Source organism: Panthera pardus, unplaced genomic scaffold (genome assembly GCF_024362965.1).
Source record: "Panthera pardus isolate Hobbes unplaced genomic scaffold, ASM2436296v1 HiC_scaffold_8, whole genome shotgun sequence".
NCBI lineage: Eukaryota > Metazoa > Chordata > Mammalia > Carnivora > Felidae > Panthera > Panthera pardus.
Genome location: NW_026527013.1, coordinates 114,434,004 through 114,578,182, shown reverse-complemented (window position 1 = coordinate 114,578,182; position 144,179 = coordinate 114,434,004). Strand labels below are relative to the sequence as shown.

The 144,179-nt window shown below is 40.0% G+C and overlaps 2 protein-coding genes, 1 long non-coding RNA gene and 2 pseudogenes across 4 annotated transcripts in view; 3 read left to right on the top strand and 2 right to left on the bottom strand.

The window, feature by feature from the left end:
* Window positions 1-4,597, top strand: part of TOMM7 (translocase of outer mitochondrial membrane 7) — an 8,676-nt gene extending 4,079 nt beyond the window's left edge. The window contains exons 2-3 of the mRNA XM_019443582.2: window positions 1-31; window positions 4,380-4,597. The exon at window positions 1-31 is cut by the window's left edge and continues 18 nt beyond it. Coding sequence (XP_019299127.1) covers window positions 1-31; window positions 4,380-4,395 — 47 coding nt within the window. The 3' untranslated portion in view covers window positions 4,396-4,597. The remainder of the gene's footprint in view (window positions 32-4,379) is intronic.
* Window positions 4,598-56,284: 51,687 nt separating this feature from the next.
* Window positions 56,285-119,233, top strand: LOC109263816 (uncharacterized). Its single transcript, XR_002078407.2, has 2 exons — window positions 56,285-56,383; window positions 117,836-119,233. It is a non-coding gene; the product is annotated as an uncharacterized LOC109263816 (long non-coding RNA).
* Window positions 56,326-61,428, bottom strand: IL6 (interleukin 6). Of its 2 annotated transcripts, XM_019443581.2 has the most exons (6): window positions 61,227-61,428; window positions 60,121-60,179; window positions 59,778-59,956; window positions 58,564-58,677; window positions 57,701-57,847; window positions 56,326-56,493 (listed from the first exon to the last, which is right to left on the bottom strand). In XM_019443581.2, exons 1-6 carry the CDS (start codon window positions 61,235-61,237, stop codon window positions 56,326-56,328), a joined length of 678 nt encoding a protein of 225 aa, XP_019299126.1. In that variant the 5' UTR covers window positions 61,238-61,428. The 2 variants fall into 2 exon arrangements, with proteins under 2 accessions (XP_019299126.1, XP_019299125.1); XM_019443580.2 differs by lacking the exon at window positions 61,227-61,428 and having other exon boundaries at window positions 60,121-60,502.
* Window positions 119,234-123,040: 3,807 nt separating the features above from the next.
* On the bottom strand, window positions 123,041-135,554 carry LOC128775476 (uncharacterized; annotated as a pseudogene).
* Window positions 135,555-137,719: 2,165 nt separating this feature from the next.
* Window positions 137,720-138,706, top strand: LOC109263597 (glutamate-rich protein 2-like; annotated as a pseudogene).
* The last annotated feature ends 5,473 nt before the right edge of the window (window positions 138,707-144,179 follow it).

Here is a 144,179-nt window from a genome sequence, read left to right as displayed (position 1 = left end):
ATCCTGGAATGCCTGAACCAACTGTTTTGAGGTACTGCTCTTACAAATAAACATTGCAGGGCAAATGTTCATCTGTTAGCACTGAATCACTAGGAAGCAAGAGTTGTAGTGGTAGGCATTGTAAATGGAGCTGTACTAGTCAGTACAGTTTTGGGCTGTTGGGAAATTGCAGCAGTTTGTAGACCAGTCTAGCTTGTGTTATCAGGTAAGTACTTTCTTTCCCCTTCCTAATTTGATTTTACTGTACTGTGTTATAATCGTAATTAAATGTATTTAAAAGAAAAAGAAGTAACGTATCATCCTACCACTTTGAAAGGTGAATAAACTTTTTAATTAGCCATATTTCTGTTTTCATTCAGCCTTTTATGTCATTTTAACAAGAATACATAGGATTTTATTTTCTTCACCTAAAATTACAATTGATGTCTCATATTTTCAACTTGTTGATCACTTACCATTTAGGTTTTCAATTTTCAGTAGTTTATATAATAGTATAGTGAACATTTTAAGAAAGATTTTATAGGTTTTGATTTATTTCCTTATAATAAATTCTCAAGGGATTAAGTCTAAGTGTATGAACATTTATGGCTCTGAAAATGCATTGTCAAATTTCTATGTCAGAAAGTCTTGCCAGTAGTGGATAAGCACTTGTGAAAACTTCACATACCCACAGTATACATGTTTGTGTACTCACAAACGTATGTATATGTTCACACATGAACATACATATATACATCTTCTGTATACAAGTGTGTATTTATATATAAAGGCAGAATCTGTAATAGGCAGGTTTGCTGTAAAGGACTGATAATTTGTGGCATGATGATGACCAGGGTCTGTCCGGGTGCTGCGTGATTTCATTTTGACTTTCTGTCTTACAGATATTTCTTGTGGATTGCTCTAACAGACTTTTCACTGGCTATTCTAGGTCTTCTGTTCCTTCAAACTCCTACTCTAAGCCTTTTTTTTTTCCTAGAATGGTCAGAAAATAATAGTAATATCTCTAACAGTCACCTACAATGCATTAGCCACTGTTTTAGGTGGTTTATTTACAGTGTCTGTAATTGTCACTTCAGTACTTGAGAGCAGGTCACAGAGTCGGTAGGTGGTGGAGTGTGTCAGTCTCCAAAGCCTACACTCTTTCCACTGGGCCATGTGGGCTCCCCCAGATAATCTTACCACTTTTCTTAGCACACTGCCATCTGATAACGAATTTCCTTCATCCCCTCTACGTTACCAGCCTCTCCTTTCTCACTGGAAGGGGTTTTTCTTATAAGTTTCCACTGTATATGCCCTCAATTTGTCCATTTCTGCAGTTACTCTCTTCTTCCCTGATAAAGTTCTTCAATAAATGGTCTTCACTGCTGTTTTTCTTCACTTTGCTCTCCCTTTAACCATTTATGGTTTGGCTTAAAACTGGTTTCAAATGGTCCCCACGAAGTTGATTTTTTCTTAGCCTCTACATTTTGAACTATGAAATGGGGACTTGAGGTAATGTATCTGCTATTTACTAGCTGATTGAACTCAGACCAGTTATTTTCACAGGGAAATACTAACTACCTTAGGAAGCATCAGAGATGGGATTGCCTGCTCACGCTGTGTGAACATTTTCCAAGTACTGGAAATTATCATCAAATACCTTTTCCCCAGAGGCCATTAACTTTTCTAGGGTGATGTTTCCTCTATATAAATTGTGTATAATATCTGCTTCATAAAGTTTTCATGAGGATTGAATAAAAATATTGTATATGAAGTATGAGTACTTGGCAAGTAATATGTAAGCAATATACTGTTAATAATTTTTAATCTTTTCTGTGTCATCTTCTTTACTTCAGTTCTTTATCATGTGAGAACTTGGTCTAGCACAAGCTACTGCATGCTTCCCAGAATAAACTATATTTTTGTGCCTTTGCTCCAGTGCTTGTGCTCCCTCAGCCTAGAGTGCTCTTTCCCTTGTTTCTACTTGATGAAAACCTATGTCTAGAAAAGCCCAGTCTCAAATGTCATCACTTAAATCTTTTCCCCCTTCTCCTAGCTGAGACCTCTCCATTTTTTTGCATTCCCATAATATTCTTTTGTGTGCATCATTCTCTGCCTTATATTATGCTTGTTGCTTATTTAAAGTACGTCTTGTCCTATAAGTACCTAAAGTAGTTGTCAACAAGAGTCGAATTAATTAAATGACGCTGACCTCTTAGTGGCTTTTTGGATAAGAATTGATGTAGGATTGCTCTTGTGGTAGGACTTTTAGAATGGATCTGCAAGCTGGGGTAAAGCATTTTATGTGCCCCAGGTCAGGTGATAGAGGATCCAGAGATGGGAATAGAATGTGCTCTTCTGTTGTACTTCTTTTTGGCTTCAATTGTCCCACCAAGAGTTGACCCTTCACAGCTACCACAGTCTGGATGAAGCAATCAGCCCCTGCTCTTTCATTTCTTCACCATGTGTTGCCTTAGTGCTCCTCTCTCTTTGCTGCTCTCTCATTCTTTTCTGTCATTAGGGACGTCTTCTGGTTTCCTTCCAGGGATATTTGTAATTTAGATAAGAATTGGTTGAGGGCCTGAAAAGGGTTATTCAGTTAGAGGATTTCATATACCGTGCTGCTTGTGCTATGGAGGCCGACAGAGAGACCTTCCTGTGTTGCCTGTACTATACCCTGAAAGGAACAGAATTAGCTAGGATTTTTATTAATGTAAATGTTTTATTAATATAAAATTTGTTCATTAATGTCAAGTTTATATATAAATTTATTATTTTTTAATGTTTATTTTTGAGACAGAGACGGAGCATGAGCAGGGAAGGGGCAGAGAGAGAGGGACACAAAATCCAAAGCAGGCCCCAGGCTCTGAGCTGTCAACACAGAACCTGAAATTGATTTGTTATAATGCTTATATATAGTTCATGATTTACTGGTCTGTTTCCCTTGCTAAGTTATAGGGTTCCTAGGGATTAGGACCATATTTATTTTAGTGTCCTCTTTCACCCAGATGGTGCATTATATGTGGTCAGCAAATGTTGGTTGATAGGAGTCTATATTCAAAATGCAGTACTTTAATAAACACAGAGCAGTAATGAGTAAAACACTTAGGCAAAATATATGAACACTGAGGTTTAATCAAGAGGATCATTGTTCCCATTATCTGTGTAAGGCCAAGGAAGATTTTCTTTTCTCTTTATTTTGGATACTCCTTACCATAGAGGAGTAGCCCTTAGTAGTTGAATAGTTTTTTGTTTTTTGTTTTTTTAATTTTTTTAATCTTTATTTTTAAGGGACAGAGACGGGGCATGAACAGGAGAGGGGCAGGGATAGAGGGAGACACAGAATCTGAAACAAGCTCCAGGCTCTGAGCTGTCAGCGCAGAGCCTGACATGGGGCTCAAACCCACAAACTGAAAGATCATGGCCTGAGCCAAAGTCGGATGCTTAACAGACTGAGCCACCCAGGGCTCCCTTGAGTAGTTTATTTTTATATCTTAAGTGTATGCAAAAATCCTTGGGGCTTAATGGAAAATTTTAATACACTTTTGAAAATTGGAAATAGATGCATGTTGGTTTTTTTTCCCAGGCAAAGGGAAATACTTTTTAAAAATAGAATGTTCAAGTTATCATTTTGTAATGTGATTTCATTTAACGTGACATATTACTAGAAATCACATTTTTAATCAGCAAGGCATAGAAATAAAACACCTCAACAAAAACAAAACAAAAAACACCTTTTGTCTTCCTCCAGAATCCTCTTAGGAAATAGTTTAGAAGTTTGGGCAAGTTAGTGGCTGGAATGATTGAGGTAAGAGTTAGTTGAGGCTGAAATGGAGGCTAATAATTGCCCCTGGGATTTGTGTGGTACAAAGGTTAAGAGCACCTGGGTCACATCCCACTCTGCTGCTTAAGTTAGGTAACCATCTCAAAGCCTTGGTTTCCATGTATTTAAAATAAAGGTCATAATTGGGAGTTGGAAACTTTCCACACAGTAGTGACCCATAGAAAGCATTCAGTAAGTGTTATCTTCAGCTTTACTGAGATGGTATCTAATACTGATGCCATTTTGTATTGTGGGTTCATCAGTCCTTCATGTTAATGAAAATTATGAGTCATTTATCTTTTGATTGATCTCAACTTGTTTTCCTCTTTGTTTATAATAGGTAACCACACTGAAAAGTAACAAACCTGTGTTTCTTTAAATATATGTCTCTATGTTTGATTTTTTTTTTTTTTTTTTTTTTTTGGCTCGGTGAGATTGATCCTTGTCTTAAAGTATCTCTGATTTTGATAGACGAGTAAACACAAACATAAATGTATAAAATCTTCTAGTTCTTAAACTATGTTCAAGTTTTGTACTTTGGGGTTTAATTTATTTCTCCTCTTCACAAACATTTTAGCTTACTTTGGGGATAAAGGTCATCTGGATTTGGAAGCAATCAGTGAACAGGAACAACATGGAAGGTGTGCGCTCTGGCTGGGATGAGAGATGGGACATCGTTCAGACATTCGCCAGTTGAATGGCACAGGGCTCTTCTCAGATGAATCGGTGGCAGTGGAACCTCTACCGACTTATTTATCATAGACTGTATCTAAATAAATGTTTTTAACAATGTTATGTCTTGAGTCCTTATTGAATTGAATATAATGGACCACTAGGTAAAAATTTGGCCTTTTGTACTTTTTCTAAACAGTGAATCTATATATGTGTCTAGATGCTACCTTGAAAAATAAAACTTTCGGGGCACCTGGATGGTTCTGTCGGTTGAGTGTCCAACATTTGATTTTGGCTCAAGTCATGATCCCAGGGTCGTGGGATCGAGCCCTGCATCCGGTTCCCCGTTCAGTGTAGAACCTGCCTGGGATTCTTTTGCTCGTTTCCTCTGTCCCCTCCCCTGCTTGCTCGCTCTCTTTCACTTTCTCTCTCAAACAAATAAATAGAACTTTCAAGTTCAATCCTGGCCATTCACTTAACAAGGGGGTTCCACTTTCCTTTTGCATTGAATTAATAACTCCCTCTGGGGTGTTCTAAGGTAGTAAAAGTGGAAACAGTTCTCAGTTTTGTGACAAAATGTCCCTATTTCCTGCACTTCATTGAGGTAAAATTGTCATTGAAAGAAATAGGGGTTCTGTGTCTCTGTTGGTAGGGGATGCGACTGGCTCTGGGAGTTGTGTGTCTGATATATTTGTCAGTTAAATTTTGAATCTTAAGATTTTCCCCACTGGTGTTCGGAAACTAGAACTGGCTGGGCAAGAGCCCATGGATAGTTAAATAGAAGAGTAGCTTTCTACTAAAGCAGTTAATGGGGATTAGCTTTCACTGGTTTCCTGGGACCTTTACCTGTTTTTGAATCCTATTTTTATTTAGCTGTTTCCGTAAACCTAACAAAATAGCTCTACTTTCTTAGTTTTGAGAATTGTAATTAACATAGGAAAGTAGGCCTGAAACAAGATAGACCATTTGGGAGGAGCCCATTGGCTTCAATGTTTTAAGCATCCAGTGTTTAAGTAGAGAATGATGATGAAATGTAATCTCAGGTGACTAGAGCTATCATTCCCAGAAAGTTCTTTCTTACTCCCGATGTAAAACCCTCTTAGCTGTTTAAGCCTATTTCCTTAAGTTTTGTTACCTTTGCCATGGAGACGTAGGAGACTGTTATGGAGGCTTATTGCATAAGGAGATTTTAAAGTGGAATTTTTGAGAGCTAACTGCAAGAAAGTCATTTTTGGCAAGCATTTAATGAATTGCTTCAACATCTGAAAGCTAAGCACTTAATGCTAAAACCTCTTAGCAGTTTTTAAATCCCATAGAATTGTTTAAGACTGTGCCCGCCAGCCTGGCTACAATTTAATGTTGTTTATGAACTTTTGTTTAGTTAGAATTGTGGTGCATGTTTACTTCCCTTTCTCGCTCAAGATTTTCAGAAACTGAGAAAGTAAACTATGTCAGGTGTCCATTTTGATAAAATGCTAATAGGAATAGCAATTTAGGGTTTTGTGTTCATTTAGGGTTAACTTGTAGCTGTAAAAACCCAGTAGGTTTTAAAGTAAGAAATCCAGAGTTAAGTAGGAAGGGACTAGTTCCTTGATCTCCCATCTGGGGAAGCTAAGGAACAGAGTTTAAGCAGAGGTTCAAAGCACAGGTAAGAACTAAGACTATTACGTACGTACTCGAATGTGTGTAGGTCTTAAAGTTTGTGAGATGGTTACAATTAAGCTACATTTTATTAAATTTTAATTGTTAGGGCAGTGCAATCAAATTCAAGCAGTGGTCTCTTCTGTGTTAGACACTAGAGAGTCCTTACAATTAAGATGATTCCTGACCTTGATGGACTTAGGCAAAAACACTGAACTGATAGGATCTGGTTTGAGTCCTGTCCCTCCACCTAGTTCCTAGCCCTTGGTGAAGTCACTTAATCTTTAGGCTTCAGTTTCTCCCACAAAATGGAATAATAATACTTGCCCCAAGGTGCTATTTTCTAAATTGGTGGTTCTTGGCAAATTGGCATCACCTGGAAACTTGTTAGAAGCGTATATTTTTAGGTCTGGAAACGTTGAAGCCTTACAATCTCTGCGATTCAATTACTTCAACCATTATTTTGAATTGTTAACTTGTTATTTTGAGATTGTCCTGGAGTTGCACGCAGTGTAAGAAATTTACAGAAATTTCCCTGTACCCTTTACCTAGTTTTCCTCAATGGCGACATGTAAAATTATAGCGCAGTGTCAGGGTATTGCTATCTATAAGTCAATTTTTCTGTCACCCCAAGGAAGCCTCATCTTGCCCTTTTATAGCCAATCCTCCTCACCCACACCCCGTTCCCATCCCAAATCCCTGGCAGCTAGTAATCTGTTGTCCATATAACTTTGTTATTTCAAAAGAGGTATATAAGTGAAATCACCCAAATAACCTTTGGGATTGGCTTTTCTCACTCAGCATATTTATTTGTAGAGTCACAGGTTGTGTGTATCGCTTATTCCTTTTTATTGCTGAGTAGTGTACCATGGTATGGATATGCATGGAGGACATCTGGTTTCTCAGTTTTTAGCTGTTACAAATAAAGCTGCTACAAACATTTGTGTACAGCTTTTTGTGTGATCAGTGTGTGTTTTAACAAGTCCTCCAGGTGACTGATGCAATTCAGGTTAGAGAATTCCTGCCCTAGACTTGCAGTAGCCTTCCTCCCTCCCCCACACATTAAAGTCTGTTTCTTACATAATGTCCAGAGTGATCCTTTTAAAAGATCACGTCATACCCTCACCAGAACTTTGCAGTGGCTTCCTATCACTGGCAGTAAAATTCTGAATTTTTATTTTCCGTGACCTTCAAGACTGTAATCCGGCCTTATGTGCCTTTGATGTCTTCATTGCCTAGGACTCTTCTCTCCACATTCACTTGCACTCTTAATGTTTTGCTCTCTCCTCTTTCTTCAGTAAGGCCAGGTACATACTTACCTTGGTGTCTGATTTGCTCTTCTCTTTGCTGGAACTCTTCTTGCAAATATCCACATACTTGGCTTCTTCTCTTTAATCTTTGCCCAAATGTCACCTTGATGCAGTTTGCTTATGTAAAATAGCAGACTCGACACCTGTCTTGTTTTCCCATCATGTTTTCCTTACCTTCATCTTAACTTTTTTCAGAGAATTTTTAACCAGCCTGATTTTGTATGTTTGTATGTAAATAATCTTGACTCTCGCTCCTAGAATCTAAGTTTCATAAGTGCAGGACTGTATTTTTAGAGGCTAGTACAGGTCCTAGTACGTAGATGTTCAGTAAGAATGAATGAATGAATTATGGGATTGTATGTATTAAGTTTAAAGTGCTTTGTGAACAGGAAACTTTCATAACATGGATCATTGTAAAGGGCCAGTATTTTTCTCTGTGTTAGTCATAATTGTCAATACAATCCTGGCCAAGGACTTGACATCAAAAGATCTTGGGAGGTGGTAACATGGGAAAGCACTTGCTATACTTAGCACTTATTCTATTGCCACAACAGTCCTGTGAAGCAGGGGATTCTCTCCATTTCACAAAAGAAATGGGCTTGGGTCATTTCCTCTAAATCACAGACAGCTTGGATTTAAACCCAGATTTGCTAACTAAAAGCATATGATCTTAGTACTGATGCATGCCAAATTTAAAAATAATTTTTGCACCTGATGAAATGATACAATAGACAATCACAACTACAAAATGTTCACATTTCAAGTTCCATAGAGGGCACATCTTTACCCAATATCCAGGGCCCTATACACAATAGCACATGGAGTAGTCAAATTCACATCCTAAATTATTTGAAATTATTAAGTCTGCTATAAGAAACCTTAAACATTTCTTTGTATCTCTCCTTGGATGGCTACATTTATACTGAGGTACATTTTACCTACAATAAAATGAACAGATCTTAAATATATATTTTGATGAGTATTGTCAACTCTATATACCTTGTGACTACCACACCAAGATGGGGACCAGGATCTCTGAACCTGGGATCCCTAGTGTATCACACATGATAGGTGCTCAACAAACGTTTTGATAAAATGTGTAAAGGCTTTTTGAGACTGACAGATGAATTGTAGGGAAGTTTGAATTAATGCTCTCTTTCCTGTAAGCAAAGATACTAAAAGGTAAATAGAGCTTTACTCAAAACTGGGATGATGAAAAAGAACGGTACTGCAGTTCTTTCCTGTTGTGTCAAGGACAGTCCAGAAAAGGAAGTAAGGAAAAGGGTATGGAAACAGGAAAAAGGCATTTTTTTTTTCCGTAAGAAAACTGAGACTTGTTCCACTAAGAGGAAATAAGCTATGATATGTCAGCAGCTCCCTGGTGCTCCCTAATCCTTATTGAAAATGAGGCCAGAGACTGGAAAGAACCTTCTGAAAGGGAGCAAAATTAGAGGCCCCAGAAAGTTTTCTAGAAAGCAGAATTGAAGTCCTCAGAAACTGCCAGGAAAGGCTGTCTCTGTGCCTCACGGAATTTCATATTGCTGCAGACCAGTCGTCATGGCGGATTTTCCTTTCTCCCTTTTTCTGAATCACAATTTAAATGTGGTTATCTTGCTTCTATGCCACCTTTCTGTACATTAGGTAAGTTGGGGGCAGTTAACTTGTTTTTAAGTTCTTAGATTGCTGGACCATGGGGAGCCATTTGGAGCAGATGAGAGGTTCACATTTCCCTGAATTCCTAATCTTTGGATGCAATGTCTAGATGAGACTTGAGAGTTGTATTCTTAGGAGAGGATTTATTGTGTTTAATATATGAGAATTAGTATGTATAAATATTTGGTCAGCAAAGTAGATATGTCAGAAAATGTCTATCGAAAGTCCATTTTATGTTTCAAATTGTCACATTTAGCTGCTCACTGCAATCAAGCTAAAAGGCTGTCAGACTCCTTTGCAGTTAGTTGTGACTTTGTGACTAAAATTTGATTCTTGAGATGTAAGCAGAAGTGTTGTGTGGTACTTCTGAGAAGTCTCCTTGGGGAAGTATGTTTCTTGGAATGGACATGAAATTACAGGCTTACAGCTGTTCTGGACTGCGAAAATAAAGACCAGGCCCTATGAATGGCAGAGTGGTTTGCTGTTAGGAGTCTAGGTCTCAGAAGATTTTTTTTTTTTAATATTTATTTTTGAGAGAGAGTATGTGTACGTGTGTTGGGGGTGTGGTGGGAGGAGGAGCAAAGAGGGAGACAGAGGATCCAAAGCAGGCTCTGTGCTGACTGCAGAGAGCCTGATGCGGGGCTCGAACTCCCCAACTGTGAGATCATGACCCAAGCTGAAGTTGAACCCTTAACCTACTGAGCCACGCAGGCGTCCCTAGTTCTCTGAAGACTTTAATGAGAAACCCCTGGTTTTTCATACCTTTGCTGACTCATGTGTCCTCAACTTTACTAGTCTTTCCAAACAAATGAAATATGGTGTTTTGTAGTTTTAATTTGCATTTTTCTTATGAGTGGGGTAGACCATCTTTTCATATATTTAAGGGCCATTTGTGTTTCCTTTAGCCCATTGTCCTGTTGAAGTGCTGATCTTTTCCATATTGATTTATAGGCACTTGATATTTTAGGGAACTTATATCTGTAATGGGAGTTGTAGACCATTTTCCCATTTGTTGTTTGAATTGTGACCATTGTTGCCACGTAGAAGTTTTTAAATTTTACTAATAAGATTATTGACTTTTTAAAATCCCTTAAGAGTTTTAAATCATACTTCTAGTCTTTCTATCTTGAGATTATAAGAAATATTTCCCCCAAACTATGCTATATTTTGGTTTACATTCCTATATTTTGTTCCATTTCTAAATTGTAACTAAGACAGTTTCTCATTTTACTTCACCATAACTTCTCTTAGTGACCTTTATCTACTTGACTTATTGTTCCAGGGAGGAAATAAGATCAAATAGATCATTTAGTATAGATAGAATATATTAGAGAAGGTGTGGGCGAAGTAAAGTGAGAAGAGATGTTAGTAATAAATTCCAAAAGAATCATTATATCTTGTGGGCATCATACTGTCTCTTGCCTTTGGGCCTTAACAAATTCCCACTAATTAATTCTTCCTCACTATTCTTTATCCCTCTCCCAATCTTACCCATTTACTTGGATTTCTTACCATAAAGGCAAACACCTGGTCAATTTGCTTACTGCTATATCCCCTAACACCTAGACTAGTGCATGGCACATAGTGGGATCTTACTCCTTTGGTAAGCAAAGAAGCAGACATGGCATGGAATATAGTTGTCTACTTAAAATCCATTTTTATATAGTCCCTGAAATCTTTGCTCAGCTCACTTCTCTGGTGTCCCAGCAACTGTTCTGTGTTGGGCCTTTGGAAGTCTCACCCTGTGCTCTTTGAACAGCTTGGGGCCAAGGATTGGAGAAGAGTTTCTATAAAGATTCATCACTTAATATGTTTTTTAAATGAGATGTATATGCAATAAACAGGTGCAGCACTAATGTGAGGAGAACTATATTTGGGGGTCTGTAGTTAGATACGGGTAAATTAGATGGAAGCAGACAATGGGGAGTCTAGAATGGCAGGGGGAAGAGTCTGGATGTCTTCTGATAGGCATTGGAGAGCTGTTATCTGTTAAAAACTAGAAAGAAGAGCTACAAGTGTGTTTTGTTAGACCTAGAATAAAACTTCATGAAATAATTTGTTCAGTTTAAAAATTCTGTAATAGTATGTACTTACTGTCTTTGTAGAACTCCTTTTTCTGTGATACGACATTAATACTGAATATCTTTAACAGGACCATTTTCCAAAATTCATTTTTTTCTTTTATTATTTGGGTCTTCTGAGTATTAGATTGAAGGAAGGGAAATAAAATACCTAAGATTATGTCATTTGCATTTTTTTTATATTAATCAGTTCCAATGCCACATGGATCAAGAGCTTATGCAGAATTAGCATAGTGAAAGGGGAAGTATTATCACTTTTATTATCATTCTCATCCTCATTACCATTATTATTTAAAATAGTTTCTATATTAAAATTTTGCCATCCTTCACTGGCATGTCTCAGAGTATCAAATCCCAACCTCAGTAATTTACTCCTCTATATTATGCATTATATTTCCAGGATTGTGACACAGGATGGGCATCTTTTTAAATGGAGGGTCTAAGACCCAATTCTGGGAGAGCAGGCAGTCCAGTAGAGGTCCTGAACCTGTTGAAGATGAGGGAATGGTTTGGCTTCTGGATGTGGAGAGGATGGAAAGGGGGAAATTTGAATTGTCCAGACATTCTTTCTGCTTAATTCTATGCCCAAGGCTAATTCTTTTTTTTTCTTTTCTTTCTTTCTTCTTTTAAATTTTTTTAATGTGTATTTGTTTGAGAGAGAGAGAGAGAGAGAGAGAGAGAGAGAGAGAGAGAGAGAGAGAAACAGAAACAGAGTGTGAGAAGGGGAGGGGCAGAGAGAGAGGGAGACACAGAATCCGAAGCAGGTTCCAGGCTCTGGGCTGTCAGCACGGAGTCCTATGAAGGGCTCGAACCCACGAACCGTGAGATCATGACCTGAGCTGAAGTCGGACGCTTAACTGACTGAGCCACCCAGGCACCCCTACCTTCCTTCCTTCCTTCCTTCCTTCCTTCCTTCCTTCCTTCCTTCCTTCCTTCCTTCCTTCCTTCCTACCTACCTACCTACCTACCTACCTACCTGTCATAGTAAGTGTATTCTATAATCCCCATCATCTATTTCACCCATCCTCCCACCCACCTCCCCCCTGGTAAACATCAGTTTGTTCTCTATAGTTAAGAGTCTGTTTCTGGTTTGTCTCTTTTTTTTTCCCCTTTGCTCATTTGCTTCTTAAATTCCACATATGAGTGAGATCACATGGTATTTGTCTTTCTCTGACTGATTTCACTTAGCACAATACTCTCTGGTTCTATCCATGTTGTTGCAAATGGCAAGATTTCACTCTTTTTTTTTTATGGCTAAATAATATTATTTGGCTGAATTATATATACCACTCCTTCTGTATCCATTCATCTATTAATGGACACTGGGCTGCTTCCATAGTTTGGCTATTGTAAATAATGCTGCAGTAAACAGGATTCATGTATCCCTTTGAATTCATGTTTTTGTATTTTTGGGTAAACACCCAGTACTTCAGTTACTGGATTGTAGGGTAGTTCTGTTTTTAGTTTTTTGAGGTACCCTCATACTGTTTGCCACAGTGGCTGTACCAGTTTGCATTCCCACTAACAGTGGAAGAAGGTTCCTTTTTCCCCACATCCTCAGCAACACTTGTTTTTGTGTTTTTTTATTTTAGCCATGCTAACTGGTGTGAGGTGTTGTCTCATAGTTTTCATTCACATTTTCCTGATGATGGGTGATGTTGAGCATCTTTTTATGTGTCTCTTGGCGATCTGTATGTCTTCTTTGGAGAAATGTCTTTGCCCATTTTTTAACTGGATTATTTGTTAATTATCCAGTTAATTATTTGTTTTGGATTTGTGTTGTATCAGTTCTTTATGTATTTTAAATACTATTTATTGGATATATCATTTGCAAATATCCTCTCCCATTTAGCAGGTTCCCTTTTAGTTTTGTTTTTTTGTTTTCTTCGCTGTGCAGAACCAAGGCTAATTCTTAATTATTATATTAGATATTTCTTACCAGGTAAGTATTATTTTAAATCCCACTCCTAACCCTACTTTTTCTCTTATTAGAAAAGTAACTAGTTTGGGAGAAAGGAGAAGAAAAAGAGAGGTAAATAAGAGAGTATTTCCCCAATAATGGATTTAAGATGACTTGTTTTTTTCTATTTTTTCTCTCTGCTTCAGTGTGGATATTTTTATTGACTTGTCTTCACATCCATTAATTGTGTTTTCTATTGTGCTGCTAATGCATCTGATAAATTCTTAATTCTGATATTGAATTTTGCAATTATTGGATGTCTACTCAATTTCTTTCTTTTTTAAAAAATTTTAAATGTTTATTTCTGAGAGAGAAAGAGACAGCATGAGCAGGGGAGGGGCAGAGAGGGAGGGAGACACAGAATACGAAGCAGGCTCCAGGCTCTGAGCTGTCAGTGCAGAGCCCTACGCAGGGCTTGAACTCAGGGACCACGAGATCATGGCCTGAGCTGAAGTTGGACGCTTAACCGACTGAGCCACCCAGGTGCCCTGTGTACTTGATTTCTTTAAAAAATATTGTAATTCTTGGGGCGCCTGTGTGGCTCAGTCGGTTGAGCATCTGACTTAAGCTCAGGTCCTGATCTCATGGTCTGTGAGTTCAAGCCCTGGTCTGTGAGTTTGAACCTGGAGCCTGCTTTGGATTCTGTGTCTCCTTCTCTCTCTGCTCCTCCCCGACTCATGCCCTGTCTCTCTCGCTCCCTTTCTCTCAAAAATGAATAAACGTTAAAAATTTTTTTTCATTGTTCAACCTTTTATCTGTCCTTAAAAGAAAAGGAATGTTTTAATTTTCATACAATTCACAAATCCTTACAGTGTCCTTGAATGTAAAATGCAATGTAATATCACAGAAACTAACTTTTATTTCTCTGTGGATATTGCCTGTAAAGCAAGACAAAATTCTTTGAGGAGAAAAAAGCTTTGAACAGCATTTTTTAAAGTAAAAAGAGCTCCATCACTAATACTTCCCATCGAATGTATCTCCAAAGAGAGTAGATCAGTGCAGCCAAATACCCTGTTGTATTTTAATAGAAACTTATTTCTCCTGGGTGGACCCCAGCTCTTCCTGTGAAGCTTCTAGGCAGTTCTGAGGCTCTGTTCTTTGTCTTAATGCTTCACTTCTGATATAGGTAGACTTGGACAACTTCATTGCTAGCCCCAAATACTTAATAAAATTACCACATAATGTTTTACTTCAAGAGTTTGTAGATATTTGGAATGCCAGGATCAATAAAATCCCTCAGAGAAATATTTTCTTTTGGAATTCTGATTATTTGAACTTTATAGATGTGAACAATAATTTTTGTTCAGTAGTCCTGATTTCCTAGAATCTGTGAACACGTATTCTTTTATTTTATTTTATTTTTTATTTTTTAAAATTTACATCTAAATTAGTATATAGTGCAACAATGATTTCAGGAGTAGATTCCTTAGTGCCCCTTACCCATTTAGCCCATCCCCCCTCCCACAACCCCTCCAGCAACCCTCCGTTTGTTCTCTATATTTATGGGTCTCTTCTGTTTTGTCCCCCTCCCTGTTTTTATATTATTTTTGTTTCCCTTCCCTTATGTTCATCTGTTTTGTCTCTTTTTTTTTTAAATTTTTTTTTAACATTTATTTATTTTTGAGAGAGAGAGAGAGCGAGCGAGCATGAACGGGGGAGGGTCAGAGAAAGAGGGAGACACAGAATCCGAAACAGGCTCCAGGCCCTAAGCTGTCAGCACAGAGTACGACGCGGGGCTCGAACCCACGGACTGTGAGATCATGACCCGAGCCGAAGTCGGACGCCCAACCGACTGAGCCACCCAGGCGCCCCTGTTTTGTCTCTTAAAGTCCTCATATGAGTGAAGTCATATGATTTTTGTCTTGCTCTGACTAATGTCACTTAGCATAATACCCTCCGGTTCCATCCACATAGTTGCAAATGGCAAGATTTCATTCTTTTTGACTGCCGAGTAATGCTCCATTGTGTGTATATGTGTGTGTGTGTGTGTGTGTGTGTGTGTGTGTGTGTGTGTGTATACATACCACATCTTCTTTATCCATTCATCCGTCGATGGACATTTGGGCTCTTTCCATACTTTGGCTATTGTTGATAGTGCTGCTATAAACATGGGGGTGCACGTGTCCCTTTGAAACAGCACACCTGTATCCTGTGGATAAATACCTAGTAGTGCAGTTGCTGGGTTGTAGGGTAGTTCTATTTTTAGTTTTTTAAGGAACCTCCATACTGTTTTCCGGAGTGGCTGCACCAGTTTGCATTCCCCCCCCAAAATCTCTTTACATATTTTAATCCTCAGTTGATGTACTCCTATCTTGTCATCCTCATTGTCAATCTTTACTTCGGTTTTCTTTAACATATTCATTAGTTATTTTTAAATCTCCGCTAACAAAAATGTCTGGATCATCTCTGTGCCTGTTTCTAGCTCTTGGCTATTAGTAACTTTACTCTGACGATTCTTACCTGGTAAATTTTTATTTTGTGGTAGGTATTGTGGGTGGTACTTTGTAGAAATTCTGGATTATGTTCTTTTCCTTAAAAAAGTATTGAATTCTATTCTAGCATCCAGGTAAATTACTGGAGTTTCACTTAGATTCTGGTGAAGATTGGATTTAGAATCTTACGGTGTGTGTGTGGGGGGGTGGTATTTCAGTTTTGACCTTCTCCCTTACTTCTAGAGCATGATCTATATTTCTAGGACATGACCTTTTTTGGTCACTCATCTGAAAGTCTAGGAACCAATATCCCCCTACCCTGACTGGATCTGAACTCCATTCTCTTCCCAGCCCTGTGCAGCCTCTGAAATTTTTGCTCAGCTCTCCTATTTCCCAGCAGCTATTCTCTACTAGGCCTCCAGAGTCTTACCATGTGCTCACACAGGTTGAAATTAAGGACATGAGATTTCTGTAAAATTTTAGGAATTCTTCCTCTGAAGTTTTCTTCACTTGCCTCCTTTCCATTACCTGACCTCCGAATCCCAGCCACTGCAGTAATCTCAAACTGCAGTCTCTGTTTCCTCTGCCCTATGAAGATGTAACTTCCTGCTTGGAATCAACTTCCCAAGCAGGGTGAGCATAAAGCTCACTTTGCTTTCTTTCTTTCTTTCAAGTATCATGGCTCTGTTTTTTTCTATCCTAAAAATAGTTATTTTATAAATTTTGTCTAGCTTATGTCAGGAAGGCTAAGTCTGATACCAGCCATTCTGTCATGGCTGGAACCAAAAGGCCAAGACAACTTAATTTTTTCAGTTGATACACTTGTTAGTGAGATGTGGAGTTGGTGCACATGCTTGACTTAATCTTATTTTTCTTTTGATTTTTTTTTTTTTGGTTAACTTCCTTTCAAGTAAAAAGAGGCTCTAATTAACAGTGTCGATGTGGGTGGGTAGCTGGATTATAAGAATTTTCAAATGCTTTGAAGAGAACTCCCACAAGTTATTTTACATTGAAAAGGTTTCCATAGAACTGTTAGTTCAATTTCTTTTTCTTACAAAGCAAAACTCCTCTCTGAAAGACTGCAGCTGTAGGAAATTCAGCATACGTCAATCCTTTGTAAAAAACACAGTTGGTTGAAGGCATATGACTGATTTTGCATTCTGATTAGATCAGAGAATTCCTAGGGTATGCCTATCTAAGAATGGTGGCAAACGAAATAGGTGTAATCTCAAAATTTCTTTTTGAAATACAACAAATCAGGACACATAGGGATGAATCTAAACACGTTTTTAATGTTCTGCTCTCTGAGACTACTTAAGTTCTGAATGTTCAAGAATGTTAATTCTAGCAAATGACATCTCTGCAGATGACTGCATAAATCACAGACCTTACAATTTCCTGAGTACAGGTTAAGATTGCTTTAATGACTATCAGGCTAGTATTGCATATTGGAGGATGCCAATGTGTCCTTTTCTGCAAAAACAGAGGATCCTTCTAAAAGATTATTGCATAAAAGGACCTTGACTATAAACTAGTCCAATATCCTCTTTGGAAGCTTCTAAAATGGCTTCCAATGATCCTGGCATTGTGGTATTCATTCCTATATTAGTTTGCTAGGGTTGTCATAACAAAATACCACTGGCTGGGTGACTTAAACACAGAAATGTATTTTCTCACAGTTCTGGAGGCTGCAAGTCCAAGATCCAGGTGTTGACAGGTTCGGTTTCTCCTATAGCCTTCCTCCTTGCCTTGCAGATGGCTGTCTTCTCATTGTCGTCTGATCTTTCCTTAGCCCACATGTGCCTGGTGTCTTTTCCTCTTCTTATGACAGAGGATACCAGTCATATTGGATTAGGGCTCCACCCACATGACCTCACTTAACCTTATTACCTCTCTAAAGGTTCTGTCTCCTAATACAGTCACATACTAATGGGGTTTAGAAACCAATTTTAGGGTGACTCAATTCAGTCCATAACAATGCCCTTGTATATAATTCCTTCCCCTGGGGTGTGGGATGGACCTAGTGACTTGTTTCTAATAAATCAAATATGGCAAAAGTGATATGTCACTTTTGCTATTAGGTTACAAAAGACTGTTACTTCTGTCTTGCTCAATCTCTCTCTGGCTCTGCTTGTTTACTTGTTCTAATTGAAGCAAGCTGCCAAGTTGAGAGTTGCCCTATGGAGAAGCCCACTTGGCAAGGAACAGAGAGTGTCTTATGGCCAACAGCCAGCAAGGAATTAAGGCCCTCTGTCCACAACAACCCAGAAAGAACTGTATCCTGCCAATAACCACATGAGTGAGCTTGGAGGCAGATTCTTTCCTATTTGAACCTTGAGATGACTGTAGCCTTACCAAACACCTTGACTGCAATTTGGTGAGAGACTGAGCTAGAGGACCCAGCTAAACTGCAATACATTTCTAACTCATAGAAACTGTGAGGGGCGCCTGGGTGGCTCAGTCGGTTAAGCGTCCGACTTCGGCTCAGGTCATGATCTCGCAGTCTGCGGGTTCGAGCCCCACGTCGGGCTCTGGGCTGATGGCTCAGAGCCTGGAGCCTGCTTCCGATTCTGTGTTTCCCTCTCTCTCTCTGCCCCTCCCCCGTTCATGCTGTGTCTCTCTCTGTCTGAAAAAGAAATAAACGTTAAAAAAAATTTTTTTTAAAAATAAAAAAATAAAAAAAAAAAGAAACTGTGAGACGACAAATGTTTCAAGCCACTGAATTTTGTTACACTCATAATATAAAATAATAAGATATGATATGATATATATGTATATATATATATATATATATATCGAGTTTCTATAGAGTTTCTATAAACTCTACAAAATGAGAGCAGCATATATACTCTCATTGAGAAGCTAATATATTCTCATAAAATAATATATTTTGTTATAGTCTATAAACTCTGTACAATGAGAGTAGCTAATACACTCTCATTGAATGGCTAATACCTTCCCACTGAGAATAAATAAGTTACCACTCATGGGCTAATTAGTCACGTGTAGTATAATGCTGTTTCTTTCCATACACTATCTTCTTTAATTCTCATGACAACCAGTTTTTTTCTTTTTCTTTTCTTTTTTTTTTTTTTTTGGTTCTCAGTTTCCATAAAAGAAACAAGGTTTAAAATGAATTAGGTAATATGCCTTAGGTCATGCTCCTAAAAGGTGATAAGTGGGGGGTCTGAACCCATAGGCTCACTTCAGACCTGGTACCAGGACAGGCTCCCTAATTTGTGTGGCCCAGTGGAAGACAAAAATGTGGGGCTCTCGTTTAAAAATTTTTAGGACAGAGAGCATGAAATGAAGCTGAGGGCTTTTTTGAGTGTAGGGCTCTGTGTGACTACATAGGTTGTTGCCCATTAAGCCTGCTCTGGTTCATATTCTTACTTAGTACACAATATTGCTTCCTACCTCTAAGTAGGAAAATATGATAGATAAGGACCCTAAAGCCAGTTAGACAAAATGATGTAGGATCAGGAGTCCACATTTTGAGCCTGCAGTTCCCTTCTCTATATCACATTGCCTTCCTGAGGCAGTAATCCCATGTCCTACCTAATACCTTACCTGGGCTTTGCCGCTTCTATAAAGTCCTCTTTCCAATGGACTCTTCAGCAAGGATGATAGGAACACTGAGGCTTTTCCTGCCTGACTGGCCATATTCTGGTGTATGTTCCTGGAGGCATATTGCCTGAATGGGAATGGGGCACACAGAACCAAGGAGTTCTGTGCCCAATTGCAATACTATCCAGTGAGCTTCTTCCTATCTAGGCAACTGTTTCCTTGATGGCTTCTTGTGTAGTAAAGGGTTAATTCATCAGGCCTGGGTTGTCCAAATCCCATACATTCAAAATGTCTTTAGGACTTGTCCTTGACCATTACCTGAGAGATAATCTCTAAGCCCTTGGAATATCCTACCTGAAAAGAGTGTATTTATATATCTGGGGTCTTGGCCAGGCCAGATAGTTATATATGAACAATGTGATTTGGTATCTGTTTTTTTTTTTTTTTTTTTTTTTTTTTTTCCATCTGGGACCCTGGGCCACACTGTATCAGCTTGACCTCTGGAGGGGATTGGGAATTGCTAAGGTCAGTTATGTGGGTACTCCATAAAAATTCTGGATATCAACTGTTAGGTGAGCTTTCCTGATAGGCAACACTTCACACATGTCCTACATCATTTCTGAGAGAATCAAGCACTCTCCTACTCCCCTGGAAGAGTACATCTGGAGGTTTGTATTGGTTTCTCTGGGACTCTGCCCTATGTGCCTTTTTCCTTTGCTGATTTTAATCTCTCTACTTTCACTGTAATAAGCCATAACCATTAGTATGGTAACTTTTCTGGGTTCTCTTAGTCCCTGTACTGAGTCATGAAACATGAAGGTGGTCTTGGGGACCCCCAAAACACTTCCCTGTTACATTTATTTAAACAATGTAAATACTTTAGTGTCTTATTGCTTGTATAGTTTCTGAAGAGAAGTCTGATGTAATTCTCATTTTTCTCTACAGGTAAGATGTTATTTTCCTCTGTTTTTTTTCAAGATTTTCTCTTTGTCTTTGTTTTTCTGCAGACTGAATCTGATCTACTTACATGTAGGGTTTTTGTATTTATCCTTTTGTTCTCTGAGCTTCCCGGATCTAGGGTTTGGTGTCTGTCATATAGTTTGCAAAATATCTCAGCCATTATTAATTCACATATTTCTTCTACATTCTTTCTTCTCCTGGTATTCCCATTACATGTATGTTACACCTTTGGTAATTGTCCCACAGTCTTTAGATAATCTGTTCCCTTTGTTTCATTCCTTTTTTCTCATTGATTTTCAGTATGAGGGGTTTCTAGTGACATATCTTCAAGCTCAATGATTCTTCAGCCATGTCCAGTTCACTTATAAGCCCAACAAAGGCACCCTTCATTTCTCTTACAGTGTTTTTGATTTATAGCTTCTGCCCTAGAATTTCCAGTTCTCTGCCTACATTAATGACCATTTGTTCTTGCATCTTGTTCACTTTTTCCGTCAGAGCCTTTAGTATATTAATCATAGTTATTTAAAATTTCCTGTCTGATAATTCCAAAATTATCTAAAATCTCTGTCCTATCTAAGTCTGATTCTGATGCTTGCTTTGTCTCTTAAGAATGTGTGTTTTGCTTTTCAGTGTGTCTTGTAATTATTTGTTGATAGTTGGACATGATATATTGGATAAGAGGAACTGAGGTTAATAGGATTTTAGTGTTAAGTTTGTTTATCTGGCTAGGAGGCAGGCTGCATTTACTATTTTTAACCTTAGCTTCTTAGGTTATGTTTTGTTTTGTTTTTTAATGTTTCATTTATTTTTGAGAGAGAGCGAGAGATAGAGTATGAGTTGGGGAGGGGCAGAGAGACAGGGAGGCACAGAATCCAAAGCATGCTCCAGGCTCTGAGCTGTCAGCACAGAGCCTGATGTGGGGCTCAACCAACTGAGCCACCCAGGCACCCCTCAGTTATGTTCTTAAAGCAATATGGATTCTGAGGGGACTCGTGGTTTTCAACAACGGGAAAATATTTATTACAATGGTAAGCAAAATAAAATAGCAGGGTGACTTTTTAAAAAATATTTATTTATTTTGAGAGAGAAAGAGAGAGGGAGGGGGAGAGAGGGAGAGAGAAATCCCAAGCAGGCTCCACACTGTCAGTGCAGAGCCAGATGTGGATCATGATCTAATGAATTGTGAGATCATGACCCGAGCTGCAATCAAGAGTTGGACACTTGGGGTGCCTGGGTGGCTCAGTCAGTTAAGCCGTCAGACTTTGGCGCAGGTCTTATTTCGCTGTTCCTGAGTTTGAGCCCCACATCAGGCACTGTGCTGACTGCTCAGAGCCTGGAGCCTGCTTCGGATTCTGTGTCTCCCTCTCTCTCTGACCCTCTCCCATTCACACTCTGTCTCTCTCTCTCTCAAAAACAAACAAACATTAGAAAAAAAAAAGAGTTGGACACTTAACCAACTGAGCCACTTAGGATGACTTTTTATATATGATGTATGTTATATTATATAATTTAATATATGAACATATAATATACATAATATATATCATATATAAGATATATGTATATAATATATATTGTATATAAATATGTTTTAAAATATATTAAAAATATATGTTAATAGGATTATATAGACGTTTTATGTATAGTATATAATATTTTAAAATACATTTTAAAATGTATATATACATTTGTATATAAAACAGGTATATAAACATATGTGTACATAAATATATACAAATGAATATATAATATTTACATGTATATATGTGTATATATATAAAATTTGATCTTAACATGTTGCTTTAAAAAACATAGGAAAAAGACTAGAAGGAAGTATACCCAAATGATGAATGCATATTGATCATGGTATATTGGATGATGCTTGTTAGTTTTTTTCCTCCTTAGTTTCTACATTAAACAGATATGACTTTAAAGAAAAACTTGCAATATATTGAAGAATATGTTTTCTTGTGGAATTGTTATGGAATAAGCAACCAGCGATCTTAATTTGAGGCATTTGCTTAATGAGATGATGGCTTATTTAAATATGTTAATCATTATTCACATATTAGATACTGTGCTGAAGAAGTAAGAGCCCCTTGCTGTTATAAATTGGCCATTTCATATTTTTTTTGTCTTTGTTTTCTCAAGTCAGTCAGTAGGGTGAATAATATTTGATGAAGTGAGAATGTTTGCCTTGCGTTGGTCATTTTCCAATCTACTTGGAAAAAGCAAGGTAAACTCATTGTGCAGGATGATCGTGAGAGCTACAGGCAGATATGCTGCTCCTCTCATGTGAATCTGTTTTAAGAATAACATAATTTGTAAGACACTATTGAAATTTTAGTCAGAAGCAGATATCAAAGTCATGCATATTGCTGAGATTTATTTCTGAAACTCACCTACTCAGATGCTAAGTAATTCTACCACACTCTGTACTTGTGCCCTATTAATTCTAGAAATCTGTAGAGAAGCACTTTATAAGTTTATCTCACTACTTCTCACTACTTCTTTTTTTTGTAGATGACTCAAGAACAGGACCAATTTGAGCTCGTGAGATCTTTCATATTTTTTTCTTTGGCATATGCAAAACCTGAGTGAGAATATGTGGCTCTCTGTCTTTAATACTGTGATTGTAATGTCTGCCATTTATATTTGTCCCTTCCTTATAATTCTTTCTTTGCCCCTGCCCTTGCTGAATTATTTCAGGCCCTCATCTTTCTTTGACCATCACAATTCTTGCCTTTCATTCTTCCCATCTCAGCCATGCTTCGCATTGTCTTCAGTAAACTCCCTCAGACACGCTGCCTCACAAATCCTAAATGGCTCATCCTTGCCTGCTACTAAGTTCAGTCCAATAGAACACTATATTGTTCCAACCTGTCTCTCTAACATTGTTTTCCACTGTGGCCCCTCATCCCGTGCTGCAGGCAAACTAGAGTTCTTAGTGTGCCCAGTGTTCTCCATTCCTCTGCATCTTTGCACTCACTCCTTCCTGAGTCTGGGAGGCCCTTTCCTCATTTCTGCTACCTCAGATCTTACTTGTCTCTAGAACTTGGTCCATTGTGAACACAATCATAAAGCCTTCTGTGATTCTTGTCCCACCCTCTACCTCAGACAAAAACCAGTCCTTCCCACCCTGGGATCCCATTGTTCTTTTTCTGTGGAACTAATATGTCAGTTAGTCTCTGCTTTGAAGCATAGTTATTCTTGTGAAGGCTCCTTTCATCCACAGATTTATAAAACTGCACAAGATGGAAACTAGCATCATCAATTTCATCTCTGCAAAATGTCAGGCAGGTGTTGTTGTCACTGATTTATTAGCATAGCACCACATCATTTACAAAGCTCTTTGACACACATCTGTTCTCTCATTTGGCCCAGCCAACCTTCATCAGTAGATTGAGGAGGAATTATCATCATTTCATAGATAAAGTCACTGGGGTGCCAAGAAGTTGGGTGCCATTCAGAGGTCATGGGAGAGGAAAACAATTGGATGCCTGCCACAGCCAGTCTGTCTAACAAGTGGTTCGTGTCTTTTTCCACTGTGGGGTACTCCCTTTCTCTTATATGGCATTGAAGTTAGTGAAATGTGATTAGCAAGTGTGGCTTAAAAAACATTGTTTAGTTTATACAATTAGAGGCATAAAGGTGTCAGATCAGCCTGGGGCTGTGGGCTTTGGATAAGTTGCAACAGGACCTGGCTGTCCAGCAGGGGGAGTGGGAGAGCAACATTTTGCCTGGTAAAAAGGACGGAGCTATAGACCCTAGAGTGTTGTCTTTGCTTTTTCAGTATTTTACTTGGCTCCTAGCTTGTAGTTCATGATCAGTGCTTTGCTTTTGTTTCTCGTTGAGTGAGAGAATTGCCTCTGTCACTATTGTTGGCTTGTCTAAGAAGGGGTAAGAAGCCCAATGAAAAGCCACATGAGTTAAAAAAATCCATCTGACATTGGGGCGCCTGGGTGGTTCAGTTGGATGAATGATCAGCTTTGGCTCAGGTCATGATGTCATGGTTCGTGAGTTCCAGCCCTTCATCAGGCTCGCTGCTGTCCGCGCAGAGCCCGTTTTGGATCCCCTGTCCCCCTCTCTCTGCCCCTCCCCAACTTGTGCTTTTTCAAAAATAAACAAAAGAATCCGTTCTACAAAAATTGAGTATATCTTATCTTAGGTCATTTCTAGAACAAGACCAATCATAAGTAAAAACAGAAAATAAGAGACAGTATAAATTAGTCCTTTCCTAGCATGTTACATGTAGGGTGACTGGGCCCCTCCAAGGCAGAGTATAGAAAGCAGATGGTGGAGATGGGCCAGGAGAGCTGCACTGAAGGGTGAGGAGACAGGCTGATGAAGCCAAGAGGGTCCACCAGGGTAACCATGGACTGAATTACCAAGCAGTTACTGCATGCCCTGGGAGCCTGTAGATCAGGTTTGGTCTGCAGAGATGAGGTTGGAACAGAGGTAGTAGGGATGCAGTTGCTGTTGAAAGCTAAGAGTAGTTGGGTAAGGATGCAAAGGTGGACTAAGCTCAGAACTGTGGTTACAGTTGGCTGTGAGGTAGGGAATGTGAAGTCTGGAGAGATGAACTGAGGTCTAGTCTTAAACTTACCATGGTGAGGATGGGGGAATGTTTATGGAATATATTTAGGGACTGTTATGGAGTATATATGGAATGCCCAGTAACTGGATGGAAGGAGCTGTCATATATATTATCTCACAGAGGAGGTATTTTGGGATACGGAGCCATTCTTTATACTCCCTCAACAGTGCATTGCTAACTATCCTGATTACTTAGAAGGCTGTCATATGAAGCAAAGGCATCCAAGACACATTGAATTGTCTCTCTGCAAGATCTGTTTTGTTTTTTGTTTTTGTTTTTGTTTTCTCCAGTTTTTGGCACAAATACATTTTTCTCTTGACTTGTGGCAGGCTGAGGAGAACTGATTAGGTTTCTATTATATTCTTGATTGGGATTCAGGCATACGTTAGAGCCTCTTTGATGACCTGGGGAATGCTTCCAGTTAGTGGAAATGAAGCACTCTTCACCACCACTTTTCCACCACTTCCAGTTAGTGGAAATGAAGCAACTCTTTCAACTTATGAGTTCTACAAGATTTAAGGATGGGGAGAGGAGAGCATAATGCCAAGATTTTATCTTCACAAACAGCTGGTGAAACCATTAAGCTTTTTTGGTGACTGATATTAAATTCAGAAACACATAAGCCAAGATTGATCATTGTTGGCTCTTCAAAACCATAGTTTTAAAAATTCAAAGTATTGAAACAATTTTTTATTACAACAAAACTGAAGAAATGTGTCTAAATGAATTTTTATGATATAAAGTTCATAGTGTGTTTCTAAAAATAATACATTTCTCTAATTTTAAAAGTCATAGATGCTTGTTGAAGAAAAAGATTGGGAAACATACAAGTACAAAAAGAATAAAGAAAATATCACCTGTAATCCTGTACTTAGAGAATACTACTTTTTAAACATTTTAGTGGATTCTCTTTGGCCTTTAGTTTTAAGTGCCTGTACTGTATAATTTACTTAGTTGAATTTGTATCTTATAAGCAAATTCACATTCTTGTCTTTGTTTTTTTCCCCCACAATGCTGTATGGTGAGGATTTTCAAATGTTATTAAGATTTATAAACATTTTAATGATTGCATAAGCACCATTATTTAATTTTTTATTTAAAAAATTTTCACCTTGAAATAACTTGTTTTACCAAAAGTTACAAAAATCGTACAGAGGTTTTCACTATACTTTTCACCTACCTTTTGGAAATGTTAACATCTTACATAATCATATATAGTGGTCCAAATAAGAAAATTAGCTATGATATAATACTATTAACTAATCTCCAGACCTTATCCAATTTCACTGAGTGTTCTGTTAATGTCTAGGATCATGCATTTTATTTAGTTGTAGTGTTTGTCTCCTTTAATTTGGGATAGTTCTTCCATCTTTCATTGCCTTTCATTACTTTGACTTATTTTGTAGAATGTCCTTCAGTTTGTGTTTGACTGACATTTTCTCATGATTAAATTCAGGTTATGCATTTGGGCAAAAATACCACAGAAGTAATGTTGTGACCTTCTCGGTGCATCATTTTAGAAAGGTGAGGGGCCATAATTTATGAATCTATTCATCTATACTTGAACACTTAGGTAGTTTCTGATTTTTTACATATAATTCTTTATCTCTGTATTTGATTATTTTCTAAGGAGCAATTCTTTTTTTTTTTTTTTAATGTCTGTTTATTTTTGAGTGAAAAAGAGGGAGAGTGCCAGTGGGGGAGGGGCAGAGAGAGAGGGAGAGAGGATCCGAAGCAGGCTCTGCCCGACTGCAGAGAGCCCAATGTGTGGCTCAAACTCACAAACCAGAACCGTGAGATCATGACCTGAACAGAAGTCAGATGCTTAACTGACTGAGCCACCCAGGCACGCCGGTAAAGAGCAGTTCTTAAAGATAGGATGATGAGCCTGCAGCCTGTTTCAGATTCTGTGTCTCCCTCTCTCTATGACCTTCCCCCATTCATGCTCTGTCTCTCTCTGTCTCAAAAATGAATAAACGTTAAAAAAATTTTTTTTAAAGATAGGATGATGAGTCAAAAGGTATCAATATTTTTAAGGCTTTTGACCCCATATTATGAAATTGTTTTCAGGAAGGTTTTATCCATTTACTCTCATGTTAGTAATAATAGAATCCTTTCCTTTCTGTCCTTGCCAGCCAGCATTGAACGCTATTAACTACAAAATGAAACAAAAAACTCTTGTTAATTTGATTACTATTGAGGCTGGTCAATATTTTTCATTCTGATTTCATTACTTATTTATCTAATTGCTCTCAAGCCCTTTTACATAGTGCTAAATGCTTTACATATTTCATATTATCCTCCTAGCCACTCCTATAGGATGATGCTCCTATTATTCACATTTTACATATTAGGAAACTGGGACTCAAAATATTTAAATAATGTGGCCCAAGTTCAGGTAGCTATTAACTGAAGAGATGGAATTAGAACTCAGACCCTGTGACTTAAAAGTACATGCAGATAACTCTAACCATTTTTGGGGGTTACAAACTATTTTCATTAATGATGACATCTTTTATATTTGATGTTTCCCACATCTTGCAAAATACTAACAGAAAAATATGTGGTGAGCAGTCTAATTCTTAAAATGTGTGAAAAGCTTTAATAAAACAACTCAGGAAAGCTTTTCATTTAAAGTCTGTGATTTGTTGGACTTCTAAAATTGTTACTGAGTCCTTTAAAAATAATTGCAATAAAATCACTCTTAAAAGTTTGGTTTTTTTTTTTAAAGGATTCTTTTAAAAATGTCAAAAACTCTTCTTGCTTCATTCAGTTTGGGGAATGATATTCCTATAGAAACAAAGAAAATAAATGGCTTGTTTGTTTTGTTATTCAAAAGCATAAGAGACGTATTAACTCTAGACATTGGTTTGCCTCTTCCATTTTCAAAATGCTTATTGTTGAATGACCTACCCTATGAATGAGGTTGGATTTCTATCTCCATGAGAAACTGGAAGCTAAGAAAGGTTGGGTGATATCTCCAGATAAACAGCTAGTTTGCAACATATTTGGTACAAAAATACAGGATATGTGAATTCCAGCTTTTTCCACTAGATAAAACTAATTTAGAAGTCAGCTGTGAAATACTGGAATTCTAAACATTCCTCAAATTCCTATTTCTCTTTTGAGTAAGAAAAATCCTTTCTATGAATGTCTTTATTTTGGTATCCTACAAGTACATCTTAAAAAGAACATGTCAAAAATGAAACATTTTTCTTCCTTAACCTTATTTCTCCAAAATGTCTGTAAATGTCTCCACCACCTTCCCATTTGTGTAAGTCAGAAACTTGGGTCATTTTAGCTCTTTTCCCTTTCATCCACTCACCATACTCTGTGGTTTTACCCTCTGAGAACTCTCCAATCTATTACCTACCTTAGTCTAAACTACTACAGTATAGTCTCTTTCCTGAATTTTAGAAGTTATCCAATGTGATCTGACTTTCCAGTCTTGTTTTCAATCTAATCCCATTCTGCCTCATGCAGCATTTAGAATGACTTGGCTCAGCCCAGTAGTATGTGCCCACTCAGTTGGGGTTTGGGTGGAGTAGCTCCCAGGTGGCCACCCAAGGGGCTTGGGTTTTTTTTTTTTAAGGCATTCAATTTCCCTTTTGGCCCTTCAGTGCTATGTGCCATCAAAAACATGTTGACTTTTTTCTTTGCATGAAAGTAGGAAGATCATTAAGAATATTGAAGATACCAGACACAAAAGCAAGACTATTCAATTCAAATCTGTAAGATGTTCTGTCCAAATAGATTTTTTTTTTTTTTAATTTGAGAGAGAGAGTGAGAGCATGAGTGGGGGAGGGGAACCCAGGGGGAGAGAGAATCTCAAGCAGGCTACACACTCAGTGCGGACCCTGATGCAGGGCTTGATCCCATGACCCTGGGATCATGACCTGAGCCGAAATGAAGAGTCACATGCTCAACCAATTGAACCACCCAGGCACCCTGATTTTTTTTTTTTTTTTTAATTTCAGGAACACTAAGGATTTATTCATACCTCAGACTTTCTCCATGTTTCCTCTCAGTGACTGTTATATGTTTGTAGCAATAATACTTCCTTATGATCAGCTTTCATATTGTTATGTAATAAAGAGATTAATAGTGAATTTAATGCATTAGATTTTAAATGACTCAAAATTTTTATTAGGTCACTAAGCATATTTAGTTCTGACATTCTTTTCATAGGGTTTTTTTGGTAAAGGATGCAGTTAATTGACTTTTGTGCATGCCCCTTCGTCTGGGCAACTCTTTGGATGCTTTCCTGTCATTGTGGCTATGCCATCAGAATGTACTTCTCTCTGAAATTTAAACTCCAAGACACACTTGTAGACAGTGTAATTTTTTCATAGTTTTATACAGTTAAGAGTTAGTTGTGTTTGTTGGCAAGGAAGCTGAAGACAATTCTTCTTTCATATCACCATCATGTTCAAATTGCATATGTATTTAAAGGCTTTTTAAGTGCCTATCACAAAAAAATAAAAAGGGTGAGAGGAAGCTTTTAGAGGTGATGTTTATGGTATTACTTGTGGTGATGGTTTCACAGTGTATACTTTTCTCCAAACTCATCAAGTCATATACATTAAATACATACAGCTTCAAAAGAAAGACTTTACATGTTAATTATATTTGTGCATTCATCAATTTGCAACGAAAAATACTTTGCTAGTTTTATTTATTCATTAAGGTAGTCTTCTGTATCATTAGCCAGTTTCTGAAAACATCATTCTATGTTCCCCCTAGAAAAAAATGGTACCAGAGCTACCTTTTTTTGCTGTACATTCATGATACAGTTTGAAGCAAATGTCTTTGATTCAGTCCTTCACTAATGTCCTTGACTTAATGTCAGTTGTATACAGTTTGTTAGTTTTCACAACCTGAAGTACTATTTTTATAAGAAGTTCTCAAAGCTCAAATGTTTGTGTATGAAATATTAAACATTTGTCTATGTCATCTTTTTAATCCAATATGTTTTTTCATAGATTACTTTTTTGGTTTTGAAATTAATTTTTTAGTGCAAATACCACTTAAGTATAGCATATAGGTGGCTCTATTGCTTTACTAGCTATGTTTCGACAGATAACACATTGCGATTTTAGCCCTTGACCACCAATTATGGCTACAAAACCAAACAAACCCGGTATATGAGGGATCATATTCCAAATAAAATAGGTACAATCTCTTTTAACCTTTCTCTTTTTGGAATCACTCCTACTGTCACCATTTGGTTAATGACTATTGCCACATTTAGAAGAAGTATATTATTTTGGGGGCAAAAATGTCCAGTGGAGCTTATTTAGCCATCAGATTTATAAAAAAGGCTTGACTAATATGTAAATTAATTGTAAAAATAAATTATTAATGATGCTTACATTTTCCAGGTTTTTATATACTTTGGGGTTTCAGTTGATAAACTAACCTTAAAACAAATGGTTTTGCATTTTTTTGCTATACATTCATGAAACAGTTTGAACCACCTGTATGTATGTAGCTCATGCCACATGCAACTCCTGTCGTGAATTAATTCACTAACATTGACTGGCCTATATCTTGCTCAGAAGAGCCATTGATCACATGCTTGGATGATGCAGCAATACCAAATTGATGTTTCCAAAGGTTTACTCAATTAACTTTGTTATTTATCATATTGCAGACCTGTAACAAAGGGTTCATGGGCCATCATCAGTTCATGGACCACACTTAGAGTAGTACTGGCCTGATGGAAACTATCAACATACAGAACACTGTACACATGTTATGGCTCCCATTTGAGTACCACATTACAGCCTACAGAGATTGTCACATGCACTATCTTCTCATTTCCACCTGCTGTCAAATCTCCCACACCTAGGAAGCAGCAGTAGGGACTTAAAACTCTCAGATATTCAGAACCCCAGTCCAATGTGCTCTCTCATCTACAATTCCTAAATACCTACACGATACCCAAGTATCTAAATAATATGTACTTGTTATTACTTCTTCCCAGCTAGCTATTTGCTGTGACAACTCAGTTCTGAAAGAATGCATAGTCTCTTTTGATGATTCATTTTCTAAATAGATTTGAGTGGATTTTATTTGTGATCCTTTAAAAAGTCCTAGAGTCAATTTTGTTCTCTAAATTTATTGTTATCCTAAAATACAATTAGGAAAATAAATTCACTGTCACTTTATAAAAATGAAATCTTACTCATCTTTCTCAATGTATCTTAAATGTATTCCACCCCCATCATTTATGTGCATGAATGAAAAACGGGGTGTTAAAAACAGGTATCCTAGCATTATTATATTTCCAGAAGCTTTATAGATTAACTTTATCATTTCTATTTTTTGACCCCCTCTTATAAAAGAGGTTGAAACTAAAATGCCCATAGGGCCTGGCAGGTAATGTAAGGAGGGAAGTAGGTTGGGTGAAATTATGATGAATTGCCTAGGGCACTGTATTTAAATAGGGAAGCTGCTGGCTCACCTTTAGTTCCTGTGACCATGCATGACTATGAGCCTGGGGCCACTAGATCTTTTGATTTTTAAGAGAAGTTGGAGATCTAGGTTTTTATTAGATTTTTTTTTCAAAGTTGGCAGCAAATTAAAATATTTCACACACTGTGCAGTCCAGTGAAACCCAGCTGCAGGCAGACTGAGCTACCAGCCAGTCATCTACTGCTGGCTTTTGCAGAGATTATTGTGTATTCACAATACACAATAGCTGAAGATTATTCAGCTGAAGGTTCTTAGCCACTTAGGGTCATCAGGAGGAAAGTGAGATCATAAATTTAAAAAAGATTTTCAACAAGTGGTGAAATAAAGTTTTCTACTCTAACTTTGCTAGAAAATTTAGTTAACAGTGTACCCTTGTGATTACTCTGGTGTTTGGAGTGTGTGTAATCCTATGGAAAAAAATTGGTTTTTTGCATGTAGTCAGATACATGTAATATAAAATTTACCACTTTGACCACTTTTAAGTGTACAGGGACATTAAGTATATTCAAAATGGGCAGTCCTTTATTTTTGAGAACTTTTTCATGATTCCTAACAGAAACTCTGTACTCATTAAACACTAACTCTTGGGGAACCTGGGTGGCTCAGTCGGTTAAGCTTCTGACTTCGGCTCAGGTCATGGTCTTACAGTTTGTGGGTTCAAGCCCTGTGTCAGGCTCTGTGTTGACAGCTTAGAGCCTGGAGCCTGCTTTGGGTTCTGTGTCTCCCTCTTTTTCTGCTCCTCTCCTGCTCATGTGCGTGCTCTCTCTCTCTCTAAAAAATAAACATTAAAAAAATAAAAATAAAACAGAAAAAACACTAACTCTCCATTTTCTTACCCCAGCCCCTGGTACCCCATATTCTACTTTCTGTCTGTACAAATTTGCCTATTCTAGGTACCTGATATAAGTGGAATCATACAATATTTGCCCTTCACATCTTCATGTCATATTATGTCATACTTAGCATGTTTTCAAGGTTCATCCATTTTAGAACATGTATTAGAATTTCATTGCTTGTTAAAGCTGTATAATATTTCATTGTGTGTATATATTTTGTTTATTCATTCATCTTTTGACGGGCACTTGGCTTGTTTCTGCCTTTCAGCCATTGTGAATAATGCTGCAATGAACATGGGTGTAGCAAGTATCTGATTGAAGCCCTGCTTTTGGTTCTTTTGAGTATGTACCTAGGAGTGGAATTGCTGGATCATATAGCAATTCTTTGTTTAACTTTTAGAGGAGCTGCCAACGTGTTTTCATAGTGGCTACACCATTTTACATTGCCACCAGCAATGCACGAAGATTCCAATTTCTCCACATCCTCATCAACCCTTGTTTTCTGTTTCTTGATAATAGCCCTTTCAATAAGTGTGAAGTGCTGTCCCATTGTGGTTTTGACTTGTACTTTTCTAATGGCAAGTGATGTTGGACACATTTTCATGTGCTTATTGGTCATTTGCGTATCTTGGAGAAATGGCTCTTCCAGTCTTTTGCCCATTTTTGAGTTGGATTACTCGGTTTTTGTTGAGTTATAGAAGTTCTTTATACTATTCTATTTTTAAATTATTTTATGTAAAAAAAAGGAATGAGAATTTTGGGGTTATGATGGCAGCTTTAATACATCTATTTAATTTTTGTGCCTCCCAGAACTTCACCAGACCTAACATAAAGGGATTTTAAAATGGTCATAGACCACAAGGGCAGGAAGAACTGGGGGAGACAAAACAAAAATCGTATTTTAGAAGCTGGAAAGCAGGTAGATGAGTGGTAACTGAATGAGTAATCATGAACAGTGAAACTTTGAGCTGTTATTGGAGAAAATTGATAAGATCCCTGAGGTACTTAGGTGTTAACTGGCAACAACAAGATGCCTCAGCTCTTAGGGTGAGTTGTAGAGGAGGAATGAGTGAGAGCTATTTGAAAAGCTGCATTCTATCTCCTACTCCATGCTGCTGGCATCTGCCTGCCCTACCCTACCAGGAGGTTAGGGGTTAGAGGACGGGTCTGCAGAAGGATCATTTTAAATGAATTCACAGAAGTGATGGTGTGTGGCTGAGACTGACTAATGAGACAATGTGGTATGTTTCTTATGAATGATTCCACCAAAGCCTGGTATTTCCTATTTACCTTAGTGAGAGCTTTCCGGTCTTCACAAACTGACATACAGAAAAAAGACAAATCTGCCTCAGATAAGGGGAATTCTCTTGTCAACCCACACATGCTCCTATATATGGGAGTATCTCTGGGAGACTGTTTAAGAAACTTGCATTCAGCCAATGCCTCTGGATGGTGTTAATTCATGACTTGGGGCTTGATGTGAGAGAGGCTTTTCACTCTAAACTCCTTCACTCTTCACCCTTTCCACTCTTCAGCCTTGAATTTTATACCATGTGCATTTGTTATATTTTAAAACAATGAATACAAGAAAACACTTTCCTCTAGACCTAAAGTAATGCATACAAAAAACATCAGGTAATTTAGAACTGTCATTTGTTCTGTGGCCCAAGGTAAGCTTTCAATAAATATTTGTTGAGTAAATGAATAAAATAGAGAAAATATGTTCCCCATTCCCATTGCTCAGAGGTAATCATGGTAATGACTTGGTATATATAGCCTTTTAAACTGTTTTTTCTCTATATTTAGGAGCAAACACATTTTAAGCAAAAACGGCATCATGCAATGCATATTATTCTACAATTTTATTTATTTTATTTTTTTAAGATTTATTTATTTATTAGAGAGAGAGAATGAATATGAGCACTGGTCTTTCTCTTTCTTTCTTTCTGTCTGTCTGTCTCTGTCTGTCTGTCTGTCTCTGTCTGTCTGTCTTCTCCAGGAATGAATGTCAAATTTTATCGAAAATCTTTTTGTGGAATCTATGATATTTCTTTTTCTTTTTTTTTTTTTTAATTTTTAACGTTTTATTTATTTATTTATTTATTTATTTATTTATTTATTTATTTATTTTAATTCATCAATCCTTCTTTATTTTTTTAATTTTTTTTCAATATGTGAAGTTTATTGTCAAATTGGTTTCCATACAACACCCAGTGCTCATCCCAAAAGGTGCCCTCCTCAATACCCATCACCCACCCTCCCCTCCCTCCCACCCCCCATCAACCCTCAGTTTGTTCTCAGTTTTTAACAGTCTCTTATGCTTTGGCTCTCTCCCACTCTAACCTCTTTTTTTTTTTTTTTTTTCCTTCCCCTCCCCCATGGGTTTCTGTTAAGTTTCTCAGGATCCACATAAGAGTGAAACCATATGGTATCTGTCTTTCTCTGTATGGCTTATTTCACTTAGCATCACACTCTCCAGTTCCATTCACGTTGCTACAAAGGGCCATATTTCGTTCTTTCTCATTACCATGTAGTACTCCATTGTGTATATAAACCACAATTTCTTTATCCATTCATCAGTTGATGGACATTTAGGCTCTTTCCATAATTTGGCTATTGTTGAGAGTACTGCTATAAACATTGGGGTACAAGTGCCCCAATGCATCAGTACTCCTGTATCCCTTGGGTAAATTCCTAGCAGTGCTATTGCTGGGTCATAGGGTAGGTCTATTTTTAATTTTCTGAGGAACCTCCACACTGTTTTCCAGAGTGGCTGCACCAATTTGCATTCCCACCAACAGTGCAAGAGGGTTCCTGTTTCTCCACATCCTCTCCAGCATCTATAGTCTCCTGATTTGTTCATTTTGGCCACTCTGACTGGCGTGAGGTGATATCTGAGTGTGGTTTTGATTTGTATTTCCCTGATGAGGAGCGACATTGAGCATCTTTTCATGTGCCTGTTGGCCATCCGGATGTCTTTAGAAAAGTGTCTATTCATGTTTTCTGCCCATTTCTTCACTGGGTTATTTGTTTTTCGGGTGTGGAGTTTGGTGAGTTCTTTATAGATTTTGGATACTAGCCCTTTGTCCGATATGTCATTTGCAAATATCTTTTCCCATTCTGTTGGTTGCCTTTTAGTTTTGTTGGTTGTTTCCTTTGCTGTGCAGAAGCTTTTTATCTTCATAAGGTCCCAGTAGTTCATTTTTGCTTTTAATTCCCTTGCCTTTGGGGATGTGTCAAGTAAGAGATTGCTACGGCTGAGGTCAGAGAGGTCTTTTCCTGCTTTCTCCTCTAGGGTTTTGATGGTTTCCTGTCTCACATTCAGGTCCTTTATCCATTTTGAGTTTATTTTTGTGAATGGTGTGAGAAAGTGGTCTAGTTTCAGCCTTCTGCATGTTGCTGTCCAGTTCTCCCAGCACCATTTGTTAAAAAGACTGTCTTTTTCCCATTGGATGTTCTTTCCTGCTTTGTCAAAGATTAGTTGGCCATACGTTTGTGGGTCTAGTTCTGGGGTTTCTATTCTATTCCATTGGTCTATGTGTCTGTTTTTGTGCCAATACCATACTGTCTTGATGATTACAGCTTTGTAGTAGAGGCTAAAGTCTGGGATTGTGATGCCTCCTGCTTTGGTCTTCTTCTTCAAAATTACTTTGGCTATTCGGGGCCTTTTGTGGTTCCATATGAATTTTAGGATTGCTTGTTCTAGTTTCGAGAAGAATGCTGGTGCAATTTTGATTGGGTTTGCATTGAATGTGTAGATAGCTTTGGGTAGTATTGACATTTTGACAATATTTATTCTTCCAATCCATGAGCAGGGAATGTCTTTCCATTTCTTTATATCTTCTTCAATTTCCTTCATAAGCTTTCTATAGTTTTCAGCATACAGATCTTTTACATCTTTGGTTAGATTTATTCCTAGGTATTTTATGCTTCTTGGTGCAATTGTGAATGGGATCAGTTCCTTTATTTGTCTTTCTGTTGCTTCATTGTTAGTGTCTAAGAATGCAACTGATTTCTGTACATTGATTTTGTATCCTGCAACTTTGCTGAATTCATGTATCAGTTCTAGCAGACTTTTGGTGGAGTCTATCGGATTTTCCATGTATAATATCATGTCATCTGCAAAAAGCGAAAGCTTGACTTCATCTTTGCCAATTTTTATGCCTTTGATTTCCTTTTGTTGTCTGATTGCTGATGCTAGAACTTCCAATACTATGTTAAACAACAGCGGTGAGAGTGGGCATCCCTGTCGTGTTCCTGATCTCAGGGAAAAAGCTCTCAGTTTTTCCCCATTGAGGATGATGTTAGCTGTGGGCTTTTCATAAATGGCTTTTATGATGTTTAAGTATGTTCCTTCTATCCCGACTTTGTTTTATTAAGAAAGGGTGCTGGATTTTGTCACAGGCCTTTTCTGCATCGATTGACAGGATCATATGGTTCTTCTCTTTTCTTTTATTAATGTGATGTATCACGTTGATTGATTTGCGAATGTTGAACCAGCCCTGCATCCCAGGAATGAATCCCACTTGATCATGGTGAATAATTCTTTTTATATGCTGTTGAATTCGATTTGCTAGTATCTTATTGAGAATTTTTGCATCCCTATTCATCAGGGATATTGGCCTGTAGTTCTCTTTTTTTACTGGGTCTCTGTCTGGTTTAGGAATCAAAGTAATACTGGCTTCATAGAATGAGTCTGGAAGTTTTCCTCCCCTTTCTATTTCTTGGAATAGCTTGGGAAGGATAGGTATTCTCTCTGCTTTAAACATCTGGTAGAACTCCCCTGGGAAGCCATCTGGTCCTGGACTCTTATTTGTTGGGGGATTTTTGATAACCGATTCAATTTCTTCGCTGGTTATGGGTTTGTTCAAGCTTTCTATTTCCTCCTGATTGAGTTTTGGAAGAGTGTGGGTGTTTAGGCTTGATGTTTTTCAAGATACATGTCTTTAGTAGTCTTTTTAAACTATTTAATGATTGTTGAACTGTTCCATTTTCCCCTTAAGTTAATTTTGGTCATGTGTAATTTCCTGAAATAGAATCCATTTTATCAATAAAAACATTAATTGGCTGAAATTGTACATGACATGTTTTCTTACAATTTTTAAGTCTTTGAAACTAGGTTAATGTTTACTTTCTCAACATTAAGTGTGTGTGTGTGTGTGTGTGTGTGTGTGTGTGTGTGTTTTCTCTTTCTTGTTCTGTCTTGCCAGAGATTTATTTATTCATTTATTGGTATCTTTACAGAACCATCTCAGTATTATCTAGGCTAGGATTATAGGTTTTTCTTTTTCCTTTTTGATTAATTTATGATTTCAGAAAAATAATTTTTCCTATTTTTAAAAACTTATTTTTCTGGCTCCTAGAAAACAAATATTTGTTTTTAATATTTCTTTGAAATAGAGGTTTTCAGGTTATGAATATTTTTCTTAGATTGCTCCCAAATGTCTCTGTTGCTAAGTGCAATATCATTTCTCAGAGGGGTTCCTGCTAGACCTTTCAGCAGCTCCTGGCACAGCTGATCAGTCCTCCCTTTTGAAACATTTTCTTCTCTTGGCTTCTGTGCACCACTGTGTTTTCATCCTGCCACACTGGCTGGTCCACCTCACTCTCTGCTGGTTCCTTCTTTTCTCCTTGGTGATACTTAGTGTTGGAGAGCCCTGAAGCCCAGCCCTTGATTTTCTTTGCTTCTCTCTCTCCCTTAGTGATCCTTTCCAGCCTCATGGCTTTGCTTACCATCTGTCAGACTTACGATGGTCATATGTATTTCTTTAGTCTGGTCTTCTGCACTGAGCTATAGACTTACATATCAGCTCTGCAGTATCACCACGTGGATATCTAATGGATATCTCACATTTCTCATGTTCAACACTGGACTCCTGATCTTTCCCTGAAAATTGTTTCTCCTGTAGGTTTTCCATATCATTTAATGGCAACCTCATCCTTCCAACTGCTCATGTATATTTTATTTCTATGTTTGTAAGTTTCTGAAACAGTTGTAACAGAGCTTTGGAACATGAGTGATACTGGGAACGTGGTTTCACCCAATCATGCTGACTTAAGCTCCAGTTCCTAGCTGGGGCTGCAGGAATGAACCAAGGCTCCCAGACCCCAGGTGACATTGAACATCATATGGTAAGTGCCCTTGATTAGGTAGTTTCATTTTGGGAGACTGCACTTAATAAATCTCTCCCCCTCTCTCTCTCTCTGTATGTATAAATTGTAACCTTTCTGTTTCTATAAAATAACATGAAAACTGTAGGAATTTTATTTTTGAGATGGATCCATGAGGTGAAAGCTGTGTCTCTACCTGGTCTTCACATCTGGCTTATTCACTGGATTTTTGGATGTGCTGAGTGACAGATCCATCAGCCAGTCCCCAGAGGGTAGTTAGTTCTGAGTGGGCCAGGACTACTGAACTGGCCACACAGGCCATGAAGAGTTGGAAAAGCTGGTAGAAGCCTCCCTGGGTGGAAAGTTTTGTATCTTTTACAAGGGAATGTAGGCTTTGTTAACTTTTTTTGGAATAATAACATAATTATAATTTTCTAACGTCAAGAGTGAAGATTTTTTTTTTTTTAACATTTATTTATTTTTGAGACAGAGAGAGACAGAACATGAACAGGGGAGGGGCAGAGAGAGAGGGAGACACAGAATCTGAAACAGGCTCCAGGCTCTGAGCTGTCAGCACAGAGCCCGACGCAGGGCTCGAACTCACGGACCGTGAGATCATGACCTGAGCCGAAGTCGGATGCTTAACCGACCAAGTCACCCAGGCGCCCCAAGAGTGAAGATTTTTAACTTAAAGGACAAGAAAATAATTTAGATGGGGTTTTCAGGTAAAGGGGTGGCATTTTTCTGAAGGCAACTGTAATTCTCTGTCATCTTGGGAATGGTTAATCCTATGGCAGGTAAAGAAGTGTCCTTGGAACCAGGACAGAGTGAGACAGAATTTGGGCTCCGAGACTTAATAGCTATGGGGCCTAGGCTTGAGGTCCAGTTTTATCACTGACAAGCTGTGTGGCCTTGGGCAAGTTACTGACATTTAAGTTTCAGTTCCTCTCACCGTAAGTGGTAATATTTACCTCACAGAGTATTGGAAAGACTAAAGTAAGTGTGAAAAATGTTTAGCATGGTGCTAGACTTTAGAATATGCACTCAGAACATATCTGTTATCATTATTGGAATGTATATTGTCTTCAGCTTCCTCTCATGGGTGCCCGTTTTGAGAGGTGTTAACACTTAGAAGATTGAGTTGAGACAGGATTTATGTGTGTGAAATATTTTTTTTCCAGTTATGTTTGATCTGTAACCCGATCTACATTTGACGTGCCCTCAAATTCTGGTAGGGAGAAACATGCGTGTGTCTATGTGGGGAGACAGGATGGCCGGAGAGGGGGGTTAATATACACTAATCCCTTAATCCCTGACCCATGTGGACTGGGGACTGTAGTGTTTGGAGAGAGTGTTTCTTAGACTAAGATATCCAAACTGCTCAAATTCTGAATTACTAAGGACTACTCTATCAACTATTAAATTGCTGCTTCTTATTTACATATGGTTTACTTGTGAGTTATGTGAATATATCAATACACTATAACATCTGAAAATTGTTTATTCAACTAGCTAATTATGAGCACTACTCTATCTTAATCCATTCCATTCCTATAATAAAAGGAAAGTATTGGGCGCCTGGGTGGCATAGTCAGTTAAGCATCTAGCTCTTGATTTCAGCTCAGGTCATGATCTCCAGGTTCATGGGATCAAGCCCTACATCGGGCTCCATGCTGACAGCACAGATCTTGCTTGGGATTCTCTCTCTCCCTCTCTCTCTGCCCCTCCCCTACTCGCTCACATGCTCTCTCTCTCTCTCTCTCTCTTTCAAAATAAATGAACATGGTTTTTTAAAAGGAAAATTTAAATAGTAAAGATAAAATTGATAAAACAAGCAAGCTGGATTGAGTGGTTCACCAGGTTTCAGGGAACATTTTTCACAGTATAAATAATGATTCTTGTTTGGATGCCATTTCCAGTGTGCCTCTGAGCGATTCAGGTGGTCAGACACTAGTGAGGTTATCCAGGCTGAGTTATCAGCCCATTACCCATGAGGCTGCTGTGCAGCTGAATTACTTTCTCTTTAGGGGAAAATGAGTTCATTATAAAGAGAACAGTATGTGTCATACAGCTTCCAGGAATCTCAAGTGTTTGGCTTAGAATATTAAAAAAAAAAATAAAATAAATTAAGTATTTGGAAGTTAAGCTCTGAGAGGCTTCTCCTGAAAATAGTTACAAGGCTGCATGAATTAAGAGTCTTTGGGTGGTAAGACACAAATATAGACTCCGGCTAGCTTAAGCCAAAAGAAAATGCATTGGACAGGCACAGAATTATCTCACCCATCTAAGAAATCACTGACCAGGCAGACCTTGGGAAGAGCAGGGAATGATGGTTCAGTAGCAGGAGTTTGTGGAACTCTGCTATCAGTGTTCAATGCTTCAGCAAACCACAGTCTCTGTTTATTTCTGGAGAATTGGATAGACTTGGCTTGAGCCATTATTTGAGTTTCCCCTTGGACCCATCGACTGTGGCCAGGGATAGCTTCGAGTCCAGATAATGCAGCTGAGCACCCAACTCATACAACCATGGCAGCCCCCCATGGGGTACCTACCATAGGGTATTTTACCTTTGAACTACTTTCTTTTTCTTCCTACCTTTAAAGACATTGGTGAATTTTTGTTCCACTCTTTGCTTGGGGAAGTGAAATGGGTCACTGCCCCTATTTCTGGGCACTTGATCAATGATTTTCAGGAAGTTCTATCAGTGTCAGCATTTGTACTTAGTCAATTCAGTAACAGCAGCCTTTGGGTAGTTCCCTTTGTGACATCTGTTTGTCATCAGTTCTTTGCTTACATTTCTTTTTTCCTTTATTCATGTTTTTGCAATTTTTATGTGTATGGTTCTGTGTTGATTGCCATCTGATTCTTGCACATCTTTGAATGGGCTGGCCACCAGATGAAGGGAGTGGGTGGAGTAGTGAACTGTGGTAATCTGAACCCCAACTTGGGTTTATTGTCTCAAACATCGTCTCATCAAATTTGTTACTGCCTTCATCATAGAGGAACATTTTCCCTTAGTTGTCTTCTCTCCCCCAGACCTTTTCACTGAGAGAGACTATTCAATAGGAAGGTGTTATTTCTTCTTTTTAAAAAGTTATGAACTGGGGCACCTGGGTGGCGCAGTCGGTTAAGCGTCCGACTTCAGCCAGGTCACGATCTCGCGGTCCGTGAGTTCGAGCCCCGCGTCAGGCTCTGGGCTGATGGCTCGGAGCCTGGAGCCTGTTTCCGATTCTGTGTCTCCCTCTCTCTCTGCCCCTCCCCCGTTCATGCTCTGTCTCTCTCTGTCCCAAAAATAAATAAAAAATGTTGAAAAAAAAAATTTAAAAAGTTATGAACTGTATAATTCATACAGAAGAATAAATAAGATATATGTTTAATTAGTCTTTAAAGGCTAATAATAAAAGGAACATTGACGTATAAATAGAATATGCCAGTGTCTTAAAAACCTTCTGTGGGCCCTGCCCTGATCATACCATTCTTTCCTGGTGGTAACCATTTGCTGACTTTTGTGTTCATTATTTCCTCACTTGAAAACAATTTTTAAAGTCACCTATGTATGTATATATGCCTAAGCATACATAAAAACATAATCAGTCAGTACAAACCTGGCTGAATAGGGAAAGAGCTATCCTGCTGTTTTTAGAAAAGTCTCCTGGGAGGGGCACCTGGCTAGCTCAGGTGGTTAAGAGTTAGTCCGACTCGTTTTCAGTTCAGGTCATAATCTCAGGGTTTGTGAGTTCAAGCCCTGCGTCGGGCTCTGTGGGGGCAGCAAGGAGCCTGCTTGGGATTCTGTCTTCCTCTCTCTCTTTCCCTTCCCCACTTGCTCTTTCTCTCTTTCTCTGTCTCTCAAATGAAAATAAGCTTTAAAAAAAGAAAAGAAAAAAAATTTCCTGGGATAAAATAAACTGAACTGAGTATTTTGGACATGCTTTACAGGGAACCCTTCTGGAGAAGTCTTTGGGCAAAGGCTTGAAAGAGTTCCAGGAAAGTCAGAACATCTGGCAGGCCAGGCGTATGGGCCCAGGGTGTTCAGAGGAAAAAATGGATAGAGAGAGTGGGATTCTTGTGTTGCTTCCCAACTCTCCATGATCAACCCTAGCACTCAAGGGTAGGTAAAAAGCAGTGGTTCTCAAAGTATGGTTCCTTGGCCAGCAGTATCAGGATCATCTGAGAACTTGTTAGAAAATTTCTAGGTCCTGCCAAGACCTATGGAATAGACATCTCTGGGGTTGGGGCCCAACAATCTGTGTTTTAAGAAGCCCATCAAAGATTTTGGTACATGGTAAAGACTGAGATGTAGTGGATAAAAGCATATACTCTGCATGTCATCAGTTGAGCTATGTTGTAGGATATGGAAAGGAAAGAAGGAGCACAGTTAATTACCATATAGTCAAGATAGGCTGAGTATAGATAATAATATGAGCCAGGCTCACTTGGTATTCAATGGTTGATTAAAAAGGTAATACAAGGCACCTGGTATTTGTGTGATGACAGCCCTCAACATGGCTTCTTTTGGTGACACTGCTTCAATCCAACCACTGTCCTCTAAACCTGGTGCACAGTTATTGACCTGGGATCTTTCTTCATCATTCTACCTTGAGATTACCTTCAGTTCTGTCCTCTTTCCTCTACTCCATATCTTCCTTTTTCTTGGTTTACTCTCTTGCTTTGGTGAAGCTCAACATTCAGTAGTGTGTCCCAAAGAGTGCATGGTATATACATTTTTGGACTCCTGGAGTGTCTAAAAATGTTTTCATTCTTTTTTCATACTTGATTGTTTGGCTGAATTTAGTAGAATGCTGAAGACATTTCTCCAATTCTTCTTATTCTTCAGTCTTTTTGTTTTTAGTATTGCTGTTGCAAAGTCTAAAGCCATCTGGTACCTGTTGTTTTGAATGTGACCTGTTTTTTCCCCTCTGAAGCATGCAGAACCTATATTTGTACTCAAAGTTCTCAAATTTCACAAGAATATGCCTTGATATAGTATTTTTTTTTTTTTTTTGAGAGGGATTGCAAGTGGAGGAGGGGCAGAGAGAGGAGGACAGAGGACTCTGCACTGACAGCAGTAAGCCCGATGTGGGACTCAAATTCACAAACTATGAGATCATGACCTGAGATGAAGTTGGATGCTCAACCGGTTGAGCCACCCAGGTGCCCCAAAGTAGGCACCACTGTTGGTATTTTTTTTTAAATAAATTATGTTGTGACCCTTCCAATTTGGACTTGTATCTTTTCATCCTGAAAAATTATCTTGAATTATTTTGTTGATTCCCATCTTTTCATTTTCTCTGTCCTTTCTGTAATTTCTGTTTGTTTGTTTTAGAAGTTGTATCTCGTAGGCTGGTTACCTTTTAAATTTTTTTCAAGTTGTAGCTCCTTTTTGGTCTTTGATGATTCCCATTCTTGTTTCATGGGTGCAATATCTCCTTTTATATCTCTGAGGATATTAATGTTACTTTTGAAGTTTTCTTCATTGCCAATTGCCTGTTTCCTTCAAATTGTTGTTTGTTTTTGTTTTTGTTTTGTTCCTATCTTCTATATTGGAGGTTTCCTTAGATGTCTGTTTGGTTGTTTGCTCATATTAGAGAATTAACTAAAACGCTGATTGCAAGCTCTGAGCATGTGTGTGCAGGGCTCATTATTCTTAAACTTTGCAAGATAATGGGTGGACCATTTGTTGGAAAGTTCCTGATATTAGCATTTTACATCTTTACTCTTCTATCAAATTCCCCAGAGAATATTCTTCTAATATCTTGCCTTGCTTCCAGTATTCTGAACCTGTGTGGGGGATGAGACCAAAGCGTCTTAGCATTCAGCTTTTCAGACCACACTCATTCGCTCTTCCTTATTTGGAGACCCCCTTCACCCCTAGTTCCCTTGGCTGGGATGCTGAGAGTCAACAGTGGGCATGGTTTTTCCTTTTCCTCTGCCCTTTCTTCTCTGCCATCACTGGAGTTGAAGCCGGCCTCTCCATAGGCCTAAAGGCATTTCTGCTATAACACCATTTATACATTACTGAAAGACCTTGTGTTCTGCCAAATCATACTCTAAAAATAGGGCTTCTGGGAAAGATGAATTAGAACACCACTCAAAATTTATAATTTTGTATTTAGCACAACATAAAACCAGTAACAATTCTAATTAAAACAAACAAGCAACAATCCAGTAGCACAGTTAAATTGCCATGTGCATTTGCATCCAGCATTATTCATTAGATCCTCTGCAGCTTTAAACTGAAGTGTAGGTCCTTGAGAACTTTTTCTAACAGTATCCAAATAAAAATCTGACCCAGGTGTTTCTTCACTGATTTTTTTTTTTTTTTTAAACACAGGACAAATACCTTTGCAGTTTGACATCTGCATTCTCAGTTCCCTTAAATACTTAATGTAGTAGGAAATGTAGAGGCTTTTGAAGTCACTAAACCAGTCACTAAACTTGTAAAGGATTTGAGCCCCTCTCCCCCTTTTAGGGTTTTTTTAAACTGTTAACGCTTTCTCCTTAATTGTGAGGAATCCTGCTCCTGGTAGCATCTAAACAACCGGGGAAGGTCATATACAAACCCATACAATTTTTGCATTATATTATATCACTTCCCTAGTTACCAGTTGTGTTTGAATTAGTTCTCATGAAAGAAACACACACTATATCTGAACAGACTGTATACCTCACTCTGTGGGCCACTGCCACTCCCAGGACTTGTTACTCTGATCTAAAGATCCTTGGATAGGCCCTTCAGAATGCTGGTAATTCCTTTCGGGGATATAGGTACTGGCAGGCGCGCCATTCCTCCTGTATCTCCATTCAGACTCCCCAGACCTGGGGCACTGTACTTGCAGACAGCAGCTCTGTTTGTTTCTCTGCTTCACTGATGTACTGTTTTATTTTGTTTTGTTTTATTTTCCATCAATTTTTCATTTTTGTTATTTTTAGGAAAATTTGAGAAAGGCCAGTGAAGTAGGATATATTACTCCACCTTCTTTACCCAGAAGTTTCACAAGAACAGTAGTTTTCAAGGAAGGTGAAGTCAAAGTTGTCTGGAATGTTACAGGTTGAGAAGGCTGCTTTGGCCCCAGAGACTTAGGGAAGATAGAAGCTATTAGGAGAGGATGTTAGAAGGAGGGGGAGGTGAAGGAAGCATTCTCAGAGAGCAGGGGCTGTGGCTCTTGATCTAGTTTAGTTGAGAGTACTCTAAAGAGTTGTCTATCTTTCAAATCATCAGAATCCCCTAGGAACTTGTGAGAGTTCCTGGGCACCACGCATGAGGACCCACTCTGGAAAATTCTGGCTGGGAAAAGAAGGAAAAAGAAAGTCAGTGCATGACTGTAATGTGGCATTTCACATATAAAAGTGGATATACAGGCCCACCTCAGAGATCCTGCAGATTCGGTTCTAGACTGCCCCAATAACATAGGTTAATAAAGCAAGTCGAATGAATTTTTTGGCTTCCCAGTATATACAGCAACAATGTATGTGCTTTAATTAAAAAATACTTATTGCTGGGTGCCTGGGTGGCTCAGTCAGTTAAGCATCTAACTTAGGTCATGATCTCATGGTTTGTGAGTTCAAGCCTCGCATTGGGTGAGCATGAGCTCTGCTTCTCTCTCTCTCCCTCCTTCCCCCCCGTCTCTTTCTATACCCCTTGTGGGATTCTCTCTCTCTCTCTCTCTCTCTGCCCTTTTTCTCTGCCCCTCGTTCACTTGCACCCTTTAAGAAAACAATACTTACTGCTAAAAAAAATGCCAACCATCATCTGAGACTTCAGCGATTTTTTTCTAGACTTTTTGCTGGTGGAGGGTCTTGCCTGGATGTTGATGAATGCTAACTGATTCAGGTGGTGGTTGCCGAAGGCTGGGGTGGCTGCGTCAATTTCTTAAAATTAGACAACAATGAAGTTTGCTGCCTCATTGGACTCTCACAAACCAATTCTCTGCTCACAAACCAATTCTCTGTAGTAGGTGATGCTGTTTGATAGCATTTTACCCACAGGAGAACTTCTTCCAAAATTGGATTCAGTCCTCTCAAACCCTACTGCTGCTTTACCAATGAATTTTATGTCATATTCTAAATCCTTTGTTGTCATTTCAACAATCTTCACGGCATCTTTACCGGGAGTAGTTTCCATCTCAAGAAACCACTTTCTTTGCTCATCCATAAGAAGCAACTTCTCATTTGTTCAAGGTTTATCATGAGATTGAAGCAATTTAGTTATATCTTTAGGCTCCATATCTGGTTCTAGTTCTTGTTCTCTTGCTTGTTTCCACCATATCTGCAACTACTTCCTCCATTGATATTTCTCTGACTTATTTCTTTCACTTAGCATAATACATTCTAGTTCCATCCACATTGTTGCAAATGACAAGATTTCATTCTTTTTGACTGTTGAGTAATATTCCATTGTAGATATATACCACGTTTTAAAAAATCCATTCATCAGTTGATGGATGTTTGGGCTCTTTCCATACTTTGACTATTGTTGATAGCACTGCTATAAACATTGGGGTGCATTTGCCCCTTTGAATCAGCATTTTTGTATCCTTTGGATAAATTCCTAGTAGTGCAATTGCTGGGTCATAGGGTAGCTCTATTTTTAATTTTTTGAGGAGCCTCCACACTGTTTTCCAGAGTGGCTGTACCAGTTTGCATTTCCACCAGTAGTGCAAAGGGGTTCCCTTTTCTCCACATCTTCACCAACATCTGTTGTTTCCTGAGTTGTTAATTTTGGCGTTTCTGACAGGTGTGAGGTGGGATCTCATTGTGGTTTTGATTTGTGTTTCCCTGGTGGTGAGTGATGTTGAGCATCTTTTCTTGTGTCTGTCAGCCATCTGGATGTCTTCTTTGGAAACATGTCTGTTCATGTCTTTTGTTCATTTCTTCACTAGATTATTATTATTTTTTTTTTTTTTGAGGTGTTGAGTTTGAAAAGTTCTTTAGAGATTTTGGATATGAACCCTTTTTCCAATATGTCATTTGCAAATATCTTCTCCCACTCCATTGGTTGCCTTTTAGTTTTATTGATTGTTTCCTTTGCTGTGCAGAACCTTTTTATCTTGATGAGGTCCCAATAGTTCATTTTTGCTTTTGTTTCCCTTGCCTAGGAGACATGTCTAGTAAGAAGTTGTTGCAGCCAAGGTCAAAGGGGTTGTTGCCTGTTTTCTTCTCTAGGATTTTGATGTTTTTTTTGTCTTACATTTAAGTCTTTCATACATTTTGAGTTTATTTTTGTGTATGGTGTGAGAAAGTGGTCCAGGTTCATTCTTCTGCATGTCACTGTCCAGTTTTCCCAATACCATTTGCTGACGGTCTTTTTCCCATTGGCCATACATTTGTAGGTCCATTTCTGAGTTCTTTATTCTGTTCCATTGACCTGTGTGTCTGTTTTTGTGCCAGTACTGTACTGTCTCAGTGATTACAGCTTTGGTTCTTAATCTCATCTAGAGTGGTACAGCCTTTCCAGGTTTTCAATTTACTCTGCCCAGATCCATCAGAGGAATCACTATCTATGGCAGCTATAGGCTAATGAAAGGTATTTCTTAAATAAGAAGACTTGAAAGTTGAAATTACTCCTTGATCCATGGACTGCAGAATGGATGTGGTGTTAGCAGCCATGAAAACAACATTCATTCTGTCAGAGCTCTTGGGTGACCAGGTGCACTGTCAATGAGCAGTCATATTTTGAAAGAAATGTTTTTTTCTGAGCACTAGTTCTCAACAGTGGCTTAAAATATTCAGTAAAACATGTTGTATATAGATGTGCTGTCAGCCAGACTTTATTGTACCATTTTTAGAGCACAGGCAGAGTATTTAGCATAATTCTTAAGGGCCTTAGGATTTTTAGAATGAGCATTGGCTTCACCTTGAAGTCATCAGCTCAGCTGCATTAGCCACTAACCAGAGGGTCAACCTGTCCTTTGAAACTTTGAGGCTAGGATTTGACTTCTCCTTTCCAGCTATGGAAGTCCTAAATGGCATCTTCTTCCAACATAAGGCTGTTTCACCTATATTGAAAATCTGATGTTTAGGATAGCCACCTTCACTGATTATCTCAGTTAGATCTTCTAGATAACTTGCTGCAGCTTCTACATCAGCACTTGCTGGTTCATCTTGCACTTTTATGTTATGGAGATGTCTTCTTTCCTTGAAACTCATGAACCAACCTCTACTAGCTTCCAACTTTTCTTCTGCAGCTTCTTTACCTCACAGGAAAATTGAAGGCAGTTAGAGCCTTGCTCTAGATTAGGCTTTGGTTTAAGGGAATGTTGTGTCTGGTTTGACCTGCTATCTAAACCGTTAAAACTTCCTCCATATTGTCAATGAGGCTGTTTCACTTTCCTATCGTTTGTGTGTTCACTGGAGTAGCACTTTTAATTTCCTTCAAGAACTTTTCCTTTGCTTTCAGAGCTTGGCTGTTTGACACGAGAAGCAGCTTAGTTTTCAGCTTATCTCGGCTTTCGACATGTCTTCCTCATTAAGCATAATCATTTTTAACTTTTGATTTAACACGAGAGATATGCGACATTTCCTTTCACTTAAACAGTTAAGAGACCATTATAGGGTTATTAATTGGCCTAATTTCAATATTGTTGTATCTCAGGGAATAGGGAGGCCAAAGGAGAGGCAGACAGGCAGGGAACGACTGGTCAGTGGAGCAGTCAGAACACACACAACATTTATTGATAGGACACAGAGACATGAAATGAACAAGAGCTGTTGGAAACATACTGCTCAATGCAGGGTTGCCACGAATCTTCAATTTGTAAAAAAAAAAATGCAATGTCTGTGAAGTGCAGTAAAATGAGATATGTCTGTAGTTCCTTTTCTTGGTCTATAGCATTTCATAGAGATAAAAATTCCTGTAACCACTTTATCTGTGGCAGTGGTTCAACTGCTACCTAATTAAATTTGATCAATGCCTTCAAGCATAAAGTGAATCATGTGTTGCACCCTTGACAATTATTACTGCTTTTTTTCTAAACAGAATTTGACTCTTATTATAAAACTCTTAATTTTCATTTTTCTTTGTGGTTTTTTTTCAGAGGATGGAGATTTCTAAAACCTGAATTGTTGCCACATCAGAACTACCTCTTAGTTTTTATGGTGCTTTGTAGTTAATTATCATTGCGCTGGAATAGAGTTTCATTAACAATTGAAAAGTTTGTGGATATGCTAAACAAAAGCTTATCACTAATTATTTGTTAAAATGATTTAAATTTAAATTTAAATGATTAAGTTAAAATTTGTTAAAATTAATTATCATTAATTTATTTGTTAAAATGTACCTTGTCTACCAACTCTACTAGAAAAACAAACTCTCTTATTTGAATATTTCTGGTAGTTTGCCAACATTTCTTTATCATTTTATTATTCTGTAGATGAATGAGTCGTGGACTCTCAACACAGGTACATAAACCCTGTGTATTTTTTTTTAATTGAACATAAGTTCTATGTCAATCCCTCATCTTATAGAAGTTTAACTCCAGCCAAATCAAGGTTTCTTCAGTTAATTTAGGCTCTTGCTTTCCCTAATGCCTATATCTTCCGAGTTGAAAGTCAGTCCCAGGAGCACCAAGACTTCCTAGGGGGTAAGACCTGGGTGGGGACAAGCCATCTGCCCTCTGTCCTCTATTCACAAGGTATTGAATATAAATTGGTATTCATTCATCAGATACAGCCTTGCTCTTGTCTCTGCACTGTCCTGTCCCAAGGCCTCTCTAAGCTTTTCTTACTTGTGACCTTCAGACACACACACAACATTTAGATGCCCTTCTCACATATATTTATTACTAAGTAACTTTCTTGTTTTTCCATCTTATGACTCCCTATCTTCCATAGTTAAGGGAGTCTGTATTTTCTCTAGGATAGGAAAAAACTGGATTTTATATAATCATGCATTTTCTCCAGTCCATTTGGTAATGCATACTTTTTGCCATATACTCAAAAGATCAGGCTTTTACAACTGAAAAAAAAAAAAAAAGATCTACTTTTTACACATCTCTTTGGAAATAGTAGATGCCTTAAAAATCTTAAGTATATTTTCACTAAATATAGAATTCTGGATTGACAGTTCTTTTCTTTTAGTACTTGTAAAATGTTGTGTCACTCCCTTCCAGTGTTTTGTGGTTTCTAGTAAGAATTCTGTTTGTTACTTAAATTGTTGTTGTTGTTGTTGTTGTTGTTTTCCTATAGACAATGATAAGTGTCATTTCTTTCTGGTGGTGGGGTGCCTCATTGTAGCCTCATGAGGGAGGGAGTCTAGGCTCCTCATTTGCTCTCAACTAGAAAAAGTGTATTGAGACAAGGGATATTTCTGTGGTATTTGACTGGAGTCTAGTGGCTATTATCTAAAAGTTTTCTGTCTTATGAGACTGTGCCTTCCCTAGACCTTTGGCTAAAAGATCAAATTTTGCTCACGACTTTTTTTTATCTGCACCCACTGGCATATTCTGAGTTGCTGTTTTCTTCAGTATTGAGTCTAAACTATATGAGACAGAAAGAAAACCCAAGGAACTCACCATCGTGTCATTCCTCAGGTCCTAAGGTGCCTAGTTGATCAGCTTCCTCTCTCTACAGAGTTTTCTTATGTTTGTTTTATACATAATATCCAGGGCTTTTGTTATATTTAGTGGGAAGAGCAAGGGAAAGTATGTCTATTCCATCTTCCTGGAAGCAGAATATATATACCAATATCAGGTACTCCTAGTTCTTAAGCCAAAATCAAATTTGCAAGGCCACATCTTCATCATGCAAAGCCCATGCCAGTGAACAATCTCTCATTGCTGCCAGCCTTCCATTTCCTCACAAGGACATATAGAAATAATATTCATAAAGTAAAAATAATACCAAACCAAAATTTAAAATCTATAATGCACACAATAGGTATTAATCATATATTACAAGTTCCAATATAATTATTGTGGATAATATTTCATATATTAAACTGGTATTCTTTCATTCCTAGTAATTCTTTTTTTCCCCAAGAAAAACTTAATTCGCAGAAAGGTGAAACACTAGAAGTGGAGGGGAAAAAGTATCTTTTTTGACAAGTGAAAGTAAAATTACAACATCAACTTTACTCACGTTTCACTAATGAAAACTTAGCCACTCTGTTGGGGGTTCCCAACACCATCCTCGGGTTCAGTGATTTACTAGGAGGGCTCACAGGATTCAGGGTATATGAGTCACAGGACTCATACTCATGGCTATGACTTATTACAGCAGAAGGAGGCAATGCAAACTCAGCAAAGGGGAAAGACACATGGGGTGAATTCTGGAGAAAATCAGGCACAAACTTCCAAGAGTCCTCTTCCAGGAGAGTCACATAGAATGCGCTTAATTCTTCCAGCAATGAGTTGTGACAACACATGTCTACCAGGGAAGTTCATCAGCAACTCAGCACCCGTAGTTTTTATTGGGGTATCCTCTGCTTTGCACATATTAAAATTTCATATTCTCAGAAGGAAAGCGGGTGGTTGGTGTAAACCATATGGTTTGTATAATTTAGGATCTGTTACCATTGGGGAAAGTTTTATACTGATGTAGGGAACTGTTTACCAGTCAAGTTCCCAGATGCCAGTCAAGGGCCAAGCTTATAAGCAGGCTTTTCTAAAGATAGCAGTCTTTGGCCTGCTATGTTCTTTTTCTCAGCATAGTCACTCTTACCTGCAAAGTCGAATGGGAAATGTAGCCTCTAGATGGGGAGCCACATGTCTAATTCAAACTCTATTACCACGAAGAAGTGGAGAATAGATTTGAAAGGATAACTGGAAGTCACCTATGGAATTTGCACACTTTGTGACTTTATACAAGTTGCTTAGACTCCCTGCTCCTTTGGCTAATACATGTGTCTCAGAAAAAATACATACATTGAACCATGCTTGGCACATGGTAAGTGCTCAATGACACTTATATTACTATTACCATTATTAATTTAGTCTATTCTTAGAGCATGTGGGTTGTTTTATCTCTTCCTTTCTATTCTTAATCCACCAGAAACTTGGAAGTTTTATTAGGGGTGGAATCTGGACTGCTGTCCTCTGTCACCTTTCTCTGTTGCAGATTTTGGGGTCATTTTCATAGTGTAATCTAAGTGTCCCCTAGCCCCTACCTAGGATTTGGAGATAATCCTTTCCTTTAGCATCCAAATATAATAGCCAGTATCCCCATTCCAAGCTGACTATAGGAAATGTAGACTTGTCCCAAATTTTCCTGAGAATTCTTGACTTCTTTTTCTTTAAAATTTTTTACTATTAATCTTTTTTTATTCTTGATTCTCTTGGTGGGGTCTTACATATCCTGATCGTTGTCTGTCACTTCTTGCTTTGAACTCTTACTTTGGGTTTCTCTGTTATCACTTCTTTGAATCTTCTTGTATTTTCAACCTTCCATTGCCCATTCTCCCCCAAAGGTGGACATGAACATCCTTGCTTTCTTCAGAGATGGGCTAGAACAAGGCTACCATAGATTTGCTTTATGTTGGTAAATAAAACTCATAGAACCTTTATTAGTGAGGGAGAAGATAACAGAAAATTCAATACTAGACATCACAGTGTCTGAAATTCCTAAGTCACATCTGCCACAAGGTGCTCCTTATCCTCCTCTCTCTTATTTTTATTTTTTATTATTTACTATTTTTTTGCCTCTCACCTCCATAGTACTGTCTTCCCTGTTGCTGGAATGTGCTACAGAAAACTGGATCTTTTCTAGACTATTCTATGCTACTCCTAGATCCCAATCTCCTTACCCCATGACACCAGAAGAAACTGAAAAATCCCTCAACATTTAAAAAACAGAAGCAAATACACAAAAGAAACCCCCAAATCAAAAAGTCTTTCCAAGAAAGTTGCTCTTTACTTTTATGTTGTATTAATGATTTTATTTAATTCATCCTCTTTGCTCTTTCATAACAGACCTGCTGCTTCAGCTTCATTTCTGTTAATTCCCTCTTTGTACTTCAGCTGTTTAGGACTCCTTCAGTTTCTCCAACATGCTCTTTCCTGCCTCCAAACCTTTGCCCATGCTGAGGTCACCACTTGGAACACCTCCTGTGCCTCTCCCACTGGCTGAATCCTGTACATTCTTTTAATATAAGCTTAAATGTCATTTTCTTCTGGAATGCCTTTCCCGAACACTTGAGGCTCTCCTACTGTGTGCTGCCCCTGGTAGCTGTGTTAGTTTCATAGGGTTCCTATAACAAATTACCACAAACCGGGTGGCTTAAAACAATAGGAATTTATTCTTTCACAGTTCTGGAGGCCAGATGTCTGAAATCAAGTTGTGAGCAGGGCCATGCTCTTTCTGAAGGCTCTAGGGGAGGATCCTTGTCTTTTCCTGCCTTCTGCTGATTTCGGCAATCCTTGGTTTGCCGATTCACCTCTCCAAACCTGCTTCCCTCCTTACATGGACTTCTCCCCTGTGTCTCTTCTCTTCTTGTAAGGCCCACCCTAATGACCTCATCTTATCTTGATTACATCTGCAAAGATCTTATTTCCAAGTAAGCTCACATTCACAGGTACTGGGGGTTAGGACCTCAACATATCTTTTTATGGGACACAACTCAACTCATAACAGTAGCATACAGCAGTTATTTCTTTGAACTGCTTTCTCTAGTTCGTAAGCTTCTTGAGAACAAAGACCTAGTCTGTTTTATTCACCATTATATCCCCAGGGCCTAGCAGAGAATCTGGCACATCGCAAATGCTCAGAGAGCATTTGAATAAAGTAATAAGTGAAAACTCTCAAATACAAAAACCTTTGTGTTTTACTCTTCTATTTAATCCCTACTTCTTTCCTCTCTCAAAGACTTGGTGGTCTCTGGGATTCCTGAATCTCAGTCAGCAATCGCCAAATCCTACTGAACTAGGTCCTAGCTATCTTTTGCTAATGGCTGCCATCACCTTCTCTTTTCCAGCCATTACCACCATCCTAATTCAGGGTATTGTCATCTCTTCCATGGACTAATAATGTTCCTCCAGTATCCTCTTTCAGCCCCTTTTCTATCCATTCTCCATACTACAACTCTTATATGTCCTACTACTTAAAATCTGTCAGCACATTCTCACCACATAGGGCTTCTGATGCTGTCAGTGATCTGGCCCCAGCCTACACCACCCCTGCCAACTCCCAACCTTTTAACCACCCTCCTTATTCCTTCTGTACTGGACATAATGTAATTCTCAGTGTCTTAATCACAGTGTGCTCTTTGTTGATTCAGATTTTTGCACGTGCTGTTCCCTTTGTCAGGAGTGTACTTCCCACCATTCTTGGGCTGACTAACTCGTTACTGCATATCTTTTACATCTCATCAAAACCTCTCCCTCAGTTAAGACTCCATGACTGCCCTCCCCAGGCGTAGGTTCCCCTGCTATTGGTGCCCCCTGTATAGGTTCTCAGCAGACCTCACATTTCTCTTTTGTAAACCTCATCACAGTTACATGCTTTGCTCAATATCTGTCTTCCATGCCATAGTATAAACCACATGAAGGCTAGGGCTGCATCTAGCTTGCTCACCTCAGCATCCACAACATTGCCTGACTTCTACATGATGCTCAACACATTTTTGTTTGAAGAATGGATGCATTCAACTGCCATTTCTCTTTGTTCTTTGATTTGGCTCCCATTTTGGGAAACCCACTGGTTTCTAGAAATCAGAATATGTGTCTCTTTTCTTGCTTGGCTCCTCTCAGTTCTTGGCTCTGTGGACTTCCCCTTATTCAGCAGGAGTCTTCCCCTGGAGGAAGAAGTCTATGGTAGTTAGAGTGGGAAAAGCTTTATTAGAAGGCAGACCTTTCATCTTGCTGGGGCTGAAAAGGGGAAATCTTTACTAAACTCCCAACATAGCGTTAAGGTAGGATAGAGGGGCTATGTGCAGATTGCCTCTCTTATCACCACTCTCAAAGGGGGCGAGGAGAGAGAGCATGCAAAGAATATTGTTGGTGGGAAAGCAAATGGATATAGGTATATATGTACTGATTATTCATTGCCTCCTCTAGAAGTTCTTAGAATATTTCCGCCTAGCTCTTGCTATTTTTCTTGAAGATGAAGATACATAAAGACAGTATTTGTAGTTTTTCCACTCACTGACCAACAGTATCTGTCCCCCCAAATTGAGATATCTTATATTTGATCATTTATGTATGGTTTCTTCATTTAACAAATATTTATTGGGGCCTCCTATGTTCAGTTTCTGGGCCATTGGCTCAGAATGCCAAGATGAATACAATAGAGTCTACCTTCTTGAGGAAAGAAGGCTGGCTGGAAAGAAAACTCAATCAGTTTTAAGATGTCATACAATGTGATAGGTGCTATGATAGACAGGTACGTGCAATGTTTAAGGAACCTAGAGGAGGGAGGCAGAGCTTCTAATCATTATTTAGAAGTGCACATTGCTAGATCTTATACAATGGTTATGTCCTTTCAAAGGCTTTTGATTGTATCTTTAAATGTATTTCCTGTATTAACATGTCTTGGGATTTTCTACATCTTTCAAACTGTTGCCTAGGAAGTTAAGACTAAGGGGCCTGGAGAGAATTAGACCTGGATTTAAAATCTGAGCCTGATTCTTATCTTGCAGCTGGGTGACTTAGAGAAATCACTTACTCTCCCACATCCGTAAAAGAGTGTACACGTGCCAGGATTAAATATCACAGATGCAACACATTTAGCGCATGCCTGACATGCAGTAGGTTCTCTGTTATATCTTTCTCCAGGTGATTGTAGCTCTTTTTGGGTGGTGGTGGTGCTGGTGACAGAAACCTGTTTCTATTCAGCTTCACAGGACACACAGAGGCTCAGTTGTGGATTTTTTTTAAAAAGCAGTTTATTGGTATAAAAACAATTTAAACATTATATAAATACAATATAAATATTCCTTTTAAAAATATGTATAAGTTAGCCACGTATTTGAGGTAAACCTACACATTCCAAGCAATGATCTGGCTCTGAAACGTCAAGGATATTCCAGCTGTGTAGCCATTTTATGTTATCTTTTTCAAAATGAATACATAAAATATTTCAAGTGGCACTTCATAAAAAATATAAATATCTGCTCCTTATATAAATTAACTCAACATCACATATTTAAATATCAATAAATTAAAAATAATTAAAATAGTGTCCTAACGCTCATACTTTTCGTTCTTCACAGAGAACAACATCAGTTACATGCCCAGTGGACAGGTTTCTGACCAGAGAAAGGAATGCCCGTGAACTACAGCAATCTTAGATGCCCAGGTTACATTATCCGAACAGCCCTGAGGCTGAACTGAAGGAAGTCCTCCAGCCTTCGCAGGGTGAGGTGAATTGTTGTGTGCCTCAGCCACTCTTCCTGTGACTGCAGCTTAGCCTGCAGGCCAACTTCTACGGTTGGGACAGGGATGGTTACCTCATCCTGATTCTTTCCCTGAAGGGAAAAGAAAGCAAAAAGAACTATTTAAGTATTGAACAAATCCTTTGCAGTGGCGGGATGCTCTGTGCTGTGGGAAGACGTTCAAATTCGGGGTGAAGGAGACTGGGTGGGGCTGCCTGCCCTGGCTCGCCCAGGTAGGGGGAGGTGGCTCTCCCCTGAGCCCACCTGAGCCCATCCTGCAGCCCTTTCATGGCGACTGAATCCTACTCCCCACTTTGCTAATCTATGTCTATTAGACCATGAGCATCTCGAGGGCGGCCATGGTGTCTTGTCTTCCCTTATGCTAAACAGTGCCTGGCACAAAGCCCCATCCATCTGCCATCTATTGAGGGTCCACTGGTCTGTGGTGTAAGGGGGACTGGGAAGCACCTTTCCACAGACCCACTGACATGAGGCTGAGTAGTTGTAGGAGGGCTTACACCTCCAGGTGTGGTTCTAGAGCACGGCAGCATGGGCATCCCCTGGAACTTGTTAGAGATGCGAGTCTCAGCTCTCCCCCCAGACCTGTTGGATCAGACCCTGTGCTGTGACAAGATTCCTGGGGATTTGGTGTGTGTTTTAAAGTGGAAGAAGCGCCGGTTTAAGGCAAACAGCTAGAAAAGGCAGTGGCAGTATCAACACCCATGTGCCTGCTTCTCTGTCTAGTGCACTTTGTTTGGCTCATCCACATGCTGTGCCATCAAGCCTCCATTAGGTGGCATTTGAATGGCTAGCTGGTAGTGACCAAGGCCTTTGGTACCTGCTCTTCTAGCCTTTAAACATTTTTCCGCATTAACTCTTCCAGCAAAAAGTAAGGGGAAAGAGTTGAAACTACCACAGTGACAAAAATATCAGTTGGCAATAATTAAAATATTAAAATAATTGTTATGCCCTCTGTTCTTTGTTATTATAGATCACTGAGCAGGATTGGATGTGCTTCCTTCTGCCTCTACAGATTTTTTTTTCTTACATCTTAAGCCATTATAGTAGAAGTTGATGTTAAAATCTCATTTAACAGTTTTAAATATAGTTATTAATGTCTTTTGCAGAAGAGAACCGAAAGAAAACACAAAAAGTTTCAACTATCAGAAAATCTTCCTTAGATCCTTTCCTCTACATGTGGCCATCTCTTTTGAATTGGCTTTGCATTCCCAAGTTGTCTAGGCTCCTTTCTTTGAGCCTGTTTTCCTCACACCAAGGGAGGGGATGAGGAAATGCTCACCTTACGCTTCAGCATCTGGAGCAGGACGTTAGTATTGGTGTATACAGACTTGGCATTTTCCTTATCACCCTCATACTTGTCCTGGAGGAATTTCAGGTATATCTGAAACTCCTGAAGACCAGTAGTGATTCTTGTCAGGCAGGTCTCCTAAGAGAAAAGATGGGGAAATCGGTTATTGCTAGGAAGGTATAATCAATTTAAAAAGTTAAAATTGCTATAATTCAGCTACTTCTCCCTCTGCTCCTCCAAGGAACTTCAAACACCCTTTAGCATCATATTTTGAGACATCAGACAGCATCAGCTTCCCCATTTTAAATATCTGGACAGAGACACTACTTAATCAGTTTTACCCAAAACCTGATAGATGCTGGAATGTGCCAAAGGGGTCTTTCTCTGATACTCCCCTTAATACTCTTCCTTCTGGCTGCACTCCTGTCCTTGTCAATATTGGGCTGAAACCTCCTTTTATGGAATAATCAGAAGTCAGTGCAGGATATCCCACTGTCTGGAAGGAAGAGGGTGTAGAGAATGACCTCTACATAGAGGGCAGACTGGGATCCTGCTAACAGCAGGCAACGAAGAGAAGGACAACTTTACCCAGGATGGATTAGCTAAACCTACTGGGGTTTCTAACATTTGATGGCCGCAGAAATCCCAATACAGAAGGGCTATCTCTAACCATTGCATTCAAAAGTAAGCTGCCTTCAGAGAGATTCAGGTTGGTTTCCTTGTGAAATTTACATGATGTTCTTTACATTTATCCCCTTTGTTGTCTGCCTGGTCTATATGCATACAGACACTGCATATCAGAGGGAGAACTTTTGACTAAGGAATAGTTAAAAGTGAATGTGATGTGTTCATACCTGATTGAACCCAGATTGGAAGCATCCATCTTTTTCTGCCAGTTTCGGAAGATTTAGGTTGTTTTCTGCCAGTGCCTCCTTGCTGTCCTCACATTTGTTATAGTTGTCACACATCTGGGGAGGAATACCAGAACTGTTGTCAAAGAAGTGCCCCCAAAACAAACACCACTAGAGGGCCGATTCATGTTTTACCCAGGCAGGAAGTCCTCTAAGAGAATGAAGTCACACCACATCAGCATCCAGACAAGCCAGGTCTCGTGAAGATGGGCACACTTGGGCTCATTTCTGGGCACCTATGACTTCACACTTGTTGCCTATCCTGAGTCTTGGTGTCCTTATCTCTCCAAATTGGGGATAATGAAACTCCTCCTTTGTAAGTTTTTTGTGAAGATGAGGCATACTATTTACATAAAGTGCATGGCACATAGTAGGTAGTCAATAAATGACAGCAATTTTGATGATAATTGGGTGACTGTAATTTGAGCCCCAATTTTCCAGCTAGAAGGACCTTTGAGATCATCTAGTCCAATTCCAAAATTTTACAAATGGGGCCCAGAGGTGGTAGGGAATTTGCCAAAGATCACAAAACTGGTTCAGCAGAACCAGAACTAGATTTGGTTCAGGGCTCCCAATACCCCCTCCTGCGCTCTTTCCTTTCTACCAGACAGAGCCAAACGACCTTACCTTTAAAGCTTTGGAGCTGCTTTAACCTACTTATGATTTTGCCACTTTGGTGGGCTGTCAAGTATGCATCTTATATGCTGGAATGACTCTGGGGAATCCCTAACCACTGAGCTTCCATAACCTGAAAGTTTTGTGATTTTTGTGAGAAGCTCAACATCTATTTCAGGTGGCACTCTGCCAATGCTTCCAAAGTGCAAGAGACACAAAGAAAATTGGTAGACATTATTTTTTGGTTAGGGAAAAGGAAGTCCTGAGAGGCAGTGACACCCAGCCCATGCCAAGTATGGAGCTGGGAATGGGCCAAGGGGCATGGATTTCAACCCCAGTGTGTGTTTTCCAGGAGGGAAAGGAACTCCCTGAGACCAGCAGCAGAAGAGAAATACAGAAGACGTCTGCCCCTTTGGCCTGAAATCTAAACTGCCCCAGAACCCAGCAAAGACCTCCCAGTGCAGGAGCCCTTGTCCACATCCAGGGCGCAGGAGGTAAATGCCCACACAGGCCCTTTATCACCCTCAGTTGAGCCTACCCACCTCCTTTTTCAGTGCAGAGATTTTGCCGAGGATGTACTTAATGAGTTCTTCCATTTTGTCTGCAGAGGTGAGTGGTAGTCTATTTGAGGTGGCATCTCCTCCCAGGGGTCCCGGGGTAGGGAAAGCAGTAGCCACCACCAGGAGCAGCCCCAGGGAGAAGGCGAGTGGACTGAAGGCGCCTGTACCGGAGGGAAGGGAGAACAGCCAGTGAGCAGACCGCACAGCTGGGGGAGCTGTGCTGCTGGCTGTTGGCTGCCTGCCAGCCCTCCCAGCAGACACACACCCCTCCCTCAGCCGGCCCGGCTGCCAGGCAGTTCCAGGGCTAGGGATTTCCTTCACTTACTTGTGGAGAGGAAGGTCATGGCTGGAGTCCTGGAGGGCAGATGGAGCTCTCTTTCGTTCCTGGTGGGCTCGAGGGCAGAATGAGCCTCAGACATCCCCAGTCTTATATTTATTGGGGCTTGAGACTCTAATATTGAGACTCATGGGAAAATCCCACATTTGATAAATCTCTGTTGGAGGGTGGGGGTGGGGCCAGAGCGGGTGGGGCTGATTGGAAACCTTATTAAGATTGTGCAATGTGACGTCCTTTAGCATCACAGGAATCACAACTGGGGGGGGCGGAAAGTGCCGCTTAGGTCATACCAAGCTAGCCTAAGAGGCAGGATCACTCTTCCTTTACTTTCTTTTCTGTTTTTTGTTTTTATTTTTTTAATTTTATTTATTTATTTATTTATTTATTTATTTTTTAGTGACTCAGCATTTTGGCATGTCTTAAGAAGGAAAGTAAAGTTGAAGTCATGCACAAAGTTTTACAGGAGGGGGGGCAAAAAGCTAAGGCTGACTATGATTTAAGAAGTGCTCTCATTACCAGATTAACAGGCTAGGATTTAGTATTCCATTTAATTCATAGTCATAAAAACCTAAGACGTTTTGACCTGAGCTTCCTCAGACCACATCATAGCCCACTAGCTTGGGGTTACAAGTAAGATGCTACTAACAGCGAGCCATCTGCAGGACTTTCCTCTCTTTGCTGGCTTTCTCTGTGACCAGCTGTTGCAGAACTGCCTGACTGCCCCCAAATCTCGTGCAGTTGTCTCTAGGGGTTTCCAGACATGGTGTGAGGTGCACACATAAATGACTCCTCTGTGCCACGATGTGGCATCTGCCAGTTTCTTTCTCACCTCTTCCAGCCCACTTCAGCCAGCTCAGCCTCAGCCCTGCTCTCTCCCTAGTGGCCCCTTGGGGACCCTCCCAGTGAACACTTTGATCCCTCTGCCGAGGGGGTTGTCTTGTGCTGCTAGTGCTGTCCCCACTGCTGGTCAGAGGGTGATCCTGCTCCTCAGGGAGAGAGCCCCGAGGAGACCAGGTGGGTATTGTCTCTGCTGGAGCCCTCAAGTTAGCAATGCCCACTTGGTTCAGAGCAGAAGTGGCAAGAATACTACTCACCTCTTTGACATGTCAAAGGAGGACCTTGTGAAATTTTCTAGAGCTTGTGTTCATCGCTCCCTCCTGCGTAGGACTGGTTTTGAGTCCAGAGGTAGCTGGGAAGAAATCTCCTAACACAGACTTGGGCTCTCAGGCTCTGAATCATGCTTTGCCTCCAGCGCCCCAGGCTACCTTACTGGGTTGAGCTTGTATAGCTTGTACAGGTTCCCTCAGCCCTTATAATGACGTCTCTTGCAGGAGGGTCCTTGGTCTCATGCAAATGAACTCTAGACCAGGCTGCCTTGCTAGTCTCCCAGACACCCAGGCAGCTCTGAAGATTGGCTCCAGGTTGAAACTAGGACCCTTGTACAGCACCAAAAAAAAAAAAAGAAAAAACAAAAGAAGAAGAAAGAAATATTTACAAAACACAGTGTTATCACAATCAGCTTCTTTGCAAAGATCTCATCAGGATTGCTAAAACAAGGACCTCTGCTACAGTATTTAAAACATAAATTGATTTACTCAAGTTTTGTTTTGTGAAAAACACTTTAGGACCCGCCTGGTTGGGGAAAGTGAGGTCATTCATTCTTTCACTGACTTTCTAAATGGAGGCAGGTCCTGTGGCCGTAGGGGGCGGGGGTTGTCTGAAAATGAAAATGGGAGAGGATGGTTGGTTGAATGTTTTCGCTTTTACTGTTCTTGGGTCTTGAGCAACTCAGACACCCCCAGCCGAGTCCTCTCTTCTGCAATGAATGAACCCACCTCCCCTGCCCACCCTGTGATGCATGCAATAGGCCTCTCTAGCATGGGATTGCTTTTTCTCATATATCTATCTTTTAGAAAATATGACTCAGTAGATTTCAAATACCTAGTGACTCAACGACAACATACGGTATTTCTTTTCAGTTAAAAGTTTTTAAAGTAGGAAGTACACATACATGATAAAATGTTCAAACAGGACGTCAGGGCATACAGGGAAAAGTAAGTCTCCTTCCTTTCCAGCTCCTCTCCTTAGAGGTAGTTTCTGACCCACAGTATTTTCACCTAAATCCTGTTACCCTAACCTGGGTGAGGTTTTCTTGGCTACCTAGGGACTCACCTCTGTATTTACAGGATTGGCATATACACTGCACGCACACGCATACACATTTGTATGCAAATATCCACACACTTTAATTTCCCATTGTGTGGATGCCACCTAGGCAGTTCTCTATATCATAGAGTACAGACTTTTGAGTTGTACAGCATGGGTTTAAAGCCCAGCTCTGCCACTTGTGGTATGACCTTGGCTAAGTTACCCGAAGGATCTGTCCCCTTGTTTGTCCATCTGATAAAGCTGGGATAATAGCAGTTCTTCCCATACAGCTGTTGTGAAGACTGAAGGAGATGACGTGTGAAAAATCCCTGGCACATAGGAAGGAAGCCGAAAACATGTGCTCTTTGTAACATTCTGCGGCTCAGGGTCTCTGCGTTGGAGAGCTCCTTCAGCCCAGTTCTGTCAGCCCACGCTGTCCTGCCTGTGAGGGAGGCTATGAATGAGCCAGGCTACTGTGCCAGTGATCAGCTGGTCTCCCAGTCATTTTTCCTCCAAAGAAATGACATTCTGTATTTTGTTGGAAACGCCTTATGGCAAAAGTGAAAAATGCAGAAAAAAAAAGTGGTTTCCCCTCTTTTTTGAGAACATTAGGATCCCCAAACCTGATCTCTCAATTTAAATATTGAGCCCAGCTGTGTTTTTCTCCTACACCATTTCCAAGGCTTGCTGCCAAGTGTTTTTATGACAGAAGCCCTCAGCCTTCCCTGTCCATGGCCCTCATCATTATTCAAAGTCTGGAAAGTGGGAAGACCCTGCAAGGGTGAGGAGATCAGATCTTGTGCTTCTGGCAGCCAGGAAAGAGCAAGTTGTGCGGAGGTGAGAATGCATGTGTGTGGAGAGGTTGGAGGATGCTGCCTGCCACTTTGCATATTGTTAGCCTCTAGGATCTATATTAGTGTCAATGCCATGGGCTGGCATTTGCTTGTGGGAGAGATGGGCTCTTTTTTGCTCCAGAACATTAACACAACATCTGTAACTCCACCATGATAGCTTCCTTTCTTTGGATCTCAATGGATCTTCCACTTGGAGAGCTCATGCATCATATTTTAACATGTACAAATGACCAGGAAAGGCCATGCTGTCAGCATTTATTAACTAATAACCTCAGTGGCTGCATTGCTCCACTGCTGATTTAAAGTAGCTGCCAGCTGAGACCAAGAGAGATAGGACAAATGGGAACATATAGGCAGGTAGAAGAGAAACCAAGTAGCTCTGCATCCTTTTCCACCTTATCCAGGCAAGCTAGTCCTGTCTGTGCCCCTCAGAATTACTGCCCATGACTGCTTTCCTACATGTTGTTGGGGTTCAGTTCAGAGAGTTCATCAATGCATTCAAGGTGAGGGAGAAAAAGTAACTTCTATTTGGTCTTAGGTTCTCAGGAGAAGAGCTGTTCTCCACATCTCATAGGTTAAAATGTGGTATTGTGCTCTCTTCTTTATTCCAGGTATTGGGGGTGGGTGGGTCTGTAATTTTAGCGGGAGGGAGTATCCCAAGAAAAAAAGAGAAGTCACTGAGTACTAGGAACTTGCAGTTGCTGTCAGAATGTAGTTTCACTTGTCACTAAGTCGTAAAAGGTTTGCAAACTGAAACAGTGAGTTATTTAACAGCTCCTCTGGGATTGAGTCCGGCTGAGCAGACTCCAGGCCTGTAGGACTCTGGGAAATGTGTGTTTTAGGAAAAGTAGTCATATTATGTGGAGAGAGAATATTAGGGACATGTGGTATGTCTCCTTGGAAAGGGCTGGCTGATCTTGCAGGACAGCCAGGCCTAGAGACCAGAGCTCTGGACAGTTCCCAGCGTGTCCCAGTCTCAGTCCTATCCTTTGCTGTCTTAACTCTGATGCCCAGTTGTAGCTCCTGGTGAGTTTCTAGTCTGGCCTTAGCTTTTCTAAGGGCAAAGGCATGCTGGGGTTGTGTCTAGTTCTGCTGAACCCAAGAAAGAGGCACATTGGCCTGCTGGGTTCCTGCTGCCTAACTGCACATGGTGGTCAATGAGGAGGCCCTCATTGTTTTGCCTTGTTACCTTCCCCTACCAAAGTGGAAAATCCCAGGCATTTTAGGAGGGAAGTGGACTCTCTTGGGGCAACAATGTAGACTCCCCTTGCCTTGGGGACCGCCCCCCTCATCACATCCCTTTTCCTTTGGTCTTCAAACCTGGAAGAGAGTGCTTGGATCTCCAGATGTTAACAAGCCAGCTGCTCTGAAGCTGGTTTGGTGATGAGAACTTGCTTTGCTGATCCTGAAGGAGCCCCACTGGCCTCTTGCTGCAGGGCTGGGGAGGTCATTCAGGCTCAGTTTCAGTGTTCCATCTCTTCTCCATCTGTGGGGTAGGTCTTCTGTGTTGGTGGCTGCTGGTTCTGCTTTACAATTAGGAAACTTCATCATGTCAGAAAGGAGCACAGAGTTAATTTATTCTCACAAGTCATTTGAACCATCTTTGGTTTCTCTAAAGGTCTCAGTTCTCTTGAGTTCAGTGTCATAGGCAGAAACTCAGCATGCAAAAGCATTGGTTGGTTTCTTCTACTCTTTCCCTCAAAATTAAGGTACTAAGAACCCATTTGAAAGCATCACATGTAATGGTAAGACCAGGGGATTCTGCTGGGCTGGCTATGACGTTTTTCATCTCCTTTCCCTGCCCTTTTGGCTACTTATTTACTAAAAAGAAAGTGTCTTTGTATTTCCAAACTAAGCCTCATGTATGTTCTACTTAGCAAGCTGAATCTATGAAGGTAGGAAAGGTCTCTCTAGTTCTCGTGGTGGAATAATTTCCATGAATACACCTTGGACATATTGAACACTCCGTAGTTCTGAGACATTGGGGTTTATTATTCTGAAGAAGGGTCCACCTGGATTAATTAAACTTATCACAGAAGAATTCAGATCCAGGTAAGCAGGTCAAATAATCACAGGTGATTTCTATTGAGTTGTTGAGTTCTATATAGCTATGTATGGGTGTGGTTGTACACAGGGCATAGCTGAAGCCTTGATCTGAAGACCATGGCTGTGGCTCCAGGGGATGCTTCCCTCACTGTGAGGGCTGGCCTTAGATGCCTGGGTTCCCAGAAAGCTGGCTGGTAGTCTGCTGTCACTTTGGTCTTTCACTTTGGTCTGCTGGACCTGTAGCTCCTCCTGTGGGTCTCCATAGTGGTCTGGGTCTGAGCAGCAGTATTGTGTTCCCCAAGGGCTCTGTGGGATGATGGCCCTATGTCTCCCATCCTGGAGGCCATGTTTCTTTTGTGCTATTTTACTACAGGTGAAAGGTATTGTCAGGAAGGAAGGCATGGCCTGTTGCATTAGTCAACTTGGCAAGTGATCAAGATGCATGGAAATGGTTTCCTCCACTCTGGCATTTGAAATTGTCTTCTTGGGAGCTGATTAGCTTTTAAAAGGAGAGTATGCATTCCCATAGATTTTTGGGGGGCCTTGGAACCTAAGCAATTGCTACTAACTGCCTCAGCTTTTCTTGTCCTTCAGGACGATTGGCAAAGAGGCTGTAATATATACTCCTTTCTCTGTGGTAAGTTTGTTGACTGAGGCCCCAGTAAAGCTATCGAAGGCAGCAGGTATATAATATAGACTGGGGCAGGTCAGGTGTGAGAAGAAATTTGGGTTCTGGGTTCACAGTATCCAGCTGATACTGTGTGGCCACTCTTTTGACCAAGTTTGTGAAGACCACTCTGGCCTTCTTGACTTGTCTTAGATTGCAGAATTTAGAAGGAGGTTGGGGTTTTTTGCTGCCAGCAAAAACTTTTGTCTGAATATAAGATTTTCATGAATTAGGCTTGTCTTTTCATTGCATTACTGAATCTTTGGTTTCTTGTGTTTCTTCAGTGTCACTGCTGGAAGATATGGGCATTGGGATAATGAATAATGGGAGGATTTGGGATGAAGTGCCCTCCCATCTCAGGGACCCATTAGAGGGATGCTCTCTAAATTTCCTTCTAGCTCCAGCATTCAGTGATTCTATAGATCTTCACTCGCCATACCTAATAATCCAGAGCCTATTCTTCATGAAACTATAGAAGCAGGATACTCTACATTAGGAAATAGTTCTTGGAAATCCAAAAGAACCATTGGCTGCTTGGGGTGCCGCCCATTTTGACATGCCTAGGATCATGGAGGCCATGGGCAGAATAAACCAATTTGGAAGATGTCGAAGGCCCAGACTTTCAATGCAAGGAGGTAGCAGACTTATTAGTTATCATACAAGCAGAAACAGATCAATATTCAAAATTTTAATTATTTTTAACTTAAAAAATTGCACATGTAATACATGTTCAATGTTGAAAATTGAGAAAATAGAGGAAGGCAAAAAGAGAAAAAATTGCAAAATAATCTTCTCACTGAGTGGTAGTCATTGTTATCATTAGGTTGCAATCATCCTTGCTACCTTTCTATGTAGCTATATATATGTTAACATATGGGAAATAGAAAAATACCGTGCATAGTGTGTTATCGGCTTTTCTTTTCAATACTACTTTCTGGGCAATTCTCCAAGTAGGGGTGATGTAAATAATGGCTGTTGAGAAAGACCGGGATGGAGCTCAAGTAGAGGTGTGTTGGGGCTGGCCAGTTCAGCTCAAGAGAGCCAACTGTACTCCCTTCTTCCCAACTCTGCATCCAGTGATTTCCTTTGGTAGCTTCATATTAGACAAGGTGGGAGTGTTTACACTATGGAAATTGGCAAATGCTACACACTACGCCCCCCACCCCAAAACTAGTTGTTAAACATCTTCCAGCACACCAGTGGGCCCAAGGGAATACATGGATATTTTGGAGGCAAAAATCAATGCAATCCAGAGATTGGTTATTATATGTGTACTATTTAGGGAATGTAGGAAAAGCATGTATCAAAGGCATTATTTGATCTTACACTTCAAAAGCAATTAGCCATAAAGTTTTTTTTGTTTTTTTTTTTTTTGTTTGTTTTTTTTTTTTGTTTTTTTTTAAGGAAAGAAATAGTTTTGGTCAAAGTGTGCTGCTGCAATGTCCCCAAAATGAAGGAAGCAGTTTCTATAAACATGTAGACACCAACTATCAGCTGAATTTGGGGGAGGCAGGATGTGCACAGGGCAGAATTTCTGTTCTACAGAATTAGATGCCCTTGAGTTTCCCTAGCCAGATACCAACTCATGCCAGTAGATCAGTTCTTGAGCCATGGCCAAGTGAGGGACAGGAGATTTGTCACAGTGAGAGAATTAGACATGGCAAAGTGGCAACCCACAGGCTTAGTGATTTCTGCTTTGTCACTGTCCCATTCCAACCCGGCTGATGAATCAGGAATCCAGCTTTGGGGCCCTTAGTGGACAGGATGAGGAGAGCCCTGAAGCATTCTTAGGGTCCCCAAAGGATTGCTTCTTGGGTCATAAGTTTAGCTGTTAACTGTACCCAAATCACAAGGAATCACTTATCCTGCTGTTATTCTTGGCATTGTGTCTTATTGTACTGCATCCTCCTCTTGATTCATCTCCGTTATAGTCCTATTGCATATTTCTAGGACATTGCACTAAGAAAACAAACAGTGCTATTAAATCCAACCCCTGCCTCCTTCTGAGGACACCCGCATGATGACAGGAACCTGGTTGATACTTGACTGCGTCATAGCCAAACTTCAGAATATTGAGTAAAATGTAAAACTCCCCGTCAGAAAGTTGGTTCGATTTATATGGCACAGCTCCCAGGCAGACCACATGAGACATATGCTAATTTTTTTTTTTCCTCCCCAAAGGATGTAAGTCTTCTCATAACAGTTTCAGGGCAGGGTAGAATGACATCTTGCGGATGCCATGACATCTCTCAGTTCTGAACTTCCATCAAGACAGACTGTGCCTCCGTCTTCCCGGAAGTCTTCGCTGACCCATTTCCAGGAATAGTGAGGGTTCTCCTCTGGGCTCTTCCGCAGCGTCATGTGCTGTACTAATCCATTTCTAGGCAGTGTCGTGATGACTCTGGAGCCAACCTGCCTGGGTTCAAATCGCTGTTCTGTAATTTTAAGCTGTGGTCAGCTGTGAAGTTATTGAACTCCCCAGCTTCATTTTTCTCCTTCATAAAATGAGGGGTAGCAATCATACCTCATATCATACAGTTGTTGGAATCTATGTAAAATACTTAGCGCTTTGCCTGGCACATAGGAGAGCCCAATAAGCATTGATATTGCTCTCTCTACAATTGACTGAGAGCTTCCCGAGGGCTCTAGCTTTCAATGTCAATGAACAGCAAGCACAGTTGTGAGCACATGCTGGATACTTGGGGCTGATGAATGAATGAAAGGTGGGCTATCCTTTCAATTGATCTGTAGAAAATAATCATCAAGAGTTTAGAAATAGAAAATAGTTTGATACATAAAGCTTTCTTTGTATGTGTGCTTTTTATAGGTCATATAAAATGTTAAGCTCACTTGATTTTCAAATTACAAAGACTGTAATACTTTATTCAATAATCTAAAAAAACATACGTATGTATCTTTATTCCATATTGTGGGCAGTACAGTTTACTAAAAGAAGCATGGATTTCAGAGACAAACTTGATTTAAATGCTGGCCCCATCATTTACTGCTCGTATGGCTTTGGGCAAGGCTTCAACCCCCTGTGCCAGAGTTTCCTCATTTGCAAACTGTGGCAAAGAAAACTTCCCTTCTGGAGGTGGTTGTGAAAATTGAATGATATCCACACCCATAAAGTATAGTTATCAGTATGTACAAAATTGCCAGCAGATGCTAATTTTTTAAAAGTTGTTATATTCAGGTGGGGCAAGGGACAGAGGGTATGAGAAGGGAAATAGGAAAGGATCAAGGCAGACAAAGCATGATGGAGAAAGACAGCTAAAAAAAAAATAGAAATAGCCACCAAAAAATAAAGACAAATAAAATGGCCTATCGATTCATTTTGTTTTAAAATATTGTATTTTTACTTTTTAGTTTTTGCATAGGCGACACGTACCAATGGCGCAAAATTCACAAGGTACCAAAGGGTACTCAGTGAAAAATTAATCATTTCCACCCTGCCTGAGCCAACCAGTTTATCTCTTCAGGGGCAAGCAATTCTACTGGTTTTTGTCTTGTGATTCCTTCCAGAAATACTCCATACATTGATAAGCAAAACATTCCTATTTCCCATGATTTAGTTTTATTCTTCTACGTAAGTGGCGGTGTACTAATTACATCGGTCTGCAGCTTACTTCCTTTATTGAATATGTTTTAGCAATCGTTTCTTTTCGAGACATAGAGAACTGCCTCTTTCCTTTTGGCCCTTGTATTCCATTTATTAACCCATCCCCCATTGATGGAACTTTAGGTTGTTTCCAACCTTTTGTTATTACAGATAAAACTTCAATGAATAATTTTGTCTGTGATTTCACACATGTGAGTGTGTCAGTGGGATAGTTTCCTAGAAATGGAGATGCTTACTCAAAGGATACTGGCAACTGTGATAGACAGAGGTTGTACCAATTTAATGCTTCCTCTGGTGAGGAGTGAGAACACCTGTTCCTCATACTCTTGTCAGCACATGATATTATCAGTCCTGATCTGTGCCAGACTAATAAGGGAAAAACGTATCTCACTGGAGTTTTAATTTGCTTCTCTCTGATTACAAGTAAGTTGGAGTATCTGGTCAGATCTGTGAGAAGAATTTTTATTTCACTTTTCACCAACTGTCTGTTATATCCTTCGTCTGAGTTTTTGTTGGGTTATTGATCCTTTTCATACTGATTTGAAGGAGCTCTTGATATACTCTGAAAGGTAAACTTTTGTTTTTCATGTGCATTTTTAATTTATCATTCATGTTCCTATTAGTTTATAGTGGCCTTTTTTTTTTTTTTTTTTTTTGGCCACGCAAAAAGTTTAGATTTAGATGAAGCAGACTTTGTATCCTTTCATTTATGGCTTCTGGATTTTGTGACACACATAAAAAGTCTTAGTCTACTCTGAAATCATGAGAATATTCTTCTAAGTTTTCCTCGAGTGTCTTTAAATAATATGTTTTCAAAGTATTGAGCAAATACAGACTATGCTTGTCATGTAACAAGATGAACTAGTCCTGTGCACACCCTGATGTAAATGCACACACACAGGAAAAAATGTAGGTCTTGCTAGAAAGTGGTATAGGCAGTACTTTTTCCTCTCTGTACTTTTCTTTGTTTTACAGGTTTTCTTCATTGATCATGTATTACTTTGATCCTCAGAAAGATATTGATTAAATAAAAAATGTACTTCTACCTCCTTTAGCCATCTTTCAAGATGTCCCTGGGTTACTGTATCTTATGGAATGCTAGTAATGCTGCCTGTTTTGCTTTGGAAACAGTCTGTCTAGCTTCCGTCCTGAACAGTTTTGGCCCCATCCTAGGGACTTTGTTGCCAAATCCAAAGGAAGTATTTTAGTGCTGGTCTTACTTTTCCACTATCAAATCTGAAATTCCTGACCATGCCTTCCTGCTTGGCCTCCCTGCTGGTCCTCACTCCTTCCTTCTTATGATTGATTCTCAGTCTGTGATCTCACACATGTGTACGCGTGTATCAGTTGGGATAGTTTCCTAGAAATGAGTTGCTTATTCAAAGGATACCAGCACCTGTGATAGACAGATAGGGGTTGTACCAATTTGGTTGGTTGTCTTAGCTGATCCCTGAACTTGGTGACATTTGGGAGGGCTCCCTGTGTACCAAGTGCTCTAAGTACTTTGCATAGATTATCTCACTTTTGTCCTCACCAGTTTTCTAAGGGAGCTATGATCATCAATTGTATTTTTCAGATGAGAAAATGGAGAGTTAGAAAAGTTGAGTAACAAGTGCAAGAGTGTCCAGTAGGGTAGAGCCAAGATTGGAACCAGAGACTCTGTGCTCCTAACCTCCCCTCTAAACTGCATATCTTATGAGCATGCTAAACCATCCCAGGCACTACCTCTGTCATGTCATCCCTTTGTGGGTTTACTTACCCTTTTGCTTTTACACATATGACTCCCAAGTGTATGTCCATGGCTCAGAACTCCTATGCATTCTACACTGACAGTCTAGACATATTCAGTGTTTGGTGGACATTTCCACTTAGATCTCCTACAGACACTTTAAATTCAGCATGGCAGTATCTCCTAGTTATTTTTCATAATGCCCAGTGGAAAAGGCTGGCACATGAGAACCCAGGAGACTTGAGCTTAGCTATTCTGTAGCTGAGGTTAGCATTTTGCTTTAATTAAGTTTGAGTGAATTCATTAGCACCTGCTAGGACCAGGGCCGTGGCCCTCAAAGAACTTTCAATGATTCAGCTTGATTTGCATGCCCTTGGTCTTTTAATGCCAATAAATTCGTTTGGAAGATTGGTTGCCTTTTCCCCACAGCCCAGAGTAATTTGCTTATCCTGATGGGAAGGCCCATTCATTTCCTAAAAATGAACAGGGCTTCCTCTCATGGAATAATTAACATTAAAGGCCCAGATCCGTTTAAATCCCCTGAGAGTCTATGTCTAATCCATTAGACTTAGTAATCACAGTGAACTTGAAGTAGAGCATCTGATTTAAAAACATTCCAGTGGGAAGAGGAAACTTCAATCAGAAGAGGAATCTTCTGGCTGGAAGATTGGTTTTTATGCTTTTGCAATTGATGATAATCACCATAGGAAGGGCATTACTGGTGTTTTATGTATATCTCTCTATTAATTTAAAAAAATTATAAAAGTAGCACATACTAATTGTAACTGTGGCAAGTCTACCAGCCCCTTGAGATGACTGCTGTTAACAGCTGTACCACCTCCCAGATGCTGCCACAGACTCACAAGAATGGATACAAACAGGTACCATAATTACACCTACAGGAGTGCGTTATTTTTTAATTTATTTTTCAAGTAATGAATCATATAATGCATATTACTCTGCAACTTTTTTTTTTTCTCACTTAACTCTATATCATGAACATCTTATCCAGGTCAGTTAACATAGCTTTTACTATTTTTTAATAATATGTAATATAGCATGTTCCATGATTTATTCAACCAGTTTCCTTTCCATGAACACTCAGTTTATTTTCGTTTTTCCATTTCTATAGACAAGGCTGCAGGAGACATCCTTGTACATAAATTCTTATGTAATGAAGCATTTATTACTAAAGAGCTATGAAAGTAAGATTGCCAAGCTACAGAGTTGGCTAGTTTCTAGAACCACATTAATACATGAGCAGGGGAAGGGAAAGGGAAGTGATATACTTCTGTCTGTCAGGTACTACAGTAGGTACTTTCCGTAAGTTGCTTGATTTCGTCTTGGTCTCCTGCCTCTAGTCATGTCCCGGTCCCTCCTCTATGTAGCTCAGAGGTTATGTGAGCACGTCACCCCTGTGCTTGGAAGACTTGTGTGGTTCCCATCCTCCAGGGTAAAGGCCAAGCTACTAACAGGGCCCTCAAGGCTCTCCACAGTTTGATGTCATCTGCCTCCTCAGTCGTGCCTCTCTCCCCCTTGCTTCTCATTCCTGCACATCCCAGCTGTTTGCTGTTACCCATCTTATCAGGCCACTGCAACTCTCTTGGCCTTTGCTTTGCCTTCCTCTCTGTTCTCATGGTCCTTCTTCACCTCTTCCCCTGGCTCTTCTCTCACTCACCAATTAGCACTCAGTCCCTGGCTCCTTCCCTCCTTGTAGGCTGGTTTATGAATTAGGCTGGATCATGCTGTAGTGACTTACAACCCACAGATTTCAGTGGCTTAATACACGTTTATTGTTTGCTCAATCAAAGTCTGCTTCAGGTCTGGGTCCTCACTCTCTCGGGCAGCTCCCCTCAGTGACCTGCATGGAGGAGCTGATGGAGGCTCCACTATCCTGTATCATCCAGAACACTTGGCTCTCCTGGTCCACGTGGCAGAAGAGAATACTGAGAGTGTCATGCTGGCCCACTGGCCAATCCTATTATACTGCCCTGCTTAACTGCAAGGGGGCAGAAGCATAGTCCTCTCATGAGGCTAGAAGGAAAGGAGAATTGGATAGAGATTAGCACTAGAAGCTTCTGCAAAGGTGAGATGCCACCACTCTATGTCTATTGAAATTATTATGTGGCATTAGAATGATAATTTATGTGTCTCTTCTCTACTAGAGTGGACACTTCTGGAGAGTAGAGGATTTTACCTTGTTCATCTTCCTATCTCTGGCATCTGGCACTTGTATGACACATAGGAAATGGCTGAGAAATTTGTGTTGGCCAAATCCATTCATACAAATCAAATAATCTACACATTTTAGATGAGACACTGAAGTTCAGAAGGGTCAAGTAACTCACCTATGATTATGCACCTGGGAGGTAGCAAAACTGGATTCAAATCCAAGTCTGTCAGATTCCAAAACTCATGCTTTTTGGAAAGTTCCTAGAGGTTAAGATTCCAAGGTCTGACTTGGGACAATGAGCATTTCACACATTGGGAATGAATTCAGTTTTACAGACTCAAGAACCCTAACAGTCTCTCTCTCTCTTCTTTTTTTTAAGTAATTTTAAAAAATATTTATTTATATTTGAGAGAGAGAGAGAGAGAGAGCGTGCTTGCGAGAGGGAGAGGGGCTGAGAGACGGAGACAGAGTCTGAAGCAGGCTCCAGGCTCTGAGCTTTCAGCACGGAGCCCAACTTGGGTCTTGAACTCATGAGATCATGACCTGAGGTGAAGTCAGATGCTTAACCGACTGAGCCATCCAGGCACCCCAAGAACCCTAACAGTCTCTTTAGTGCACCAAGTTTGGAATGCATCTACCAAGGGACCTCCTCTGTGTTCTGGGAGCCAGTGTTGAAAAATTCAGCAACACTTTGTGACCCAAGATCTCCCAGGTATGTACTTAAAACAAGGCAAGAAAAGCCAGTCCCCAGCCAAACTGAAGGACATTTAAGCCACTATCAGCTCTGATATTCCTCTGTCCTCACTAAATGTATTTGAATTTAAATAAAACCCCCATTTCATTTAATATGTGTGGCTATAGGGAGCTGTAGAATTGGGGTTTGAAATTGAGTTTGAGGCCTAGCTCTGCCACATCCTAACCTCACTCCTGGACCTCTGAGCCTCCCTTTACTTATTTATAAAAATTTACTATAAAAATACTCACCTCACTTTGTGCTCCATTGACTCCAAGTTCTAACAGAGCCTCAGGTAAGTATGCTACTGTGTCATGGTTCTCCAGAGAAGTAGAACCAACAGGAGATCTTATGTGTGTACAGTAGGAGTTTATATGTATGAAATAAGGAATTGGCTCACATGGCTATGGAGGCTGAGAAGTCCCAAGATCTGCAGTTGGCAAGCTAGACCCAGGAGAGCCAATGATATAGTTCCAGAATCTGAAGACCTGTGGACCAGGTTGGCGTAAGTCTCAATCTGTGGATAGAAGAAGACCAGTGTTCCAGCTCAAGCATTCAGGCAGAGCGGGTGAATTCTGCCTTACTCAACATTGTTGTTGTATTCAGGCCTTCAGTGGATTGGATGAGGCTTACCCACTTTGGGGAGAACGATATGCTTTATTCATACATTAATCCATAGACACTCGCACAGACTTATCCAGAATAATGTTTAAGACTGGGCACCCCATGGCCCAGTCAAGTTGACACAAAACTAACCATCACACCTAACCTTCCTTATGTCCCATAATTTTCACTGTTTCTTAATCTGTTATTTCTTAATAACACAAAATCTTGTTATTTTGTGTTTAAAAAACAGTAAAAGATGAAGTTCTGGAAGTGGTATAATTTTACCTCCTAGAAGTATTTTTAGGTGATAATTATTTACTAACAGTCCAGGGAAAATTCGGTTCAAAATAATTCCCACTAATGTTCACTGTTTTCCCTTACCTTGATTAATTTACATTTTTAACTTAAAAAACAGTAGACTTCAGTGTTTAGAGTATTTTCTGGTTCACAGTAAAATTGAGTGGAAGGTACAAAGATTCCCCATATAACCCCTACCCTCACATGTGCACAACCTCCACCTTTACCAATATCCCACCAGAGTGGTACATTTGGTACAATCAGTGAACCCATACTGATACATTATTATCATTCCAAATCAATAGTTTATATTAGGGTTTACCCTTGCTCTACACTCCATGATTTTTGACAAATGTATAATGACATGTACCCACCATTAGAGTACACAGAAAAGTTTCACTGCCCTTCAAATCTGTGCTCCACCTATTCATCCTTTCCTTTTCCCATCCCCTGGCAATCACTGATCCTTTTACTGTTTCTACAGTTTGTCTTTTCCAGAATATCATTATAATTGGAACCAGATAGTATATAGCCTTTTCAGATTGGCTTCTTTCATAGTAATATGTCACTACATTTCCTCTATGTCTTTTCGTGGGTTGACGGCTCAGCTCTGGTTTATATTTAACATAGCATCCAGTACTAGCTGAGATGCATCACTTACGTATTTTTGCATGCATGTTCATTGTTCATCTCCTCCACCAGAATGGAATCTTCTGGAAGGCAGGGGCTTTGTTTTATTTATCACTGTATTCCAGTACCTATGAAAGTATTCAGTACATGACAAGCTCTCAAAAATATTTATTGATGAGCACTGGGTGTTGTATGGAAACCAATTTGACAATAAATTTCATATTTAAAAAATAAATAAATAATAAATAAATAAACAAACATAAACAAATTAAAAAAATTTATTGAATGAATAAATGAACACATGAATCTTTTATAACTATAAACCTCTCATTTGGGGAATTATTTCTGATACGTATTAAGTAAGAGCTAAACTTTTTTTGTTTTCTCTGAAGTTAGCTAACATACAGTGTAATCTTGGCTTCAGAAGTAGAACCCACTGATTCATCTCTTGCATGTGACACCCAGTGCTTATACTGAAGAGTGCCCTCCTTAATGCCCATCACCAGTTTAACCCACCCTCCCACCCCATACTCTCATCAACCCTCACTTTGTTCTCTGTATTTAAGAGTCTCTTATGGTTTGCTTCCATCTCTGTTTTTATCTTATTTTTCCTTCTCTTCCCTTATGTTCATCAGTTGTTTCTCAGATTGCACATATGAGTGAAATCATGATACCTGTCTTTCTCTGACTGATTTTGCTTAGCATAATACCCTTCATTTCCATCCATGTTGTTGCAAATGGCAAGATTTCATTCTTTTTCATTGCTGAGTAGTAGTATTCCATTGTGTGTAGGTGTGTGTACACAAACACACACACACACACACACACACACACACACACACACACACACACTATCTTAATCCATTCATCACTTGATGGACATTAGGCTCTTTCCATAATTTGGCTATGTTGGTAGCACTGCTATAAACATTGGGGTGCATATGCCCCTTCAAATCAATCAGCATTTTTGTATCCTTTGGATAAATTCCTAGTAGTGCAATTGCTGGGTCATACGGTAGTTCTACTTTTAATTTGAGGAACTCCACACTGTTTTCAAGAATGGCTGTGCCAGTTTGCGTTCCCACCAACAGTGCAGTAGAGTTCCCCTTTCTCCACATCCACTCCAACATCTGTTGTTTCCTGAGTTGTTAATTTGAGCCTTTCTGACTGGTATGAGGTGGTATCTCATTGTGGCTTTGATTTGTATTCCCCCGATGATGAGCAATGTTGAGCATCTTTTCATGTGTCTGTTTGCCATCTGGATGTCTTCTTTGGAGAAGTGCTATTCATGTCTTCTGCCCATTTCTTCACTGGATTGTTTGTTTTTTGGGCGTTGAGTTTGATAAGTTGTGAGAGTTAATCTGATACTGCTATTTCAGTGGGATTTAAATATGATGTACTCTTACAGAATTTGAGTCCCTTTTGGTTTAAATATGGGACTGGAGAGCTCATCAGTGACCAATAAAATTAAAGAAATCATTATTTTCCAGTAAAGTACTATTTTAATTTTTTAAATGCAGAAGTAGAGTATAAATGAAAGTAGACTATTTAATTTTCTATCACCAAAGGTGCTTCTGGTGATAACTATCTAAAATGTTTTAAAATTTCCTGTTATAAAAGCAATAAAATTTCCCTCTCTGCATACCCATTGACCCCCCGTCCCGTTCCCCAGAGGTAACTTCTCCCAAGAGTTCTGGAAGTTTTGTGCAATATATAATATTTTTGTGTAGTTGTTCACAGATTAACTTGGATCTACAAAAGGCAGAACTTCTGTGTTGCTCTAATATGTTATCTTTTTTCCCTTGCAAGTCCTTCCCCATTGGGTAGAAAGGAAGTCAAGTAATTCTGCCAAGTAATGGGAGCTCAGTCTCTTCTTTAAACAGTCTCCTGTTGCTTTGATATGGCTCCTTTCAAGGAAAGGCTTGGCCCTTTGGCCCTTTGGCCAACTCTCCTGCCTTCTCCTGTCCAAGGTGACACTGTGGGGAATTTGTGTGGGAATTAACTGTCCTGTGGTGGGAGTGTTGGCCACACCTTGTCCCCCTGGTGAAGCTGCTAGTATCTGCTTCTGAAGCCTGCAGCTAGAAGCTGTGAGGCCTGTGTTCCCTTAGATTGGCCCTTCTGCTGACCTGGCCCATCTAGGATTCCACTGGGGTTAATGTGGGGGTTCTTAGCATAGCAGTCCCTCACTGTCAGCCTCGCCCACTTACCACTTCCCTGGAGACCTCCTTTGTAAACTGGCTAGCCAACACTACCAGGTAGCTTCTGTGCCCCTTTCCAGGGTACAGTGGAAATTGTGTACACTCTCACAGCATGTGGAGCTAAAACAGCCCTGGGCCACTAGATTCAGTCCCTTTTTTTTTTTTTTTTTTGCCTTATCACATCTCTTGGAGGATTTTTATCTCTGACGCAATGTGCAGAGGACTATATGAGGCAGTATCTTCCCAGCCTGTCAAGTGGAAAAGGAACAAGAGGCCCTCTGCTTTTAACTTTCCCCTTAACCTAACACTTACCATCTGGGATTTTGGCTTGGGAGGCAGGATTTCCACAACACACATGACTGACCCTCTGCCTCTCCTCTCTCTCTTCTTCCTGGAGCCTACCAAGCCTGAAGGTTGAGCTTTTATTTTCTGTCTCCTTCCTGTCTGCTAGGCACTTTTCCTATGGCATATTCTTCTCCATGCCAACTCTAATCCTACGCCTTAGACTAAACAGTAAATGCAGAATTCAGGGAAAGAAATTAGCTGATAAGGGAATATACAAACTTTGGGAAATTCTTAAAAAATGGTACCTGTTATATGTATGTATCTTTTATTTAGTTTAACTAGGCAAAGATGAGGTCATGCTACATACAATGTTCTGTTTCTTCTTTTTCAACTTAATAGTTCCTGAAGATCTTTCCATAGTCACACAAAAACACACATCTACCTTCTTTTTTAAGAGCTACATAATAGTCCATAAAATCTAGCATAGTTTATTTATCCAGTCTCCTTCTAAAGGATGTTTAGGTCATTTCCAGTCATTTTCTATAAAAATATTGCTGTAATGAACATTACTACATATAGTTTTGGTTTTCTTGCATATTTGTGTGAGTATATCTTTTGGCTCTATCTCTAGCAATGGAATTGCTGAACCAACTGGCATGTGAATTTAAGATTATCTAAGAAAGTTCTAGCACTTTTCAGTTTCATCTGTGATAGTAAAGTCATCATTTTCCCTTAAGATAATGGCTTTTATAACTATGCCAGTGATAAAGAGAGCATGAGAATACATTTGGAAGAAAGAGAGGACGAAATAGGAAGGAAAGAGATGAGTCATTTGGCAAGTGCCAGTGTTATGTGGAACTGAGTATAAGGTTCATGGATATTGGGAACCATAGAGACTTGGGTGATAATTCTAGTTCTGCCATTTGTTAACTGTGTGACCTCAGTTTCCCCATTTATATGGGTTGTTGTGAAGATCAAATCATGTTATACATGTATAGTATTTAGTATTTGATAACTGCTTATTCTCAGAACTACTATTATGTACCTAGTACTATGTTAGATGTTTAACATTGTACCAGACAATGAAGGGAATGCAAAAGAAGTACTAGACTTTATTCCAGATTAGTTGGAAAAACACAGCAAACCTGTCAGAAACCATGGGGAAGCAATGAAGAAGCTTCAAAAGCTCTAAGTGCCCTGGAAACTCAGATCTACTTTGGAGATGGTTTGTGTGGATAATTGAAAAAAAAAAAATCTTTTCCAATGAGATACTTTCTTCTCAGAAGTTTGATGCTTTGAAAAAGAGCCCTCTTTAATTTCACATGACTTTCTTCAAAGCATCTCATAAAACATATGACAGGCTGATATGTGAACCTCATTTTTCAAAAGTTCAATTACATGTTTGTCATGGTTTCTATAGAGTCAGCATCCTGAAACTCTTTAAAAATGTTATTGGTATCTGGGTTGAAAAGTAGCTTCAGAGTAGAGTTGAGGTCAATTTGGTTCTTCCAGTTGGTTTCAAAGGGAAATTTTAGGCTTCTCTTAAGGATTGTTTTGTAAAATGTCAAAGTCTTGTGTGTGTCTCTGGTTGAGGGTGCAGTGGTGCCTGCCCTGGGTCGAAGGGGAAATGATGAGATAATGAAACTTAACTGTGGCTCTGCTCAACTAGGAGATGGAAGGGCAGATACAGTCCCAAAACTGGCCCTATTACATCATGACATTCACTAGTGATACTGTGGATACACTGTTTGGGACCTTCTTCAGTCTCTCCTCTATTACTCATCTCTTACAGTTTTAGGGTGAGTCAGCCCTGGATTCGAGCCCTCATTATGGCTCTTACTACCTATATGACCTTAGGGAACTCTTTTCAGTTTATGCTTTCTCTCTTCAGTTTATGCACATTGGATACAAATGTCCATAAATGTGCATTTTAATGCATACTTCAGGAGATTCTGATATGGGAGGAAGGGGCGAGGACCTTTTAAGGAACTAAAATCTTGGAGAGGTGGGGTGACTTGCCTAAGACCATGCAACCAATCAGTGGCAAAGTCCAAAATTGATCCCGAGTTTCCTGCCCCTGGGTTCAAGCATTTTGCAGTGGCCTACCAGGGTTTGGGGCCAGGGGTCGGGGGGGAGGAGGGTGGGTAGGAGAAGAATCCTCCAGTGTGGTCTCCAAATGTAAAGCAGCTCCTGACAGAAAGACAGACCCTAGACTGACATACCCATTTAGTTCCAAGGTGCACTACCTTTCTTGTCTCTCCTTCCTTCCAGTTTTCCCAGTGCTATGCCCCTCTTCTTCAAGCTCCAGGGAAAAACACAGGAGTCATTGCAGATACCTTGCACTCTCTCATCCCACATGTAATTTTCTGGAAGTCCTATCAATTTTCCCTTGTAAATTACATTCAAATTTATCTGCTTCTGTCTGTCTTCTCAGCTACCACCTCAGTCCAATTTTCCATCATATCTCACCTGGACTCTAACTTTCTGTCTGTTGTCAGACTCAAGTTCCCACAATGTGATTCTGCTCTCTCTCTTTCTCCTATCAGTTTTAAAAACTTTTAATGACACCCTATGGCTGTTAGGTTGGAGGCAAAACATGATGTGACCTCCAGTGCCCTGCAAGGTCTGGCTGTTCAGTCTTATCTTGTGTCATTCTTTTTCCTCTTTGTGCTCCTTCTTCCAGCTCCCTGACTGTGTCAGCTCCTCCTTGCCATAGGGCCTTTGTACATGTTGTTCTTTTGTCTGCAACACTCTTTTTCTCCCTTATTCCTTTGCCCAGTCAGCTCCTACTCATCCTTCAGATATTAGCTGAAGGCTTCACTTTCCTAAGAAAACCTTTCCTGCTTCCAGTTTGTCAAGTTCCTGTTACAGGCACCCTTAGAACCATCTCCCCCCCCTCCGTACAGATGTTTGTCAATCTGTAATTCATACATTCATTTGTCAAAATACTTGCTTTATTTCAGTCTTTCCCACCCTGTCATATGTTCCATGAGAACAGGTAGCATGACTGATATTGCTCACTGTTGTTCCCCTCGTGTATAACATGGTACCTGGCACATAGTAGGTCCTTAGTAAATATTTAATGGATGAATGAAACTTGTGTTCAATTCTTCCTTAAATCCCCCCTTGATCTACATCTAGCTCCAATCACCCAAGACTTATCTTTCATATATTTACATTTAGTTGGATACATGTATATACATGTATGTCTTCTATGTTCTCTTTATCATAAGGTAACTTCTACATTCCATCTCAGCCATCTTCATCAACACTTTCTAAGCTGAGTGTCTCAGATAGGAAATAGCATGGGCCTTGTGACTGTAGGGAAGGGAAGTACTTAGTAAATTACCCTTCCTCTCTCTCTTTTACTGAACTACTGGGGAAATCCCTTTGACCATGAAAGCAAGAGACAGAGTTAGGCTGGAGGCCACAGACTAACATGGTTTGTATAGAGCCATGAACACTAGATAACTCAGGAAAAGAAGATGGAAATCCATAGCTATTCCTAGTCCATTGAATTATTTTACCTGTGACAATAGTGTTAGGTTGCTCTCTGAGACCTTGTGGTTGATCATCTCAGGGATTTAATATTATTATAAATCATTATTGCTAATTGCTTTCAACTATAACTGAATACCTAGACAGGATCTAAGATTGGTAGATGGTCGGGTTCCATGGTGTAGGGCATATCACCAAGTATGTGTTTAACAGGCCAAACAAACTATTAGCCTGAGGTGGAGATGGGGTGGGAAGGCTCTGAGATCTTCCCTGGGGCATCTGGAGTGTCCCCAAGAACCAGAAAGATGGCATTGTGAAACTAGGGACTATCCAAGACCGGGCATGCAGTGCCTTTGCACTTAGTGCTTAGTAACGCCATCAATTTTATTATTGCTATAGGGAACAAATAGGCACGTTTTTGCTTTAGTGGGGGAGAAAATAACATGCACAGCTCTCCTGTTCTCCAAGGCATAGACACATTGGAATTTGTCTACTTGTTTATTGAAACATTCCAATATCTTAAATATGGGACCTTTCTTTTAAAAGACAATCCTAAGTAGAAAAATCTATAACATGCTTCAAGTGTTGGCTAAGAGGAAGCTTTTTCTAAGTGCCTTTTGTTGTGTAATCATTGAATTCCTGCCTGAGCTATGAGAATTAATTGAGAAACTGGTCTCCTGTTGTAACTTTTACCACGTTTTTACTCTTCCTTTAGAAATCTTAGCACAAGGTATTGTTATTTGTTATTTGTGTCTTTTTTCTTTTTTTAACCAACTTGTGCCCTTCCTACTAGACCTTAAGCTCCATGGGAGCAAGAATTTCTATTTTGATGACTCCTGTGTATCCATCTCTGGTACAGAATAGGCGCTCAATAAACATTTACAAGTATCAATTCACTTAGTCCCCCTAGGAGCCTAGAAGGTGGCTGTCATTATCATCTTCATTTTGTCAGTGAGGAAGCTATGGCATAGACAGGTTAAGTAATTTGCTAGTAGAAACTATAATAGAACCAAATCAGTCTGGATGAGTTAATCATTATGATCTACCACAATTTTGTTTTTTCAAGAATAAAAGCTCCATGGGAATAGACTTGGAGGAGCTTTGCATATGTGATATATGAATCATTCAGACAGACATGTTAAGGATGCAGTCAGCTGGGAACTACATACAGTGTGTGCCCAAATGTGGGGGAAGGAGTGGAGGGAGGTAGACAGATGAGGAGATGGTAAATGGAAGGGGCAAGTCTGGCCAGAAATACTCCAAGAGCTAAGGTGGTCTGGCCTGGTCTGTTTCATAACACTCTTCTTTTTCTGGATTAGAGATCAAGATCTGGGTTGTTTCTATACTTGGAAGCAGGGGATGTATTTTGCAAGATTCCCGAAGCCAAACATAGAGCTTGTGTGCTTTCTAGCTGCATGATTGATTCTAACTCTCTCTGATACATTGACGAGCTAGAGCAGGTAATGGGTTCAGGGAGGTTCATGCTGGCCTATGGCATGCTCTCTTTCATTAAGATACTTTATTTCATAGAGCTAGGTCTTGAAAATGTAATCTTAAGTAAGTTCTTTAGCAATAATTTATGCTCATGGGTTTAAAACAGAAATCCATCAGTCTAGAGGGGCAAAAAATGAAGAGTACCCTTATCCAGAATTCTTTTTTGCATCTGTTGGCCTCCGTAGAGTCTCATCTTCCCCCCCCCTCATGTAAATGGGAGTATACATATAATGTGCTCCAAATTATTTTTTTAAAAATAGATTTAGTTTGGCAACTTCTGGGTTAATAATGATAGATTGAACATAAATTTTTTCTGCCTCCAAAACTACTGAAACTGCAGAAAGGGATTTTCTTTTAAGATGAAAAGTTATAAAAATGAGACAAATAAAAGAGGAGTTGGGACACCTGGGTGGCTCAGTCAGTCGAGCATCTGACTTGATTTCGGCTTAGGTCGTGATCCTGGGGTTGTGTGATCAAGCTCTGCACTGAGCATGGAAACTGCTTAAGATTCTCTCTCCCTCTGCTCGTCTCCCCTGCTTGTACACTCTCTCTCTGTAAAATTGAAAAAAAAAAAAAAAAGAGGAGTCAACAGTTGTTAGCATTCTGGAAGCAGAAAGGCAGAGTGGCAGCTGATATAGACCCAAGAAAGCTGAACCCTAAACTGGCCATGGAGAAAGCTTAGAGCCATCTGCTTTAGGTCAGGATGCCCAAAGATTCAGCATATGACAGCCAGAACATGAGTTTAGGGTGATGAGAAGCAGGGAGTTAGGGATATGGGGATCAGGGTGTCTAGGCTGGGAATGCAAGGCATAGGTGAAGGCATGGACTCTATACCGAAAATGGGGGGATTATATGCATAATAATGCACACACTGAAGATGTTTTCCCTTTTGGCTCTCTGGGCATGACAGGCCTTTATCCTCCACGTAGGAACTTGAAGGGTATACCATAGGGAATCTGACCTGTGCAAGCAGAATGACATAAAGGCATCGATACCGTATCAGCTAGATTACTGTACAGTGAAGCTCAAAGTCAATAAGCCCCATCCCCAAGCTTAAAACTTCCAATCAGCCCTTTCTTCACCTTCTTTAGAACATGAGTAGACAACTGACTGTGTAAGGACAGCATCTAACATGAGAGAGTCCAAAATAAACAGAAACACAACAGAAGTAGAAACAGATTGTGCAGTTAGAAGAAAACCTGAAAATAAAATCCTCAGGGAAAATATTTCTTCCATGAAAGAAGAATGAGATGCTATAAAAAGTAATGGTTTGAAACACAAATAATCCTTGGATATTAGAAACATACCAGATGTGAAAAACTCAAAAGAAAGGTTGAATGAAAAGGTGAGAAACACCTTTCTCTAGAAAGTAGAGCAACAGTTGAAAACAGAACAAAGAGAAGAAAATTAGAGGATGAGTCCAGGAAACCCAACAACTGACAGTACAAATTTCAGAAAGAAAGGAAGTGTAGAGAACGTGGATGGGAGAACATTTTTTTTAGAACTGCAAGGACATGAATTTTGAAATTAAGGAGGCCCAATATTTGTCCAGAACAATAAATTAAAAGATGTTTCCACCATAATTGTGAAATTTTGTTACCTTGCGAATAAGGAAGAATTTACAAGCTCCCAGAGATAGAAACAGGTCACGTACAAGTGATCAGCAATTAAAAGGGCTTTGAACTTCTCAACAGCAGTGCTGGAAACTAGAAGACCATGGGCAATACTTCCAAAAATATGAAGGGCATTCATTTCCAACGTGGATGCCTATAGGAACCCAAACTATGAGTCAAGTAAGAAGGTGCACAAAAGATACTTTCAGGCAGGCAACTCTGTAAAACTTACAAAAAGTTCTCCTTTTCAGGAAGCACCTGGAGGATACACTCCATATAAATAAATGAAGAAGCCAAGAAAGAGGAAGGCATGGAATACACTGCAGAGAAGGGAAGGGAATCTCCTGGAGAGTGAAGGGAGATCCCAGGACAATAATTGCGCATCAGATGTAGAGGGCAAGCAGTACTGATTGGAACTGCATGACTCAGGAAGAGGATTGAAAGCTGTCATCACTAAGTCTCCCGCTATTGTAGAAGTCTTTTTTTTTTTTTTTAATGTTCATTTATTTTGAGAGAGAGAGAGAGAGAGAGAGAGAGAGAGAGCATGTGCGCTCAACAGGGGAGGGGCAGAAAGAGAGAGGGGGAGAGAGAGAGAGAATCCCAAGCACGCTCTGTGCTGTCAGTGCAGAACCCCATATGGGGCTCAGTCTCATGAAGTGTGAGGTCATGACCTGAGCCAAAATCAAGAGTTGGATGTTTGACTGAGCCACCCAGGTGCCCCTGTCTTTTTTTTTTTTAATTACTATTGTGATAAAAACATAAAATTTACCATCTTGACCATTTTAAGTGTACAGTTTAGTAGTGTTAGTGTTTCACATTGCTGTGAAATAGATCTCCAGAACTTTTTCATCTTACAAAACTGAGAGGTTCTATAACCATTAAATAACAACTTCCCCTCCCCCCATTCCCTCATTATTTTACTTTATGTTCCTTTGAATTCAACTATGTTAGACACCTCATATAAGTGTAATCATACAGTATTTGTGGTATTTAAAAAATTTTTAATGTTAATTTATTTTTGAGAGAGAGACAGAGACAGAGTGTGAGTGGGGAAGGGACAGAGAGAGAGGGAGACACAGAATCCGAAGCAGGCTCCAGGGTCTGAGCTTTCAGCACAGAGCCTGATGTGGGGCTCCAACTCACAAACTGTGAGATCAAGACCTGAGCCAAAGTCAGATGCTTAACCGACTGGGCCACCCAGGTGCCCCTGTGGGTTTTTTTTTATGTTTATTTATTTTGAGAGAGAGAGAGAGAGAGAAGAGTGAGCACAGAACCCAAAGTGGGGCTTGATCTGACAAACTGTGAGATCATGACCTGAACCAACATCAAGATTCAGATGCTTAACTGACTGAGTCACCCAGGCGCCCCCAGGATTTGTGTTTTGTGACTGGCTTAGGTCACTTACCACAATGTCTTCAAGGTTCATCCAAGTTGTAGCATGTGGCAGGATTTCCTTCCTTTTAAAGGCCAAATAATACTCCATTGTACGTATGTGCTAGATCTGGTTTATTCATTTACCTGTTAATGGATGTTTGGTTTGCTTCCACTTCTTGACTGTTACGAATAATGTTCCTTTAAGGATGGGTATACAAATAATCTCTTTGAGACCCTACCTTCAATTCTTTGGGATGTATACTCAGAAGTGGGGTTCTTGGATCATATGGTAGTTCTATTTTTAATTTTTTGAGGAACTGCTATACTATTTTCATAGTAGTCACACCATTTTACAATCTTATCAACAGTGCACAAGCGTTCTAATTTCTCCACATTTTTGCTAACACTTGTTATTTTCTGTTTTTTTTTTTTTTTTAACGTTTATTTATTTTTGGGACAGAGAGAGACAGAGCGTGAACTGGGGAGGGGCAGAGAGAGAGGGAGACACAGAATCAGAAGCGGGCTCCAGGCTCCGAGCCATCAGCCCAGAGCCCGACGCGGGGCTCGAACTCACGGACCACGAGATCGTGACCTGAGCCGAAGTTGGACGCTTAACCGACTGAGCCACCCAGGAGCCCCATTCTGTTTTGTTTTTTAATAGTACCCATTCTAATGTGTGAGGGGTGATATTTCATTGTAGTTTTGATGTGTGTTGCTCTGACAATTAGGTGACGTTGAACTTCTTTTCATATGCTTGTTGTCCATTTGTAGATCATCTTTGGAAAATGTCTATTTATGTCCTTTGCCCATGTATATGGTATATATATAAGGGTTCAACCACTGTTTTCCATGTGGATATCCAGTTTTCCAAGCACCATTTGTGAAGGAGATTGTCCTATTTTCACTGAGTAGTCTTGACACCTTTGTTGAAGATTATTCAACTATTTAATGAAAGTTTACTTTGGGGCTGTCCATTCTATTCCACTGATCTATATTTCTGTCTTTATGCCCGCACCATATTTTTTGATTGTGGTAGCTTTATAGTATGTTTTGAAATTAGGAAGTGTGAGTCCTCCAAATTTTTTTCAATATTGTTTTGGCTATTTGGGGTACCTTGAGATTCCACATGAACTTTAGGATGAATTTTTCTATTTCTGCAAAAAATGCTGTTGGGATTTGATAAGGATTATCACATTGAATCTGTAGATTTCTTTGGGTAGTTTGAACATTGTACCACTCTTTTAAATTGTCTAAAACTCCTAGAATATGAGTTTGATCAAAATGAGTATATCAAATAAGAAAGAGGATGGGACATCTCTGGGAACTGATAGATTGCCTGATGGGATTGACCAGTGGAACACTTTACTGAAAGGCCATTGGACAGTGTAGAAGAGTTAGTATAATAGGTATATGGATATTCAAGCTAATAAAAAAGGTGATTATTTAATTAAGGAAAAATAAAACAAGAAGGGAAACACTATTACAACACATTATAGTGCTTGGCTGTCATCAATATTTGAATGGGCATATAATGTAAATATTGAATAGTTAACCAAAAAGTATAATGTATATAAAGTTGTGAGAGTGAAAGCAGTGTTGATAAAGCTAGACCTTCATTTGCCCATAAGGAAGTCAATAATGAGCCAAAAGGCAGCAGTATTCTATTTTTTTAATTAAAAAAATGTTAACATTTATTCACTTTTGAGAGCAGGGGAAGAGCAGAAAGAGAGAGAGACACACACACAATGTGAAGCACGCTCCAGCCTCTGTCAACACAGAGCCGTCAACACAGAGCCCGATGTCGGGCTCGAACTCACGATGATGCCCTGAGCCAAAGTCAGACACTTAACCATCTGAGCCACCCAGATGCCCCTTAATTATTTTTTTTTTTAATTGAAGTACAGTTGACATACAATGCTATATTAGTTTCAGGTGGGCAATAGTGACTTGACAGTTCTATACATTATGCTATATTTACCATGCACGGTAAGTATAGCTACCACACAATGTTTTTACATTATTGACTACATTCCCCATGCTGCATTTTGCACCCCTGTGACTTACTTATTTTATATCTAGAAGTTTGTACCTCTTACTCCCCTTCACTTATTTCACCCATCCTTCTGCCCCTTCCCTCTGGCAACCTCCAGTTCTCTGTATTTATGATTCTGTTGCTGTTTTCATCTGTTTGTTCATTTATGTTGTTTTTAAATTTTTTTTTTTTAACGTTTATTTATTTTTGAGACAGAGAGAGACAGAGCATGAACGGGGGAGGGTCAGAGAGAGGGAGACACAGAATCTGAAACAGGCTCCAGGCTCTGAGCTGTCAGCACAGAGCCCGACGCAGGGCTCGAACTCACGGACCGCGAGATCATGACCTGAGCCGAAGTCGGCCGCTCAACCGACTGAGCCACCCAGGCGCCCCATCATTTATGTTGTTTTTTAGATTCCACATGTAAGTGAAATCATATGGTATTTGTCTTGCTCTGTCTGGCTTATTTCACCTAGCATATATCTCTAGGCCCATCCATGTTGTCACGAAGGGCAAAATTTCATTCTTTTTTATGGGTGAGTAATATTCTATTGTGTATGTAAACCACATCTCCTTTATCCATTCATTCATCTATTGGTGGATATTTCCATATATTGGCTATTGTAAATGATGCTGCAATAATCCTAGAGGTGCATATTTTTGAATTAGTGTTTTGAATTAGTGTTTTCATTTTCTTTGGGTAAATACCCAACAGTGGGATTATTGGATTATTTGGTATTTTATTTTATTTTATTTATTTTGAGGAAACTCCATACTATTTTCCACAGTGGTTGCACAAATTTACATTCTCTGCAACAGTGTGTGAGGGTTCCCTTTTCTCCACATTTTTGTCGACACTTGTTATTTCTTGTCTTTTTGATATTAGTCAACCTGATAGGTGTAAGGTGATCTCTCAGTGTGTTGATTTGCATTTCCCTGATAGTGATGTTGAGCATCTTTCCACATGTCTGTTGGCCATCTGTATGTCTTTGGAAAAATGTCTATTCAGGTTCTCTCCTTACTTATAATCAGATTATTGTTGTTGTTGTTATTATTATTATTATTATTATTATTATTATTATTATTTGTGTGTTGAGTTGTAGGAGTTCTTTATATATTTTGGATATTAACCCCTCATGAGATATATCATTTGTAAATGATGTATTATTTGCCTTTTTGTTTTGCTGATGGTTTTCTTCACTGTGCAAAAGCTTTTCATTTGGTGTAGTCCCAATAGTTTATTTTTGCTTTTGTTTCCTTTGCTTGAAGAGACATATCTTGAAAAATGTTGCTAAGGCATTTTAAGGAGTTTTATAGTTTCAAGTCTTACATTTAGGTCTTTAATCTATTTTGAGTTTACTTTTGTACATAGTGTAAGAGTAGTCTAGTTTCATTCTTTTGCATGTGTCAAGATAGCAGTATTCTTTGTTTAGTGTCATGCTATCCAATATGATAGCCACTAGCTATTTAGCACTGAAAATATGAATGGCCCAAATTGAGATATGCTCTTAGTGTGAGCTACACATTGAATTTTGAAGACTTGTCCAAAAGGAGAATATAAAATATCTCATTAAGAATTTTTTATAGATTACATGTTACAATGATAATATTTTATCATTTCACTTGTTTCTTTTACCTTTTTAAAAAATGTGGCTACTAGGGAATTTAAAATTACATATGTGGCTTGTATTATATTTCTATTGGACAGCCCTGGTTTAGAAATAAAGTGATGTGTAAACACCAAAGATAAGCTAAGATAGAGAAAAGTGATTGGTTGTCTCTAAGAATTGGAGGATTGGGGAAGGGTGGAATAGAGAATTAGTGTATTTTGTTTTAAATCACTGCATATATGATTGTTAAATACAATCTAATTAAAATATATTTTTTTGGACAGTTTCTCCTATTAGTCCATTTAGATTTACCTCATCTTTTAGGAACTGTATAATATTCCACTGTATGAAGTTACCATTATTGCTACAATTAGTTCCCCTTTGTTGTGGATAGTAAAATTGTTCTAGATTTTTTTTTTTTTGCTAATATCTCTGAACATAGAAGATTTTGCCATATTTTACTTGTAAGATAAACATCCGTAAGTAGTCTTCTGGGACAAAAGGTATGTGCATTTTAAGTTGTCATTAACTTATAAAATTTCTCTTCTGAGAAATTACACTAGTTTACACTTTGACCAATAATACCAACTTCTCCACATTTTGATCAAAATAGAAATTACCAATTTTTTAAGCCCGCACTTTTTTGTAATTATTCATGATTTTGAACATTGTGTGTATGTTTTACTGGCCGGTGTCCTCACTCTGTTCATATCTTTTGCTCACTTTTATTTTGGGTTGTTGTCTTTTTTTACATGATTTATAAGAGTGGATACTTTCTTGATGGATTCCAGGGGCTGTAGTAGATGGAAAAGATGTTTGTCCTCCTAAAAGAAGACCAATCCAGAAGTGTCTAACAAGGGAACAATTGAGAATGTTTGTTTTTGTGACATTTTGTAATTGGCAAAGAAATAAAAAATAAAAACATCATTTAAATAAATAGAGCTACATTTGTCCCAGAAAGAAAAACAACCAATCAATCCTGTTAAAATAGTAGCTAATTAGGGTAATAAAAGTAGCTAATTAGGGTAATAAAATAGTAGCTATTAGGTTAATAAAAGATTGTCTTGAGGGGACAAGTAATTGTGTGGCAAGAAAAAGATTGCTTTTTAGTTTTTAGTCTGTGCCACCTCCTTCCTGACCACTTTGTTTAACTTCCTTCTAAGTTTTTGTAATTCTTCAGCCCTAACCTTATAAAAGTAGTCTCATCCAGTCTGAATTTTTACATACCCACATACTCTGTTTATATATTATATAAACTATGAAATGGTTTACCTCCTCCACACTGTTCTTTCCCTTTATTCCCTAGCAGCCTGTCTTCAGGAGCAGCAGCTACTGTGAAGATAGGGTTCAAACACTTGACAATGTGCATGGTCTATTGAGTTAAAGTAAAGGACACATGTGGGTTGTTAATAGTCTCATTATTCTGTCAGAGGAAAGAGTTGTTTCTGATAGTGCAGCAGCTAGCGCTAACTTACCTAAATAACTTCTCTTTCCTCTAATTTAATAGTAAAATACCTGCGCGAAAATAAAGAAGAAAAATGTATCAGAGTGGGGAGAAGTATGTGAGGGAGGTGTGTAAGGTGCAGGTCAACATAGAGAATAGCTTACAATCTAAAAATAAGCATCTCTTCCTTGTTTAAAGAAACAGAGGACCAGAAAGCCCCACATACTGTCAGAGAGTACATGTCTTTATCACTAGGAAGTTTTTTCCTCAGCCACCCCATTTTGCATCCTTCTCTTTAAACATCTCTGGAGGATGGAGGTGCCATAATTATTTTCAGAAAACTGTATGTCAAGCACTTCTGCAAATCAGAAGGGTCCTACTTTACTCAGTTGGGGTCATTTCCTCTTCTATCCTTTATGGAAAGAGACTGGACCACTATTCATAACCTAATAATCTTCCACGGTCTTCTTATAACATTTCTACCCTGGCTTCTTCAAATTAAAAGAATTCTCCTTGATACATTTTTCCCCCCTACATCCTTGAATAATTTCAAAGCTCCTTTCTGACTTATCTCTCCATATGACACCGAAACAGTTCTCTTCTAGAGTTGAAATTTGTGACTGAGAATTTAATTATTTAAAATTTTTTTTTAACATTTATTTACTTTGAGACAGAGAGAGACAGAGCATGAACGGGGGAGGGGCAGAGAGAGAGGGAGACACAGAATCGGAAGCAGGCTCCAGGCTCTGAGCCGTCAGCCAAGAGCGCGACGCGGGGCTCGAACTCACGGAGCGTGGGATCGTGACCTGAGCTGAAGTCGGCCGCTTAACCGACTGAGCCACCCAGGCGCCCCAAGAATTTAATTATTTTAATGTAACTAGTGGTAGAAATTAAAAGTGATGGTCTGGTTTTGTCATTGCTGAAAGTCTTCACCCTTTTTCTTTCGTGTTTCCAACATCCAACCTCCGACTTCAACTCCACTGCCAGTAACAACCACCTGTTTCTAGGGCTTACAGTATAAATTCAACAAAACATAAAACTGCTGGCAGTACCAGAAGCTGTTATGGAACACTCCAAGATAGAACAATCCATTGTTACAATAACATTCTGTGAAGGTCTGCCAACACAGGCACCAAAGTTTTGGTGTGAAGTCTGGTAGGGCTCATCCAGACATAGAGGAAGCTCCACCTCTAATTTCTGAAGACAAACAAGAAAAAAGTCACTTGAGAATGAAGAAGCATATACCATGGAATTTGACCTTGATATAATTTACTATGCAATTAACTCCAGTACATTCAATACATTATCAGTGATTTACAGTGGGGCACTGATACTAACTTCCTGTTCTTCCTGCCTAAAGTATTAGTGAATCAAGCCCCTTATCCAAGGATGGTTATGAGAACTGCCTTCCTTCCATTCTGGCTTAGATCTCTCATCTGTGCTCCTGTGCTTAAGCTAGTCAGGGTGGGGCAGTTACATTCTTGAATGAAGAATCCTATTCTCATCCTCTGTTTTTGTGCTCTTTCAAAGTTAATTTGTAGAGTTTTTGCCAACTGCAAGGCTAAGGTTTAGCCTCCCATCAAAGGAGTACGTGGTAAGACTGTTGTTTGTCACATATTACTAAGAAATAGCTGTCCTTCTATCTTTATATATAGTCTTGTTCTTCTCTGTTCTCTTTTTTTCTGGTGACCTGACACTGTGTTCTGTCCATTCCCTTTGGCTGAAAAAATTACTTCCTGCTTTTCACCCATTGAGAATGAGTATTGTTCCCTCTACTTACAGAACATGCTCAATCGAGAAAATTTGGAAAACACCAAAAAGCACGAGGGAAAAACTATTCACAATTCTACTACCCAGAAGTCATCACTATTAATATTTTAGGATATACACACACAACACAGACATATACACATACACACACGTGCATTTTAATTTATATTACAAAAGAACTATCATACTATGCTTCCTGTGTGACACCATTTTAAAATTTGACAACATGTTATATTTATCTTCCCACAGTATTCATATAAAAAAAGGATTTTATAATATTTTTGTGAATAGATTTTGTTAGTTCAGTTTTATGGAGATAGACGAACCATTTCCATTTTTCTATTGTAGGGAACATGATTGCACAGACAACTTTGCACTCGTTTGACATTTTCTTCAGAATAAAGTCCTAGAAGTGAAATTGTAGGGTAAAATGTCATATATACTTTAAGCATATTGATAAATGTTGCCATGTTGCCCTTCATAAAGGTGGTACCAGTTTGCTCATACCAGCAGTTTATGGAAATGCCTATATCTCAAGACTGTGGTTAACAGTGGGCACTTTTAAATCGTTTCCATTTTGATAGGTATAAAATGGTATCTCAGTATTTATATGACATTTCTCTTATTATGAGTCTAAATATATTTACATGTGTTTCATGATCAGATAAAATTTTTGTGTGTGATTTGCTTCTTTAGGTCGCTGGTCCTTTTTTGGTTTTGGTCATCTTTTTCTTATTTCTTTGTGTTGACACATAAAGTCCACTAACTCACTGGCAGCATGGTAGAGTGGTTATTAGCCTAGAAACTGACTGCCTGGGCTCAAATCCCACTCTATCTCTTACTGGCTGTGTAACCCTGGGTAAGTTACTTAGCTTCTCTGTGCCTCAGTTTTCTCATCTATAGAATGAAGAATCATGCCTACCTTAGAGTATTGTGGTGAGAAGTAAATAAGTTAGTATATGCAAACCATTTAAAACACTCTTGGGCACATGGTAATTTCTAAATAGATGTGAGTAATTATAAATACTTAAGATACTCTCAACATAGTAAGGATATGGACCCTTTGGTATGTAAGTTGTACATAGTTTTCCCCTATTTTCTTAATTTCATATATTGCTTCTTAGCCACAAAATAAAATTTATTATTATTTTAATAGCTCCTGCCATGGTGTAATGCATATCCCTTTCTTATCCCAACGTTATATAAACAGTCACCATATATTCATCCAGAGTTTTGTTTGCTTTCTCATGTGTTCATTTCACATAAAAATTTTTAATTACTTAGCCTACAAAAAATTAATCTTGGTAGATAGAGTGAGGTAAGATACCAATATTATTGCTTTTAAAATCTCAGTACTATTTATTGAAGAATCTCTCATCTGCCTATTTACTTGAAATGCCACCTTTATCGTGTGGTAAATAATTACACGTACTTTCAGTTTCTGGACTTCCTATTCCATTTCATGGAGCTGGCTATCCCTCCTATCAGCAGCACTACATTACTCAAATTATTGTAGCTTTAAAATATATCTTACTTTCTGGCAATGAAAGTGCCTCCTTTGTTATTACTCCTTTTACTCTCTTAGCTATCACATCTTATTAAGTTTGGAATAATTTTTTAACATCTGAAAAATCTTTTTTTTTTATTGAAATTTGAATTAAATGTATAAATTATTGTGGAATGAATTGACATCTTTACAATGCTGACTTTTCTCATGTAGTAAGGCAGTTTACATCTATTCTTCAAATGTTTTGTATATTTCAATAAAATTTTATTTTGTACTACAAAGGCTGATTTTATAAAAGAAAATCATGGTAAAAACACATAAAAACTTTGTTTTTAAATATATATATATATATATATATATATATATATATATATATATATAAGTCCTATGTATTTTGTTTACTACATACAAAATACACATTCCTATATATTTTGGTCTTTTTGTTGTGCTTTCGGATTAGAAAAATTTTCTATCACATATGAAATTTGATGTTATTAAAGTTTGCATCATATATGGGAGAAAGTTCCGTCTTTTTGTGTATTTTGTAACCAGTTGTCTTACCAAATGGGCCTGTTTATACTAGATGTTGTTACCTGCTATGATTTTTACTAGTAATTGTATCATTCAAATAATATTTTCATGGTCTCTTTTGTGAGTTTATACTTATTTTTTTCTTACCTCTTACTACTCAAATTTCTAACATGTTAAAACTTTGCAGTGGTTCTGAATATTTCTTGTCTGGCTTCAGTTTTTATTGGGAATATTGGCTGCTTGTTGGAGGTAACTATGCCATGTCTGATGTCATAACTAAGAACAGATTTTTCACCAAGCAAAGTCATGAAGGCTTTGTCATGTCCATGATAAAACCATTTCATATCCCTTGTGGTTGGAGTTGAACAAGGGTGGAGCCATTTACTATCTTGTGTTCAGCATGACTTAATCTGCATGTATTATATGATTTAATTCTCCTAACAGCCCTATGAAGTAGATATTGTTATCCCTATTTTCAGATGAGGAAGCAAAATTCAGGAGAATATATGAGTTAACTAATCCACAGTCACACAGCTACCATATGACAGCAGTGACATTTGAGCTACTCCTACTTGTTTTTCCTGGCGTTTTATAAAGTGATGGGAATAGTGGGAAATTCCACTACCCTGGGAAATCCAAAAGAAACATAAAGAAATATATACAGTCTTAACTCAGTAGCTCTCAATTTTTAATGTGTGCAAGAATCACCTGGGGAGTGTTTACAGTACAAATTGGCCCCTACTTTCAGAAATACCAATCAGAGGAGCTGGGCTGGGCTGGGGCCCAGAGATCTGTGATTTTGAAAGGGAAATCCACAATCCTCCCCCCACCCCCCCCCCCCCCCGCTTTAGGAAACATTTTTAACTGTATACATAGGGCTATTTTGTCAATCAATCAATGACATTGTATAACAACATTTGGGATATAGAGATTGTGCCCAGAGCTAGTGTTACAATGCACTCCCTGCCAGCTATTCTAAGGTTGTACAGTTCAGTTCTCCAAGATCAATCATCAAGGCTATTGTTCGTTTAAATAGAGGAAGAAGAAACCTATGTTCCAGCTGAGTTGGGTGAAAAGCAAATATTTTATTAAATAAGATTGTTTCTGACAGTGTCTACCATATTGAGAATGATTTTTAAAAAATCTTTTGCTAGAACCCTCATTTTACCCAAAAGTAATTGGGGAGTTTCTCCAATTTATTTTTTCTTTGTCTATTACCACTTTAGCCAAATGTCATATCTGAAATTCTCTGTTTTACACGTGGTTTAAGCCTATAAATTTGGGAGCCTTTTAAGATAAGTGATTTGTTATTGTTGGATTATATTGTAAAGATTAGCTGCTACCTCTTCAGTTTGATCAGGAAGGAAAATATTTTGCATTTATATCTAGAACACATTTACTCTAGTGGCATTAAAAAGACACAGACTGAGTACGTGTGAAAGTTGCTATTTGATCTTAATTAATTCCTTAATCTTTTAAAAAAATGTTTATTTTTGAGAGAGCGAGAGAGACACAGCATGAGTGGGGGAGAGGTGGAAAGAGAGGGAGACACAGAATCGGAAGCAGGCTGCAGGCTCTGAGCTGTCAGCACAGAGCCCAAGGCAGGGCTCGAGTTCATGAACCTGGAGATCATGACCTGAGCCGAAGTTGGATGCTTAACCGACTGAGTCACCCAGGCACCCCAATTAATTCCTTTATCTTACTTGTGCCATTTTGGACAAGTTTCCCATTAGAGAATAGATCTTACATAAGTATTAGGTCAAGTTTATCTTCCCATTCATGTCCCATAGTTTCAAACATTGAATAAAAGCTCTTACAATTTTTAAGGTTATGGATGGGAACTGATTTTATTATGGTTTTTGGAAAGCAGCCCAAGGAGATGCTGACAGGAAAAGATTTTCACCTGGTGGGGCTTCATGAAAGGGTGTTTTCATTTATTTCAAAGGGTATCTTATTAATAAAAAAAAATCTCCAAATACAGTGTATTTTAATGTACAGGAGCTGGCAAGTGGAATGCACCTGGTAGAAAAGAAGGCTGTGAAATCAAGTCCTAGCACAGTTCCCAGCTATCAAGGGTCAGAACAACTGTGACTGAGCTTTTTACAAGAGACTTGGATACTAAAGAATTAGTCCAGAAACTCTTAACACATAGGTGCCTAGATGGTGCAATTCCATGTTCCCAAATAACTCTTGGGTCTAGGTGCCTTGAAGTCTAAAATTCACCGATAGAGATGACTTTTATTGATTAGATCATCCTCTCTTCACAATTCCCTGGTGAGATGTTTTAATTAGACCCCTGATCATTTGACCCTTGGTCTATTCGTTAATTAGCCAGTTGCCTACACATCAAATAAATGCAAATGTTTTAAATTTTAAAATATTTTTCAAATTTAAAAATATTATTTTCCAATAATCTTTTGGTATCATAACTCTGAAATTCACAGCATTTAAAAATTTAAACCCTGCTTATCCCACCATGCTATAGTTGATTGCACTTTAGAAAATTATAACCTGAAGTTTTCTTTAGAGTTTGGATCTCCCCACCTCTTACCTTCTTTCTTTCCTTTCTCCCTATCTCTCACTAAACACTCATTGCCCCTGAGGCACTGTGACAGGCACTGTCCTTAAGGAACTCTGAGTGGGGTGGTTTGTTAGGGTTACATTGTACAGAGAGCTGTGGAAGCAAAGAGAAGGTGACCTAACATCCGTTCTTCCCTCCCTCCAGGGGATATAACACTAACCTTTAACTTCATTTTCATTTAAAAACCTCATTTTTCGAAGAGTTCCTTACCCTAAACCAGTTACTTAATTTTTTCCCCTTTTACTGTCATAATCAAAAACCATTCATGAATCACTTGAATGATTTGCTCTTGTCACAAGCTGTCATCTACTTGTCTCCTTGGCTACTTCCCCACATGTTTGGAGATCTTAGATACCTGAATTCCTACTCCAGCCATCTTCTTTGGTGAGCATTAGTGACCACATAGCTGATCCTTCCAGTGTGTCTTCTCTTGGAGATCTCCTCCGTTCCAATGATCTTCACCTCTTTTCCATTTTAGCTTTTCATGACACAGCCCCCCTTCGGGTTTTGTCATCCAGTGAGGCTGCTTCACTCATGAGGTCTCAGAAGCCAGCAACCCACCCTCATCCTGGCTCCTGACCTCCCTGCTTTGTCACTCCCTTTTTCATTACATCAGCTCTTGGATTTCACCAGGTCCTTCAATTCCTTCCACTTCAAGTGGAACAGACTTCTTTTCATTTCATTTTCTTTCCTTGGAAACATAGGCCTTATTGTGTATCTATCTGTTGTGTGTGTGTATATATGGGAATGTATGCTATATCTATTGTGTTTCAGATGATCTAGTTTTACTGATAGAAAATTTACATGCAGTAAAAATGAAAAGCCTTAGATGCATGGCCAAAATAATTTTTATATATGATCACCTATGTAACTGCCACCGAGATCAAGATATAGAACATTTCTATTACCCTACAGAATTCTGTTCAACTTGCTAGAGGGAGGTTAATAACCACCCTCTAGTTGTAACTACTATCATGACTTCTAATCAGCAAAGGTCAGTTCTGCCTATTCTTGAGCTTTGTATAAATGGAAAAGTCTCTGCTTCGTAGAAATCAAGATTTAAATTGTTACTGGTCATCACATGGTGAGAGTTGGAGTTTTAAATGTGTTCCGTTAGCTTCATGCACATGCGCACACACATACACACACACACACACACATGCATGCACACACACACACACAGAGCTATCATAATAAAGAGGAAAAATCCTTTTTCTTTTATGTTATAGAATTTTTTTTCTATTTTTCAGAGTTGTCTGTCCCTAGAAACCCTCCTGTATCACTCTACACATCTTGTGTCATTTAGCTCAATGTCTTAATGCTCAGGGTCACCCGCATATACAACTCCAAGAAAGAGCAAGACTCCTCTGTGTGTCTCTTCCTCTAACTCCACCTTTACTCACAGAGGAATGCAGCTGGGCCCAAGCAAAGATACCTTTGGTTGGGAACAAAAGATGCTTTTTGGGAGCCATGCTCTTACGCAAACAGGGCCACATAGCTGTAGGGTAAGCATGTTATACCTTGATTTGAGCGTAGAAGGAAACAAAATTTGTTGTAATTTTGACTGTTCATATTCCTTTAAACCTTCCAATGTAATAATGTACAAGGTATTATTGGTTCAATTTGTCCAAGGCCTGTGTTATATGAAAAAGAAGATACAGTGTCAGGATCCAAAGAAGTCAACCACATTTATTGTTGGTCTTAATCTCCGTGTGGTCTCCAGATGACTTTTTGTGTGTTCCCGGAAATCCACTTTGGGGCTTCTTTTCCCCTCCCTCTACATACTCTCCCTGGGGAATTTTGTCATCATCCACTATGGCCTCTGCCACCATCCCTATGGGTGTGAGTCTCACATATAGTCACCCCAACCCAATCTTGGACTGAGCCCTTGACCGTAGTCTACCCTTCCTGGCTACCTCCATATGCGTGTCCTACCACCATCTGCAAGCCAATAGGTCCCAAACTGGACTCAGGCCCTTCTCTTCTCCAAACCGCTCACTCTCCTGCAGTCTATTTGTTAATGATGTGAGTTTCCCCATACTCGCCCTTGTGAGTTCTCCCTCACCAAATTCTCCTTGATCTGTCCCTTTCTGTCCACTTGCACTGTCACTGCCCTAGTTCAGGTCCCACCATCTCTTACGAGATCTTTCTTTAAAGCCTTCCTGTTCTGTTCCCTTCACTTGTTCTGCTCCTGCTGCCAGGAGTATCTTTTTGATACTATATTTGATCCTATCACTCTCTGATTCAAAATGCTTCAGTGACTTCCCATTTCAACCTCTTCATTTGGCATGTAAGCCTTGAATCTGTCCAAACTTATCAGCTTGCCACTCTCCCTTCAAACTTTGAGCTTTAATAATGCTTAACTATCATTCACTAAATATACTGTATACTATGCTTTTGTGGTGCTGTTGGTTCACAAACCTCTCCACAGTTTCCCTGGTGTAATTTGAAACTGGCTCCTGTACTCAGAGCTCAGAGACAGACTGAAGAGGCAGGTCACTCCAGGTTGGTAGGTGGCAGTTTTCATAAGCAAAAGGAACTTACCTAAGAAGCTTGTCTTTGGTGGCAGCAAGATGAATGGACCCCAACACTCACTTGACAAATCTTAAAAGTTTATAAAAAGACCTTAGCAGGGTTTAGTCACACATGTCGTGCAGGCATTCTTAACATCACATCACTATCTAACATCTAGGTCCTTGGAGCAACCTCTGGGATCAGGAAAGGCAAGCAGCACCCACATTCTAACCCAACATCTGCTGTTCACTTTTCTTAAAAGGCCCCCTTTCTACCATCCATCTGGGAAGGGTAGGACAGCCTCAATGCTATCCCGTTTGTGAAGTCTTCCTTAACTCCCTACTCCTTAAGCATAGAGTCCTCAGTGCTATAGACACAAGGAAATGAATTCTTCAAACAACTTGAGTGCACTTTGAAAGCAGTCCCATGGGGCAAGGATCTTCCTGTATTGTAATTTCTGCGTTCTCTATCTCCCGCTCGTCTATAAGTTCCTAGAGGGCAGAGTCTTGTTCAGCTCTGTGCAGAGGTGATGCTATAATTTGTTGAATGAATGAATGAATGAATGAATGAGTGAATAAATGAATAGTCCAGCATTGTGTTGGATACTTTGCAAATAAGTTGGACACTATTTCTGCCCTCTTCAGACTTATCTGTGGAAAGAATGAGGAAGACTGGAAAGGTAAAAGACCAAACAATAAACAGCTCTTCTTTGGGAAATACTTATCTTGGGTTTTTGAACAACAGATTAAGGTCCTTTTAGGTGAATGTGTAATGGGAGAGACTCCAGGGAATTACCTTCTTTTTCTGATTAATCAGTGGAGCCTTGACAACTGGGGAGGCTTGGACCTCATGAACTGGGGCTTGTGTTGTAGTGAAGGAGCCTGTTTAGAGGGTGGGGAAGGATTTTCCAGGCGCTGGGTGTGTTTTTGGAAGAGGCTTCTATGCATGAGTAGAATGTTGCTAGGAAGGCACGTAGAACAGTTTTGCCTGAGTAGTGGCAGGGTTGGCAGCACAGGAGTGAGAGAAACAAAAGATGGTGAGATAATTGAAGGCACACTAAGAGGTGGCTCCAGATTGCCTGGGTCTTGTTCCTTTCAAGTGTGCTCAGACAGCCCACCCCTGAGGAACACTTCTAATTCATCTGTCAACCTTAAGGGCTAATCTGTTATCGTTGCCAATTAACTGAGAAGTGTCCTTTCCCCAGGGCCACTGAAGACAGAAATTAAGTCAGGAAAAGCTTACTCTGCCTACTTCCCACCCACATATGCACACATACACACAAGAGTGAGAACTCTTTCACAAACACAGTATTTCAGCTGAGAAAGAATGTGAGATCATAATATTGGAGGCAGTTTTGGGAGAGGCCATTTGATGTCATCTCTAAGATTTTCATTGTTCTCTTCTGGAGTGGAGGCAGGCTAATGTGTAAGTGCACTGCCTGTATGTGCATATGTGTGTTCGGCTTGTGTAAGCACAAAGTCTGCAAACTTTCTGATGGAATTATTGGTTTCCTATAATAGAAAAGTAGCTGAGCATCAGAGAAGTTAAGTGACTTGCCTTTGATCACAGAGTAACTTTGAACAAGTTATAAACTTTGTGAGCCTGTGTTTTCTCAACTCTATAATGGGGGTGATAATATTGTGCTGGATATTGTACTTATTGCCCTAAATTCTATTCTGTTCCTCCTCCATTGTATAACAAGCAGCTACCTTTTTAAAAAGAGAGAGTAGTTGTGAACTTTGGATAGGGATTCCTTAGATGTATTTGAAAATGTATGGAGATACTCTTTTTTTACAATTTTTTCTCCATTTTATTTTATTTTATTTTATTTTATTTATTTATGTTTAAAAAATTTTTAATGTTTATTTATTTTCTGGGGGCAGGGACAGAGAGAGAGGAAGAGAGAGTCCCAAGCAGGCTCCACACTGTCAGCACAGAGACTGTTGCAGGGCTTGATTTCACAACCAGTGAGATCATGACCAGAGCTGAAATCAAGAGTTGGACTTAACCATCTGAGCAACCCAGGAGCCCTTGTATGTTTTAACATTTTAAAACAAAAGATATTATATTGTCCCTTGCTCGGCAACTTGCTTTTTCACTTTATAATATTTCTCTGATATATTTCTATATCATCAAATGTAATAATGAAAAACTAATTGCTAATATTCATTCAATGCTAACAATAAACCAGGCATTACCTAATTGCTTTATATATTATAACTCATTTAATCCTCACAATAGCCCTTTGAGATAGATACTGCTATTACCAACCCCCGTGTCAGACTGACCCCAGAGTGTCCCCTATCCCCATGATCTCTACCTCTTGGTGTTTTCACCTTTGTATAATTGCTTCCCCTTAAGTGTGAATGAGACCTGTGACCAGTAGAATTTGCTTCTAACCAATAGAATTTGCAACGATGATGGATGTCACTCTCATTATTATATAACATTATATAAGGCTCCATCTTGCTAGAAGACTAGCTTTGGACATTCTCTTTGCTGGCTTGATGGAGTAAGCAGCTGTGTTGCATGGAACAGAAGCCACCTTCTAGAAGCTGAGGAAAACCTCTAGGATAGAAGGGTGGCCTTCAGCTGACAACCAGTAAGAATCAGGGGTTCGTAATCTTACAGACATAGGGAAATGAATTCTGCAAACAACTGAGTGAACTTGAAAGCAGTGAAACTTGAAAGCTTCCAGATGAGAACACAGCCCAGTTGATACCTTCACTGTAATTGTATGGGACCCTGAGCAGAAGGCCCACCTAAGTCATGCCTTGACTCCATGGAAATTGTGAGATAATAAACGCATATTGTTTTAAGCTTCTAAGTTTGTGGTAATATGTTATAAAGCCGAGGAAACTAATCCAACCCTACTTTACAGATGAGGTAACAGTTGCACAGAAGAGCTAAATAACTTGCCTAAGGTCATGCAGTGGCAAACCTGGTATATGAATCCTGGCTTCAGAGCTTATGCTCTTAGTTACTCTTACTTGTCTGCTTCTGCACAGGCCTACCTGTTCTTTTACATAGCTGGAAGGTCTCACATCAAATGGATAAACTATAATTTATTTATTCATATTCCTACTGACTGATATTTAGACTCTTAGTTTATTTATTTATTTTGAGAGAGAGAGAACAAGAGAGAGAGAGAGCATTCACATGAACAAGGGAGGGGCAGAGAGAGAGAGAGAGAGAGAGAGAGAGAGAGAGAGAGAGAATCCCAAGCAGACTCCATATTGTTAGCTTGGAGCCCCACCCCATGTGGGGCTCAAAGTCACAAGTCATGAGATCATGATCTGACCCTAAACTAAGAGTTGGACACTTAACTGACTGAGCCACCCAGGCACCCCAGAATGAGAAGAATTCTGGGCAAAGATGGCAAATTGAAACATCTCCACTTCTTTCTTCCTCCACAAACCACTAAAACTGAAATAAAGAAAAGAAGATTTTTTTTTTTAATTTAAGATATAAACCCACAAGTATGTGAGAATGAGAAAGGAGGCCAAGCAAAGATATTTTGAAGGTGGAAAGGAGATGGACAAGTGGTAAATGAGTTAGCAGAGCTGGGAAAGGTGAATTCTAGACTGGTAGTGGGGAAAGTGGAGAATTCCCTGATCTAAACTTCAGAATCTCCCGAAGAGTTTGGAATTGGTAGCACCAGGTATCTATGGAATTGGAGAAAGGGGGAGAGCCTAAAATAGAAAAGCCAAGGAGGTAGAGTCCTAGACCTTCCAACAATTCTGTGATGTTAGATCATTGCCCTGTCCCCACTCCAACCTTAGCAGAAGCCTGGAGTAGTTTTTCTCTGGAGATGATAAACACAGAGCCTTTGGACTGTCAACTCAAGCATAGTTGAGGGCAGTGGCAGAGATATTGTCCAAAAACACATCTAGGCTCTTAGAATTCTGCCAGCCAGGACTCTAACTTCCAAACAGAGTAGAACTGTATACTCTGGTGTATCTGACCAATCCAAGAAGAAATACCTGATGTTTCTGATGTTGGAGGTTCCCTACCAAACAATCCAGCTAGGTCCCACTATAGTGAAACCAAAACTGGCCAAACCCCATTCAAAGGCCAGGGCTTCCAGCCAGTTTTTAAGCTCCTATTTAATATGAGAAGACAACCAGAATACCAGACCCATAAGAACAGCCTGAAATGAAAGAGACCAAAATAATGAAACAAACAACTAGAAAAAGCCAACTGAAAGGGGGGAAAAGAGATTTAAAGGAAGAGATGCAATGAGAAGAAAACATCAAGGAAAAAAACTATTATTAATATATTTAGAGATATAAAAAATATTTTAGCTGTAAGGTGAAAATAAGATGCTAGAAAAAGCAACTAATAGAACAAAAAAAATCCTCTTAGAAATTAACAGAATGACATCAAAAGTGAATATTTCAATAAAAGGGTTGGAAGATACTGTTGAGGAAATATCCCAGAAATTAGAAAGAAACAAGAGAGAAACAGAGGAGAAAATTAAAGATAAAATAATAAGAGGATCAATCCAGGAAGTGCAGTTTCTGAATAAAAGTGTCCAAAAGAGGGAACAGAACAAACTAAGGGGAGGAAGTCATCAACAAAGTAATTCAAGTACATTTCCCAGAATTGGAAGACATGAGTTTCCTGTCGGAAATTGCCTATTGCCCAGCACAATGCAAGAAAATAGACCCACACCCAAGGCACAGTATTGTGAAATTTCAGGGCACTCAAGACAAGGGGACAATGTTAAAAACTTCAAGGGAGACAAAACAGGTCACATACAAAGAACAACTATCAGAATAACTCTAGGCTTCTTAAGAGCAACACTAGAAGCTAAAACGCAATTTAGAATCAAGTGTGAAGTAGAATAAGGATATATTTAGTCTTGGAAGCATTAAACTTTTTTTTTTTTTTTTTTTTTTTACCTCCCACACAACCTTTCTTAAGAAGCTACTGTGGGATGAGTACCACTAAAACAATGGAGAAAACCAAATAAGACTGAGACAAGAGATACAGGAAACAGGAGAAAGGTGAAGGGAATCTCCAGGTGATGGTAAAGGAAGTTTCCAGATAGCAACTGTGCACTAGATGTGGAGAGTAGCCAGTCCACATTAGAATAAGTCAGGAGGCTCTGAGATGGGCTTTGTTAAAGATGTAAAATGACTAGAAAACCTGATGTGTATGAATGTCTCAAGAAGAAATTCATACATTGAACAGAAAATGGAGTATTTAAATTACTAAGTACATAGCAAAATAATAAGCAAAGGCAAAAAGGGAGACTTTATTCATTCCAGAGGAGTCGCAAAGATATTTAGGAAAGGAAACAAACAAACAAACATGGTTTGCATCATGATTCAGTTCTGAATAGTTTTTAGTTATAATAATGTAAACGATGTAACCAAAATAATTACATAAACTATGTTTGAATAGTAAAGAGATAGAAAGGGTATATTGTGGGTGGGGAGTTAAAGAAAACAAAATGATAACATTGTGGCAAGTTAATAGAGAATGCCTAATCCTGAAAAATCAAGAAGTAGCAATATAAGGAGATTATTTGGAGATATATAGGTAAAATTTTCTAAAATAATTACCTAAGAACAAAACAAAACAAAACAAAACAAAAACAACCTGAAGGTTGATGCCTCTAGTGAGGAACTTCAATTTTTCTTAACAAATCTTGTAGAACTATTCAACTCCTTAAATTGTGTGCATGTGTAATTTTGATTAAAAAAATTTTTTTAAAGAATGTGCTTCCCCTGCTATGTTCTTTATCTCTGAAATGTTTGAGAATACCATTGCGAAGGATGATATAAAGGTGATTCAAGCATCCTGAGGCTGGTTAGATGAAGTATCTTTTAGATTTTCTTCTAAGCCTGGAGTTTGATGAGCTTTCAGAAACGGGACCACCTAGTTTCCAAAGCAGTTGACTTCCCATTGAACAGTGGATAAGTTCTTCCTTAAACTGAAATATAGCTTCAGATAATCTGTATCACTGATCTAGTTTTACTACTTGGGATACAAAGAACAAGACTATTCTTTACCAGCCCCCTTGAAACACAATTAGACATTAGACATGATTATCATTATTGACAAACCATTCCTATTTCCCACACCTACTTGCATAGTTTTGGTCTTCTCACATTGCCCTACTAAAGAGAGAGAGAGAGAGAGAGAGAGAGAGAGAGAGAGAGAGAGAGAGAGAGAGATATTCTATGTTCAAAAGAGAACAGAATATTCCAACTGTGGCCTGACCATAGGACACCTCATCCTTGACTGTGAAGCTTAGCGAAGAGTGGAGACTATAACCAGCCATTCTGAGTGTAGATCCAGCTTTGACACTTCCTAGCTGTGTAATTTAGAGTGAATTATACAGATCACCTTGGTATCTCAGTCTGTTAAGCATCCAACTCTTGACTCCTGCTCAGGTCATGATCTCACAGCCCTGCATCCAGCTCTGTGTTGGCAGTGGGGAGCCTGCTTGGGATTCTCTCTCTCCCTGGCTCTCTGCCCCTCCCTGACTCATGCATGTGCCCCCCCCCCACCTCTCAAAATAAATAAATAAACATTTTAGAATCAATTGTATGAACTCCTCTGTCCTTCAGTGTCCTTGTCTCTAAAGTGGGGCAATGTCAGCATCTTTCTCATGGGGTTATGAATATTAAGTGATGTGATATATGCCCAGTGCTTAGAATAAAGACTGACACATAGCAGATATATTCAATGAGTGTTATCTGTTAACTTTATCCCTATCATTCCATTGATGTAGCCCAAGATACCTATTAGTAGAACAATCAATCAAACAACAAGTATCCATTGAGTTCCTACTCTCTGTTAGATGCTGGGAACGAGAAGTGTAAGACCAGCCCCTTATCTGGAGGAGTTAATAGTCCATCACCATGTTGATTCCTTAAATTAATTAAGAACTAAAGTCCTTCACAATTGTTTTTTTTGTTTTTGTTTTTTTTCATTTTGAAAAAAATAGAGGGGCACCTGGGTGGCTCAGTCAGTTAAGTGCCATCCAACTTCAGCTCAGGTCATGATCTCACAGTTTGTGAGTTCAAGCCCCGCATCAGGCTCTGTGCTGACAGCTCAGAGCTGGAGCCTGCTTCAGATTCTGCGTCTCCCTCTCTCTCTGCCCCTCCCATGCTCGCACTCAGTCTCTCTCCCTCTCTCAAAAATAAATAAACATTAGAAAAATTTTTTAAAAAAGGAAAAAATAGAACATTTTAAGAAATTCAATTATTCTATCAAAGATATACATGTACATCATTTAGAAAGTTAAATAGTATTAAAAAATTTATAACAAAACTGCACCATTCCCTATACTCTTACAGGGCCCCTCCCCAGAGGCAACCACCGTTGATTCTCTTGGCCATTTCTCCTGGAGTATATACCTTGGCACTTCCAAATAATATGCTTAGATTATACTGCTTTGAATTGTGACTTTTAGACATTTTCTAACAGCTGTTATGGCAGATAGGCATCCAATACTCTTACACCGTCTTTCCCTCTGTTCCTGCGTCCCATACTGGCAAGATTACACACTTTTGATTAATCAACTTCTGTGCTTACCTAACTTGTTCATGCAAATATAATTCACAGTTGAGCATTGTGGACTATGGTTGTTTCTTCTTGATTTTCCTGAAGTTAATTGTTGCCTCTCCACCCCTCACCCCCGCCACTTATTTCATTTTCTTTGTACCTACCTTCTAGTAGACACCAGATCAACCAACATGAGGTAACCTACCAGTCTCTTTCTTTCTCTTAAATAGAGCCTCCTCACCCCCACCCTAACCCTATTCTATCTGGGTTGAGGGCTTGCCATGCTGTTGCAGCACTGCCATCTTAGGATGTTGCACTAATCAACCTTGGAATGCCCTGTTTTTCTTCTGAGTTGAATTCCTTATCTCTTCCTCTTTCTTGGTTTACTCTTTTGTTTTGGTGGAGAACATCCTCTAGTAGTCAAGACAAAAAGGATCTTACCTTTGTCTCCAGGTCTGAAACATAATATATGTTCCCGGGCATGGGCCTATTTTCACCTATTATGTTGGGCCTTCCATGACCCTTTCAGGAAATCTGGAAACTCCCATCTTTCATTTCTGAGAAATTTGCTTGAATTATTTTATTGATGATTTCCTCCCCTTGGTGTTCTGTTCCCTCTTTCTGAAACTCTTGTTAATTAGATATTGGAAATCCTGGATTGGTCCTCTAATGTCTTTACTTTTTCTTTTCTGTTGTTCCCTCTGTGTTATACTCTCCTTTTTAGGAGAATACCTCAACTTTATTTTCTAATCATTTTTTTGTTGTTGTTGTTTCTCATTATTACCACCATGTTTATTAATTTCTAATATTTCTCTCTTTTTTTTTAATGTTTGTTATTTTTTGAGCGAGAAAGCACAAGCTGGGGAGGGGCAGGGAGAGAGGGGACAGAGGATCCAAAGCAGGCTCCTCGCTGATAGCAGCAAGCCTGATGTGGGACTTGAACCCACCAATTGTGAGATCACAACCTGAATCAAAGTTGGACACTCAACCAACTGAGCCACCTAGGCACCCTTCTACCACTTCTCTTTTTTTAACCTGGGTATTGCTTTTCAAGTTTCCTAGTATTGTTTTAAGAGTATAACATTGTCTCTTATTTTCCTGAGAGTATTAATGACAATTTTTAATTTGTTTTAATCCCTATATATTTTGTTTCCTCCAAGTTGTTTTTATCCATTTGTTTTGTTATCTAGTTTTCTTGTTTTACGCCTTCCTTAGATATCTGATAATCCTTGGATGTCTGCTTAGGATTAGAACAGAGGACTGAAAAGCTAACTGGAACCTCTAAGCTTGTAGATGGGGCTTGTTGACTTTGAGCTTCACTGTAGCATGATCTGGAAGTACTGTTTATTGTAGGAAACCTGGTTTATTTTTTTCTGATCTTTTTTCTTGGGCTGGTCATATTCTCCAGAAAAAAACTTTTCTTATCCCCTGTTAAGTTACAAGGTTATGCTGTCAGTGTTCTCATAGCCAATTGGGGAAATAGGGCTGGCAGTCTCAGCATTTTATGGCCACTATATGCCCTAGTTTGTGGTTCTGTTCCCAAACCAACAGCTGGGCCAGTTGACCTTCAATCCAGAAAGAATGTCTTCAAAGAATAAGCCTACTATTTTCTAATGGGGTGGTTAGCCCTCAGGTTCTGAAGTATCTGGGACTGCCAGTTCTTGAGTCTTTTGAGGACTATACTATAAATTTTGATAGTTTCCCATTTTTGCCGTTGTTGGCTTAATGTTCTATGGCATGCCAAGTTACTTCAGTCCCAACTACATATGAGCTGCATTATTTATGAGGATTACTTTTCTTTCTTCCTTCCACTTCCTGGTTTCCCACCCTCTTTCCCTCTCTTTCTTACTCTGTTTTCACTATTCTTTCTTTCTGGATATTGGCCCTTCTGTATTAATGTCATATTAAAAACAAACAAACAAACAAACAAACCTTTTTTCTCTTTTTCATTGCTTTCTGTTTTTCCTATTCATTCTGGGAGATTTGCTCAGCTTTCGTATTTTGCTTATTTTATTATTATTATCATCATCATCAGCTTTATTATTTAACATATTGAGCTTTTCATCGTTGCTGTCATATTTAGAATTCCCAAGAGCTCTCTTTTTAAAAATGGTGTCTGTTAGAGCACCTAGGTGGTTCAGTCAGTTAAGGGCGAGCCCGACTTTGGCTCAGGTCATGATCTCACAGTTTATGAGTTCAAGTCCTACATCAGGCTCTCTGCTGTTAGCATGGAGCCTGCTTCACATTCTCTGTCCCCCCTACCTCTTTGCTCCTCTCCTGCAGTGCTCTCTCTCTCTCTGTCTCTCTCAAAAACAAATAAAAAAAATTTTAAAAGTATCTTATTGCATGAATATATCTTCTTTTAGCTCTAAGGAAATTAATATTGACTTAAAACATTGTTTTTTCTAATTCTTATTTTTTAATTTCTCCTGAGTTTCTTCTTTGTGTTGGTTTGTTTGGTTTATTTCTTTCAATGATGTGGATTTTTTTCAAATGTCTTGGTTACTTATTTGTAAGTACCAAGCAAGGGCGAGGTACTAAAATATATATGGGAAGTTTTATGTAGGTGGGGCTTATTAGTTGGTACGCTTTTCTGAAGAGAGATCTGGGAGAGCTCTTGATTTTTCTGTTGGAAGACCTTAAATGCCAGTATATGCAGGATGTGGGGGCAGGTCTCTTCTGGCGTATTCAGTTTCCCCAGAAAGGAGTTGTCCAATTTCTTGACTGGAGGACAGAAACCTGCTTTGCAAGTATTCTGACAGCTCAGCCTCACGAAGGTTAGCAAAAGGGGCGATGTCAGTGCACCTGCGTGTCTCATTATCCAGAGTGACTCTTCCGCTTAATGTCCCCGTTTTCTGTTGGTATTTCACTCTGCCCACACCTGTGGCTGAAGTCTCATACACAGACTCCCTCGGCTGCTTAGGTTTTTTCCTCCTTTACATTTTTTTTGTAATGCCATTTTTATGGGTTTGGGGTGAATAAATACAAATCTTTAATTCTTTAAGTGTAACTAGAAGTTCTGCCTGTATATTTATTCTTACCTCCTCTGGCCAAGTCATATCTTCTCCCTGAACTTGTACTGTTGTTTACATGGAACCTTACTCTGCTGAGCCTTGTTTAATCTGGAAGAGCATATTGGGATGCTGAATCTGCCTTTTAATATGAGTGAGAGTACTTATTTGTGGGGCTAGACTCCCTCAGGATTCTGGAATAGGGGTCGATATACCAACTTCTACAGGATAGCTCTGGGTGAGAGAAAGGAGACTGATCCAAGGAATAGGCATGCATACTATATGTGTGCAGGCACCATGGGTGTGGTGGGGCTGGAACCGATGTGCTTACTGAACTCACACAGCTCATGTTCATCTTCAGCATGGGGCCCTGGCACTGCTTGTGCACCTCTGGGAGGCTGTGTTGATGCTTCTGCTTTATGCTTCACTCTGCATTTGCTCTTGCAGATTGTTAGTTGCCCCTTTGTCCTGGAGCAGGGATTTTTCTTTTTAATGTTTATTTATTTATTTAGAGAGACAGAGAGAAAGTGTGAGCAGGGGAGGGGCAGAGAGAGGGAGAGAGACAATCCCAAGAAGGCTCCATGCTGTCAGTGCAGAGCCTGTATTGGGGCTCGACCTCATGAACTGTTAGATCATGCTCTGAGCCAAAGCCAAGAGTTGGTCGCTTAATAGACAGCACCACCCAGGCGCCACTGGAATGGGGATTCTTAAGAAAGCCTGGTGGTACAGCTTTTCCTTCTTACATGCACCTGATATTCTAAGAAGAGGTCATAATGTAATTAAGATAGAGTGTACAAATAGTAGATACAGCAAATTAAACTAGGCAAAAGCCATTGCTATTATGTTGGAATGGGAATAGAAATATATATATATATAGCTTAAAAACAGACAAACAAAAAGCTAAAAAAAAAAAACAATGGTTACCAAGCTCTATTTGGGACGGTCCTATAAATCACATTAAAGCATAAAGGAGGTTTTTCACTAATTCAGACTGGCCATCATCCTGTTAGTTCAAAATGATCCATATTATCAAGCAGATTCTAAGGCTTTCTTTCGAATAACTAGTGGACGCTTTACTGGAGCATAAGGAATTTGTTTTCTGTTCTCATCCAGAGCCCAGGAAGCTGGTTTGACGTCAGGGCCAAGCTGGGGTATTGTGGGGTGGGGTGGGAATAGCGCTCCACTCAGAGTTGGCATGGAGTCCTCAGCTGTCTGCCCCTCCTCCATGTGTCCAATAGTCTCCAACTGCAGGGCAGGAGGAAAGGGAATGTCAATTTGTCCTGGCTTTGGGTGTATTAAAAACATCTGCTAAGAGAATGGTTTTCAACTGGGGGTAGAATACTTGTGACCCAAAGTTGTGTAAGTGGGTTGTGGAGTTTTTATAACAGTTCCTAAGAACCAGTGTACTTTCACCCCCGTGATTATCTGCAAGCACGCTATGCATTATTATTAACTTTGTAAATGTGCAATGGATTTTTCTTTTTGTGGTGATGGCAATTACAGAATTCATGTTCTGTGTTTTACTTACCTGTGTTGTGGTCTAGACTTAGGGTAGTTGTAAAATCCTCAATTGTTGTATTGCAAAATTCAACTACTGTGACATCATCATTTGCTAATATGTTTTCTAGACACAGGAATAAAATTTACTTCCAATAATAGTATTGCAATTATTAATGTCCTTAAAAGCTTTACCTTTTAAGTAAAAGGTAAGAATAACACCAGAATGCCTGTTAATATGTAATTCCCTTCTTAGGAGAAATGAAACTTTAATTTTAATCATGGTGAGACAGAGTTTCTTTATGCAAGTATTGGTGGGATGTAAAATGCAATAAAAAATGGAGTGCCATTTCTACGCAACTGAGCGAAATGAGCTGGGATTCGGGGCAGACTCAGCAGCGGGGAGCTCCGCTGTGTGAGGTTTCCCACTTTCCATGTCTTTGGTTGGGCTGAAGAGGAGCACGTAAAAGCATCAAGAATCCTACAGCATGTGAAGTGCAGTGTTACTTATTTTTCTTTCCACTTAACATGGAAAATCTCAAACATGCACAAAAGTAGAGAGATTCATGTAATGAACCATCATTGCAAAAATTTATTTTCCATCTAACGCCATCAACCTGATGTACAAAGACTCGAAGTGGTGGATGTGAGAAGTACTTACAAGTATGGTAGAACTTAAAAACATGGCGAGAACATATTTACCTGTGTGCCCAGCTTTACTTCTTCTCCAGGGCATACCAGTGCGTTTTTAACGACGAAACGTTTTCTGAACTTTTAACAAGAGACATGCTTTGTAGGACTCACGTGGATTTGCTAGAGCTCAGGGCAGGCTCAGGGGAACAGACAGATCTGGGCATCTGACCTTGCCGTCTATTGTCCCAAGTCAGGTGTAAATGGAGTCAACAGTAGTAGACACAGCAGGGGACGCCAGTGCTAAAAGAGCACCCTCACAGGTCCATAGTGGCCCTGGGAAAGCTATCAGATTAGGGTCACGCTTGATTCATAGGCTTTAAAAATGCCAGTGATCTGCAGTACCCGAGGGCATGTGGGTGCAGTTTCCAATTCTGCCCTCGGAATTCCCACTCACCCTTCAGGCTCCTGATTATGGCTGACACAGGTGAGCCAGGGAGCAAAGGCTGCACATTCCTTTTTCAGAGGAATGTCGCTGTTTAATTTACCGCATGGAAAGCCCTAAAACCCCCCAGGGCCTTCCAAAAATAGATGGGATTAGTCAGTAGTGACATTTACAGGGTTTTTTTCCCCCCTTTCCTCCCCCCTTCTCAGGAATGACAAAAGTTTTTTTTTTTTTTTTTTTCTTTCTGCTTGGTAAACTTATCTCCCTTGAGGATTTCGCCTTAAGAGAAAAGACACGGTTAAATTCTATACTGGATTTACTGGATTTTATTGCGAAATTAAAAAAAAAAAATCTAAATTACTACAGCCAATCTGGGGAGGTGTTTCAGTTACACTGATAACGGACAAGGGTTGAAATGGAAGCTGTCATTTGGAGAAACTTGGGTGAGTTAGTGAAGAGAGGAGAGAAGTGAACCCCCTGAAGTAGTGAAAGTCTGAAATTCCTCAGCCCTCCATTTGGATAATGATTGTTTTCCATACAATAGGAGCCAAGGAGGAGGTGTTGATACAGATACTGCAAGATTCTTTTCTAACCACAGGAGTAGGTGTCCAGGACTCACACCTGCTTTACACACTGATGAAATATAACCACATATGTCAGGCACCAAAGAGGCACTAATTCAAAAAGAGGTAGAATGTCAGTAATGGAGGGTAAGGCAGGCCACCCATTCACTCACTGGTCTGTTAGTTCATTCATTCATTCACTTGTTCATTCTTTCATCCACTCATTTCTTTCTTCTTTCCAGTTCCAGGGCCTCTGGTCCCATGAATGCTCCTGATAGCCTTACCTCCTGCTCTTCGTTCAGGTCTCAGCCAGATTTTACTTCCTTAGGGGAAGCCTCCGGTGCCCCCTCACCTCCACTTCCACCCAATAGGTGGATCACGTTCTTACAGAACTACACTCTCTGGTATATAATAGACACTCAGTAAACATTTGTTGAAGGAATGAACAAGTTAATCCATTTATCCGTGCATTCTTTTCTTTGTCTCTTCACTAAGCAAGAATTTACTAAGCAACAGCTATGTGAGGACCCTGGCCAGGTGGGCCAGGATGGGAGGAGAGCAACCTTTCACCCCTGAGAACAAAAACATGTCAGGACCCACCTTCTTCAAAACCAGAGAGAGCTGTTAGATGGATTTCAGCTTGGGCCAGGGGGTGGAGGTTTATGGAATCAACCAGAAGGGATGGAGAGATAGGAAACAGTGGAAACTAAGTTTACACTTGTGTCAACCTCATGTTGACTCAGAATCTGAAATATCATTTTCCTAGCAAGGAAACTGTGGCCTAGAGAGATAAATTGACTTACTTTGAAGTCACAGAACTGGTAAACTTGGTTCTCCGAGATTTTTTGAACTGATTACAAGTCACTGTGGATTGAACTATAGGAATCTGCAGTATGTTTTGGTGCCTTGGATGTGAAAGGAGACAGGTTATTCCAGAGAAGTGACAGGACCCAGAGTGTGGATCCCAGAAGAAACGTCTGGAAGAGAAAAGGAACCGTTGAGAGTTTCAGAACTCTTCTACCTTGAGGTGGTGGTGGCAGAGGGGGTACCAGCAACCCCACCCCCAGAACATTCTGGGAGGGGGCTATTCCTTCAGTGGCTGATTCAATAATTGCAGAGTTTTTACCAAAAAGTAAACTTTTCTCATGGTAGTGTGGAAGTTTCTGGGTGCTTCCACTTCCCAGATGCACACTTGTTCTATTGAACTTGACTATTCCATTTAATAGGTCATCAGTTGGGTATTTTCGAAATAACTACATCTTGTGTGCAGAGTTTGGGCAGTACAAAGCCCTTTCACATGCAGTAGCTTGCTTGGCCCTATGACATGCAGTAGCTTGCTTGGCCCTGTGACACTCCTGTGAAGAAATTAAGACTAGAGGCCTTGTGGTTTGTCCAAGACACGTGTCGGGTTAGTGGAGGAACAAGAGCTTGAACTCGGGTCCCTGACTCAGGTCTTATACTGTGTATGGGAGGCTATTGGAGGCCGAGGAAGTAGAAGTGACTCATGTGAAAGAAAGTGCTTTTCCCGCAGGCTGGAGACAGCGAAATGTGACAAGGGCTTTGAAAGCACTCAGATTTCATTTTTAATACTTCTCAGAGGTGTGCTTTACTCACCTGGACCTTTTCTTACCACATGCTATAGCAGAAGGTGACAGAGGTGAACAGCAACTTTTAAGGGTGATTGTTAGCAACCAATTATACAGCATTCACTATGGGGCAAACACTAAATGCTTCATATATATTAGTTCATTTAATCTCACAATAAGTCTCACAATTATCCCCATTTTACAGGCGTTGAAATTAAGGCACAGAGAGATTAAATTTAATTATTAAAGCCTCAAGGTGAGTTTATTGTCTGAGGTCTGTCTTCTTAATCACATTTTTTTAACCTACTGACTTTTTACCTATAATATTATTGAGCCATCTTAGAACATAGGAAAGGCCTTAGTATTGCATTCTCAAAAATATTCTTAAAACTGTGGGTTTCAAAAAAATTACTTTTCTTTCTACAGTAATTTTACAAAAAATTACAGTTCTTGAATAGGCAATCCACACGCACAGCACAATATAACGACTAAAAAGTGTGTAAAAAAGTCAGTCTCCCTCCACCCTGCTCCCCAGCTGATGATTCCGTCTCCAGAGGCATCTGCTGTTAACAGTTTCTAATATTAAAAATGATGTTTGGAGATTTACTTTCTCATTTGTGCTTAAAGTAGAAAGAAATGCGGTAGAAGGGACCCCAGCTCTGGCCTCGGATGTATACTTTATCAGGATTGAGGCACATCTGGGCTGTCTGGTAAACTGCTTGGGCAGCCAGCCAAAAGTCAGAGGGCGGGTGGAGTGAGGAACTATCTGGGAGAGATGAGTGCCTAAGGGAAAAGGAGCTTGGCCCCACATCAAAGCTTCTAGGCTTTGTGGGGGGAAAGGGAGATTCTGAAGAAGAATTGGTAATTTCCTCAACTCCCATGGCAGACCCCCATGGAGTCATTTCTGAGTCCTTTGGTTTTGGAGAGAACCCAGTGGGCTGAGGTAAAGCCTGCAAAGGCTCTCTCTTTTAATGTTATGGAAGACATGAGCACTACTTGAGGACCCCTCCATCACAGCAGGCCACGATAAGGGGAGAAGCTCCTTGCTCAGTTCACCCAGGTTACTGGACCTCTGAGTTTCCTAGGAGTGGTGATGTAGGGTCATTAAAGCAGTAGAACCTTGAGGGAGGTGACCTCACAGTGAGAGTTAGAGATAGTGCTTCACAGACCAACATCTCCAGGGGGCTCCAAAACAAGAGAGAAACAAAATGGCAGGCTTGACTTACAAAATGGTAGCTGTAAAAAACACCATATAAAAAACACATGGGATAAAAATGTTTGCTGATTCTCTGCACAGGACATTCTCTTATTGTCTTGATTCTTTGTTCTGGCTGCTCCCTTTGCCTGGGTTGGCCTTTTTTCTTCTCTTTTCCTGCCCAGTTCCTGCTGCTCCTTTAAGACATGATCCGGCAACTCCTCCTCTATACCCCTACATTGCCCCCAGTCCCTGGCCCTGTATATTTGCTATCACCTGACTTGTGTTACAATTATCTGCTAATGGGTCAATCTAAGACCAACCAGGAACTTCTGTTCAGGAGTAGTTCTGATCAGTGTTGTAGTTCCAGTGCATGGCTTTCTATAAATATATAGAGGAAGTGTAGAGTTCCTGCAGGGTGTTCGGTACTACACCTGAGGTACCAGCCCTCCTTGCAAAAGATCCCTTAATAAAGTTTGTGCCATCTAATCATCTACTTTTTGATAGCTTGGCAGACTAGGAAATCTGCCTTTTGGTAGAGAGCAGGGCTAAAATGCCGCTAAATTCTAGATGATTTTGATTTCAGTGAGCATATCTAGAACAGACTGCACTGGAAAATGAGCTCCATTAACACGTCAGCATAATCATTTAATTATCTTAGATAGCCATCAAAGTACTGGCTGTATTACTCAAGTCTGGGTCATTAAAGAAAAGTAAAAACAATTGAGAAATTTCATTCTGTTTCTGTGAGGGAAATGTTTTATGACAGCATGTTGAGGTAGTCTGAAGTCTCCATATTATTGTTATGTTTCCCCCCACTCACTCTCTTTTTCTTTTGCCTCCAATGTCTTTCTCCATTACAGACATGGTGCTTTAAATAATTGGACTTGGGGGCAAGACTAGAATATAGAATATGAACCAATGTTGGGGGTGGCAGAGATAAGTAAATACCTAATTGTGGCAGAGGGGAAATAGACCTAACTGTTACACTTTTGGCTTGTAACCCTTTCTGTCTATTCAGAAGATTGTCAGGAAAATAGAAAAAAAAGTCTGAACTCTCTGAATTGGTTCTGCTTTATGTAGTTTCAACCAGATGAACTAAATTCGTGCTTAGAGATTGCAAGTCTACATGGAATGGTGTAAGCTGAAGGCTTTACACTGTGTAAAAATGGTGATTTCCCCCTTTGGAAGTCTAGGAGACAGGAATGGGAGGGGTGGGTGGGGGAATCAGTGTGTAGGTCAAAAATTTGAATTTTAAGTGCAATCTTCTTAGTCATCACTTTCATTTCTGTCTTCTAGGGAAATCTGACACAGCTAGAAAGCAATGGAAAACACTAAGCGTTGCATCAGATGTTGAAGAGGAACTGATCATACCGTGGAGATAAAAATGATCTCTTTAAGGAGGGTTTCAAAAATCTGGTTATTTCAAGGTAGCAGCCTTTTGGGGGGAAAACTAACAAGGGTTCCAGAGGCCAATTATCCCTTGTTAGCAACGTTGGCCTCATGTTAGAATGAGGAATGGATGTGTCTCAACGCTATCCCTCTTCCATTCAGTATAGATCAGCAAGAGTGGGCTGCAAATAAATTTCATCCCTTTTCAGGATGTTTCCCTGTGAAGAACATCCTAGATTCACTCTGTGGAAAAATGTCTATAATGTGTTCAATATGGTTACGATTTTGCCTTATTTCTATTAGGTAAGTGGTTTCCTTTTATTCTTAACACTGCATCTAATATTAGCTTACAGTGTTACTGGCACTGTATGTGACCCAGGGGAGAGTTAGAAAGGAAGTAGAAGATGTGGTCTCAGAGGGCCCATGGGGGAGAAACAACACAATAATGATAATTAACATTTTTATAACACTTGAAAATGTAAAAGTCACTTCCCATTACTTTACCTCATTAGTTTTCTCCACAAATACATTGTGTAGGCTTTACTATCTCCATTTTACAAATGAGGACAGTGAAGCTTGAAGTAGGAGGGACTTCCCCAGGATCACATTCCAGTAAAAGACAGAGTGTGATCTTAGAAATCATATTCTGACTCTAAAACTCTATCATATTTCATTGAAAATTGGCAATTATACTCCAATATCTGTATAAGTACGTGCTGATAAGACTTCATGAATGATCATGGTGGAATGGGGTTCCTCAGGGATGCTTTCTTGGGAGAGGGTGCAGTGCACATGGATGACTGAAGGAATCAAAGGATCTCCTGCTGCGGGGAGAAAGGTGGAAAATTACATGAAAGGAGAACAAGGGCAGGAATGAGCTGAACATGTGGATCAGGGGAAGGAGACAGATCTTCCCAGGCAGAAGAACCATGACTGAGAATAACGAGGCAAGTCTAGGAGATATTGGTGATGTGAATATAAGGGGTAAGGGAAACATAACACCTGGAATTTTCTTTCCATTGCCTCAAGGAGCCCGGCACTCCTGGTTCACAACAGAAATTGCCATGAGCACTCCTAAGAACATGTTCTGCACTGGTGCCTCAATGGGTAGAAAAGGGGGTTGCCAAGTGAGTTATATATAGAAGTTGTGCAAGGGAAGTTCTTATGCAAAATGACTAAACATGCTTCATTGCCCTGCCTGGTTACTTATAAACGTTGTGTATGTGTAGAAGTTGATGGGAGTCCAGACATTGTCTAAGAGATTTCTCAGAGTAAAATGAGAATAAAGTTGTTCTAAAACACAAAGGGCCTCTAGGTTCCTTGCAGCTGTTGATGACAGTCTGTTTCTCTGCCAAGTGGATGCAGTTTTAGCCACATTCCCAGCAAGCATTTCCTATATCTGACACCTTAGAACTTGGGGGAGACTGGGAGACAGAGCCTTACTCAAAGGAGGAACTGACAACTTGGGGGTGGGGAGGAAGAAAGACATGATGCAGACCTGAATGATCTCTATAGTTATGTAACTTTCTAGCCACAAATCACTTATTAAACCGCTGAATACATAGGACAAAGGCTGTGTGCATTCAGGTTTTGAGATCTGGGATCTACAGGGCTGGGTTGTCAGTTGGTCAGGTCAGGAAAACAGCATCACAAGCACAAGAGAGAATTACAAACTCTTGGGAGTCAGTGCCTGACTGGCTGTACCCAGAGTCTCTTCCAGGAGGGTATCTGCCTAATTAGAGCACAGGGATTAGAGTTTGCTTATCCACTTTGATGAAGAGTGTAGGCTCTAGAACTGGGGAGCATACAAGTTCACACTGAAGATCTTAGGACTTGAGTTTCCTTTTTAAGAGAAAGATAATAGTAAAACTGTAGTGAGAAGCAAATGAGATAATGCATGTGCTGCAATTGGGGCTCCTTGTTCCATAGAGTGTAAGATGGGGATTTGCATGCAGATCAGGGATTGGGGTGTCCTCTAGGGATCAGTACTTTGGGGAAGTGAAGATGGCATTACCAGGGAGAGGGAGAAGGTGAACTGTGATGCAATTGTATGCAAAGCTTCACTAATCCCATGAGTGGCTGTGCAGCCACAATGGCCCTTCAGCGTTATCCTAAACTGAGACAAAGGGGGTCGGTCTTACATTCCCACATTGTCCAGTCTCTGGATGTAAGCTGTCCCCAGGAAGGGAGTGTGATCTTGGACAAAGAAACTCTTCAGCAGACAGCAATGCCTCAAGAGGGATTAGCTGATAGCTGTTAGCTGCCAACACTCCAGCAGGTGAAGGCACTGAATGCTAAGCCCTGAAGGGGGTGATAAATCTGAGCCCAGATTTTCAATGTCAACCTGTGTCCTTTGTCCAACAGTCCTCAAATTGTTTACAATTTCCCCTTTTCCAAGTGTACAACTTTCTGAATAAATGACCACTGATCCCTTTAGGGAGGGATTCAAGTGATCATTACTATATATACTTACCATGATGTTATAGGGTTCTCCTTCCTTGGGGGACTTTTCTCTCAGTCAGTATGTTCCATGTTAAACACTGGCTCAGATCCAGAAATTGGACTAGAGATCATGACTTTTCATTATATTGTCCCTAGTCTCTTGATCACCCATCCTTGATTTCTTTTGTTTGTATAGATTGAATATTACCCTTTTGGCTTGCCCTAGAAATTCTGTATTCTATTAACCATCTCCATGAATTATAGCATTTGTGACTTCTTGCTTCTGGTGGTTAAGGGTGGCTACCTGGCCTCTTTTCAGGATGCTGCTATTCCCATTATAATCAATGAGTCCAATTCTATAGTAACATCCACCAGCATCAGTCTGGCCTACAGAAGATGTCCACCATTGAAACTTCTCAGGGATGTTGGTGCCCCTCTACTAGGACATTTCTTGTCACTTTGGTAAACAGAGTGTCTTCTTGGGGATCCCATGGAACAAAGTTTTCTGATGCATTTTCTCGTCTTATTTAGTGTATCCACTTCAGCATGCCTACTTCTCTGAGCCCTTTGATCTCTTTTTCCACTGTTTGCCATGGTGGTTCTGGCATTTCCACTTCACTCCTTTTGCCAAATACCCAAAATCCATCCTTGATATGTTTTAGCATTGTCTCCTGAGATATTAAATCCTCTGTCACAAACATAGTATCATAGTTTCTGCTGGCATGTGCTAGCTAGATCCTATAGTTTATTTGGGAAGGGTGTGTGTGTGTGTGTGTGTGTGTGTGTGTGTGTGTGTGTGTGTGTTTCTTAAAAGACTCAGAACTTACCAATTAGGTTATGTTGTGATTTAACCCCAGTTATTGATCTGATGACCTAGATGGGAGGTGGGAATAGATCCTGAGAGCCTATATTAGTTATTTATTGTTGTGTAACAAATTACCTCAAAATCTAGCATCTTAAAACAACAAAATTTATTATCTCACAGTTTTTGTGGATCAAGAATTTGGGTGTGGGTTAGCTCTGTGTTTCTGGCTCAGGGTCTTTCATGAATTGCAGTCAAGATGTTGCCTGGAGCTGTATTCATTTGAAGGCTTCCAGGAAGGCTCATAACATGGCTGTTGGCAGGAGGTCTTAGTTGCTTGCTGGCTATTTATTGCAGTTCCTTGCCTTGTGGATCTTGCCATAATGCTTTTTGTTTTGATTAAAATTTTTTAATGTTTATTTATTTTTGAGAGAGAGAGAGAAACAGAGTGGGAGTGGGGAAGGGGCAGAGAGAGAGGAAGACACACAATCCAAAGCAGGCTCCAGGCTCTGAGCTATCAGCACAAAGCCCAACACGATGGGGCTCGAACCTATGAATCGTGAGATCATGACCTGTGAGATCATGACCTGAGCCATAGTTGGATGCTTAACTGACTGAGCCACCGAAGTGCCCCATCCATATGAGTATCCTTACAGCATAGCAGCTGGCTTTCCCCAGAGTGGGTGACGACCCCCTGACACCCCCCCCCAAAAAAAAAAAGAAAAAAGAAAAAAAATTTTTTTGGTTAAAACTAACTTTTTGGTTAAAAAAGTCAGTTCCATTCAGAGCAAAAGGAGGCTAGAGAAGAGTGGCTGTATCAGGAAACTGGGACCACTGGGGCTATCTTTGGGGCTGTCTTCCAGAGAGCAGCATGTGTTGTTATGCAAGTAGATCCCTTGCATTGTCTTCAGGCAAGTGTTGAGTGCTAGCCTTTGGCAGAAGGGGTGAACCAATTCTGCAGACCCAAAATGTTTAGGGAAATCTGGGGATTTCAGATTTTTTAGTGCATCAGTGGAGGTGTTTCCATCCCAAGTGTCAGTGGCTCACCCCTTCCTAATCAGAGACCAAATTCTATGTGGAATACGTTCTGGGTTGAGAATTCAATATCCTCTGGGGCTCTGCTATTCTTATAATTGAGTCCTGAATCTGACACTCAGATTTCTCTGTCCTCCGGCTGCAAGATATGAGAATTTCTTTATATGCTTCCAAAGAAGACTTCTGGTATTAACGTTTAGCTTTAATTAGTAATTAATCATACTTAGTCTTTTATGGTTTTTCTCCTATGCATCTCTTTTCCCAGCAATAGCCATCCGATTCCATAGTCCTTGAATTATTATCTACCCCACATCTCAAATGCTTGACACCTTACACCTGCCAACACATACCCTTCCACTGTTTCCCACCCTACTTCACCCTAGAGAAAGTTTTAAAAGTCCTATCAATGCATCTCAGGGTCTATCAGTGCTTCATCTTACCACTGTGGATGAGGTCCTTGTAGTAGCATATTCTAATGTCTGCTTTTCCAGACCTCTCCTGCTCCACCCCAACTGTTGCCATACAAGTTCACTAAGAAACAGGCTCTGAGATAAAGATTTGTATGCTAAAAGGTAATTAGGAAGTGCTTTTGTGAGTGAAGGGAATGAGATGGGACAGAAGGAGAAGCTGAACTGCAATGCAGTTACAAAAAAGGCCTTAGTGGATCCTGTGGGCTGCTCTGGATATGGAATGACCCTGCAGAGTTTACCCGACTTGATGCAAAAGTACTGGGCCTTCCTACCTCTGCATTTAACAGTCATTGGGTAGGCACTGCCCCCAGGAAGGGATGAGAATTTGGACAAGGCAGCTGTCTTCAGCTGAGGGCAATTCCCTCACCGAGATGTCGGCTTAGAACTCTCAGCCACCTGTAGTCCCAGCAGCTGGGGGAATGGGTGCCTTAATTCTAAATGGAGTGTTGGGCCTGGGTGGCACAACATAGTATCAGGCCTGAAATTAGGGTGAGACATATAAGGACCCTAGAGCACAAAAGTTAAGGAGGCACTCACTCTCAAGTGCCAACTCACATGTGTACCACCCTGAGAGTGTGTCTCCTTAAATTCAGTGCCTTGCTTGCTTTGCCCGTGTCCTGTCCCCCCGCACAGCATTCCCAATTGTGTGTAATGCACTTAGTCCAGAGCGTGGTATATGGAGAGTGCTCAGAAATTGTTATTAAGTTGTCATTATTACTCTTATTATCATCTCACAGTTCAGCACAACTGGGCTGTTCACATAGCTTGGACAGGACAGGTGGCTGACTGAAAGCAACTTCCTAATCCTGGCTCTCCTTTTGTTTGATACGACAGGCATCTTCTTTAGACTGGAAACGCCTTTCTACAGTTGGAGCTGTGGTGGACACCATTAATTGTGTACCTCTAGCTCTTGCTAATAGAACTCCAAAGTTTTGGGTATCAGATAGTCAGATACTTCAGGGGAAACTGGCCCCTTCTCAGTTCTGGGAATGAATTCTATTTGGCCTATGGCAATCATGGTAGTCCTATTCCTCTTGGCTGTGATTGACTTAAGCATGGGTGCATGGTACGATTCTGGCTAATGAGATAAGGGGAAGTCTGCTGGAGGCTTCTGGGAAATATTTTCTTCCTTGATAAAAAGAAACTCTCCTGAAGAACTATCCTGGGGATGTAGCCAATACTTGACTCCTAGGACTGTGGTAGCTATCTTAGGCTCATGACGGAGGCAGCCATCTTGGGATCATGAGGGGAGCCAGCTAACAGGTTGTATTAGTCAGCATTTGCTAGAGAAACAGATCAATAGGATATACATATAAGAAGAGATTTATTATAAGGAATTGGCCCATGCAATTATGGAGGCTGAGAAGTCCCATAGCCTGCCATCCATAAGCTGGAAACCGAGGGAAACCCGTGGTATAATTTAGTGTAAATCCAAAGACTCAGAACCAGGGGAACCAATGATATAGATTCCAGTCCAAGTTTCAATGTCTGAAAATGAGGAATGCTTAAGGCAGGAAAACATCAATGTCCCAGTCAAGCAATCAGAAAGAAATGGTCAAATTCTTCCTCTACTGTTCTGTTTTATTCAGGCCCTCAATGGATTGGTTGATACCCACCCACATTGGGGAGGGCATGCTGCTTTCCCAAGTCCACTGATTAAAATACTAATTTCACCCAGAAATATCTTTACAGACATACTCAGAAATGATGTTTAGCCAAATATCTGGGCACCCTATAATCCAGTCAAGTTGGCACAAAAAAATAAATCATCTCAAGCCCCCCCACTTTATCAAGTTGGCACCCACAAGCATCTCCTTAAACTATACTTAATATGCAAATAAAGACAATAACAAGGTCATAATTCTACCCAACATGATATAACTATCCTGCATATAACTGAAAATGCACTAACCTCTTCCCCAGAAGAGGAGGTAAACTCATTGAACAGTGTTTACTCTTTGTGATATCCTACAACTTAACTACTATGATGTAAAGTTAGCAATACTTAAATACTGTTGTAAAGTCAGTATATCTTATTTTACATAAGAGAACATGAGAAGAAAGAAAACAAAGGTACACACACACTCAAATGTATTCATGACATAATGGAGGAAATACTCGTGATAATTAGAGTCCTTGTAGTTTTTCATTGACCTTAATCATAGGACAAGGTAATACTAAGAAATGCCCTAAGGAATCTCTTGTATTCCAGATATACCCTTCCTTATTTCTATGGTGGAATAGCAGTCCAGTTTCCCCAGCCAATATAGTAATTCCCTTATTTTCATGTTGATTTCAAGGCATGGGGAGTCCAAATTGGCCAGATGGCATTTCTAGTTCAATGAAATCATTGCTGTGTTTCTTGCTGGTAGTGTCCCTCTCTTTGGAACTAAGATCTCTAGGCTGGTAGGGAATAAAGTTGTGGGAACAGAAAGCAAACATTTTGCTGGTGGGTTCCTAGGGGTAATAGAAAACAGTGCTACTCTCATTTCCACACCTTGATTCTGGACCCATGAATCCTGGTTATATGAGAAACAGCACCATATATTAGCCTTCTGGGGAACTTTGCCTCAGCTCTGCAAGGTATTGCCACCAAGCTGGCACTGTAACTGAGTCTTCAAAAGGCAATTCTAACATTCTATTAAGCCAGCTGCTTTAGGGGGTGAGGAACATGGTAGGATCAGTGAATTCCATGAGCATGGACCCATTGCCATATTCCTTTTGTTGTGAAATGATTTTCTTGATCAGAAGCCATGCTATGTAGAATACCATGATGATTGATAAAGCATTCTGAAAGTCCATGGATGGTTGCTTGGGGGAGAAGCATTGTATGCAGGGAAGGCAAATCTCTATCCAGAGTGTCTATTCCAGTAACACTGTCCCTTCCATGATAGAATCAACCTGCCACAGGGTAGCTGGCTGATCGCCTCAGGGAATGGTGCTATATAGGGGACTCAGTGTTGGTGTCTGCTGCTAACAGATTGAGCACTTAGTGGTGGACTTAGCCAAGTCAGCTGTGGTGAGTGGAACCCCGCGTTGTTGAGCCCATGCAGAACGTCTATCCCTGCCACTATGGCCACTTTGTTCATGAACCCATTGGGCAATGACAGTGATGACTGGGGACAGAGACTTATGGTATTCACAGTGTGGTTAATTCTGTCCATTCAGTTATTAAAATCTTCCTCTGCTGAGGTAAACCTTTGTTGAGTATTTACATGGGGAACAAATATCTTCCTTTGTTTTGCCTATAGAGAGGTCTACCCATGTACTTCTTCCCCAAATTTCTTTGTCACCAATTATGTAATCATGTTCCAAGTCCCTGACCACCCAACCAAACATTGACCACGACCCATGAATCAATATATAGTCACATATCTGGTCATTTCTCTTTTCAAGCAAAGTGAACCAGGTGCACTGCCCAGAGATTTGCCCCTTGGAGGATTGCCCTTCACCACTGTCCTTTAGGGATGTCCCAGAAAAAGGTTGTAGTGCTGCAATTGTCCACTTTCAAGTGGTGCCAACATACCATGTAGAAGCATCTGTATAAACCAGGCCTGAATTTTACGCCTTCTGTCAACTGGTCATAGCGAACTCCCCATGAGGCCATGCAGGTTGGGAGAGAGAAGGTAATATGGCATGAATGGGGATGCTGGACATTTGGGCCACTTCTTCATGTAAATTACTTGTGCCTTCAGGGCCTGCTTGGGCCCGACTGCATATACACTACTTCTACTTGATAATGGAGCACTGCTGGGCACACCAAACTTCATGACTTGCTCAGTCAGATAACACCCACAACACCTGGTTCATGAAGGCAGCTCAGGTTGCATGGTAACTTGGTGGTCCATGGTTAAGCATTCTGTTTCTACTAAGGCTCGGTAGCCTAGCCAAGAGCCATTTCTAAAAAGAAGAGTGTTTATCTGTGGAGGGTGGTAGAAATTTGCTCCAAAGTCCTAAGAGTCTATGGTGCAATTCATGTATAGAGGCCTGCCAACAGCTCAAAACAGCATCTCGACCTGCTAAGCACTCTTCAAGCACCATGGGAGCTGCTGGGTCATATGGCCCAAGTGGTAGAGCAGCCTGCACAGCAGCCTGGACCTGCTGCAGAGCCATCTCTTGTTCTGGGGCCCTCTCAAAACTGGAAGCTTTTAAGGTCACTCAGTAAGTAGGTCAGGGTGACACACCTACATGAGGAATGTGTTGCCTCCAAAACCCAAAGAAACCCACAAAACATTGTCTCTTTCTTCACTGTAGGAAGGGCCGGGTGTAACAACTTACCCTTCACATTAGAAGGAATATTTCAACATGTCCCATACCATTGGACCCTTACACATTTCACTGAGGTAGAAGGCCCCTGAATATTAGATTTATTTCCCACCTCTGGTATGCAAATATCTTACCAGTAGGTTTAGAGTAGTTGCTACTTCTTGCTCACTAGGTCCAATCAGCACAATGTCATCAATATAATAAAGCAGTGTGATATCTTGCAGAAGGGAAAGGTGATCAGGATTCCTGTGAACTAAATTATGACATAGGGCTGGATATACCTCTGAGGTAGGACATTGAAGGTATAATTCTGGCCTTTCCAGCTGAAATCAATCTGCTCCTCATGGGCATAATGGACAGGGATAGAGAAAAAAGGCATTTGCCAGATCAATAGCTATATGCCAAGTACCAGGGGATTTGTTAAATTTGCTCAAGCAATGAAACCACATCTGGTACAACAACTGAAATTTGAATCACCACGTGGTTAAGCTCACATTAATCCACTGTCATTCTCCAGGATCCATCTGAATGGGGATGTGGTGGAAATCACCACCCCTGCATCCTTTGAGTCCTTGATGGTGGCACTAGTTTTTACAATCCCTTTAGGAATGCAGTATTGCTTTTGATTTACTATTTTTCTATTTTTCTTAGGTAGAGTCAGTTCTAGTGGCTTCCACATGGCTTTTCCCACCATAGTGGCCCTCACTCCACAGGTCAGGGAACCAATGTGGGGATTCTGCCATATCCAATTATGGATTTTGGAACGGGAGAAATAATCACAGGATTGGTTCAGGGACCCACTGTGAGAGGGACCTGTGCTAAAACTCCACTGATCACCTGGCCTTTATAAGCCCCCACTCTGACTGGTGGGCCACACTGATGTTTGTTTGAGTCTCTTGGATTAGTGTCTATTTGGAGAGTGTTCCTGAAAGGTCTGATGATTTTCTTTTCTCTAATGCAGGTATACCCTGAAAAAAGATTGTAGGTCCCTCTGGGGAAAGCTGGGAGAAAGATTAGAACTATAACTTTTTTTAATTTTATTTATTTATTTATTTTGAGAGAGAGAGAGAAAGAGAGCACGCAAGCACAAGTTGCGGAAGGGCAGAGAGAAGGAGAAACAGAATCCCAAGCAGGCTCCACACCATCTGCGCATAGTCCCATGTGGGCTCGAACTCACAAACTGTGAGATCATGACCTGAGCTGAGATCAAGAGGCCGATGTTTAACTGACTGCGCTACCCAGTGCCCCAGCAGTATAAATTTTTGTTAGTATACCATGGTCTTTCCTTAAGGGGAATGAAGCCTTTCCTTCGTTCAAGGGGTTCTAGGTCTATAAACAAATCTGGGATTAACTGAGAGACCATGACCCTCTGTTTTTATGATTCAGGTTAGACTTTTATTCACTTGACTTAGAAATTTTCTGTGTGTGCAGATCAAGTAAGAATTTAGTAAGCTTCCTGTCTATTTCACTTCTAGAAACACTAAGATCAGGTAGCCAATGCCATGAGATCTTCATGAGTCAGACAATTCTGATTTCTGCTTTGATTCTGCTGTCCATTATGGTAATCATGCCCCCTTTGCCTTTGACTGTTGAGTGCTGTCACTTAAATCCTGACACTTCAGGGTCCAATTACTCCCATTGAATTTAGGTTTCCCCTTTGAGTGGCTATAGTTTCCACTGTATATGTGCTGCCGAAGCGAGCACGATAGTTTCCACTGTAAAGTCTGGCCTACAGAGAAGAGGGCTCCCCTCACAAACTTATTTCTCACAGTCACGGTGAAATGTATGTCTTCTGGACCCTCCCAGTGCGTGAGTAGGTCCTAAATTACAAATCCACTATAATGTTGCAATCTTTCTGCCTTTAAATCTCTTCTTCTACATTAAATTAAGTAGGTCAGGCATTTCTTTCTTTTAAAAAAACTTTTTTAATGTTTACTTATTTATTTTAATGTTTACTTATTTATTTTGAGGATTTATTTTGAGAGAGCATAAGCAGGGGAGGGGCAGAAAGAGAGGCAGAGAAAGAATCCTAAGCAGACTCTGTGTTGTCAATGCAGAGTCCAATGTGGGGTTCAAACTCATCAACTGTCAGATCATGACCTGAGCTGAAATCAAGAGGCTTAACCGACTGAGCCACCCAGGTGCTCCTAGATCAGGCATTTCTAATTCACTCACCATGGGCCACCTTTTAATCCATGTTTCAGCCAACCAACCAACCAAACAAACTTTTAGAGCCCTTTCTCTTTCCCCAAGCTGCAACATTAAATGTAGAATCTTGGCCTAATGAGCCCATATCCATAAATTTATGCTCCTTCCACCATTATTCCATATCCTTAGCATCCATTCCTACTCAATGTCCCCCTCATTTCTATCTGTATAAATTAGAAAACTCTGCTCTTCTGTAATATAGTGCGCTTCTGCACATCCCCATGAAGAAGGAAAGAAGAGTGGTGGAGGTGGGTACTGAGGAGAATTAGCATTGCCTTGCATGGCAGCTGCCTCAAGGGAGGGGGCATTACAGTTTCCCTGGGCAATGCAGAGTTAATCCCCTCAGAAGTGGGGACAGTGCAGAGTTAATCCCCTCAGAAGTGGAAAAGCCTATCCCACTAAGGGTGGAGAGGCCAATTTCATTGAGGGTAGGGAGGCCTATTCCACTGGCAAAGAAGACTTGTCAGAATTTAGGAACCTAATGTCCCTCACTTCATCAGAGTCTTCCTACTTGTCCCCATCCCAATTTACAGGATCCCATTCTTCCCCAGTCAATGCCCTCACTTTAATAGTAGACTACCTGAGAGTCTGAGGGTTAAAATTGTGTTATAATTCAACCCATCACAGGAGGAAGTTCTACATTTGATTTTAAACAGTATCAGCCCTGCAACTACAGAAAATAGGGTTTCCTTCATGGCACACATACAAGCTTCTAGGTCATTTTTTGATGCTTGGGCTGGGAATTCAAATCCCTGAGCTCATGGATTAATTTATTACCTATAATCAGCACATAATTGACATTAGTTAGCAGGTTTATTGGATAGTGTCTTTATCAAAATATCAAAACTGATTCAGAACATGACCCAGATTCACTGCAGGCCTTACCTGCTTGGAACCACAGGGAAACTTGCATTTTTACATTCAGTCTTTGAATAATCCCATTTGTTCTCATCCTTTAGAGAATAAACCCCAGAAAGGGACTGGAATGAGGAAACAGAAGGCTGACCAGGGGCTAGACAGCTTCTTTTCCTGACACTGGTCTAGATGTACTTGCACCAGAAGACAGGTGCCTGTTCTATGAGTAGGGACTGTGGGACACAGTAAGTTTCAGAAGACACTGAAGTGACAGGAAATGTCCAGATACAGATTAGTAAGCAGACTTGAGAGATAAAGGGAAGGGTTTGAGAGAACTCCAGCATTTTAACCTCCGGTGACTGTTCCCCCTGAGTATCTATTAAATGTTGCCACTTTGCTGGTAGGCAATTCTGACAGTGAGGTTCCATCCAGCTCAGGCAGCCACTCCTGGCCTTGGTACTGACACTTGGATTTGTCACTATATATCTCTGTCTAACAGATGCATACCTTCTGGGGTATCTTTTCAGCTCATAAGCCAGTACGGTAAATGCCCTGTTCTAGGAATTGATCCTTTTTCCTCATATGGTCCCCAGACAGTCAGGGATTGCTGACAACAGATCCTGGCCTCGGCTGATTGATTGGCACAGGGGTGGGCCCTTGATACAAATCAGACCAGTCATTTCCTCTGTTGGGTATTTGTGGTCATGACCATGAGACACGGGCATTCTCTATAGTTCCACAGATAATGTGTAAACTGGGAAGCTGTGGGGTGCCCATCTTCTGCCCACCATAACTATAGATAAGCAAAAAAAGAGGCCAGTCTGCAGAGAGAAAAATACAATCCTCTCCTTGCTTGAGTCTGGGCCTTTCCCTTCAGCATCTGTCACACATTTCATCTTCGTCCCTCACTTGGTTACTGTCACATCCTGGCTTGAATTGACATTACTGTTTTGTACACGTGTTGCTCTTCCTTCCAAGTATATTTATTCTAAGGACTTTTGTTTCCATGAGTTAGCCCTTGATCTTAGTATATTTATTACAAGGTCTTTTGTTTCCATGAGTTAGCCCTTGGTCTTATTTATAATCAGCAGTCAATTAGAGTCACCTAGATTGTTACAAGTGCCATTATTTGAGCACACAAAAATAGTGCTAGAGTAGAGAGCACAGGAGCTGTAATGCCTGGGATTTGATAAATACTCTCATTTTACCAAAGGGGCCCCATTCACAAGTTTTGTGTTTCACTCTGGATACCTTTATCCTCTCTGCCTTTGTTGGGTTACAGTCTTTGTGTATGCCCTTGCTCTTGCACTTCCTCTGGAAACTCTGTTGCCAAGAGACGAGGAAAGGCCAAAACTCTTGATGCAAAACTCAGTTAATAAGAAAAGAGGGAAGGAAAGTTGGCAGACATCAGGTGTGACTTGGGCCTGCTTGAATCCATACCAGAAATGAGTTTTTGACAACAGGAAGATCAAGGAAATTGGAAATAGTGCAGCAATTACTCTGTGCCAGGAGTTTTACAATAGCCAGAATGGAACTGGTGCTTAGTCCTTGACCGGAACACAGAGTCAGTCCTACATCATGTGGTTTTGATTCAAGCAACGGCTTTGGATTGCAATGAAGAGTGGTTTGGGAGCATTGGAATTCGACATATGCACTTAATACCAGGATGATGGGTGTTTAAATTTTTATTTTTTTAATTATTACAATATTTAAGTCCAGAATTATTTGATATAGAAACCAGGCTATCAGATCTGCCTGTATCATTGGTTTCCAACTAAATACCTCAATTTGTCATTATTTCTGAAATTTTTAAGATAATTAAATTCTATTTGTGGTGTTTTGTTGTTTTTGTTTGTTTGTTTTTGGTGCTATCACCTTCTCAATGGCTATCATCCTGCTTTATACAACGTGTGTTAAATAAGTACTTGAATCTCTGCATGATTGAATATCCAAATGCTAATTTAGAAAAGTACTTCTCAAATTTAAATGTGCCTTAGAATCACCTAGTGATATGGTTAAAATGCAGATTCTGATTCATTTAGTACGTCTGGGTGAGGCTTACACTACTGGTCTATGGACAGTATTTTGTTAAATTTTTTTTAATGTTTATTTATTTTTGAGAGAGAGACACACAGACTGTGAGTGGGAGAGAGGCAGAGAGAGAGGGAGACACAGAATCCGAAGCCGCGCCAGGCTCTGAGCTGTCAGCACAGATCCTGACGTCAGGCTCGAACTCATAAACCGCGAGATCATGACCTGAACCAAAGTGGGATGCTCAACTAACTGAGTCACCCAGGCGCCCCAGTGGACTGTAGTTTGAAGAACAAGAATTTAGGAGACCGGAAAGAAGGAACTTCATACAAATCAACACTTGCTGGTGTTTTCCCTCCTGTGTCAAGTCAGTGGTAAGGCGAATTAAGCAGTGAAAGCAGATGGAGTTCAGGAAACATGAATTCTATCTTGACCCTACCACTAATTATGACTTTGGGCAGATCACTTACCTTCTTTGGGCTTTGGTTTTCAGTCCTATAAAATGAGGGGATAGGGCTGAATTATGCTTTAAGCTGTCCTGAGGAATTTTATAGCTCTACAGAGATGCCTTGGGTATCCTCCAAGAACAGTGTGAGGCCAGTGTGGAAAGGAAGAGGAGCAGTAAAGGCAATGGAGAGGGAGCCATTATTTAGAAACTCAGGAGAACAAGGTGGAATGTATCCTGTCACTAAGAAGGTGGCTTCAAGAAGGATGCAGTGGTGGATTGTGCCAAATGCTTTTAATTATCATCCAACACAGCATTTAAGGCCAGCATGATTCCCATTCCTGGGATTTTAAGCGACTCATTGTTTTAAAGAAGTCCAAAAATTAATTCTGGACTTGACTTCTTACTGGTGGTGTCTAAAGTTCTTAAGATCATCCCTTATGACAAAGGAGAAGGTGGGAAGGTTGGGTGGGCGGGGGGGAAATACCAATTGAACAAGTCAGCACCCACCAAAGTTATCCTGCTGTCTGTGGGACTTGATCTACTCTCCCTCCTTCCCTCTGATTTCTCAGTGGACCTTTTTTCCCCAGTCACTCCTTGGGAACAGGAGATGACTGATTCATTCAACCACCAATCATAGGCAGAGATCCAAGGGGTGCTGATCACCCAAGTCTGGCCTGGGTGAGGCATACATGCTGAGATTTCTTTTATGTCTTCTATTTCCAGGAAAGAAAGGAGGGAAGGGAGAAAGGAAAATTTTCCAGCGACACGTTTTTATAGTTCAAAGCCATTTTTTCTCATCCATGACTGATTAGAATCACCTGTAGTGTTTTAAGCATATCCCTGTCTCCCAAAGGTTCTCATTTAATTGGTGTGAGGAGAGGGTGGCCTGGGTGGCTCAGTCAGTCGGACATCCAAGTTCTACTTAGGTCATGATCTTGCAATCTGTGAATTCAAGCCTGGCATCAGGCTCTGTGCTGACAGCTTAGAGCCTGGAGCCTGCTTTAAATTCTGTGTCTCTGTGTCTCTCTCTGCCCCTCTCCTGCTCATTCATTTTTTTTTTCTCTCTCTCTCAAAAATAAGTAAATATTTAAAAAAATTTTTAATAAAAAAATAATAATTGGTGTGAGGAGAGACTTAGGTGGTGTGTCTGTTTTTAAAGTTCCCCTGATGATTCTAATATGCAATGAGGAATAAGAATTGATTTAGTCCCCAGGCTCAGCATTTTCCTTCTTTTTTCAGTGTGTCTGTTGGCAACTTGCTCTGAGTCTAGAACTTTTGGGTAAGAAGACTGTGGTTGATGTAGATTATTTAAAGGCCACCTTGATCTGAACAGAACTATTAGCTTTCTGTTCAGAAGTGATGCATTCCCAGGCTCCTGCAATGTTTCAATCTCTGCAGCCTCAGGTGACCAAAGGGCTCTGTTGGGGAGACTCCAAGATAGAACAATGGTTTTTAGGCAGGAGGGGCTTCAAGTTGGTGTTCCAGGGACCCAGCTGTGCCTACCCTAATTTCAGCGTGCATGGAATGTTTTAGCTAAGCATAAACTCCCTGGATGGCAGGAATTGCATCTGTCCCACTGTGCCAGACAATGGGCAAATGCACTGAAATCTTGATGCTTTATTTTTAGCTTAGAATCAGAGGCAGATCTCTTGGAATCTGAGATTAGGTTCCACAGTGGCTTTCAAGCATTGTATACTATGACCTCATTCAATTGTGGTGTTCTCTCTTTTTCTACTACCTAATCTCTCCTCATGGTTTTGAAGGGAATCAGAATATACCACCCAAAAATATGCCGATTTGGCATAAAAATTATTTTGAGCTAAAGACATTTGAGATTCAACAGATACAGAAAGAAATCTTTCTAAAGCTTCTTTTATCTGTCTAAAAGCAGAAACGCCTGAGAAATAAGGACTGCCATAAATCCCCTCTCCTGGGGAAGTTTTATGGCCATGAAGAAGATGAAAAATCAGCACAAAAAAACCTTACTAAGATAACCTTTGTCTTCCATTACTTTCCTTTATATATTTACTTCCCCATTCTTTGCAATCCCCAGAAGCCCCCAAAACCTTTTCCTTTGTCTTGTTACATCTCTATAATTCATCATTCTTTGTTAAAATTGATGTATAAGCTCTCAGGCCTATCCACTTCTTTGGTTCTTCACATCTTTTCTAAGAAGGCCCTCATGTTACATAAAAATTAACATCAAATGAAATTTGTATGTCTCTTCTCCTTTCATCTGTCTTTTGTCAGTCCGATTCTCAGGACTCCAGTCAATGAACCTAAGAGGGTAGAGTAAAAAGTTTTTTTCTTCCCCTACAATTTCAACTGTGACTGCCAACAGCTCTCAAATCTATTGGTCTCTCCTAGTTTTTGGCTCATGACCTATTGGAAAGCTACACCTGGATATGTCACAGGCTCCCTCAAAATTCAACATTGACAAAACTGAACTCATTGTCTATTTCTCAAAACATCCTCCTTTTCTCACTATTCCTGTCTCACTTGTTATTAGCAGCTCTGTGCACCCCATCAATTGGGCTGAACTTATCAGAGTCACCTACCATGTTCCATCCAATGTTCCAACCACTCTGCATACAGTAAGGATTAAGCCAGACAGGGTCCTGCTTTTATGGAGTTTGAGGTTTTGTGTGGAGAGAGATGATAGTGAAGAGATCATTCTACTTTCAGACAATAAGCAGGCTATGAATAAAGTAAATGAATGGGAAAGAGAGTGATGGGAAGGCCAGTTTAGGAAGTGTGGTCAGAAAGAACCTCTCAGAGCACCTACTTGAATGAAAAGCCATGGAAAGATGGGGAAGGGGACAGCGAGGTAATTGTTTGAGATAAAGGGAACTGCAAGTGTCTGGCCCCTGAGACTTTGTAAAAGTGAGAGACCACTGTATGGAGAGTAGTGGGTCAAGGAGAGATGAAGAGAGCCATGTCATGGTGGAGTTGTAGGACTTGGTAGAGGTGTTGGATTTAATTGTGTTTTATTTAGTCCAATACCTTTATCCACACCTTCATTTTCACTCCCTTGGCCACATTCTTTGTTAGGATCCTGTTACACTTCATCTAGGCTCTTTACCTTCTCAACTTTTCTAAGTCTTCCTCTTCCCCAGGCTCCTTTGCTGGCTCTTTTCTTTTTCATCCTCACCGCTTAAACTCTCAGCGGATCCCAAGCTACTCTTCTGTCTTTTTTCTGGGGCATCACCTTAGGCCAGAACACCCCAGCCTCTGTCTTAGCCCTGAGGAGGAGACTCTCTGTCTGGTTAATCATCTTCCTCAGATCTTGGAATATTATTGTAATTAGAACTGGCAAGTCCCTTATTTGATAGAAGGATTGATTTCCTTTTTACCCCATTCTCATTCCTCTCCCCCACCTCCATTTTAATTGTATTTTTAAAAATTTAGATGTGTTCTTGTGAAATGGGTATTTTATTTGTTTGCCTTTATTTTAAAATTTGTAAATGATATTATGTTCTATATCTCATTCTCTTTTTTGATTTCTCATTAAGCATTGTGTTTTTAAGATCTATCTGTGAGGCTATGTATTTCTGATCTGTTGCTCCTAACAAATGGTAGTATTTCATGGCTTATACATTATTCAAAGTAGGTGGTGCTATGCTCATGTAACAACCCCCAAATCAATCACAGTAGCTTAACACATAAAAGTGTATTTTTTCATTCATGCAGAATCCTCTGTAGGTCTGGCCGTTCTTCCAGGCAGCCTTTTCAAGCTGTGATTCAGGGATCTGCACCACTTGTATTTCATAGCTATGGCACTGGCAACATTTCTTACAGGGTTGTTGAGTCAGGGAAGGAGAGAGCACGGAAAATTCATACCCACTATTATGTTCCTCAGATTAGAAGTAACACATGTCACTGCCACTCACAACACATTGACCAAAACCATTATATGGCCCTAACCAACTTTGTTGAGTCTGGGAAATGTAGGGTGCACATGGGCAGTCAGTGAACGTCCACCATATTATACCTACATGCTGTCCTAGTGGTGGGCATCCATCTCCCGACCACCACAAACAATGCTGCAGTGAATATCTCTGGTTTAGACCCACATGAATCTAGGTGAGAATATTTCTGGGATGTTGTAGTCAGTTGAATGGTGGCCCCCCAAAAGGTACATCCATATGCTAGCCCTCAGAACCTGTGAATATGAAATTATTTGGAAAAATGGTCTTTGTAAATATAATTATTAAAGACCTCAAGATAAGATCATCTTGCATTATACAGGTGGGCATGCCCTAAATCCAATGAAAATTGTCCTTAAAAGAGATAGAAGGGAAGATACTGACAAAGAGGAGAAGGCAATGAAAAGACAGAGGCAGATCTTGGAGTTATGCGTCCACAGCCAAGGAACACCTGGAGCTACCAGAACCTAGAAGAGACAGGGAAATATTCTCCCCCTCCTTCAGAGGAGGAGCACAGTCTTGATTTCAGACTTCTGGCCTTCAAAACTATAGGAGAATAAATTTCCTTGTTCTAAGTCAGCAATTTAGTGTTACTTTTTAAGGTGTCCCTCAGAAACTAGCACAGAATTTGCTACCTGGAATTAGGATGCTACTGTAACAAATACCTAAAATTGTGGGAATGGCTGTGGGATTGGGTAATGGGCAGAGGCTAAAAGAATTTTGAGGCACATTATAATCAAAGTCTAGATTCTGATGAGAAACTCACAAAGATGGGAACAACACAGAGGAGAAAGCGCCTGTGGTCTTAGTGAATACATATAGGAAAATGGACATTAAAAGTACTTCTGGCAAGAGCTCAGAAGGAAATGAGGAACATGTATTGGAAATGGGAGCAAAGGTTATCCCTGTTATATAGTGGTAGAAAACTTGGCCGAATTGTGTTTTCTTTGCTGTGTGGAAAGCAGAATTTGGGGGCACCTGGGTGGTTCAGTTGGTTGAGTGTCCAACTCATGATCTCACAGTTTGTGAGACTGAGCCCTCTGTCGGGCTCTGTACTGAGCATGGAGCTTGCTTGGGATTCTCTTTCTCTCTCACTCTCTGCCCCTCCCCTGCTCATTCTTTCTCTATGACCTTGCGGTTCATGAGTTCAAGCCCCACATTGGGCTTGCAGCTGTCAGCCTGTCAGTGCAGATCCCTGTTCAGATCCTCTGTCCCCCTCTCTCTGCCCCTCTCCTGTTTGCACTCTCTCAAAACTAAATAAATATTAAAGAAAAAAAAAAGGTGTCCATGGTAATGCTGTGTCTCAGCTCCCCGCTCTAAACTTGGCACCAAATGTGAGCTGGGCTGGCCTTCTGTGTCTGCTCTGTGGACGGGCAGTGTGAAAGAACCATGAGCAGGTTCAGGCTCTAGGACTCCATAGCTGCTGAGGTGGCACGCAGAAAGGTACCAAAATATAGACAGAATGGCAGATTGCTAGTGTTTGATCCAAAGGAAAAAGTGTTGCTTGAACCAAATGAAGCAATGTCAGATAAATGCCTCCTTGGACGCAGACCAAGATTGGCAAGCAAACTTTGTACCTCACTAACACAAGTCTCCCTAAATGTAGCTAGGAGATTCTCAGAAAAGAAGGAAGTCTCTTCCAAAATTATTGAAAATACAGCCTCTTTAAAGAATACTGAAAATAGAGTATCTTCAAAGACTGTTGAAAATAAAATACAGACACAAATCTACAGTCTAAGTAAGCTACAGTCATCTTTCTTCTTATAAGAAGGCACAGGTCAAGTGGGCAAAAATGCAGTCCTTTCAGAGCAGGAGAAAAATAATAAACATTGCCTTCAGGATATTGATGATAAGTTGCCTGAATCGACAGATGATGATGGTGAAGATAATACCAACAATGAAGATAATGATGAAGACAGTAAACCCTAATAAAGATACTCATGCCCCATTAGAGTTAATGGCAGAATTTCTGAGAGCAGAAATGAGCCAACACTACCATTTGGCAAAAATGATGTCAGATGACTCTAATCTATGAATGAGAAAATCCTGAGGCCAAGGAGTTTTTCTCATTTATTGAAGAAATGTTGCTGATGGAGGAATCTCAAAATCTTGAGAAAGATGATAAAGGTAGTGAAGAAGACAGTAGCAGTGAGAGTGAAGGAGAGAACAGTGAGGGGCTAAGTGAAGACATCTCTGAGGAATGTGAAGATGGGTAATGAAGGTTGCTGCTATGGTTTAACCTTCACGTATTTTCATTAGTGAATACCAAGGAAATATAAAGGACAGAGCTGGAAAAAAAAAAAGAGGAAAAGAAGGCAGAATTCATATGCTATGAGCTTGAATATTTAACTGAGGATATTTCTTTTTATTTAAAGAAAAAAATTTAATATTTATTTATTTTTGAGAGAGAAACAGAACATGAGTCAGGGAGGAGCAGAGAGAGAGGGAGACACAGGGAGACACAGACACAGCCTGAAACAGGCTCCAGGCTCTGAGCTGTCAGCACAGATCCCAACGTGGGGCTCAAACTCATGAACAGCAAGATCATGACCTGAGCCAAAACCAGCCACTTAACTGACTGAGCCACCCAAGCGCCCCTAACTGGGGAGATTTGTAAGCAAAGTGTTGAAGGTACAGCCTGGTTTCTCCTTGCTGCTTACGGTAAAATGTGAGAAGAAAGATGAACTGAGGAAGGGACTATTAAAAAGGAACCAGCACCTTGTTGGGGAGATTCAGTCTACCTGGTCTACAAAGGAAGCTAAAATTAGAAAATTCACTGTTGGTGGCCAAAATGAACAAATCAGGAGACTATAGATGCTGGAGAAGATGTGGAGAAACGGGAACCCTCTTGCACTGTTGGTGGGAATGCAAATTGGTGCAGCCACTCTGGAAAACAGTGTGGAGGTTCCTCAGAAAATTAAAAATAGATCTACCCTATGACCCGGCAATAGCACTGCTAGGAATTTACCCAAGGGATACAGGAGTACTGATGCATAGGGGCACTTGTACCCCAATGTTTATAGCAGCACTCTCAACAATAGCCAAATTATGGAAAGAGTCTAAATGTCCGTCAACTGATGAATGGATAAAGAAATTGTGGTTTATATACACAATGGAGTACTACATGGCAATGAGAAAGAACGAAATATGGCCCTTTGTAGCAACGTGGATGGAACTGGAGAGTGTGATGCTAAGTGAAATAAGCCATACAGAGAAAGACAGATACCATATGGTTTCACTCTTATGTGGATCCTGAGAAACTTAACAGAAACCCATGGGGGAGGGGAAGGAAAAAAAAAAGAGGTTAGAGTGGGAGAGAGCCAAAGCATGAGAGACTCTTAAAAACTGAGAACAAACTGAGGGTTGATGGGGGGTGGGAGGGAGGGGAGGGTGGGTGATGGGTATTGAGGAGGGCACCTTTTGGGATGAGCACTGGGTGTGGTATGGAAACCATTTCGACAATAAATTTCATATATTGAAAAAAAAAAAGAAAATTCACTGTTGGAAAGTGTGCTCTTGAAAGAAGGCTGAAGGTGTGGCTGCACAACTTCGCCCAACAAATTAGCCACGTGGCCCATGGATCTCTCAGCTATCTCTGCAGAAGCTAGGGATCGGGATAGCATAATGCAGGAAAGATCTGTCTTTCTTGACAGACAAGAACCCTCTTGTCTAATGGCATGGACCCATGTGACACGCACAGGAGACCCATAAAGCTTTGGAGGATGTTATATCAGAGAAACACAACCAGCTTGGACTGAAAAGAACAGAGACAGGATGAAATGAGAGAAAGGCTATCAGACTTCCATAATTCCATAAGACATATAGGAAATTGGCTGATAGAACTACCTGACTACAAACATTTGCAACTCTTCAAGAAAAAGGATGACTCCAAGGTGCCGTTGTAGGCCCAAAGGACAGGCCACCATGGACCTGAGGGTTTGGGGGGACTATTATAGGCCCAGTGGACAGGGCTGCCATAGGCCCAGAGGGTGCATTGAGTCATGGACGACTATTCTCAGGCCTTGAAATTGAAAATGAAATTTTCCCTGTTTTGACTTTCTTGGGACCAGTGGCCCCTTTATTCCTTTCATTTTTTCCCCTTTTGGAGTGGGAATGTCTATCCTATAACTGTCCAACATTGTATTTTAGAAGCAGATAACCTGTTTTCTAGTTTCACAGATCCACAGATGGAGAGGAATTTTGCCCCATGATGGACCATACTTCCAGTTTTACTCATATCTGATTCAGATGATTTAGATGATGAGATTTGGAACTTTTTGAGTCAATGATACTTAGATGAGATTTTGAACTTAGAGTTGACACTGGAATTGGTTAAAATCTGGAGGGATGTTGGGATTGGGATGTTGAATATACTTTGTATGTGGGAAGGACATATATTTGGGGGGCCCAGAGAGTGAACTGTACTGGGTTGAATAATGTCCCCCCTCCAAAGTCATATCCACCTGGAACCTGTGAATGTGACTGTATTTGGAAATAGAGTCTTTGCAAATGTGATCAAGTTAAGATGAGGTCATACTGGATCAGGGTGAGCTTTACATCTAATGACTGGTATCTTTAGAAGAGACAGAAGAAGGAAAGACACAGAAAAAAAGGAGAAACCCACATAAAGACAGAAGCAGAGATTGGAATTATGCAGCCGAGGAACACGTGGAGCTGCCTGACTCTGAAAGGGACAAGGAAGGGTTTTCCCTTTAGTGTCTGAAGGAGTGAGGCACTGCTGATGTTTTGATGTCACACTCCTGAACTCCAGAACTGTGAGAGAATACATTTCTGTTGCTTTAAGCCTCAAGTTTAAGGTACGTTGCAAAGGCAGCCCTAAGAAACTAAGACAGATGTTTACCCAGAGAAGGTCATAGGTGTTGATGTACTTTGATCATCTGCCAGATTGCTCTCCATACTACCTGTAGCAGTTTACACTTTCAACAGCAGTACATAGAAGTTCCTACGTTTCTGCCAACATATGACATTGTCCAGCTTTTTTATTTTAACTAGCCTCATAGGCGAAAAGTAGCATCTCATCATTCCTTCAATTTTCCATTTCCCGGATTATCCCTTATTTTGAACATCTCATGCTTATTAGCTTTTGGGGTTTTATCTTTTCGAAATTGCCCGTACATAGCTTTTGTTGATTTTTCTATTGGGATTGCTTACTGACCTTCAGAAATTTCCTATATATTCTACTTATTAATCCCTCATTGGTTTTAGACATTGCAAATATCTTTCTCCACTTTTTTTAGCTGTCCTTTAACCTTGTCCATGGTGTCCCTCATTGAAAAGAAGTTTTAAACTTGTTACATTCTGTCCTTGTTTGTCCTTGTCCATGCCAAAAAATACTAACCCCTTCTACTGGCTCTGTTGTAGTCCACTACGTGATATGATAATGTCATGTTAGAGGACTTGTTCTCTGTTCACTTGTTCGTCAGCTGTTGTACATTTTTTTTTTTTCTGGACCCAGTCAACTGTGAAATCATGTGTTTAGCAAAAATCAGAGCTGGAAATGGCAGGCCTTATTCTAGAACAGAAAAACTGCAACTAATCAGGAGCATTTGGGACTTCAGCATATTTCCTTACAGTCAAGTTATTCATATGTGGATGTGACATACAGTTGGTCCAGAAGTTACATCCCTCTCACCTCATGGCTCTCCTAGGGGACCTGCTGAGACATGTGAGGGCAAGTGACAAACAGCTCTTTAGCCAGTAGTGTGAGAGCAGGTGTATCTCATCTTATGGGGGGATTTTTTGGGGTGAGTGTTCACTGAATCATACAATGTGAGAGCTGGAAATGGCCTCTGGAATTATCCAGTTCTACCCCTCATTTTACAGATACAGATCTAGGGAAGTAAAGGGACTTGTCCAAGTCATTGGGCTGGTAGTGAATTGCCAAGACTAGAACCCAGATCTCTTGACTCCCATTTTCTGTATTTCCATTTTTCTGCCTTCCCCCAGAGGACGTCAGAAGTCTTTTTTTTTTTTTTTTTTTTTTTTTTTTTTTTTTTTTTTTTGAGGGCTCTGGGCCAGACCTGGGACTTAGCCAGGAAATCAGAAGCCTCCAGAATTTGGACCCACTCAACCTCTCCAACCTCATCTCATCATTCTAGGATGCTCTCTGTCTTGTTCCTCTAATATTCCATGCTCTACTCTTAGCTTGGAGTCGTTGCTCATGCTATGGTCATGCACAGGCATACCTAGCATGCCCTTCCCTCTTCTTCCTGCCTGCTTCACTTTTCAAGGGCTCCTTGTTTGAGGCTCAGTCCTACCTTCTCCACGCCACTGCCAATCAACATTATTCTCTCGCCCTTCTTCAGGTTTTCATAATGTGTTCAGTCTACACAAATACAATTTAGGCTTGACTATATGCTGCTTTTTTTTCTGGAATGTTCCTGTTGTACAACTGACTGAGCAAGTCATTTAGTGTCTCTGCGCCTCACATAGTTTATTCATACACACAAAAAGAAGAGATGATCAAGATCATTTCTAGGGATGCTTCTATACCTAGCACACTATGTCTCTCTAAGATTTTGAACTACCAAAGCAAAGGGACTCTGTTTTACATTTCTATTCTAATTCCCCTAGTCTAGTGCTTCTCAAGCAGGGACAATTTTGCTCCTCAGGAGACATTTAACAATTGGAGATAGTTTTGGTTATCAAGCGGGGGAGGGGTGTCCTACTGGCAACTAACATAGAGGCCAGGGATGCTGCTAAACATTTTACGATGCAAAAGACAACACCCCTCCTCCCCAAAATGGATTACTTTGTTCAAAACGTCAGGTGGGATTCCAAAACTTTACCTTATTAATCTCTAACCCAACACCATAGACACACTTTCATCTTTCAGTCAAAGACAAATGCCCTCATAAAAGGCATCCTATTGAGTATGGAGCTGTCATGGAGGAAGAAAGAAGTGAGCACCTATGCAAAACTAATGCTAAGTCAGAGAAAAGAATCTAGTTTTCCTTAGTCAAGAGGGAGAGGAGAGAGTACTGGAAAGAAGGAAATGCTGGATGGATGAAAGCTGTGAGCTAAGAAGTTATTTACTCTGTAGGAGGTGTTGATTGAAATAGCCCATCTTCTAGACATCTCTGGGGGACTACATGTGATTGTGGTAAATAGTGGGAATTATAATATTGGAACACATGAAGGAAACTTCTGGGAACTGCAATTTATGTTGTCAAAAAGAGTTGTGTTTTATAATATGATCATTCTTACCTTTCCTTGAAATAAAGTCTGGATTATGAAAGGAGCTTTAATTTACAGATGAGGCAAGGAAGTTGTTTCCATCCAGTGACTCTGAACTGTGACATCCAAACAAGTCACAGCCTCTCTTTCCAGACCCTTACTTAGGGATTTCTGAGGTTAAGAATGATGAATGACTACTGCTTTTGGTGACTCCCCCCAGCCTCTGCCTTGGCTGTATTCCCAGTGTTCTCCCTCATCATGTTATGCTCGTCTTTCTTTTTAGGTTGCTTTGTCACCCTCGTCCCCCACCCTCTATCATTAAATAAATATAATAAGAAACATCCTAGATATATAAAATAGAAAGCTCCCCAGAAAGTTGGGATGGGGGAATCTATGACCTAAAAACTCTCTTGAGAGCTACATCATTGTTCTCAATCTCTTTTTATCTCAAACACTTGGCAGGAGGTTGTGTTATTCGTTCTCCTGGCTACCAGAGGTATCTGGCAAGGGTTTCTGTTTAGATTTCGTTTGGAGAAGAAATGCTTAAGTTAAACATTAAAATTCATGAGAA

What these genes read in the sequence shown, in the direction of transcription:
- IL6 (XM_019443580.2), bottom strand. Translation starts at nt 60,214, where the DNA reads ATGTCTGAGGCTCATTCTGCCCTCGAGCCCACCAGGAACGAAAGAGAG. An exon ending in CATGACCTTCCTCTCCACAA is followed by an intron (nt 59,957 to 60,120) that starts GTAAGTGAAGGA and finishes CCTCCGGTACAG; the next exon opens with GCGCCTTCAGTCCACTCGCC. An exon ending in TCCAATCTGGGTTCAATCAG is followed by an intron (nt 57,848 to 58,563) that starts GTATGAACACAT and finishes CTTTTCTCTTAG; the next exon opens with GAGACCTGCCTGACAAGAAT.